Raw genomic sequence first — 144179 nt, forward strand, 5'->3', positions numbered from 1 at the left:
CCTTAATCGCCCACGGGGTAGGTCACGGATTGTTGCGCGGCCCGACGGAGGCCGTGGGCCTCTCTGCCGGCGAGGATCCCCCCCAGGCCTCCTTATGGCACCGATCATCTTTGCAACTTTGAATACCCGAGGCTGTAGGATGGGTCTCCGCAGGAGCCAGGTGCTCTCCTTCCTTCGGAAGGGGGGGTACTCTGTCATTTTCCTGTGGGAGACCCATATGGATCCGGCTGCTGAAGCTAGCTGGTGGCTGGTGTGGGGTGACAGGGTCTACTTTAGCCACTTCACAGTTCGTATGGCTGGAGTGACGACCCTGTTCTCCCCCGACCTATGGCCGGAGGTGCTGGGGGTCGCCGAGGCTGTGTCGGGCCGCCTGCTGCTCCTCTGGGTCTGCATGGAGGGGCTTGTGGTCAATCTCATCAATGTTTACGCCCCGACATTGGGCCCAGAGAGGTTGCATTTTTATCAGCAGGCGTCCGCCTTCCTCGGCACCTTGGATCCTCGCGAGTGCCTGGTCCTGGGCAGGGACTTTAACGCCACCCTCGAGGAACGGGACCGCTTGGGGACCGAGCAGCACCCGGCCGCCGCGGACATCCTCCGGGAGATTGTCGAACATCACTCCCTGGTGGACGTCTGGCGCGACCACCACCCAGATGACGTTTCGACGTTCACTTTTGTCCGGGTGGAGGTCCATCGGTCACCCCACTCCCGGTTGGACCGCATCTATTTGTCACGCTTCCATCTTTCATGGGCCCACTCCTCCAGCGTCCAGCCAGACCCTTTTTCAGATCACCATCTAGCCACCGTGACAGCCTCTCTCTGCGCGGAGAGGCTGGGGCCGGCCTATTGGCACTTTAATAATAGCTTGTTGGAGGACGTGGGCTTCGTGGAGTCCTTCCGAGAGTTCTGGCTGGCCTGGCGAGGGCAGCGGCGTGCCTTTCCCTCGGCGCGGCGGTGGTGGGACCTGGAGAAGGTGCACGCTCGGCTCTTCTGCCGTGACTACACAGGGATGTGGCGATAGGGCAGTTGGAACGGGAGGTCTTAGAGCTGGAGAGGCGTCTGGCTGCCAGCCCCGGTGATCCATCCCTCTGCGGAGTGTGCCGGGAGAAGCGGGAGGCGCTCCGGACCCTCGAGGACCATTGGGCCCGAGGTGCCTTTGTTCGATCTCGCATCCGCCTCCTTTGGGAGATGGATTGCGGCTCCCGCTTCTTCTACGCCTGGAGAAAAAGAGGGGGGGGGGTCAAGAAGCACGTCATCTGCCTTCTAGCAGAGGACGGCACCTCCGTCGCAGATCCGGCGGAGATGTGCGGGAGGGCCAGGGCCTTCTACGCACACCTTTTCTCCCCGGATCCGACCGATCCTAATGCTTGCAGAATGCTCTGGGATGAACTCCCGATGGTTAGCGTGGGTGACCGAGACCGGCTGGAGCTGCATCTCACTCTGGCCGAGTTCTCAGAAGCCCTCCGCCGCATGCTCACCAATAAATCTCTGGGCATGGACGGGCTGACTGTGGAGCTCTACCGCGTGTTTTGGGACATCCTCGGCCCGGACCTTGTCACCGTCTGGGCCGAGTCATTGCAGGGCAGGGTCCTCCCTCTTTTTGCCGAAGAAGGGGGACCTCCACGATTTACGGAATTGGCGTCCCATCTCGCTCCTCAGCATGGACTATAAAGCCGTAGCGAAGGCCATCTCGCTGCGGCTAGGGTCCATGCTGGCGGACGTGATCCACCCAGACTGGACCTACACCGTCCCGGGCCGCAACATCTTCGACAACTTGTATCTGGTCCGGGACCTCTTGGAACTCGGGTGTAGGGATGGTCTGTCATTCGCCCTCCTGTCCCTGGATCAGGAGAAGGCGTTCGACAGGGTGGACCACGGGTATCTCCTGGGCACTCTGCGAGTGTTTGGCTTCGGGCCCCAGTTTGTGGGTTTTCTCCAGGTGCTGTACGCCTCCGCAGAGTGTTTGGTCAGGCTCAACTGGACCCTGACCAAACCGGTCAGCTTCGGGCGAGGAGTACGTCAAGGGTGACCCCTCTCGGGCCAGCTGTATGCTCTGGCGATCAAGCCCTTCCTCTGTCTCCTCCTTAGGAAGTTGACGGGGTTGGTGCTGTGGGAGCCAGAGCTGCAGCTGGTCCTATCAGCGTACGCCAATGATGTGCTCCTCGTGGTCCAGGACCCGGGTGACTTAGCGCGGCTGGAGGCTTGCCAGGCCATCTACTCGGAAGCCTCCTCCGCCCAGGTCAACTGGGTCAAGAGCTCTGGCTTGGTGGTCGGGGACGGGTGGCAGGTGAGCTCCCTCCCACCCATGCTTCAGGCCATCTGGTGGAGCACAGGTCCACTGCTCTATCTCAGCGTTTACCTTTCTGCCACGCATCCGTCTCTGCCGGAGAACTGGCACGGCTTAGAGGGCAGTGACGGTGCGGCTCCCAAAATGGACAGGACTACTCTGGTGCCTCTCCCTCCGAGGGATGGCACTGGTGCTCAATCAACTAGTCCTGTCCATGCTCTGGTACCGGCTCAACACCCTGGTCCCGGCCCCGAGTTTCCTGGCCAACCTCCGGACGGCGATTCTGGAGTTCTTTTGGCCAGGAATGCACTGGGTCTCTGCAGGGGTCCTCCACCTGCCCCTGGAGAAGGGGGGGCAGGGCCTGAAGTGCCTACACACTCAGGTCCATGTCTTCCACCTCCAGGCCCTGCAGAGGCTCCTGTATGGTGCAGGTAGTCTGGCGTGGAGAGTACTGGCGCATACCTTCCTACGTCGCTTCCGAGGGCTCCGATATAACCGGCAGCTCCTTTATCTCTATCCGAGAGGTCTTCCGCTAGACCTCTCTGGGCTGCCGGTCTTCTACCAAGACCTCCTCCACACCTGGAAGCTATTTTCAATGACCAGGTCCATGGCGGCCACCGTGGGGGGCTGATCTCCTTGCGGAGCCCCTGCTACACAACCCCCAGCTGCATGTGCAAGTGGCGGAGTCCCCCGCGGTGCGCCAGAGGTTGGTCCTGGCTGAAGTCACCAGAGTCGGAGACCTCCTAGACTACGACCAGGGAGACTGGCTGGATCCCCTGACACTCGTTCGGTGCATGGGGCTCTCCAGACCTCGCACTCCCCAGCGTGTACTTCAGGAGGTGAAGGCCACTTTACCGCCCGCTGCTTGGGTCTACCTCGACCGGGTCCTGCGAGAGGGCACGCCCCGCCCACCCTCCACCCCAGGCCCTGTGGCCCTTTTCATCAGGCCCCTGCCCCATGGACCCAACCAGCCCCCCCCCCGCCCTTTCACTGTGAGCCGTCTGCATGATCTGCAGCCGGTTCTGTTCCAGACTGCGCCAAAGAAACATCTGTACACGCTCATGCTCCACACCCTTCACTTCCTCACCCTCGCGTCCCACCCCGACACAAAGTGGTGGAACCTCCTGCCACCTCTCGAGGGTGAGAAGCCCCAGTGGGCCAGCCTATACTCCACCTTGGTTCCAAGGCCCGCCGGGGATATCAGTTGGCGGCTCCTTCCCAAACACCTGCCCCTTTTGCGGCATGGAGGAAACCCTGGCGCACATTTATCTAGAGTGCGCCAGGTTGCAGCCCCTATTCCAGCTCCTCTTAGATATATTATTACGTTTTTGGTTGCACTTTTCCCTCACCTGTTCATCTATGCACTCCCCATCCGTGGCCCCACAAAGTCGCAGGATCACCTTATCAACCTCCTCTTAGCCCTGGCCAAACTGGCCATCTACAAAACCAGGGAGAGGAGGTTGGCCGACGGGATTCCTGCGACTGTGGGGCCTATTTCCGCTCCTCCGTATGTTCACGTATCCGGGCAGAGTTCCTCTGGATGGCGTCTGCTAGCTCCCTTGATGCCTTTGAGGAGCAGTGGGCGCTGTCCGGGGTTCTCTGCTCGGCGTCTCCATCAGGTTCCCTTTGTTTAGCCCTATGACCTCACTCCTGTTCCTGTTTTTTTTCATTAGTTGTGCCCCGTATTTATTTGGTATCACAGACCTGTGGATCCTCCCCTTAGGCTGGGGGGAGGTCCTTTCTCAGTGGGCGGGCTTTGCCTGCCCGCTTCCTGGATACCAACAAGATCACTCACCTGTAGCCATCTGGCCTGACCCTGTCACAGCACCTACATTTTGCTTACACAGTAAGTGCAGTTTCCCCTTTTTGCTGATCTCGTGAGTACTTAGCTTCTTGTGTTAGAAAATTAATCCCTAAATATCAAATCAGGATTTAAAATGGAAGAAACGAAAACCAAGAGCAGCAAGCAACAATATCAGATCTTTTTGAAACGTGTTTAGAAGGTACAGGAGTAAAAATTAACCGCAGATTTCTGGGCTGCAGGTGCTGCACTGGGAGAGAACCACAGACCACTGGGGTCCAGGCAGTGGACTAAAAAAGAATTTTTCCACTCCAAAACTGTACATGGTGCTAGCTGGTCAGGGTTTGCTGTTAACTATACTGATCTCATTCTATTGCGGTCTTAGGCTGGTCATTTTGGTTTCAGTAGATCCACCGCAAGGTTAGTCTCCATCTCAGTTACGGAGAGATCTGAAGGAAGCCTGATAACTCTGAATCGATGACATTAGGAGTATATGGAGTAGAAGGAATGCCTTCTAGGTACTCCAGTGAAATTGCATTAGAGCAAAGCGCACCTTCACAAGCTAACACTAAGTGCGTAGCTGATGAATTTTGGTCCTGAAGTCAATGGGAGTCTTCCATTGTCTTCAGTGGACTTAGGACTGTTTGATACTGGCTGGAATGTTGTCTGAAGCTGTCCCTCCAGTGCCCAACTCTCTTCCCTTCTCCCTGACTCAGCCGTTAGCATTGCTGTTTCTACAAAATACACCAAACAGCCCCCTTTCCCACAAATAAGCTAACTAATGCTGCTTTTGGCTTTTTAGCCAGTCACCTCCAGTCAGGAAAATCAAGACTCTTGAGGGTAGCTATAGTGCCATAGAATTGCTGTTTGACTTTTGTAGCCTCTCATCTTGAACTGACATTACACCCCACTTATCACTCTGTGTGGCAGGAGCCATCGCTCAGCCTCTGGCATGGCATGGCAGCGGCTGTGGATGAAAAGTCTGCGTGTTTACTCTTCGGGCTGTTAGAATCATCCCCCATTGTCAGCATTCAGGCTTGGTCGCCCTTAGCTGCACTGAAAGAGGGAGTACTGAGCAAACACCGCATGGGTGAGCCGATTAAAAAGGTGCCAGCCGCTAGAGACAAGAGCTAGCCCGGAATGGTTATTTCGGGAAGCCATTATGTGCGTGTGGGTCTCAGCTTGGCTCCATGACTGATCAGACATATGGTGCCTGATCTCCTGGGGAATCTGTTTTTCTTTATTTGTAAACATGGGTGCCTTGACAAGTATTTTTCTACATCCTTGTCAGCCTTAGCCATAGAGAAAACAGGCAGAAAGCCTAAGGGCTTGTCTACACACCATAATTGTACTCCTTCAACTAAACCAGTATAGTTGAAGTGGTACAATGTCCCTAGCTGAATGCAGGTATACTGGTATAGCTGTTTCCATATGGGAAGGGAATAAGCTATGCCAATATAAAACACCTTTATGCTGGTATAACTGCATCTGCACTCAGCGTTGTATCAATGTGACTATACTGGAAAAAAAACCCACTCTTACCAGAGTAGTTTAGACCTGTCCAAATCTGTGTATTAGACCAGAGCTAAAAGTAAGAACAAAGTTTCAAGTCGGGGTTTTTTGGTACATCCATTCTTCTACCTATAGTCACATGAGCCTATTTATTGTACAGCCACGGACTCCACCCTTGGCCACAGAACTGTGCTCAAGAATCTGAGGCTATGCAAAAACCATTCAAAACAACTGAATAATTTAGCTCTCAGAACTATGCGTCAAAAGAAAATCTACAGTTGTGTGATTTATAATCCCAGGGAAGGACAGAGAGGAGGATTCCCAGTTGGCCGGGAATCTGATCTCTCTTTTATTCCTGACTGTATGTTTTATTCCTATGTCGGTGGTTCATAAGGTGATCTCAGTCAAGTCACACAACCTGCCGGGCCTCAGTTTACGACCGACTTGTAGAATAGGACTGTCCTGCCTTGTGTGTGTATTGGAAGGCTTCATTCGCAGTTTGTAAAGAGCTTTGGGATACTCCGATGGAAGAGAAAAATCCTCCTATTTGCAGAACACAGTGACAGTATTAGGTACCAAAGTTTGACTAACATGAAAACATCAGGGGAAGCTGTGACGTGGAGAGAGAAAATGTACTACTTGTACTTTCTGGTCCGTTAGGATCTTCCCGAAGTAAAATTCACTAGTCCTATGACAAGGGTGAGCATAGCAATGATGGCTGAAGTTACTCAGTCCATAGGTGACTTTGAATAGATCTGGTTAGAAAAATTTAGAATCGTTTGAAATTTTGATGACAAATGATGGCATCTATGTAATAAAAACCTGTCTGCTAGAATCTGGACAGAGATCAGAGCTCATGATTTACAATCAGAGGTGTGCCCACAGTTGACTTAGAAGAGAAAGGTCGTCTTCCGTAAGTGGGCAATGTTCTGGATGATGTCCTATGTTTTCAGTGTTACACACACACCTGTTTATCGCCTAGAAACTCCATTACTTTGCTGCAGGCTGTGGTTATCCTCCACCCGAAAGGAAATGTTCTGGAAATAGCTTTAATAACACAGGAGGCTGGGAGACAAGCTCATGCCTGGTATCACTTCTCTGAATTCCTGTCATAAAATCGTGCTTGTGTATTTAGCAGACCTATGACTGTGTCCTGAGCCAGCAGTGAGAGAGAGTAGACTGGCCTTTGTTCTCTTTATACGTTCATTTCCTTCAGGCAATGTATTGAGCCATAGTTGACAGGTAGCTGCCATTATTACAATTGTTTCTTATTAGTTTATCTAACTGGGCACTTGGAAACTCCCCTAACTCAGGAACAGATTTGGCCACCCTTATGTTGAGCTGAGAGGCTCTCAACGCTACTCTGGCCACACGGCCTCCAGGACAAGTCAGTTTGTCATTTCACTTCTCCACTTGGAAAAGAACAATGGGGAGGAACGGGACAAGGGACAAATGTTTTTCTCTGGGTGCTATTGCTGCTGCCTCAGGATCAGGGCGCTGCCCCCATTACAGTTGTCTGAAGTCAGGATATTCCACTGAATGCTGCATTGACGGGACTGGTCCAAAGACGATTGAATACTTGGGGAAGGAGGGGGTCAGTGGCGGATTAGCCATTGGGACTACGAGGCCCATGCCCAGTGGCCCTGGCCAGCTGAGGGGCCCTGGGCTGGCGGGGGTAGTGCTGGGTGGGTGGGACGGTGCAGTGGTGGGGGAAGCACCCCACATCCCCAACCCCGCTCCTTGGTGGCCAGATGGGGGAAACCCCCAGGCCCCTGACCCTGCTCCCCGGCAGCTGGGCAGGGGAAACCCCTGTGACTCCAGACCCTGCTCCCCAGCAGCAGCCGGGAGGCGGTGGGGGAAGCCCCAGTGTCCCCAGACCCTGTCCCTGGCAGTAGTCGGGGGGTGGCAGGGGAAGCCCCCAGCACCCCCCGACCCCAGCAGAAGCCAGAGAACAGCAGGGAAGCCTCCAGCACCCCCCCCATTCTCGTCAGAAGCCAGGGGGCGGCTGGGAAGCCCCCAGCACCCCCCATCCTGTCCCTGGCAGAAGCTGGGGGACAGCAGGGGAAGCCCCACCACTGGGACCCCTGCTGCTGCCCCAGGACTGGAGGAGGTCTCGCTTCCTGCTGTGGCCTCAGGGATGGGGGGGACAGAGCTTCTCTGGTCTTGGGGCCACAGTGCGGGGACAGAATGGGGGGGACCGTGAGTGGAACAGGGGTGGGGCCCAGGGGAAGGGGCAGAAAGGGGTGGGAGAGCCCCCAATTTGCTCTGGCCCAGGGCCCCAGGAAACCTTAATCCACCTCTGGGGGGCGGGGTCGTCTTACTATTGGTATCAGTGGGGTTTGTGATTCAGAGGGGGATGGGGAGCAGCCAGTGCACATGCTGGTTAAAGAACGCTGCAGGACACTGGAATGGGATAGAAGGAAAGAGCAACAGAGGATACAGGAGCCAGGCAGCCCTCTCGTATTCCTGCCTGGGAGGTGTATGTGTGTGGGGGTAAAGCTCTGAGATGGGGGTTCCTTTAAAAGGTTTCCAAAGTTGGGGGAGGGAGGCTATAGCAAACCCCCTGGCTGTTTCCCTAAGCAGGAGTCACAACAGAGCCTCTTGCAAACACCTGCCTGGCTTTGTGTGAGGAGGGGAGGGAAGGGCTGCAAGGGGCTCAGAAATCCCCAGGCTCTGTATGTTAGAGATGGGGTTTACTTTTTGGAGGGGGAGCGGTAAAACGAGAGAGAGAAACACAGCCCCTGTGGGCCAGATCTCAGCTGGTGCAAACTGGTGCAGTGCTGGTGACTTCATGGTACCTTACACCAGCTGTGTTTTGAAACCAGAACAACATGTTTCTACCCTTGCAGATCATTCGAATCCCAGCAATAATTCAAACAATGAGAGCGTGAAAAAAAGAGAGACTGGGTGATTCCAGGATATTCTTCCCCGGGCACCAGGCTCCCAATCCCTGGATAGTTGGGACACAAGCAGGGGGCTTTATTTATAGAAAAATTGGTGGGGGTGGGCATGCTTGGGGAGTGGGAAATGAGTTACCGTGATAAGCCCTTTGACTGTATTTTATTTTACTGAGGTTCTTAACAAATAATCTTTCTGCAATGAGAATCCTCCTTATCAGCCTAATGCAGATTGTCTGAAATCCTTATCTCCACGGGCCAGTTAGCTGGAGTGATCCCCTTTTCACAATGAATAGGGAATGGAGAGCCAAGCACAAGCCCTCCCCTCCTGCCTTCCAATCAGTGCCATTTACTGGCGATGAACCAAACGTCTCTGATTTCCAACCTCATAAATAACATAAGGGCTTCAGAACTGAACTGTCCTCGATTGCTGAGCGGCTGTTCAGCAGTGCAAACAAATGGAGCGGGAGAGAAGGGAGGGTGCTCTCTACGGGGTGTCCTTTTCCATAAAAGAAACAAGCAACACATCAGGTTAGTTACAGGAACAACATCCGTTTCCCCAAACCAGCTTGCTACACCACACCCCACCATTCTAGTCACTTGTGTCTATCGGAGACTGTCCGCAGTGGCCCTGAGGTTGAATGTGTTTCCTTGGCATGGCAATTGCTCCACAGCTCTGCTGGGTGCTGGAGCGAGCACCCCCAGTTGTTTGCAGGACTGAGGGGGGGTTGAGATTTATGGTGAGAAATGTACCTGCTGCTCAAGTGAAGCTTTTCTTTCCTTTCTCGCCCATTTTGTCTTTCCAGGGCGGTCGACTTTGTGTACCTGGGGAATGGATGGCAGTTAAAGGGATCTGAAAGCTCCCCGGGGCACAAAGGCATGGAGAAAGAGTGATGGTGATCAAGAGGAAGTTTTACTGACCCACTGCAAAGTTCAGGGTAACATCCGAAAGGGGCTGCCTGCAGGAATATGGGATGGAGACAATAGATGCTGCTGTTGTGTGTCCATTTAGCAGCGTGATTGTTCTCAGTGAAAATGTTCTTTGTCCCAGGGACATCATGAGAAGCCAGACACTTAGGGCTTCTAGCTCCTCATTCTAGGAGCAGCAGTGTGGTCAAGTGGGGAGGGACCTGGCATGGGACTCAGAATGTCTGGGTTCTATTCCGGCTCTTTCATTTACCTGATGTATGACCGTGGCAAGTCACTTCACCTCTCAATGCCTCTGTTTCTGTGTGTTGCCTATTTGGATTTTAAGCTCTTTGGGGGAGGGGTCATTCTTTATGTACAGTGCCTTGCACAATGGGGTCTCAAGACACTACTGTAATACAAATAAATAATAATAATAGAGTGGTCCCATGAATTCCAGTGGACCTATCCCTGGAGTAAGGTATCACAGTCTGACCCTCATTCTGAAGATATCTGGACAAAATCAAAATGGTGAGGGTGATAAGGAGAATTATGTCAATAGCAGAGCTGGGCTTCAGCCACTTCATAGGGATACAGAGCTGAACTCTCCCGAAGTTCAGGAGTGTTTGGATCCAGGGATTTGGTGTAGCTTCTTCTAGAGATCCAGACCAGCTGCTAATTTGGATTTGAATCTGAGTTATACCGAAGTTCAGGGGTGAGTTTTTGTCATTATGAGCATTTGTCTGATTCCCCTCACTGTGTGGTATTTGGCATCTTACAAGGTGTATTGGAGAGTCATAGATTGTGAGTCCAGAAGAGGGACCATTATGATCCCCTTGTCTGACCCCCTGCACACCACAGGCCAGAGAATTTCCCCTGGTGACTGTGTGGGACTCGTCAATCAGGACCAGATTGGACCCAGGGGGTTCTGCAGCTCAAAGTTAGAGAGCCAGCCGGTGTAAGTGGCCGTAGCTCTGCTGAAGTTGACTTACACCAGAGCGGGATCTGGCCCAGAGAGCATATCTAGAACAAGCCGCTAGCGGCAGTTTACCACCCTTGTTATTTTTCATTTTGCCCTAAAAAAGAAGGAAAGCTCCCTTCCCTGTTATATGAATTGGAGAAAAAATAAAACAGGCAGAACATCTTTCTTCTGTTGACGCTCTGTCCATTTCACAGATCATTCTGCATCATGATTTATTCACACTTACTACTATTAAAATATTGAGAGTCAGGGAGGAGAAAAAATAAATCCCGCTTAAAAGGTGTTTGGGTGACGATTGTGGATGGCCGCTTGCAGCCCAGCCCAAGACAGACAGCAGCGGTGGGTGAATGTGGTCAGGGGGCACCAGTATGTCAGGACCTAGTTGGGGTGTGGCCCTGTAAACAAAGGCTCACAAAGTAGTCCCGGGTGATTATAAAGGGGAATTTTTGGATTGGGTTGGGTTGAATCAAAAAAAAGCCCTTTTCTTCTGGGGAATCCAGCTTCTGTTTGCCAGGATGGTTCATGGTCTCTTGGGGCTGCCAGGGTTGACAAAAGTGTACTCAGAGCAAGGGAAAGATGTCAAGTTCATTCCCCCTTTACCAGCAGCCAGAGCCTTTCTTAATGCTATGGGTTTCTCCTGGTTGCTGGGAGAGGCCAGCACACGCTGCCTGATATCTTCTCTGGTTCAGAGAGCAGCCTCTCCAAAGCACCTTTAAACTCTTGTTTAAAAGAACCATCCCATAGCCCTGGAGTCTGCCTCAGTCCCTTAACATCAGCTCCGCAGTGAGGACAGATGCCTGGGATGAAATCCTGGCTCTATTGAGGTCAATAGTAGAACCCCAGTCACTTCAGTGGAGTCAGGAGTTCACCTGTGGTTATCTTCCATTTAGAGCCTAATACAAAGCCCATTGGAGGTCAATGGAAAGACCTCCTATTGAATGCATTGGGCTGTGGCCTAGGCCCTGGGTAAGAAAGATGTAACCGTTTATCTTTCTAATACAGGGGCCCAACACACCAAGCTATGCAAATGTTGCCAACGTGTTTTTTAAAAAGTCAGCGACGAGGCAGCCAGATTAATTACAATCTGCCTGGCATAAAGCTTCAAAGTATATTTGGGGTTTTACCCCTGTGTCCTTTGTCCATTTCTGATTTGGTGGGAAGTTGCTACGCAATATGGCACCATCTCTCTCCTTTCTCCCAGGGTCATGCAGAGTTTTTTCTCCTCTCATTTCAATGAAAATCCTTTGAGCGTTCAACATCACTTGCAGGAATCTCTTGTACTGCCTAGCTTTTTGGAATGTTGGAGTAAAAGCAGCTTCTCTCCATGTGTGTCTGTCCTCTGACACGGGTTACCCAGTTCTCTGGATGTGTACTGTGCTTTGTAGAACTCCCAGTTTCTGCCTCATTGCTCTGGTCATTGATTCATGCAGTTGTTCAAAGCCTGTCCTAGCTCTCCGTATTCCATTGGCATGAAATACTCTGCTAGAGTGTGATCACTCTGTGCGCTAGATTTAGATATGCTCTTCCCAGTAATTTTTATATCCGTGCTTGTGACGATTTGGGGAATCTGTCTATGGACACCTCATGAATTCTGGCTAATGTCATGAAGTTATGAAATTGTATCATGGATTGCCTCTGTGTAGATGTGGAATATACCATTTGCGAGGCTGTAGCTCGTCTTTAGACCTTTAATAGTTGCCTGGTCAGGAGGAAGCACCTTGCAACAATGGAGGACATATAAACTCCAGGAAAGACTCATGCAGACAGACAGAAAACTTTGTGCACAGGCCTCCCCCACCGCCTGCCCCACCCTCCAAAGAACAGATTTAAAAATTGTATTAAAGTGAACGTTTAAAATGAAATATACACAAGTGAAGAGGGAAGGTACGGTACATCTGGGGTCTGGATTGGGTTATGAGGGTTTACAGGTATCGGTTGCAAGGGTGAAGACATACATACATATCACATAACCGGCATAGACCCAGATTGGGGTGCAAGAGTGTCAGTGGATAAGTGGGCTCGGGTACGCCACCCATGGAATGTATAAGGAGTCCAAGTCAGTATCAGTGTAGCAAATGAGTACATGGGTGGGGTGCGTCCCTTGGTTCGTCAGGGAAGGAAGTGGGTTATTTCCCTGGTCGGCGGTCTCAGTTACTCAGTGTGGTATTGGTGGTGTCCTATGATGTGTTCCGAATAAATGTCTCTGGACCACCTGATGACCTGTCTCATGAGCTGGGCGTAGCGTCGACCGACTCCACACGCTCTCAGAACCGGCTCGTCGTGGAGGTCCCACGAGCCCAGGGCTCCCACGATCAGGGCGTGTATCTGGACCTCATAGCCCTGGGCTCTCAGGGTCTCATCCAGTGGGGTGTACTTAGACTCCTTCCGTGCTCGGGCCTCGTGGAAGGCCAGTGACCTGTTTTCAAAAGGCACCGTGACATCTACCAAGAGGACCTTCTTCTTTTCTGTGTCTGTTACGACGATGTCTCCCCCGCCCACCTGCCCCACTCTCCAAAGAATAGTACACTATGAGATGATATTCAGTGCAAATTATTGTTCCATTAAATTAAGAATATTTTTGTCCTTGTAGCATCCCTGTCTACAGCATCACTCATGGATATGGTGTCATTGTTTTCCTTTTCCCTTCTGTCCTGTGATATTGCTTTAGCATTGATCATCCTGTGCCATGTGTGCTATTCTGTACTGTGTTTACACTGCTTATATCACTTGCACCTTCCAATAGTTCATTAAGCGATGTGACTAATATGTGACACACGTGATTCATTCTTTTCCTCTTGGGCGTTGGCGGGAGATTGTAGGTGCAGTGTAGGGTTTTCATCTTTTTGTTCCCTCTTCAAAGTCAAATTTCTGTTTTGCTGAGAGGCTCACAATCTTCTCTGGGAGCAGTAAGGAGTCCAGGTGGACACTGAAGTAGTGAACAATCGTTAACAACCTGAGGGCACACGCCCTCAGTGGATGGTGACGATATATAGGTGGTGGGTTGTTCAAAGTGTTTCCTTCTACCCACTCGCATTGCCTCAGGCCTTCCTAGATTCCTCTTCACCCCATTGCTGATCTCAGCAAAGCCTGCCTGGATAGCTGTGGCATGGTGCTGTTTCTGTATGAGGTGGGAAGCTTCATCTGCATGTTGCTGGCATTTTAGCCCATGTTGTTTCATTATCTCCCTTTGTGGCGAGGTGGAACAAGATGCAGGCTGTTCCCAAGGCTGTGCGCCATAGAGCCAGGAGTGAAGGAACTTCACGGCTGCAGAAACATGTTTACAGTGAGGGGTGGCGTGGATCTGGGACCATATACCGCTGCCCCCACGGATATTCTCCTCTGCCCCTTCTCTGTGGAGTAAGTTGGCATGGCCCCCACCCAAGGGTGCTTTCACTAATTTGATGTACAGGTCTTCTGCCACTGGCCAGTTGGGTTCAGGGTTGAGATGGCTATTGCATGGTTTACTCCGCCCTCTTTAGCGCTGACCACTAACAAACTCGGGTAAGACTGATGGACACTAGTTCTTGCACATGCAGGGCACCTCGGTCTGAATTATCTTCTAGGCAGATCTTATTGGCTAATCCAACATTATAAATCATCCAAATGGAAACCAAGGAGGAGCGATGCAAGTTGGCCCTTTTCAGAACCCGATGACCCTTCCCGATAACGCTAACTGGCCCCGCTTTCATTTTAGCTTCTTTAAAACTAATCCAGACAGTTCAATTAAAGGCTATGTACACATGAAGCAGCATGTCTCTAAAATCCCCTTCCTCCCCACCTTGAAGATCCCAGTAGAGAGCTAGCCGGTGCTGCAGGTGCAATCTCTCTGCAGGGTGCTGAGAGCAATGAATAGTAAGGCTTTTAGCTCAAGCACACTAAGGCTGTTTAGCAGCCATTGGATAATCCCCTTTTAATCAGATTATGTAAATTCCTACTTCAACACCCCCAACTCTCGTCTCCCACTCTCCGAGCTGCAAAACGAAATAGCTGCTCTAAAAGGAAAATTTGAACTGCAAAAAGGCAGGCAGCTCTGCTAAAAGAGTGGGGACACCCAGTCCATTTAGGGACGGGCTAGCTTTATGGGAGCGGTAGAGTCATGCTTTGTTCCTGTGTGGCAAAGCATTCCTGGCTGGCAAAGCATTAAGAAGGCAGTGAATCAAAGGCCAGGTTTGTGCCCTGTCCGTGTATCAGCACTGTCTGAGGACAGGTCAAGGAGGCAGTTACTTGACATCCCTGTGGCTTTGTCCTTGGCTCAGGGACTCAAGTGAAGCAGGGGATGTTTGACTTTCCATCCCTCCTTTTTTTTAAAGCCTCATTCAAGGTTCAAGCCTCTAGTGGCCATATCTGAAAGGTGCTGCCACTCACAATAAGGTTATGGTTTGAGGACCAATGACCAAACTTTCATTCTTTCAGTTTCAAGATGATTAAGCAAGACAACCAGGGGCCAAATGACCAAAAATGGCCATTTAAAGTACATATCCAAATTCTGTATGCATTGTGTCATCAAAGTCTGCCTGGGCCATGCCATTAGAACTGACATATTTACTCAAAAAACTCATTTGCATGTACCAAAGAGCCAATAGCACCCTACATTCTGGTTTGCACCACAGCGTTAGCCACTCTGTGCATGTATATGGCTTCTTGGCATCGCAAACAGCTTGATTTGCACATTTCAGAATCTGACCTTTTGGAGGCAAGTACCGGAAACTTGGTTCAAGGAGTGTCCCTCCTTTGCGTTCCAAGGAACGAGGGTGTTACATTTCGACTCAGGGGACTGTCCTTTTGAACCATCAGCATGGGAAGCTGAGGCAGATGGGAATGGTCAGGCTTCAGACAGAAAGCGGAAGTTCGTTGTTCTGTGTGTCACCATTTACAGCTACCCAGAAAGCTGGGCTGACCTGTTCTGTGTAACCTCCTTTGGTTAAAGCCGTTAGTTCTGTTCATAACAAAGACAGAGGTTGTCTTTCCTATGGCAGATGCAACATGCTGCCAGTGAGGTTTTCCAGTAGAGCTAGTTCAGCTATTCAATGTGTATTAGCAGAATTTGTCCTTTCTTTCTGTTACCCTATAAGCGAAGCCTGACACTGACCCCTTGTGTGTTGTCGGTAACAAAAATATTTGCGCCCCAAGGCGTGTTCGTGAACTATTGAAATTATGCCCTGGAGTATGCGATATTCAGAATTCGCTGGTTGAGTCTGGGTTTTTTTGTTCTCTGCTTGTACAGACAATGCAGTTCTGGTCCCTGACTCGAGCTTGTAGGCATTATCATTGTGATACAAACGATAGTAAAAACTCCTCTCCCAAAATCTGTGCAAACAAAACGTGGCTGCATGAAAGTCAGGGAAGCCTGCTCTTCAGAACAGATTCATATCCGCATTTTGGAGAGCGGAGCATATACTCGCCTGCAATATTCGAAGTGTTCAGATAGCCTTCCAAAGTCATTATAAAAATGCACCAGCCAGGACTTGCCTACCCTTCCCGTAATGGCCAAAAAGAAACGAATGCTACATTGCTAATGAAACATTCTCTTGTTCAAAAACTGTATTCATTCCATCAATGGGTGAGTAGACTTTTGCAGGGCTGGTTTAAAGTAGACACTAAAATGGCCCTTTGTAGAATAAACTCTAGTGTTCTCACTTAATGGTAGCAGCAGGATAAGCTTTATTTGAGGGCAGCAGTGGTACGTAAATTAAAAATATAACTGGCCCAGATCGTAAATTGGTGCAGCTTCATTGTAGTCCATGGAGCTACATCAATTTACACCAGCGGCGGATCTGACCCCTATAGATTCTAAACATAGAGGTTTAGAATAACAGCCGCATCTCCCCATCCTCACTGTAACAAGTATGAAAGTAAGAAAAAAATGTTAATGGTAAATCTTTAGAAGTGAAATAAGAAAATTCTGCAGTGTGAGTAAGAAAAGCTAGCATCCTCTGGTGTCTGACCGGAAGAGTTAATATTTCATGTATTGTTCTGCAAGGAGATTTTACTGTGTGATCAGAATGAACTGTGTTCTGAGTACAGAAACTGCTTTGGACTTCTTGGAGATGATTTTCATATAGGGGGAGGTCCTTGGTACTAAAGTATGGGTTCTCCTAACCACCCCAGGTTGTAATAATATAAGTGTATATGTGTTGTCATCCCTCTGTCAAATGGCAGCAGATTCCAGGATCTTGGAAGTCAGTTTCCCATTGGAGGAGAGATCCATGGCACAGTCTGTGTATTTTATTAATGTAATGTTTTTATGTAGGCACATATGCCAGTCCTTGAACAGAGGTGGTCACAAACAGCCCACAGTCAACCCTTCTTCCAGGAATCTCAGCCAAACACCCAGGCACAGTTCCCAGGGAGCAGATCTGCACCAAGGATAGACTCTGGTTAAAGGGATTAGTCATAGAGTTTAAGGCCAGAAGACACCACCAGATGATTGACTCTGACCTCCTGCATACCACAGGGGTTAAACTCCACCCAGCTACCCGTGTATTAAATCCAGTAATTTGGATAAGATTGAAGTATTACAACCCTCTGGAGACTAAACTATTGTGTTTACACAGGCAGCAAATAGCAGGGATTCACATGCACCAATGCCTGAGATACAAAGCAAACTCTCTTGCTGTTTGCAACAACTTTCCTCAAAGAACCCGGTGCTACAAAAACAAGTGACAGGACAGTATGTCTTCAAAAACTGGACCTTGCTCAAGCACCCAGGAAAAGAACTTGTAAGACTGTGGAGAAATGCCACATGCTGACTCCCACCCCGAACAGTATTCTCAGAGCGCATAGCACTCAAAGCATGTTAAAAAGTTGGGCAAGCATCATTACCCTCATTTTACAGATGAGAAAAACAGGCACATGAAGGTTAAGTGACTTGCCCATATTCACACAATGGTAGAACTGGAAATAGAATCCAGGTCTCCTAGTACCCAGTCCTCTGTGTTAATGGACCACTCTCACTTCCCTAAGGCAGGTGCTTCTCAGGGTCATAACTGATATGAAAGGTGGTTGCGGAGTTTTACAACAAGCCTTCCATTGTAGGTGATTATTTTTCCCTGTTAAGTTCCTTTTCCTTCAGTCACATTGCACACAAACGTGAGGCTGATGACTGAACTGTGTTCTGTACATTGGAGTAAATTGGCTCTGCTGACTCTCGGAGGCAAATGATTCATTGGGGTATATGGGAAGTGGGAGTGGGCTCTCTCTCTCTCTCTTGGATTGAGGGTGTGGGTGGAGCAGACCTGAAGGAGAAAGCAGGGGGTCGTAGGCTTTCATTAAACTATGTCAACCCAGTGTTAATTTCTTTGCTCAGAAAGCACACCCCAGCGAGGAGTTTATATATGGTGTGGACTGGTTGGGAAGGGCGCTTGCTCACACAAGCTTGGTGAGATAGCCAGCTCCTGACAAAAATGGACGCAAAACTCTTGTTTTAGGAGGTGGTGTTGTTCTGATGCATTTAATTTATTTTCCCTTTATTCTTCCTTGCTTTCAAGAAGTCCTTTCATGTCTAGATACTTCTGTGATAAAGTGTAGATTAGCTTCTTGTTTTTCTTCCCCTTCCCCAAGACTAGTGTAAAAGAAACATCAAGTCCCCAATTTCTTCCCCAGCAAAACGTTTCCATCTAGTCAATGAGTTTCAGCATTAAAAGGGAAGCACTTGGCTTCTGGAATTAAGTTGAAAGTATGCCTAGAAAGCCAAGTATTGCCCCTCCCCCCTTGGGAGTGTTTTATTACCACTAATAAGACATTCAAAAGGTTACAAACACCTTCAGATGATAGAAGTTTAATATTACAGTCCAGCTGGTACTGGAACCCCATGGAGCTTTTCTAACTAACTGTATTCAAGCTCTATGGATTAACATTTTTAAAAAGAGACAAAGTGGGGGAGGTAATAACTTTTATTGGACCAACTTCTGTTGGTGGAAGAGACAAGCTTTTGAACAGATGTGTATAATTGTTTCTTATTGTTCCCATCTGTAGTATGTGGCTCTGAGTGCATGGCGATAAAACACACACACACACACACACACACACACACACACACACACAAAAATACATACTATTGCTCCTCCATCAGTCACTTTCATGTGCATTTTTGTCCTCAGATCCAAAGAGGGGGAAAGTAATTTAAGCCGGGGGCCACTTTCTGAAGCCTGTGCTCAGTTTTCACTCAGTCCATAGACAGGCAAACCTCTAACTGGCTTCAAGAGAACCCCATCACTTTCAATGAGAGCTTTCCCTGAGTAAGAAGGGACTCAAGATTTGGCCTAGCAGGAGACACAGACAGACATAGCAATCGTTTTCTCATCTCTAATCCATATGTTATATCTGTGTGTGCTCCTGTACACATGCTTCTGCTCTCACTGAAGTCAACCGGAGTTGTGTCACTGACTGTGGTGGTAGCGGAATGATGCCTTTATGCTACAACGTGAATAGTACACAGTAGAATAAGCCAAGAACAGATTTGCTTTCTTTTAGATGCCTGGTTAGTCCCCTTGGCAGTTTCAGAGCATGTGATTTAAATGCTGACATGGCAAATGGACGCAAGGAACCTAATTCATGTGATGACATCCACACCCAGATGTCACATGTATGGGCTTGCCTTCTTTGAAGTGTCTGTGTCCGTCCTCTTATCTTCCACTCTACAGACCACGTGTACACTTATGCCACTGTATAATGATTAAGAATAAAATACGAGCTATTGTTGCATCTGGATCTATCTGTTGCCCTTAGCAACAGTATCTTAGCATGCTGAACAGCTGACCATAATGTATCTATCAGAGCTTTAGAACAGTAAAAATGATGAACATCTTGCCAGAGCTTTACCTCAAATAATAAGACAAGACCGAACATCACAAGTGGAAACAGGAAAGCTGGTCAAGTGGATAAGGCATTGGACTGGGGCACAGCAGTTCTGTATTCAGTTCTTGATTCTGCAACAACCTCCTATGTGACCTTAGGGCAAATCTCTCTGTGCTTCAGTTCCCCAGCTGTGAAATGGGATAATCAGTCTTCCTTTCCTCCCACCCTTTGTCTAATTTATCTACTTAGACAATAAGTTTCTCAGGGTAGGGACCATCTCTTATTATGTAGATGTACAGCGCCTAGCACAATTCAGCCCTGAACTCAGTTGGGGCCATTACATGCTACCATAATACAAATAACAGAGTGCCATAGTCAGGATGATTAGTTACAAAAATGTGCTGGGTCCCATTGACACCATTTCATAAGTGAGGGGCACACAATTAACATACTGATTCTGACCATCACGAATGGGAGGAAACATAAAGGTCAGAAACTAGGATAGTTTAAAACGGACAAGGATTGTTCTGAGGATGTTGAGGAAGCACCAAAGGGCCTGTTTTGTTGTTGTTGTTGGTTTTGTTTTTTTTTAGTTAAAAATTCTGCAGATCGCTCATGACAATTTGAAGAGTTACTGAAATAACAATTGCCTACTGGATCAAAGGTACATCATAGATTATAACATCAATAACACAGATCCACTGAGGAAATCCTAGGACGTGAAAGAGGGCACTTTGGGTTTGTAGGAATTATTTTGCTTTCTTTATTAACCATGTGGTTAAATACACAATGACGGTGTCCTTTCTGAAAATAGTCAGTCATTCCACGGAAGGGTCTCTAAGACTTTAGAAACATAGAATATCAGGGTTGGAAGGGACCTCAGGAGGTCATCTAGTCCAATCCCCTGCTCAAAGCAGGACCAGTCCCCAGCTAAATCATCCCAGCCAGGGCTTTGTCAAGCCGGGCCTTAAAAACCTCTAAGGAAGGAGATTCCACCACCTCCCTAGGTAACGCATTCCAGTGCTTCACCACCCTCCTAGTGAAATAGTGTTTCCTAATATCCAACCTAAAGCTCCCCCACCGCAACTTGAGACCATTGCTCCTTGTTCTGTCATCTGCCACCACTGAGAACAGTCTAGATCAGGGGTCGGCAACCTTTCAGATGTGATGTGCCGAGTCTTCATTTATTCACTCTGATTTAAGGTTTCGCGTGCCAGTAATACATATTAATGTTTTTAGAAGGTCTCTTTCTATAAGTCTATAATATATAACTAAACTATTGTTGTATGTAAAATAAATTAGGTTTTTAAAATGTTTAAGAAGCTTCATTTAAAATTAAATTAAAATGCAGAGCCCCCCGGACCGGTGGTCAGGACCCGGGCAGTGTGAGTGCCACTGAAAATCAGCTCGTGTGCCGCCTTCGGCACGCGTGCCATAGGTTGCCTACCCCTGGTCTAGATCCATCTTCTTTGGAACCCCCTTTCAGGTAGTTGAAAGCAGCTATCAAATCCCCCCTCATTCTTCTCTTCTGCAGACTAAACAATCGCAGTTCCCTCAGCCTCTCCTCATAAGTCATGTGCTCCAGCCCCCTAATCATTTTTGTTGCCCTCTGCTGGACTCTTTCCAATTTTTCCACATCCTTCTTGTAGTGTGGAGCCCAAAACTGGACACAGTATTCCAGATGAGGCCTTACCAATGCCGAATAGAGGGGAATGATCATGTCCCTCGATCTGCTGGCAATGCTCCGACGTTGCAGACTGCTTATCAGTACGTTATTCGGGGAATTCTGCTCTGCGCCAGTGCCGATACCAGCAGCAAGGAGAACTAAATGAAGAAGAAACTGAGCAAGTCCAGTTGGGATTATTAGTGCCAAGTAGAGTGAGTGCAATAGAAAGCTTAATAAAGACAGTGGGCACAGACATTTACACTAACCTTAAAAGCAATCTGGCAGTGTAAAAGTGCTTTCAGTAGGTGTAAAATGTAATGGCTCAGTGCTATCACATTAACCTTTTTTGTGACTCTCCACCTCTTTGCATTAATTACTGAGAGAGCTATCCACGTTATGCAAATAATCATGGATAATAGTGGGTGAAATTCTGAACCCCATTGAAGTCTAAATCCAGAAGCTATGAATTGTAGAAAATTGATTAGAGAAGCAAAGGGACACAAGGAGAACACGCTCACCAACAGAGTTAAGGACAATAAGGAGGAGTTTTGAAAGTATAACATGAACAGCAAGAATCCTGACAATGGTATTGGTCCATCACTAGATGGAAATAGTAGAATTATCAATAATAATGCAGAAAAGGCAGAAGTGTTCAACAAACATTTCTGTTCTATATTTAGGGACAAAACAGAGGATGTAATTATATCATATTATAGTACTTTCTGTTCAACTAGTATCTCAGGAAGATGTTAAAAAGCAGCTTCTAAAGTCTATGTTTAAAACAATGGTCCAGATAACTTGCATCTACTAGTTTTAAAAATGGAGAGGCTTTGGTGTATGGTGTCTTTCAGGATCTGATCAAGGGGGGGAATTTCACTTTTAGTACCATGAGAGACCACGGTTCTGCCACCCATTAGGTACAGTGGGAGAGCCAGTTCCTCAGCTGGGGTAACTCCACTGAAGTCCATGGAGCTCTGCTGATTTCTGCCGGCTGGGGATCTCGTCCAGCGTATTTAACACAGAGAGAAGAGACAGACTGTGAATGGGCACCCGAGGCAAATCCTCCCCTCAGGTAAACGTGACATTGGTGCATAGGGAGGGGGAGACAGGATACTCCTCCCAGGCCAGGGAGCAGCTCCATGGTGGCCACTACAGTCAAACCCCCAGCCTGGGTGTCTCCTGACTAAATGTTCTTTCCACTGCCCAGCAGGGAGGGGCATGAAAACAGAGACTGCTGGGACTGCCTAGGGAGACGGGAGATACCCCTGTGACATTGCACTCCATATGTTTTATGGAAATACATTATATTCACACTTATAAACATAACTGAGATATGCTTCATGCAAAAGGTCTCTTGTAAGGTATCATTACAAAGCTTATGATCTACTGAGTACGGTCATCCTATTTGTATGTATGTATCATTCTTGTATCTAAAACTAGAAAAATGTAGCATAACATTGAGGTCCTATTGTAATTATGCAAAGTGTGGGCCATTAATGGTGGTTTAGAATCTTGATCACTCCCATTGACTAGGACAATTGACTGTAGATGGCTCTGTTTACCTGCAAGCCTCCACTGCATACCTGCGGGCCAGTCCTGGAGGAATGGAGGCTTGGGGTCTCACAGGACATGTGAATATGTCACTTGATACTGGAATCCATCTTTAACCTGGTGCTTTTTCATTTAGAAGGAGGGGTGGGAACCCAGAGAGAGACAAAAGATTCCCACCTTGTGCCACAGATATAGAAGGGAGTGGAACAAAACAAAGAGGCTGCCAGACATGAGAAATCCTCTAGTTACCACCTGAGCTGGAACTAACAAGGACTGTACCAGGGGAAAGGATTGGGCCAGACTAGGAAGGAGTCTAGTCTGTGAAAGAAGCTTATTGGAACATCTCTGAGGGTGAGATTTACCTGTATTCAATTTCTTAATGTATTCGGCTTAGACTTGTGTGTTTTGTTTTATTTTGCTTGGTAACGTACTTTGTTCTGTTTGTTATTACTTGAAACCACTTAAATCCTACTTTTTATACTTAATAACATCACTTTTGTTTATTAATTAACCCAGAGTAAATGATTAATACCTGGGGGAGCAAACAGCTGTGCATATCTCTCTAGCAGTGTTATAGAGGGCAGACAATTTATGAGTTTACCCTGTATAAGCTTTATACAGAGTAAAACGGATTTATTTGGGGTTTGGATCCCATTGGGAACTGGGTGTCTGGGTGCTGGAGATAGGTGACCTGTTGAGCAGTTTTTGGTTAAAGCCTGCAGCTTTTGGGGGCATAGACCAGACCTGGGTCTGTGTTGCAGCAGGCTAGTGTGTCTGGCTCAACAAGGCAGGGTTCTGGAGTCTCAAGCTGGCAGGGAAAACGGTCTCAGGTGACAGTCCCAAAAGGGTCTCTGTGACCGAACCTGTCACAACCCCAGAGGACACTGGAAGGAGAAGACTTGCTACCTGCCCGCAAAGACAACAGCAGGTGGGCTGGCTGGCTTTCTGCATGCTCTGTTTTGTGGCTGTGTTATGGAGGCATGGGTCTGCTAGGTGCTTGGAAAAGGAGAGGCTTTGCCCTTGGAGAGTCCTAGCAGAAGATATGCTGTATGGAGCTCCCTGTGGATGCCTCCATCTGGCAAACCCCACTCCAAGGGCAAGGATTTCTCGAGGTGCCAATGCTCTCTGGCCCTTCACTGTAGCCTTCTGTGGCATCCACCCAAGCTGCAAGCTAGGCCTGGAGTAGTGGTGCGTGGTGTTACTTGCGAGGAGAGACCACATGTTTAGGGCAGGGAGCAGAGGCTGTATGTTTGAGGCCGGGCACATGTATTGGTGCTTGGGCAGCTTTAACTTTCTCATTTCTGATTTCAAACTTTGTCTTAGGTGTTGGGACATGCAGTGGGATGGCCCAGTAATGGGATCATGGTTACAGTTGGAGAAGGCCTGGTGCCCCACACCTCTCTGCTCTGCCAACAGCATCAGCCTCGGTTGCTCCCTCGTTCCTTTTCCCACTCCTGCCTTCGGACCTTCTTTTGTGTTATTCCCTGTGTAGAGAATGACCTCTCAGCCCTGGTGCACCAGGCCCTCCCACCACCTTTCCTCACACAAATCCCTCCAAGAGACTCCCTCCCTTTCACAACCACTAATCTCCAAAGTCAATAGAAGCACAGAGTAACCACCTTCGTGCTGCAGTGCATCTTGTCTTCTGTGCCTCTCTTTATGGCCCTGATTATGTGAACTCCGGAGGGTGGGTGAACCCCTGTCCCCGCACTGAACCCCACTGACATCAGAGACACTCCACACATGTGAAGGGGAGCGCTCACCCCATGTGCTTGCAGGATTGGAGTTATAGACGGTAAATTCCCTAAGGCAAGGATGAACCGGCACCTGGGCTGTTCCTACTGAAGTCAAGGGCAAAATCCCTGTTGACTGCAATGGGAGCAGGATCTGACTGTTTATTTTTTGTTTTGTGCTGATAAATAATAGAACAAGAAGAATTAATACGAGTCCATGCAGCCCTCACCCTGCCATGGCAGACACACTCCCGCCAGTACATTTTCCAGTGTTTTGTCTGGCCTGGTTTTGAAAATCCTGAGCAATGAGGAGTCTAAACAACCACGGATAACAGCTTCTCTCTCTCCCCGTTTTGGAATGGCATCCCCTGCTCCCCATCCATTGTGTACTGGCTGGAGTAGCTCATTGCATGCTGCGGGGAAATAATGATTTAGAGGAAGTTACACAGAGGAGGTGCATTCTGCGACTGTCCAATGTAAATTACATGGAAATTAGGCTTCTGTGAGGCCAAAGGCCTCTGTGGAATAGGGCTGTTAGTTCACATAACACTTGTGCTAAATGAAGCGGTTGACACAGCTTTCAGAGTGTAGTGCTGCTTTTAATTTGCCGTGCAAAAGGGCTGACGGTCCACTTTAGCTCTTCAGGGAGAGAACTGCAGCAGCAAGGGTCTGTGACTCGGTCTTCCCTGAGAAAACGACGTCCCTCCAGAGGGGGTTTGTTAATGGTGAGGGCACAATCCGATTACATAAAACACTAGCAAATTCTTTAAAGTCCAGAAGGCCAGAGGTGAAGGCAAACTCTTCCAGCCTTTGATACCTTGATTCAGGGCAGGTTGACGATTTTGGGGGCTCCCTCAGCGCCCAGTTCAGGATAGCATGTAAGCTTGTGCTTAACTTCAGGTTCCACTGACTTTAATGGGACTTAAGCATGTGCTTGAAGTTAAGTGCTGTCCTGAACAGGGATGTTTTTCTGAACTGGGTCTAAGAGAGGTTATTCTTCAGCGTCCCCATGACAATCTCTCATTCCCCCTCAGTCTCTTCTCCCTCACAAAAGTGGTCAACCTGCCCTTCCCTACCCTCTGGAGTCAGTGTGCTTAGAGATCAGCAAGCCCCATGAGCCATGTCCATCCAAGCTGGGAAGGAGATCCAGGTTACTGCTCTTGAAAGCCAGCGCTGTTTATTTTAAACGTAAATGGTATTTTTCAAATCAGGCCAAGCTCCTGGCCCCTTGGATGGTGCCCTGCACTGCCATGTGAGAGCAACATAGGGGCCTTGGCTATTTAGGGCAAGAGAACCCCGTATTGGTCTGCTGCAATGTGTCCGGCTAATCTGAGAGCTTTCGTGGGTCCGAACAGAGTCCCACCCAGTCCTGGTCAGAAGACCGGTTGCTGCGATGTGGCACTTGAGAAGAGGATGTTGGGATGATCCTCCATGGCTTAGCCCTAAGTGGAGGGAATTGGATGTTGGTAAGATGGGAGACAGCCTGGCTCAAAGGATTGGTGATGTGCTATCCAGTTTCTCAGCTGCAGGGCACCAATTCGAATCCAGCCCTAGCTGTAGTGACTGAAAGTTCTTACCATCCGAGGGCTGTTCAGTGGCCCTGTATTTTACAAATAAATAATCTGTGGCCAATCATACATATATACTCATTGCTCATTTCACAGTCATGCGGCAGCAGGGTATAACTCATGACCTTCTGCTTCAAAAACGAGGGCCTTTGCTGCCTGAACAAAAGATAAAGGGCTGTGAGCTCTAGTAGTAACAAGGTGTGTTGAAGTGGGGATTTCCCCTTGTTATGTTGTATGTGAGTCTTACTGTTGAGCCTATGCGTGTTTTACTGTTTTGCATGAATCCTGTGTGTGCCTCAGTTTCCCCGTGTGCTGCGCCAATACTCAGTGGTGGGAAGAGGGGTGTGTGACTTTGGCTGAGACCTCTGGGGCAGGTGAAGATGCTCCAGCTGCATGCACCTATGCTATGACCGGTGCCCTTCAAAACCTGAGACTCAGGAGGGGGACGCAACAGGTGACGACCAGGTGACTCTTGGCCCAGGAAGCGAGACAAAGAGAAGGAGGAGGCGCAACGGGGGTGTCTGAGGTTGGGTCGCTGGAAGTTGGCAGTCTGCTTGCAGGGACTGGAAGAGGGGAAGTCCAGGCCGCCTGGCCCAGGACTCCCCAAGATGGACTTGGCTGAAAGTCACTGATCTCTGTGCTAACAAGGTCTGTTCCACGCTATGTTCCCGTCAACTAATAAACCTTCCATTTTACGCTGGCTGAGAGTCAAGTCTGACTGCGGAGTTGGGGTGCAGGGCCCTCTGGCTTCCCCAGGAGCCCCACCTGGGCAGACTCACTGTGGGAAGCACACGGTGTTGAAGGGGATGCTGAATGCTCCAAGGTCAGACCCAGGAAGGTCGAAGCTGTATTAGCTTCTTGCCCTGGCAACAGTATGCTCAGAGACAGGAGGTTCCCCCAGAGTCCCAACTGGCTTCATACGGAGTAATTCCAGAGCATCGCCCTGGTGACTCCGTGACACAAGGTTCATATCCCCTGATGGCTGAAACCTCTAGCAGGCAACATGATGCCGTGCACAAGTATTTGAATAGCTCTGTCATTCTATCCAGGAGAAGGCAGCAGTCACACAAACAACCAAGACCCCATTCATTCTGTGTGGAATGAGGTGGGAGATCTCTGCCCAGCTGCTAACGAACAGGTGTACACCATGCAAGAACTATAGACACTAACTGGCATTTTTGTTGGCAGCTTCAGCAGGGCGGCCAAGGTCCAACTGGACCACAGGTACGTTGCCCTCCATCCCTAGAGCAGATCTCTTGGAATCAGACTGGTGGGGCAGTGTGGGGAAGCTGGGATTTCAGTTGCCCCAGGCTGTACCTGTTCTGTGAGAAGTTCAGCCTTTGCTGACTTTTGAACTTAAAGCAGAGAGTCAGTCCCTTTGTCATGTATGAAGAATCCAGCATATCCTCCCTAAACTCGCAGTGTTTAGTCTTTGGCAACAGAATGAATCTTCTGAGAATATAAGTAAATCTGTTCATTAGTTTCTGAATTAAAATTTATTTTAAAATGAGCAGAGGATTATAGAACATAAGAACAGCCGTACTGGGTCAGACCAATGGTCCATCTAGCCCAGTCTCCTGTCTCCCAGCAGTGGCCAATGCCAGGCGGCCCAGAGGGAATGAACAGAACAGGCAGTTATCGAGTGATCCATCCCCTGTGTCCCACTCCCAGCTTCTGGCAGTCAGAGGCTAGGGACACTCAGAGCATGGGGTTGCATCCCTGCCCATCCTGGCTAATAGCCATTGATGGACCGATCCGCCAGGAACTTCTCTAATTTATTTTTTATAGTTTTGGCCTTCACAACACTGGTCTTTGGGGGCGTCACTTTGTCACTTTTCACAAGCCCTGAGTGTACTAAAACAATCAAGAAAATAAAATTCTTGCTAAGTTATGCCCCAGCAATGCCCTGTCCAGCTTTCCCCAAAGTGCAGCCAGACCCTGGTTAAATCTCTACGGCTGGTAGCTGCTGTTTCACCTAAAGCGGCCTGGCTCATCCTTGCAGAGAAAGGAGAGGGTGTGTAGGGGAGAGAGAAAAGGCAGGACAGAGAGAATCTCCCGGGAGATGCAAAACAAGCTCCCTGGATTGCTAGGACTAGTGGTGACACGCGCCAGACAAAGGAGCTGGCATCCTATAAATGAGGCAGCCAGGATCAGCAAGTGGCTGACTGCAGCGAGAGCAGCCTCTCTGTCCAGGGTCTGTGAGCGCAAAGAGACAGAAGGGAAAGCACCCTAATCTGCTGGACGTTCACTGGCTGAACCAGGTTTCAAGAGCAGCAAGCACCTGTGTTTGGGGAAGTAAGTGACAATGGCTTTCTGCTTAGCTAATCATTTGGGGGCTTGTATGTCTGCACTGCAACTTTCCTGGGTGTGCACAAGTTTGCTGTCGGGTATACACAGCCAAGTGTACCCTTCCAGGAAGGAATTCCTGAATTCCTTTTGCCATCAGCTGGGTCTTTACTAATAATGACTCCTGTGTCCTGTCTCTGTAAAACTAATAAAAAAGCAACATAACAGACCACCTGAAGTGCTATGAAAACTGCTACTTACAGGTTACTGAATTCAACCGAAAAGAGACACTTGTGTTGTACTCCTTATGTGCCTATATTTTTCAGGCTGTTTAAAATTTGCTAAAACTTGGCAATAAAAATCTCAAGCAAGGAGCAAATATTTGCTGCTTTTGATCATTTAAAAAAAAAAAAACCGAGTGGGGCTATTTAAAAATTATATAAAATCCAAACAAACTTCTTAAAACGCTGGATTCTGTGATTTTATAACCAAACACTGTGGGCCTAATTCTGTGTTGCTCTGCTCCCGGTGCAGTCACTTCCACCAGTGCAAAGTGGGTGTAGAATGGCCCTGGATCAGAATTGACACTCATTGTACACTGGTGAAAATGACTGCACAGAAAATAAAGCCCTTTGATTTCAGAAATAAAACGAATATAACTCGATAGCACGGTCTAATGGCTTCGGGCGTTTCACAACAAAGCTTTTAGAAAGCCTAAAGTAGGCAGCTTGTTATGCATATTTGTGCAGTAGATTGTGGGTAAATAATATGCATTTAAATACTATGAATATCAATAGATAAAGATATACAGAGAGAGCTTTAAATTCTCGATTCACACATATACATTTAAAAAATCCATATTCCATCATTACTCCTTTACTGTGTGTGTGAGAGAGAGAGAGAGAGAGAGATGTGAATGATTTTCATTTAATGGAACAGTTCCCTAGGAGGAAGATTTAGGTTTCCTCCCCTTCCAGTCTATCTGAAAAAAATAATATCAATAACGCTCTAAAAAACAATATAAATAGCACTTTTTAAAAAAAATAAAAAAAGCTTCTTAAATTGATTTGTACCTGCTAGTCTACAGTGGTTCCAAATTTCATGTTCAGGTCTATTGCATAAAGCTCTATTTGACTAAGCAAATGAATAAATAATAGAAAGAAAATGTTTCTAAAATAAATTGTCAAAACTTCCATAGGAGCAGGATTAGACCCATATTGTGTATGTTAGATCCTTTCTCTAAAGATTTGTGTTTCTTTTTTGTTTTTAAAATTCCAATATATAAACAACCTTCTCTTTTCCCCTTTACATAAATGATGAAAGTTGTTGAGACACGAATCCCTATACCAATAAATGCCGCGTTAACAAAGCGTCTAACCCAGCTGAAATGTCGTTTGGAGGGAATATGCACAGCCAGCAGAGTGTGGTCACAACAATATTGTTCTGACCACACTAACTCTGAATTTTACAGACCTAATCCTGATCTCACTCGCACTGGAGATGAGTAATAGCCCCATTGAAGTCAATGGAATTACAGTGGAGTGAGATCAGGATTGGGCCCTTTGTCTCCTGGTAGTTTCCATCTTAACATAGAAAGGTAGAATTTGCCACAGTGGATCAGTTTCTCAGTGATTACGGGGAGCAATAACTTTACTTAAACACAGCAAGCCAAATTAATTCCATGCAAGTCAGTAGAGCTACACCAGGTATGATTTTAGCCCTGTGTGTTTGGAAGTTAATATGTACTGCATACACACAATATGAGACATATACATATGTATGTATCTGCTCTTACTGAAGTCAAAGGAAGGCTGCTCTTTTGCTGAACTCTTAGATCCAGAATGTACCATCCCTGCTTCCTTCTCGACATGGCACAGATTTCTTCTGTCACTAAGAAAGGGGAGGACTCTCCTCACGTTCAAGGCAGATCTAGGTGGTTCAAGCAAACGGGTACCCTTCCAATAATACGTTTTACCCTTCAGCTTTGTGGCAACAGATGCACAGGCAGAGAGATATGGCCAGATACATCAGTTGTCATGAGTTGGCGATATAACTGAAGGGTGGTCTTAGAGCAGAGGGTCATCCACAATAGGGGGCCCCTCAAGAATTCCTGTAGTATTCCCATAGTGCTTGGATTTTCTTTCTGATCAGGAAAGCCTGGACCTGTGACACTTGTATATAATATTTGGGAAATGAATTTGATGGAGGGTCTGTGTTTTAAAGAAAACCATTTGGACCGGGGATCCAAGCCGCAGCCTGATAGGGTTCAATTACCTCTACCTTCAGGATGGGGGAGCAGCACAATGCCAAACGGGCAAGAAAATATTTTACAGAAAATAATTTCTGACACTAATGTGGGCTTAATGGATACAGAGCACAGGTGTTTATCTTTAACTAACATTGCTTTATAAATAGCACTGAAGCGAAGGCCATCATACCCATGCAAATTTGTCAGCCCTTGCTCACACCAAACTCCCACCAGAGCCCATGAGAATCCTCCTTGACAAAGGACTCTGGGGTCTGGCTTTATAGAAATATAAGTGCAGCGAAACAAAGGAGGGCAAAGAATGTTCCTAATGAGCGAGCAATGGGAAAAGGAAAAAGGGCAAAGAGGTCTGTTTGTCCAAGTGCATGGAATTTAAATCTCAGAGGCATTAATGGAAATCTTTAAATTCACAATTTGCTGAGAGGAGAACAGACCCTCTATGCTCTGCCATGTGTGTATAGGCTCAAAGCTGGCAGATCTACTGGCCTACCTTTTAAAACAGGACTCCTGATTTTAGGTGCCTTCATTTTTAGGTGCCCAACGTGAGACCTCCTAAAGAGAGAGAGTGCTAAACACCCATCCTCTGAAATTCAGGCCCCTTTAAGGGGTCTCAAGTTGGAGCACCCAAAATAACAAGTCACTTTTGAAAATTCAGGCCATATTTCTCAGTGTTAGATCTGACCAGGCTGAAAAGCAATATTGAATCATGTTAAAAATGTGCAGTGGAGTTGTAGCCATGTTGGTCCTAGCATATTAGTGACACAAGGCGGGTGAGGTAACATCTTTTATTGGACCAATAGCTTCTCTCTCTCACAAACAGAAGTTGGTCCAATAAAAGATATTACCTCACGCACCTGGTCTCTTAAAAATGTGATGATAAATATTCTACAGTATCAGAGGGGTAGCCGTGTTAGTCTGGGTCTGTAAAAAGTGACAAAGAGTCCTGTGGCACCTTATAGACTAATAGACATATTGGAGCATAAACTTTCGTGGGTGAATACCCACTTCGTCAGATGCATAACGTAGTATCCCCAAAATACTGTAATACTAATCGAAGCATGTAGGTTTTAGACCATTGGTTTAGAACACGGCAGTACTCTTTTAAAATTACTTGTTTATAGTTTGAGCGTTCTAGCAAACCCTGGCTTCAGAGGGGAAGGTTCCTGGGCACCGAGCTTTCACAGGGTCAATTTTGTCACAGATTTATAGACATTCAAAATCTCTGCCTTGGCTGCTTTGGTTCTTATTGTGTATTCTCCACAGTGTTATGCTTTCAAATATTCCATAGTGAAATGACCACAATGATGGCGGTACGTGGCTTGAGAGTACAAAAGAGCCCCCAGTTCATTCAGACAGCTTATTCCCCCTTTTGCGTGTATTTATTAAAGGTGGTCACTAGAACTGTTAAACACAAGAAATATTTATTATTGTTCTAGTTCCTACCAGCCCCTAATAAGATCAGGGCCTATTGTGCTAAGTGCAGTACAAACACACAATAAGAGACAATTCCTGTCTCAAAGAGCTTACCACTGAAATAGACAAGACAGGCCAAGGAGGAGAGGAAAATGGAGGCACAAGGAGATGAAGGAATTTGACCAAGGTCACACCCCAGAGGTAGTGGTAGAGCTGGGAATAGGACCCAGGTTTCTTGATTCCTAGTCCAAGGCTCTATGCACTGGACACCACTGCCTCTTTTTTATCTTCTTGCCTTTAAATCTGATATCCCTGCAATGGGAACTCCTGGCAACATGGCTCCACCCTCTATAGGAGACACAAGGAGCTATGGACAGGTAGGGGTGGTGGTGACATTGGTTATTCCCACATTGATGAGCATTAGGCCCATAAGCCTACCATCCATGTTCTGCTTTCAGGGAACTCAAACTCGTTTCTACTGGGTTTTCTACCAGGACTTCAAAAGACCCTGCGTGTTAGTGCTGGCCAGTGTAATATCTTGTGACATCCATGCCAAATCTTCCCCTCCCTGCTGGCTTGAGTTCCACAGCCCAGTGCTACCGTGAAATGGAAGGGCGAAACAACGGGCTTCCTTTTTCTCCTTTGTTTCACATTGCACCAATTCACATTGAACAAAACTCAGTACTAAGTGTTTCTCCGGGGCTCTTTGGTCCCTGTTTTAAAACAATCTGGCAAGTATCTGCGTGAATTGTGAGGCAGGCTCCATCTTTCGTTTCATTTCCTGTTATTCAAGGGCTGAGGGGACTCAGAAAACCTCGACATGAAGTATTAAATAGCGAGTGTTAACCCACCAGTGGGCCTCCCTGTTGGAAAAACAGTGCTGTGCTGTGGGTGTATTTGTGAGGGGCCAGATCCTTGATGTCAATGGGAGTGATGACTGAGCAAGGATTTCAGGATTGCGACCAAGGGGCCAGATTCAAGGGGCAGGAGAAGAATGGTGTAATTCCATGGAGGTCAAAGGTGTTAGACATGGGATAGATTTAGTCCAAGATATTTGTTTATATCCAGCCTGTTCATAATTACTGAGTCCCAGCCTCCATCGCAGACCCGTTCGCCCCCCACCCATTAATCACAGCTTCAACAGCCATTCGCTTTGGAATATCCAAGCAGAAATGTCGCTTTGTGCCGGGAATTCCTGCTGCCGCTTCTGCTTGAACACCCATTCAGGGTATTTAATTCTTGTACATAGCGAGGCTGCAAGAGCTGCTGCTATTGAGAAAGAGATCTTCATCTATTCTCTGCATTGTTTAACTTGTATGGCTACATCTGAACCCATGTGAATTTGTTTTCTGAGGAGGTGGACGGGGTAACGAGCTGCTTCTGGTACTTGTTTGCTTGAGGTTTATTCTCATTGCTGCAGTTGAACTGCTTTGTGAGTGACCCACAGTTTGGCTGCGCAGGGTTATATTTAATCTGCATATCTTGGTTGAACTGTAATTCTGCGAATACGGCTCTCATGTCACGAACCAGCATCTGTCACATGATTTTGGGTCTTGCTTGCGTGATCCAAGGGAAATGAGCCAAATTCTGGTCTCAGTTACAGTGATTTAAATCCAGAATAACACCACCAATTTCAATGAAGAAACCCTGGATTTATACCTCTGAGAGCAGAATTTGTTCTCTTGGTCTAAGCTGGCATCTGCCTGGTTCTCTTTCTGTTTAGGTGAATGTAGGACTTTTTGTCTGTGTCTGGTGGAGGTGAACTGAAAGAATGTAATGATGAATCCATACCTGCAGATTAGTGCAATATATATTCCTGTATTATAAATGTATAAAATAGTGGCTTTGACACAGATTCAGAATAAGTAGCTATACAACAAACAAACAGCGGGTTGATGATAAAAGTTCCATATACTGTATCGGAGAGAAATAAATAATACAGCCCTTAGATGTGTAATATTAGCATAAATCAGAAGCGGCAAATAGTTTGAAAGCAAGGTGGGGAGTCGGGCAGGAAGCACCAATGCAGCTGAAACATAAGGCAGATCCTCCCTTGGTATGTGGGCCGCCTTTGCAGTGTTAGATGTAGGGGACCCAGAATGCCTTAAGGGAGGTCTTGTATGTGGCAGTAGAAGAATGGGCTAGATTAGAAGAAAGAAATGGACCAGAATTGTGGTTGGTTTCTGAGACATTAGAATTACTGCTGTGTTGGAGTAGGTTGATAGTAACTGGGGAGATCTCTGTCCCAAACCCTGAGTAGATACAGACTCTGTAAAAAGGATTCGACGTGGGGGGGAGGGGAGTGTGGTGTTTGCTGATCTTGAACAAATGTCAGAGATGCAGCGGTACATTTTTAATATGTCACACAGGAGCTGGACTGATAAAGACAGCTGTTTGCTTACAGGACTTGTGTTAACAAATCCGGTATTGTCCTCCACTGAAAAAAAGAGAGGGGAGCCAAAGAAAGAATGACGGGAAGGAGTGGGCAGTGCTCATCTTTCCAAAAATAATACCCCTGCCATGATGGGATCAAATACTTGGAGAGCGTTGCTGAAGTGAGGCCAGTGATCTATTCTAAACCATTCTCCTGGAGCATTTCACTCAGTGCTATAAGTAAACCCCAGGAAAAGAGTCAGTATTTTCACTCTGGATTTAAAGTAGGCATTAAGCAGACTCAGAACTATTAAAATGCACATGCCAGTTTTAAAGTCCAGCCTGTAATGGTACCATCACCACTAATAAAATAAACAACAAAGCACTGGAGAGTTGCCAGCCTTTTTAATGTCTCTACTTTCATACACAAATCAACTTCTCTATAAACAAAGCAACCAGCATAAGCGGCACACGATTATAATAAGGAACTGCTAGGAAGACCTCGTTAAAAATATACAGGAGAAAGCACAAGCATCCAGGCAACTTCTGTACCAAATTAGGGATGAGGATGGGGAGCATGTGTACAAGGTCAGTGCAATCCCCATGCTTCAGCAGTGTTTTGGCAAGTAAAGTACACACAGGCTCTTTTAAATGGGTTCAAGAGACAAATTAAATATACACTCTGTAGTGCAAACCAGAAGCACAAAATGAATGAGAGAGGATTCCCAGCAGGAACAATCCAATAGGACCCAACATTTCTGTTTTTTTTTTTTTTTTAACAGAGACAAGGGTGGTTTGGCGAGATCATTTTACCCTCTGGTAAAACACAGTTTAGAAAAATCAGGTCTTGATAGCAGCTGTGAAATTATAACAAAATACAAATGTTCTAGGACCTGACTGAATGTAATTTCATTAATGATCTAGAGGATGGCGTGGACTACACCCTCAGCAAGTTTGCAGATGACACTAAACTGGGAGGAGTGGTAGATACGCTGGAGGGTAGGGATAGGATACAGAGGGACCTAGACAAATTAGAGAATTGGGCCAAAGAAATCTAATGGGGTTCATCAAGGACAAGTGCAGAGTCCTGCACTTAGGGCGGAAGTATCCCATGCACTGCTACAGACTAGGGACCGAGTGGCTAGGCAGCAGTTCTGCAGAAAAGGACCTGGGGGTTACAGTGGACGAGAAGCTGGATATCAGTCAACAGCGTGCCCTTGTTGCCAAGAAGGCTAACGGCATTTTGGGCTGTATAAGTAGGGGCATTGCCAGCAGATCGAGGGACATGATCATTCCCCTCTATTTGGCATTGGTGAGGCCTCATCTGGAGTATTGTGTCCAGTTTTGGGCCCCACACTACAAGAAGGATGTGGATAAATTGGAAAGAGTCCAGCGGAGGGCAACAAAAATGATTAGGGGTCTGGAGCACATGACTTATGAGGAGAGGCTGAGGGAACTGGGATTGTTTAGTCTGTGGAAGAGAAGAATGAGGGGGGATTTGATAGCTGCTTTCAACTACCTGAAAGGGGGATCCAAAGAGGATGGATCTAGACTGTTCTCAGTGGTACCAGATGACAGAACAAGGAGCAATGGTCTCAAGTTGCAGTGGGGGAGGTCTAGGTTGGATATTAGGAAACACTATTTCACTAGGCGGTGAAGCACTGGAATGGATTACCTAGGGAGGTGGTGGAATCTCCATCCTTAGAGGTTTTTAAGACCCGGCTTGACAAAGCCCTGGCTGGGATGATTTAGTTGGGGACTGGTCCTGCTTTGAGCAGGGGGTTGGACTAGATGACCTCCTGAGGTCCTTCCAACCCTGATAGTCTATGATTCTATGATAATTGAAGGCACCAAAGTAGATCTGGGGATTACCATGAGAACACATTAAAAAAATGGAAGAGTGCATGTTCAGTGACAAACTCAGGGGAATTTGCACCTCCGTTCAATGCTTTCACGTCCAACGCATTAAGATTGAAAGCTCTATGGTCAGGGACCATCTTTATAACACCGTATATAATGCAGTTGGGCCTCAGTCTCTGACTTTGGTCTTCTAAGCACTATTGTAAAATAAATCATAGTAATGCTGTCAGTATTTTCCTGATGGTTTGGTACTTAGGGTGCTGGATCAGTACTTAGAAGATCTGGTTTTGAACTCCCAGTTCTGCCACAGATTTCCTGTGTGAACTTGTGTAAGTCACATAACGTTTGCCTTCCAGCCCCTGCTCAAACCATGTCACCTGCACAAGGAGCACTTGCACTTCATAAATGAAAAGATGATGATGATGATCGCCTAGCAAAGACTGTGCAGTGAGGGGACGAAATCGGTTGATAATTCCGAGCTGTGGATGGGAAGGAGAGTGGGGAAGGAATACTTAGTCTAGAAAAAAGAGAAGGGCAGTGTAAATCACTGAGCAGCAGAAGGGTCTAAGTGCCTAATGGCATTGGTGGATACCAATCAACTTAGGATGGGATTTTCAGAAGAGCTCGGCATTGGCCTAACTCGGCCGCCAGTGACATCAATAGGAGCAGAGTCCGGCCTATCATGGGTACTTTGTGAAATCCTACCTGTGAACCACATTTAAATACTTGGATTTAATTTAGGATATAAATTACTTTAGGCTCACTGTAAAGCCATATTGGTCTGGAAATTGGGTGTAGCCTGCGATATAAGCTGGTCAAAGCTAGGAAAGCTACATTTTGGTTGAAACTCAGATTTTTTGTGTCACAGTTTCCCCTGCAGAGCCCAGTGCAGTAGCATTTATAGCAGACTCACCGACACTGAGCAGTGAAAATAAAGCCAGAGTTAGTATCTTTCCACTGAGCGTTTGCAGCTTTGCCAGGTTGCTTTACCCTCCCCGTTGAGCCCTGTCTGTTCTAGTGATGAGCGCACATCCTGTTACTTCCTGAGCAGTCCTTACTTCCAGCAACAAGAGATGAATGTGGATTGGGAGGAGAAGCAGGCCACTGCTTCCCTGAAGGGTTCTACTAACATCCTACAGTCACAGTCCTAATTAGACAATGCTACAGTGCACCAGTGCTGTTTCCCTAGGCAGTGGTTCCCAAACTTTAACAACCTGTGAACCCCTGTCACTAAAATGTCAAGTCTCGCGAACCCCCTCCTAAAAATGAATATTTCCAGGGATTTTCTCCTTTACCTGAGTATAAATGATAAGAGCAGTGATCTTGGAAATATAAAATGTGTTTTTATGACATGCTTATTACACACTATTATTAATTATTATTTATCATTACAGTATTTTTATTACATTATGAAAACGGCAACACTCATCCAAGATCTCACTTTCATAGCTTGGATCACTTTGAATAAGTCTGTTATAAGACAAGGCTCCTACGTTTCATCAAGTTGTATCAGATGTGAAACCACATGAAGGTATTTAAGAAGCCAACTCAAAGAGATCCTCCTACACAAGCATTCAGGTCTTGAGCAGTCCAGGCAAACAACGCACGTTACAACAAAGCTTAAATTTGTTCTTCATAATAATTTTAAAAACAATATTAGCTGCCAGTTTAATTTTAAACCCAGCAAAAAATATTCACCTACCTTTCCATTTCTTATAAGGAGTCTTGAAGTTTAAATCTCCTCAATGTGATAGATATGCTTGCTTTGATCTGCCTAGCTCTTGGAAGTCCAGGGGCTCCGGGCTGCTGGCCCCAGGCTGCCCGGGGTCCCTATGGACAACTCTGTCTGCCATTAGGGAATTTTTTCCTGAGAACCCCCTGTAACATTTTGCGAACCCCCAGGGGTTCCCTAACCCTAGTTTGGGAACCACTGCCCTAGGGGGAGTATTTCTCATGGTGATTGGTAGATGCCAGGGCCCAATCCTTGGGTCCAGCTGGGCTTTGCTTGGTTTAGGACCCAGGGTGGAGGTGGGCAACAGTGGCTCTATGCCATATTTATCCCTTTTTGCCCTATTCTGAGGCTGGTCTAGGGGTGGATTTGGCCCCAAGCACAATTCAGAGCAATTTCAGGGCGACTGTAACTTGTGTCAGCTGGTAACGGTCCCCAGAGGGGCAGTTATGCTGGCTTGGGACTGTCAGAATGCTGCTGCTTTCTGGCCATGTCCCCTCCCCAGTAGACCCCCCTGTGCTGGGATCTGTGAGGAGAAGTGGTGCGGAGGCAGCTACACTGACTCTATGCTGCCTGGGGATTCCTTCGCGCCAGAAGAACCCTTAGATGTCTGGAGAAGCGAGCTTTGCAGCCCCTTGGGTGGCATAAAGGCACTGTCTGGGAGAAGTCAGGATCTTTCCCTATGTGTGCTCCTTCCTCAATCCTCTGACAATACAAGGCTAGTTCTCTGTTTCTGACTGCAGTTGCTGAGATTGTAGTCTGGGCAGGGAGAGGGACACAGGTCACCTTGGGGTTATGGTTAATCCATAGCTGGGAATGGCAATCCATCAGCCAGGGCAGGGACAAACTTCAAATTGCTAGCAACACTCTCACCTCCCCTAGAGTGCTACTATTCTACAGCCTGAAGGCAGGTCTGAGACCTCTAACTTCCCCTCGTTGTCCTCTTTGCTTTTCAGAGCCTTGAGTATGACCAGAAAGATCTTCACCAACACCAGGGAGCGGTGGAGACAGCAAAACGTCAACAGTGCCTTTGCCAAGCTGAGGAAGCTCATCCCCACCCACCCTCCGGACAAAAAACTGAGTAAGAACGAGACGCTCCGCTTGGCCATGAGGTACATCAACTTCCTCGTCACGGTCCTGGGGGAGCAGGGCCTGCCGCAGACAGGAGTGGCTGCCCGGGGGAGTATACTGGGGCTGTTCCAACAAGCCCCCCATTTGCAGAGTATGGAGGAACTGACTCTGATTGAAGACTGTGGAGTCCCTTCTCCGGGCACAAGCAGCAATATCCCAGAGTGCTGGTCAGAGCCGTCGTCTCCCTAGCAGGCAAGGAGTGATGCAGTCCTGGTGTTAGTTTGATAGTCTCCTTTGCATAACGTGGATTGTTTGCCTCTGTACAGTATTTATCTATTTATATCTATTACTGTTGTATTAAATATATTTTTATTTAAAAGGAAAGGAGGTGGAAGGAATCATTGGAAGGCGGACAATGGCATGGATGAATAGGGAATGGTGTTCGACCCTTGGGAATTTGCAAGGATTCAATGTAGTGATTTCACAGATTCATGGAAAAATCAAAGCCGAGAGGGGACCATTATGATCTGAGCTGCTGTATAACAGAGGCCATAGAATTTCATCCAGTTATTGCTGCAGTGGAAGAGATTATTCTTCCTTGCTACATAAGGAGACGCTACCAAGTCCAGTTGCTTGTGGGTAGCTGGCGTGTTTCACTTAAAAAATATCCAGCCTTGACTGAAAGGTCCAAGTGATGGAGCATTTACCACATCCCTTGGTCGGCTCTTCCAAGTTAAGAGTTTACATCTTATTTCTGAATTGAATTTTTCTAACATGTAGCTTCCAACTGCTGCATCTTGTTTTGCCTTTGTCTGTTAGACCAAAGGGCTCTCTAACATCAGAATGAAGCACAAATGAGTATATAAATAACAGCCACCAAGAAATTAAAACAGAAATGCCAGCCTATGTTGAAAGAAGAAATGTTATGGGCGAAGTTTCAGCAGATGCAGTGGATAGAGTCCATCAGCAAATCTATACCCAGCTGTGGGAGCACTGGGGGGAAACTGGCCATCCTCATTCTGGCTCCATACAAAACCCACAGAGAGGCTGCTCCTCCGGCCTTCCATGGCAGGACTTAACGGGCCAGGAGGTAGCCTTATGTACATGAATCCCCTGGCCCAGCAAATGCCCCTGTATGCAAACGTCTAGGCAAATTCCACACCACCCGCAGACCATGCCAAACAAGAGTAGGAAGGGGGAACTCTGTGAAGCTGTTGCTGACCAGAATACAGGCCCGCATGAGCCCAGCTTTTCCAGCAAACATGTGTGCCCATTTGGCACGCTTCCTGAATTAGGTTTCCTATGATCGTCACTCCAGCATATGAGACCAGTGCATATCTCTACCAGAATGGGCGAGGTCGTGTTTGTACATGTACCCTGTGTGTATGTACCATGGGCTTCCCTTAAAATGTGCTGATTTTGCCTTTGATAATTAGATGAGTTTTCCTCACTGTGAGTTTGAGCCAAAGCCCAATGAACTCAAGGGAAAAAATGCAGTAGGAAATACTTGCATTGAACTCAGCAGGCTTCGGATCATGCCCCATTAGCAGTAGCCCCAGTACAAATTAAGGTAGGGCGTGGTTCTCAAACTATGGGGTGGGCCTCCCAAGGGAGGCATGGGAATGTGTCAAGGAATGTGCACACTCAGTGTATGGGGGGGTTGGTTTTTTTAAGCACTCTGGACTGTGGCTGTCAGTCCCGCGTGGCTAGGGCTCGCGCAGAAAGGCTGTGCACACCCGGGAAGCAGGGATAAAGGGGATAGCCAGAGCCCTGCTGCCCCGGGGATCAGGTTCTTCTTTCCACCTCCCTCAATCCCTCACTGGAAGGCAGCCGGGGCTCAGGCTATCCTTTCCCCAATCCCAATCCCTCACCTGGCTGTGGTGGTGCTCTGACTGTCAGTCCCGGTGTGGCTGCAGCAACGCAGAAGTAAGGGTGGCAATGGGGCACTAAGTCTGCTGTGAAAAGTGATATTGATGAATATCACTTTTCACATTGCCACCCTCATTTCTGTGCTGCAACTGGCTTGTGCTGCCTTCAGAGCTGGGCACCTGGCCAGCAGCCGCTGCTCTCTGCTCTGCCTTCAGAGCTGGGTGTCCAGCCAGCAGCCGCTGCTCTCCGCTCTGCCTTCAGAGCTGGGTGTCCAGCCAGCAGCCGCTGCTCTCTGCTCTGCCTTCAGAGCTGGGTGGCAGTATATGTACTGGGGGGGAGGGGGACATAAAGAAGGGGGGCCCGATCAAATAAGTTTGAGAACCACTGCTGTAGGGAATACCTAAATTATATAGCAGATACTGAGATGATAACATTTAAGTATCTCAGGCAATGTCAGGTGTTTAAGGATGACCATGTGGAGTGGGAGAGCAATTGCACTGTAGAATGTTGCTCACCAATCAGGTCATTTGAGTATCGGAGTTGCCCTCCTGTGTCAGCAAATATCTGAACAGCTCATAGGTGTTAAAAATCAACTTGAACAGCAGGTAGAACGTCTAGGGATTCAAATGTAAAGGGTTTATGGATCAAATCCTGCTCCCGTTGCAGTCAATGACAAAACACCCATTGAGTTCACAGAGACATGCATACCTGAGTTTGAAGAACATTCATATGGTTCTACAAGTGAAAGTGACCCGTGCTCTGCCAGATCTCCTTGGCTGCTTCTGCCTCCTAGTGAGAAGATGAGCCACCTTCAGAACCTGCAGTTAGGGCTTTGAGTGCATTACACTGCTTGCAACATTTACGCTTGTAGCATAGGGAATCTGTCACCCTATGGTGAGTTTCCTATCAGAATCACACAAACATCTCCACATTCCCTATATATTCATTTGTCTCAGGGGAGCTGACAAGGAAACAGATTTGGCCCAGTTGGGCATGATTTTTTGCTGATCTGAACACTTACGAAGACTAAAGTTTGTCAAAAACATTTTTACTATGGCTCTGTGATTGCTGCTGAAGCACAGTGGAGCTAGCAGAAACATTTCAAATACTGACAAAAAAAAAAGCTGAAAATTTTAGTGAACAATTAATTTTGTTTTTCAAAGAGCTCTGGTTTCCAGCATAGTTACTCCTAGATTTCAGCATTTTGAGGACATGAAATGAGTGAAGACACTGAAGAGCATCTGAATGGAAACACGCCAAGAGTCATTTTCATGATCTGTGAAGTTCATGCTTTATCCTTTCCTATGCCCACTTGAATGTGGCTACATGCATTGATATTGTCTATTCCAGGCATAGGCTCAAATTTAACAGGCTAGCTTCTCATCCTGGGTATCTGTTGGCTTCAATGGAGTTACACCAAGGATAAATTTGGCCAAATAGGTGTAAACATTTACATGTGAGGATTGTTGGTGCTATTCTTTCCATCAGCCCATTGCTATCATTGGAAATGTTTTCTCATCAGCAAGAAAGTCAAAACAGATCCATCTTTGAGCTGAGTATTGTTGTCAAGGAACGGGAAGAAAGCCTAGCAGTTAAGTAATGTGAAATGCTTGTTATTGATATATTGAAAACTTTTCTTATTCTTGGTTCAAGTGTTTTTTGTTCTCTTTTCATTTAGGATCTCCTACTCGGAGGTACAGCATGTGTATGACTAGATTTATCTACCAAAGATTTGTTTGTCAGGACTTCTCTTCGTTTTTTGTGATTTCTTATCTGTATGGCTGTGAACAAATATGGTGTAACTGATCACATTTTGTTGTATACAATGTTATTTAACTGCTAATATATTCAAAATAAATTATTTAAGAAACTAACCTTTTTATCTTTCTAAAATTTACTCTTAAATTCAGAAAACATCTGGCAGGGGATATCAAATAGTAAAGCAGAATGAATTATAATACCAGGATCATTTTCATGTTCAGCACCTGCATGCTGCTTCTGATTCTTCAGAAAAGTTTACCAGCAATGCTTAGAAGTTAGAGACGGTCCAAAAAAACAAGGATAAAACCAAACCACCCCCCTATATTTTTTTTTGGAAAATGTTCTTACTGTTTTTTTAGTCAATGTTTCATCAAAGTGTCAATGTTTGAAAGATTATGGCCAGCTCTTTGGTTGATCAAAAAGTTATAGATCAGTAAAAATGTGTTGCAAAAACATTATTTTTTTCCCCAAAATTTAACAATTCAAACGATTTCAAACAGCTCCATTTTAAAAAGTAGAGATGGTCTGAAACCACAAAACTGGGACCCAGTTGTGGATTTTGAACACCCCAACAGATTGGGATATTCAGAGAGGGGACACTTGCCATGTTCTTATTGGGATCCAGGTTTGAATTTCAAATATCCCCAAAGCTCAGTGATGCTTAGAATCCATAGTTTGTTTCTGGTCCATACCTGTCCCCAAAGGGTTGGTTTTATAATCTAGTCCCAGTGGTTGTTGGATGGGGTCTAGAAAGGCCAGTGGTGGCAACACTGAGGTGAAAAGGTGGGAGGAGGGTCTCCTGTTACTGGGAGATGGGGCTAGCATGGGACTCATGCCTGCAGTGGGACTCATTCCAACTACAGGAATGGAGGCTCCGAGAACTTGGGTCTGTTAACTTCAGTGGGAGATTTGCTTGAAAAAAAGGGCTCTGGAGGAAGAAAATCTGGGGCCTGAATCTGTTACACTCATGCCCCTTAAAATCACCAGTGGGGGGTGAAGCAGCCTCAGCGTCAGGAGAATACGACCTGTAGTTTTAAGACCCCTGCAGAGCTTCCCACTGGAAACCAACAATTTCTGTACAGCGGGGCTGCGTGACACAGTGTGTGTGATCTGCGCAAGGCACGGCACAGAGGAGATTAACCACTTTTGCTGGGGAGGGAAGGAATCGTGCCCTGACATGTGGAAAGCATCTGTGGTTAAGACCAATTAAGGAGGCATCTCTTGGCAGCAACCAAAATAACTGGATGGAAAGTAGAGAAGGAAGGGGCATGTCAACGCTCTCCTTGTTGCAAAAAGATAGGATTGTTTGCTTCCACCCAGCACAAATGGAGATTGATGTAGCCCAGCTAGATGTAATTCTAAACAGAAATTCTCAGTGCTGTACGTATATACCTAGGGCTTTTGGGGATCTCAGGGCCTGGTCTCCAGCCTAAGCCCAAATGTCTACATTGCAATTTTATAGCCCCGTAGCCTGAGCCCCGCAAGCCTGAGTCACCTGACCTGGGCTCTGAGACTTGTTGCCAAGGGTTTTCTAATTGCACCCCAACCGTTACCACAGCTACTAAATTGGGACCAGAAGATTCTTAACACATACACCACGAAGGGAAATGCAAACATACAAAAACGAATACCAGCAGAGTGCAGCACACTGGTAGATAAGGTGGTGGGATCGAGCACACCCTTCCTGCATGACCCCCTTGGTGGCCTTTTCTGGCCCTGCAGTTGTGTTGCACTCAACACCCTTCAGTCACTCCCTCTCTAGGCCTCAATTTCCCATCTGTAAAACAAGTAGGGTAATACTTCCTTTGTCAGGTCTATTTATGCAGTAAGCTCTTCAGAGGAAGAGTGTCTCTTACTACATCTATGTAGAGCACAGTGAGGCACCCAAGAGTTGAAGGGCCTCTAGACATTATTGTTCTCTTACAAGAAAGCTATCTGGGCCATCTCCTCCCAGGGCAGAATTGTTCTCAGCAGTCTAGTTCTTTTAGTAACAGCCTCCGGATTTGGCCCTAGGATTCTATTTTTCACCTCTGTGTTTGATAAACATCCCAGTTCTTCGTGTAGCACGTTTAGAATGTGAATGACTTGTACGACCGATAATGTCCCCATTTTTATCATCATTGGATCCTTTTTACAAAATTCTAGTGCAATGGTACAAAACAGTATAGCTTGCCACAGTGAGACGGCAGGGTTTGGGGTAATTGCTGTAGAATAGTGTTCTATTTTCTTTTGCTAAAGGAGACATACCAGATTACTACCTGAGCGAAAGCTCACTGAATGCATTAGAAAGTCACCCATTGACTTTAGAACAGGCTCTAGAGTTCATTTTGGGCACACCCCTGTATTATTGATGTTAGTGGGAGTTTTGCTATTGACTTCAGTGACAAGCCACTGGCTAACAGAGAAAGTCAGGTTACCTGTCAATATGCAAGGAGCAATAATTAGTCATAGATCTGCAAGCAGGTAAATAATAACAAATAGAAATGCTCTTTATTGGCTGAAACATAGAACGTGGGTCCTTGCTCTGGTCATGAAGCAGTCTCCATGGTAGTGGAGAATTAGTGGCGTGTTGCTTGCCATGCTTAGCACAAGGTCTGTGCTTAACAGCTCTGTTAGCTATGCTGATTCTGAACACCATGAGAGGAACGTGAACTGAGCAGTGTGTGTGTGTGTGGGGGGGAATCAGTGGATTTCTTATCCAGCTGGATTTGATTAAAAAAAGGATATCAAAGGCACGATTGGAAAAGGTTATTGTGAGAAAGAGCAGTGTAGCAATGGCAACACAATTTTCAGCCTCTGGTTTTAGGCTTATGGTGATGGAGCCTGGTACTGAGTGGGTTCTACAACTGGACACCAAGACGTATCCTAGAATGATATTTAAAGGGACAATATTTATCTTGCTAGGAAACTCCAGAAATCACTGACCAGGAAAAGACTGATTCTAGTTTGATATGTTTCAGGGAAGTACTATTTGAAAGATGTTTAATAAGTCATTCATATGGATTTAAGATTGCTCCCTATGAATTTTTTTAGACAGAAGGGAATTGCCTGAGATGACCAAGTGAAAACAGGGGTGAGTAATGGACGACTGACTTTTGTTCTTTGAAGGCTAAGTGAGAAAGAATGGGGGAAAATGGACAGCTTAACTGCTGACCTGCGGGTCAGAGGTCATTTTAAAGTCACATCCTTAAATCTTAAAGCCAGAGATAAAGCAACAGACTCTAAATCCATTGGTTTTCATTGCTGTAATTGTACTTTTAAAGCAGCAGGTGCTAAGGGAAGAATCAAAGGGGGAAATGGTTCGAAGAATCAACTCTAATAAATATTAGGTTCATATAAAGTACATATTACTATGTTTCTCTCAAACACAGAAATAACTCATACTTTTGCTGATGAATCAGTATGTTATGGCTAGGTGCTGGCCTACCTCTGCTCCCATTCAAGTCAATGGTAAAACTCCAGTAGGAGCAGAGTTAGGCCAATGCTGAGCAGTTCTGAAAATCCCACCCTTCATGTATGAATATACAGCCCAGCTACACATGCTTTAGTCTGACGACAGAGATTTTAAACCACATAGTTGTGGATTAAGGCAGGATTCTTGGAGCTCCAGGCTCCTGGATTCAGTTTTGTGGGGTCTTCTTAAAGAGGGACCACAGATTCATCGATTCCAAGGCCAGAAGGAACCACTGTGATCAGCTAGTGTGACCTCCTGCATAGCACAGGCCATAGACCAGCCCTGGGTTAATTCCTGTTTGAACTAGAGCATAGCTTTGAACAAAACAGCTGTGATGGGGTGGCTAAACTGCACACCGGAGACTTAAAGGTGCAGGAACAAGTCTGGGCCTGGGAAGCTCCACCCCAACAACCTACTGGGCATGCTCCAGTTGGAGAAAGGACTTAAAAGGGTGTCTCTTCAGCACAGCAGGGTAGCGGGTGGAGAGAGGCAGGCCTGCACTCACCGCTGCAGAGGGACGATGCCAGGAAGGCATTCCCAGAGGGTGCTCTGCTTCACAGAGCTGACACTCTCTACTCAGCTAAGACCCGTGGACCAATTCTCCAGGGACAACCGCCAGCCACAACATGCTCCAAGGGGTGGGGCAGAGACATAGGAAGAGACCCAGGAGACAGTGTTAGCCAGACCACAGGAGTATGGTGCTCAAGAGGGCCACTGGGTCACAACCTGGAGGAGTGGGAGGGACCGGGTTCCCCTACTCCATAACTTCCAATGGATGCTGCCATCATGGGCTGCAACCGCTAGGCGTAGAGGCTCACCCCACTCACCACATCTTATCTTGATTTTTAAAATGTCCAGCAATGGAGAATCCATCACAATCCTTCATAGACTCCAAGAATGTGCCAGCCATGGGGTGGGAGCAGCAGTACAACTCATGCGTAGTTCTCCCTATCCGAGCCCGTTGCCAGGGAGGGGCGTGGCAGGGGAAATCATTGCTCATGACTAAGGATCTGATGACCCAAAGCTTATTGAAATTAATGGAAGTCTTCCTGTAGACATCAGCGGCCTTGCATTAGATATTCAATGTGTATAACATTTGTTATTCACCCACCAACATCCACAAAGAAATCAACTTTAAAATCGTGATACAGGCCAAGGAAAGCAAAGAGAGTCATAGTTACAGGGGAAATGTGTACCATGCTTCTGCTTAAATGGGCCGGTTCTCCACTGAACGTGTAACTCCTGTTATTACTGACTGGCAAAGGTGGGGGAGCCTTAAGAAGAATGTTAAGGTAGTGTGTGTCTCAAAACTGGAGAGAACAGCTGATACTTCATTATCCTTCCCTGGAATCTCCTCACTTGGCCCCTTAGAGAACTGGCCATTTACTAGATGGATGACACCTGGACATGGATTTTAGACCAGGGCTAGTGTGGATGGTCACCAAATTCCCCCACAAATCCGCACTTCCAGAAACACTCATGGCTTGCCGTCCTGGGTCCCCTCACTTCTCTGCCTAACCATTGTTCTGGGAAACAGCAAGGTTCTGGAGTGGGGAATATGAGTTGCTGTGAGACAGGCAAAGAGGGAAGAAATTGGGTGGGGAGTGGAGTCAGAACAGCTAGGTATGTGAGATGAAGACCAAGGGGGTTAGGCAGGTAGAGGAATGTTCTTTGGAGGGGGCGAGGGAGACAGACTGATCAGAAAGGGGGGAAAGGGTGAGGATTTCTGAGCACACTCAAAGAAGACAGGGCGGGCAGTGGAACTAGTATTCGCCTCCTCAGGAGATGAGTGGCTCTTGCGTAAGAGGACTTAACTTTGGTGCTGTACTTAAATGTGGATTTCGTTTGGCAAAGTCCCTTCTTTATTAGGCAACCCAATACTTGTCTTATGTGGGACCTAGCATTAGAGTTGTACAGGAGGCACTAGAGTATAGATTGGAGATAAACCTGGGCAGTTCTGACCCTAACGTACTGTGAGTGGTGCTACAGGTGAAAGAAAGCATAGAGTCAAATAAGTAAAAATCCTAAATGAATCAAACTGTACCATACTATCTCTATGGATAGAAATTCCACGCTTGAATAATAAGAGTACAACAGTGGGAATATACTACTGACCACCCGACGAGGATTTGTGACGGTGACTGTGAAATGCGCAGAGAGCTGCTACAAAAATAGCAAATGCAATAATAATGGGGGTTTTCAGCTAACCTCATATTGACTTGGAACATGTCACCTCAGGACGGGATGCAGAGATAAAATTTCTAGACACCACTAATGACTTTCTTGGAGAAGCCAGTCCTGGAACCCACCAGGGGACAGGCAATTCTTGATCTAGTCCTGAGTGGTGCACTGAGTCTGGTCCAAGAGGTGAATATAGCAGAACTGCTCAGTAATAGCGACCTCAGGGTAATTACATTTAACATCCTTGTGGGAGGGACAATACCAAAGAAACCCGCCACAGGAACATTAAACTTCAAAAAGGGGAACTGCACAAAAATGAGGAAGCTAGTTAGATGGAAATTAAAAGGAACAGTCACAAGAATGAAATGCCTGCAAGCCGCATGGAACCTATTTAAAAACACCAGAATAGTGGCTCAAACTAAATGCAAACCCTAAATTAAAACAAACCAGGAAGCAGACCATAAAAATGCTGGCATGGCTAAGCAGCAGGGTAAAAGAGGTAGTTAGAGGCAAAAAGGCAAATTTTCCATTGACTTGGCTGAGACTAGAGATGGGCCATCATGGAGTGTTGCACACAACCTCTCATGATGGCATCTATTTCAGCCCTTTCCCCTGAATTACACCATGACTCAGTGGCAGAGTTCATAGGAAGCTCTCCCCTCCCCAAGAAATGAGTGGCGCCTTTCAAGCATATTATGCTATTGACAAAAGGGGGTGTATGACACATGTTTTCACACAGGGCTGGAAAATGAGCCTACCCTGCCCTCACATGGCAGTGACAGCTCCTGTCCCCCAGCGCTGGACCCAGCTTCCAGCTCTGGGCATTGTGATCTGGTGCCACCATTCAGGTTTGTCCTGGCTGCCCTTCCTTCATGAAGAAGGCTCAGCCTGGCCAAATTGCAGTGAGTGTGTTGCGACATGGGTCACAGTGCCAGGTCACCACGTGCGCCAGGTCACAACGCCTGGCATCGGGATCCAGGCCCAGCTGCGCGGGACAGGAACTCCTGCTGCTGTGTGAATGCAGGTTTGCTCTCCAGTCCACTACCAATGACCAACCAACCTTCTCCCTCTCTACCCGCTGCAGCTGGCTCTGTCCCTGCCATGAATGCTTTTGTTATTCCTAAGTGATCTCCAGTAGATGAGTGCTCAGTCGCCTAGGCTTTTAAATGGATCCAGTTGAAAAATGAAACCCAGTTGGTATGTTGGCCATGGGAAATGCTAGTCTCCAGGGGAAATGCCACTCTGCAGAGATGCACCGTGCAATTCGTGCCCTAACCCCAGCTTTTGGAAAAGCTTTCCACAAACCAGTGACTTTAGACGGCAAATAGTGAAGTGGAATTTTAACTAGGAATTCTGAGCTGAATCTCAGAACAGATAAAACATCCTGCTTTTTTCCGCTCCTGGAAACTGGGATCAAAGTCAACGTGAGACTCATAATTAGTGTGCTTAGCCATTAACATGTTTTTTTCAATCGAGCTTATTTTTATTTCAGATTAAGGAAAAGGAGCAAAGAAAGAATGAATATAAAGTCTCCGGGCAAGAGAGACAGAGAGAACACATGGTGACACATTCTGTGCTGGGACTGACACACTGAAACGGAAGCTGTCCCTCCTCTACTTTTAAAGGTACAGTCCCCAGAATATGGAATTGCGACATCATGTTTCAGTTACGTAGCTAAGTATACCACAGTCGTTAATTAAATAACTGAGCTCCGAGAAGCGGATACAAAGCCTCCGATTAACTTCAGTGGTCTTTGAATTAGGCCCCAATGATCTAGGTGGGCCAGCAATGTAACAAAATAATAATCAAGTATCATAACTGAAGTATCCAAATTCATCTAATCCTTCATCTGGAAAATATATTTGTGAATTAATTGCCCTGCTCAATAATCAAATGACTGAAGAAATATTTGTCAAAAATGTATTAAAAATAAAATTCCTCAAATAAATTTGATTGGTATTATTCAGACTGCTCTTCATGATAATGCCTTATGTAGAACTGGGCCGAAGACAGCATCTCTTCTCCAGAAAGCATCAGGTTGGAGTCAGCACGATAGCTGTGGACCGAATTCTGACATTCTTATTAAGGCTAAAGTCTCGATGAAGTCAAGGGCTGAGATTGTTCATCAGTGACTAGTGATCTTAGGTGCCTACCCTGAGACACTGGGACAATCTGATTTTCAGGAGGTGAGTGCTCAGCACTTTGTAAAGGTCACATCCCTGTAATATATTTACATTTCAGCTTGGGCCCTCGCAAACGTAGGCACCCAAATCACTAAAACCTTGGCTGGTGATTTCAGTGTTCTGAGAGCATTATCCTCCAAGCAAAGTCAGAGAGGAGAGAATTAAGCAGGGGGCTGTGGGAATCATGTCAATCAATTTACATCATGGCTGTATGTAGCAAACCTGGGTCACTAAACAAACAGCTTATGTTTCCAACATCACCATAAACCTCTGCACCAAATTTGAAGGGTATGGAACTGATTTCTGATGCCCACCAACTACCTCTTGCATGGAGCTGAATCTTTCTACCCTTTTGTCTTTTTTAAAATGTGTTTTCCAAACGACGGCAAAAATGAAAGCTGGGCAATTAAAACGATGTTAGGATGGAAATGTAATATAAAAACCTAGCATTCCCCCAGATTTAGACATGCAAACCAGCCACAAAACCAGCAAAACAACAACAGCCAATGGGCCTTGTTCCTACTACATTTCTTATCAGTCTCCTGCAGAGACTCTAAAACTCTTATCTCGATAGACCAGATTACTGGGCTGATGGCCTCTCTCAAACGGCATTTCCCATTGTCAGCACACTGCACATTCCCAGTCCAGATAAATCAATTAATGGGATGCAGGGCTGATTCTTTCTTTCTTTCTTTTTCTTTTCTCCCCTCCCCCAATTCCAAGTTTTAATACCATCTAAGAGTCCTTAGTCAGAAGAGGACTTGCTGGCAATGCAGGTGCAGGTTTTCAGAGCCTCCCTCCTCAGGGCTTCGCTTTGTGAAACACTTTTTCTTTTCTGTCCTTTTCAAATGTACAACCCCTGCAGCTAATCTGATTATGCTAATTTGTACTTCATGAACCCAAACACTGTAACAGGATCTGGGCTGGGCTGCAGGGATGATGGTGGTGGGGATGGGAGGATGGGAGGGACAATGAGTTCAAGTTAGTTAACAAAAAAAGTCTTCTGTATTGTTGGACAAAGCACACTCTGGGAAACCCATGCAGCTCTTGACAATTTAGAGTGTTCGAAACTGGCCTGCGCTATTGAGCAGAAAGGGCAGCACTGTGAATATACAATGAGGGGCACAATGAAAAGTCTGTTTCCTGTTGAAAGTTGTTTTTCTTTTTCAATAACTAATCCTGCCCAGAATCTAGTAACTGAAGTATTGCACACCAATTGCTAGTCGGGTGGTAGCTGACTGTGACATTAGACATCTTCTAAGTATAACCGGCCTCATTGGTCCTACTGGTTTGACACTATATTAAATCCACTTAAAATCTGGCAGCATGGTTTGTGGGCACACAACAGTTTTAAACAATATTATAACCACGACTGAGCTCTGTTAGGCATAGCGTCTCCAAAGTAGCTTTGCCTACCCAACTTTTCACGACGGTAATAATAAGCACTTGATTTGGTCTGACAACATTTGAACAAAGTATTACTTAAAAAGTTAAGTAACACAGGTGTAGAATTAAAGTAATCACTGCTGGCATTGCTTTGTGATGTTCGCTATGTGGCATTGTGTCAATACGGGATGACTTTGGGCTAGTTCCTCAGCTGGTGTGACTAGGCATAACTTCATCATTATAGCAGCTTGGGACCTCACCCATTGTGGTGTTATAAAATGGAACTGAGATGTTTATTTTGCAATTTAGATTGGAAACTCTTTAGAGTAGGGACTGTGTCTCCATACATCTGTATTAAAGCACCATCTACGCATACCACATTTTATAAATGATAGGAATCATAAAGGGGCTTTTCCGCAAGAGAGGGGCCTGAACCAACCCTCCCAAACTGGTGAAGTTTGAGACCAATTTCTACCTGTAAAGAGTGTGTATCTTTAATTTTCCAAAAGACCGCTGGATTGATTTTAAATGCTCCATTAATAGTCAGTGTATCAGTCTCAGTCCCACGCCCTGTGTCCCACCAAAATTCAGATGGTTCCTTTCTCGGCTATAACTCCTCTCTCTACATGCAGTTTATTTGCAGCTAGTTGCGAGAGGAAAGGGGAATTGAGAGAATTTATGTGCTTTGTCTTCCTCCTTAATAAAGATGGTGCCATGTCTAGTACAAAGTGGCATCATTTTGGGGTTAGTTCACCTGCATGGCATGAAGCAGAATCTTCAGGGTTACCATTTTATGAAAGCAAACAGAGGAGGAAAGGTGAGTTCCTTAAAGCTGATGCTTTATGTGTTCTCACGTTAAACTAAACTTCCATGAGTGCTGTGATAAATGAAAGGGCTGGGGTAGCTCCCTTTTATGGACACCCAGCCAGCCAGTAGCTATAAAATCCCTCTTAGTAGCTGTTCTCTAATTGCTCTACCTGTAAAGGGTTAAAAAGTCTCACTGCTATGCATAGGTAAAGGGAAGTGAGTGAGCCTCTGGTCAAAAGAGCCAATGGGAAGGCTAGAACTTTTTAAAATTGAAAGAAGACTCCCCTTTTGTCTGTCTGTTGTTGTTCTCCGGGGAGAGGTGGACAGGGCAGAGCTATGCTGTAAGAAGCTTGGGCCAGGTATGAAAAAATCATCAGTATCATACCTAGAAACTACTTATTTAAACCCCAGATATGTAAGTAGCTCAGGAAATGTCTAGGAAGACGTGATTAGGTTTATCCCTTTTATTTCTTTATGGCTTGTGGATTCCTCTGTGCTAACCCTAGATGCTTTTTTTTTTGCTTGTAACCTTTAAACTGAACCTCAAGAAAGCTATTCTGGGTGCTTAATCCTTGTAATTGCTCTTTTAAAATCTAACAATACCCTGAGTTCCCAGATGTATTTTCTTTTTTTTTTTTAATTAATAAAATTTACCTTTTTTAAGAACAGAATTAGATTTTTGTGTCTTAAGAGGTTTGTGCGCATGTTGTTTAATTAGCTGGTGGCAACAGCTGATTTCTTTTTTCCCCTTTCTTTCTCAGCTCTTCCCTGGAGCGGGGGGAGGAGGGGGTGAAGGTGCTTGAGGGGACCCCACAGGAAGGAATTCCCAATGCGCCTTCCTGGGCTCTCAAGGGGGTTCTGCACTTGGCTGGTGGCAGCATCTACCCATCCAAGATCAGAGAATAGCTGTAACCTTGGGAGTTTAATACAAGCCTGGAGTGGCCAGTATTAATATTTAGAATCCTTGAGGGCCCCCACCTTCTGCACTCGAAGTGCCAGAGTGGGGAATCAGCCTTGACGGGTGCTTTAAATTCACATTATTTCAGAGGGGGAATGATAATTTATACAGCAGTATTTAACAAAATTAGCTCCAGCAGAGCAGTGAGTAGGCAGTGAGGAAAAAACCCCACACAAGTGAAATAGGATTAACAGGTTAAGTTCAACCATAAAGAGTGTATTGTTTAGATTTGCTGCATAGTAACTGGCATCGCTCTGATGTGAAGGGAAAATATACAAAGCAAGTTATATTTATAATATACATGCAAATATCTTTCTGAGTCTCTATCGGATATGAACCAAAACATATGCTCGTTGTATGAGCGATGCTTGTGTTGTACAGAAATATCTCTGTTTAGAGAAGTTGTGCTAAAGCTAAGACGATCAGCAGTTTCAAATCCCGTGATAACTTACCTCTCCCAAGATCCAGTAGCAGAGGGTATTGTAGTAGGGGGTTGTTTGCTGCAAGTGTTCGGTGGAATGGCGATATAACCAATAAATCAGGCTTTGTGTCTGTTCTGGCATTTGACATTCACTGGTATGCTATGAAAAATAAAAAGGCAGCTGTAAACCTGTCTTAATTAACAATTATTTAACCTATAGCAGCCATAGCTTGGCCTGAATGTTCCATCTTGTATGAGCGGAGAGAGGACATTCATATTTTTACTTTAAACAGAAGAGAGTGTTTTCAGGGCTGTGCAGGCGGTTGTTTTATGAATGTGTACAGTACTTTGCTCTGAATTTACCATGATTTGAATTAGAACAAAGCTCCGGTGTTGATTAGAGCCAGTCAACTCTTGTTTGCAGTTGAGGGTGCTACAAACATCTCCTCCTTGGGGGTTCCCATGAAAACAGGGACAGATCCTTACCCTGAGGTGTGGGAGGTGGGAGAGCGCACTGGGTGAGACGTAGAAGGGGGAGACTTGGTTGGGATGTTCATGTGAAGGGCAAGAGGGAATAAGAGGAGTAGGAAGACACTGAGGGGCTGCAGAAGGACTCAGGAGAGAAGAGGCTGAAAAGGGACAGGGAATATGGACTCTGGATGAGGCAAAGGAGGGATATGCCAGGAAAGCATAAAGAGGCACAGAGGAATGTGTGGGCATAGGAGGGGGCTGGAGGGTGCATGGGAATGTGGGGTTCTGGGAAGAAGCTGAGTGGGGAGCAGGAGAACGTGGGGGCGTAAGAGGAGGGTGAGGGGGTACAGGGGATTGTGGGGGTATGGGAGGGCCAGAGGAAGGTGGGGGTGTGGGAGGAGGCTGGGGAGTTGCAGGGGAATATGGGGGCAAGGAGAAGGCTAAGAGGGGGCAGAGGAATGTGGGGGTGCAGGAGGAGGCCAAGGGAGGGGCAGGGGAACGGGGGTGCAGGAGGAGGCTGAGGGGGGCAGAGGAATGTGGGGGCACAGGAGGGGGCTGAGGGGAGCAGGGCAATGTGGGGGTGCAGGAGGATGCTGAGGCAGGGGTATGGGGGCACAGGAGGAGGCTGATAGAGAGGCAGAGGAATGTAGAGACATGGGAGGAGGTGGGGGGCAGAGAAATGTGGGGGTACAGGATGAGGCTGAGGAAGGGGCAGGGGAATGTGGGGGCACAAGAAGAGACTGAGGGAGGGGCAGAGGAACATGGGGGTGCAGGAGGAGGCTGAGAGGGGCAGTGGAATGTGGGAGTGTGGGAGGAAGGTGAGGGAGGGGAAGGGCAATGTGGGAGTGCAGGAGGAGGGTTAGGGGGGCAGTGGAATGTAGGGGTGTGGGAGGAGGCCAAGGGAGGGGCAGGGGAATGGGGGTGCAGGAGGAGGCTGAAGGAGGCAAGGGAATGTAGGGACATGGGAGGAGGCAGGGGGGCAGGGAAATGAGTGTGGGAGGGGATTGAGGGAGGAACAGGGGAATGGGGGTGCAGAAGGAGGCTGAGAGGGGTAGGGGAATGTGGGGACTTAGGAGGAGGGTGAGCGGGGTGCAGGGGAATGTGGGGCACAGGAGGAGGCTGAGGGGGGCAGGCGAATGTGGGGTCACAGGAGGACATTGAGGGAGGGGCAGGGGAATGGGGATGCAGGAGGAGGCTGAGGGGAGCAAGGGAGTGTGGGGGTGTGGGCAGAGGCTGCGGAAGGGGCAGGGAAATGTGGGGACATAGGAGAACGCTGAGAGTTGGTCAGGGAAATGTGGGGGTGTAGGACAAGGCTGAGGGGGTAGGGGAATGTGGGGGTGCAGAAGGAGGATGAGGGAGGAGTAGGGAAATGGGGGCATGGGAGGAGGCGGAGGGAGGGAAAATATTAGCCCTGTGGCTTTAAAAAACACTTGTGACCATTTTAAATTGTTTAAAGGTGGGGGAAATACTTTTAAGAGGGAGAAATATTCATTTAAAAAAAATCTTACCAGGACATAGTTCACATTTGATGTAGGGTTTCATAGTAAAGCCTCTTTGTAGTATGATTTGAAACTTTCCTTGATTAGACTGTGAGCTCTTTGGGGCATGTACTTTCTTGGCACAGTTTGTCCATTAGACACTGTGACATTATCGGATTAAAATATGACCATATAGATCATTGTTGCAACCACTGTTATATATTTGCAGCAAATATTGTACAAAGGTTGTCGAGTGAGGTGCCTATGAAAAGGTTATGATTTGCTGGTTATGATTATGCTATCTGTATGCATGTATCATTTTTGTATTTGAAGTTAAGTATTGGCTCTATACCTGGATTTCAAATATTGGCTCATGGGGTAACACCCACAAGGTAACACCCAGCACATCTTGGAGGGACTATTTGAATTAAGTGGCTCATCAAGAAACACTTGGTTGACAATGACCATGGGAGACACCCATCTACACTGAGTGGACTATAGTGTAACCATGCTGTCTGGAGTGTAGGTAATGGCTTCCTGCAATGACTGAGGGAAATTGGGCATGAACATGTGACTTGCCCACATGACTCCAAACTCCATCTTGTTGCTGTAATTTTCCACAGTAAGAACAATGGAATGCCATCCACATAGCAAAAGCTACAAAAGGCCCTGGAAACACCTCCACTTGGTCTTCAATCCTGCTTCTTACCTCTGGAGGAACTTGGCTACAAACTGAAGCTCTGACCAATGGACTGAATGACCCATCCAAGCAGTTAATGTACTCCAGAAACTTGACTTAAGCCAGCAGTTTATTCCATCACTGCTACAACCCTGAGCCAAGAACTTTGCCATTACTGTATGTTATTGATTCCTTTAACCAATTTTAACTCACGACTTTCTTTTTATAAATAAACCTTTAGATTTTAGTTAATAAGAATTGACTGTAGAATAGAATAGAATAGAATAGAATATCAGGGTTGGAAGGAACCTCAGGAAGTCATCTAGTCCAACCCCCTGCTCAAAGCAGGACCAAGCCCCAACTAAATCATCCCAGCCAAGGCTTTGTCAAGCCTGACCTTAAAAACATCTAAGGAAGGAGATTCCACCACCTTCCTAGGTAACCCATTCCAGTGCTTCACAACCCTCCTAGTGAAAAAGTTTTTCCTAATGTCCAACCTAAACCTCCCGCACTGCAACTTGAGACCATTGCTCCTTGTTCTGTCATCTGCTGCCACTGAGAACAGTCTAGATCCATCCTCTTTCAGGTAGCTGAAAGCAGCTATCAAATCCCCCCTCATTCTTCTCTTCTGCAGACTAAATAATCCCAGTTCCCTCAGCCTCTCCTCATAGTCATGTGCTCCAGCCCCCTAATAATTTTTGTTGCCCTCCGCTGGACTCTTTCCAATTTTTCCACATCCTTCTTGTAGTGTGGGGCCCCAAACTGGACACAATACTCCAGATGAGGCCTCATCAGTGCTGAATAGAGGGGAATGATCACGTTCCTCGATCTGCTGGCAATGCCCCTACTTATACAGCCCAATATGCCGTTAGCTTTCTTGGCAACAAGGGCACAGTGTTGACTCATATCCAGCTTCTGGTCCACTGTAACCCGTAGGTCGTTTTCTGCAGAACTGCTGCCTAGCCACTCAGTCCCTACTCTGTAGCAGTGCATGGGATTCTTCCGCCCTAAGTGCAGGACTCTGCACTTGTCCTTGTTGAACCGCCTCAGATTTCTTTTGGCCCAATCCTCTAATTTGTCTAGGTCCCTCTGTATCCTATCCCTACCCTCCAGCGTATCTACCACTCCTCCCAGTTTAGTGTCATCAGCAAACCTGCTGAGGGTGCAGTCTACACCATCCTCCAGATCATTAATTAAGCATGTATTTGGGTAAGATCTGGAATATTCAATAACCTGGGAGATAATGTGTCCAATCCTTTAGGATTGGTAGAACCTTTTCTTTTATATGATGAAATAAGATTTAGAGATTTTCATCATATTTGACATGGGTACCTGGATGGAGGTCTGAGGCTGGATCGCTTTAAGGAAACTGTGTTGTTTGGACTTCTGAGTAACCAGTAAGGTAAGAAAGAAACTGTTTTATGCTGGCCTGGTAAATCTAAGTATCGGAATATCCACCAGCTTTATGGGGACTGTCTGCCCCATTCTTTGCAGTTCACCCTAATTGAGTGACCACAGCTGGCTCCCCACTAAGACCCCAGTCACACACACCCATCGTGGTGTATAAATATAAACACTCCCTGCTGTGTTTTAGGTTTGTGGGACTTTCTTCACTCACCTGTTTATAGGGATTAAAGGTCCCAGCATGGAAGAGGTGACATTCTCAAGGTTAGTATATATGAACAGCAGCCATATATTGTTAGCACCCTATCAAGGGGATCCACTCAGTGACACTGCATGGGGCAGGGAGGAATAATTTTAAATCTATATCTGGGCTCCTATGTGTGAACATGCATATGTGCGTTGATCTGAACTGACTGTAGGGTTTGAATCGCCTTTCTTATTCTCAGTTCACTAATTTTTCAAAAGTCTGGCACCGGATTCACAACCACACCTATTGATAAGTCATTTCTTGACAGACAGATGCTATCAAACTAAGTTTTCTCTAACCATCTTAAGATCTGTTTCTTTATCTGGTGATAGTGGGTGTCATTAGGACGGGGTCTCCTTCTTAACAGCCTGATATTACAGTGTTTTAATGTAATTTAGATGGAATGTGAGCATGTGACTTCCTGCTTCTCCACTAATGGCTGCTGCTCGGCTGCTCTTTTAATCTGGCTGCAGACGAAGGCCTTAGGCTTTAGGCCTTACAATATGGCTGCAGACAAAAGCCTTATCCTTACACTACCAGGCAACCTATTCTGGGACTCTTTAAAGCACTTAAACAAATATGTGCTTGGACAGAAGGCTGCAAGGAGACAGAGGAATCTGACCTGCAGGAGCAAGCAAGGTGAGGAACAGGAGGGAAGCTTGGAAGTGATGGGGAAATGTGAGGTGGAGCAGGGAGCGTAGGGATATAGTGAATGTGGGATGCAGCAGGCAGGGCCAGCTCTAGGATTTTTGCCGCCCCAAGCAGAAACAATGTTGGCTGCCCCCCGCCCTGTTTTTTTCTTACCCCACCCCCGGCCCGGCCTCAGCTCCGCCCCTTCCTCAAATCCCCCGCCCTGCCTCCTCGCCCCAGGCTCTCAAACCCGGGAGGAAGGGCGAGCAGCGGCACGCGAATCAGCTGTTTCGTGCGCCGCGGCCGCTCGGGATCTCCCCCTCCTTCCCGGGTTTGAGAGCCTGGGAGGGAGGGCGAGCAGTGGCGCGCGAATCAGCTGTTTCGCGCGCTGTGGCGGGCGAGCGGCAGCAGCGGAGGTGAGCTAGGGGCACATTTTTAGGGGCGGCATTCTGGCGCCGGCCATGCCGCCCCTAAAAATGTGCCGCCCCAAGCACCAGCTTCTTTTGCTGGTGCCTAGAGCCAGCCCTGGCAGCAATAGTGAATGAGGGCAGTGCAGAGGAATGTGAGAAGCAGAAGAGACAATGAGTGGGACACATGGGGAGACTGTGGAATGGAAATATGAGGATCAGAAAGGCTGTGGATGGGGAATGTGGGGTGCAGGAAGTGATTGAGGGGAGATAGGAGAATGTGAATTGCAGGAGGAGACTGGGTGATGGTACTGTGGGGGAGTAAGAGGCAGACTGGGTGATGGGGAATGAGGAAAGAGACTATGGGAGTTGAAAGGGGGATACTGAGTGGATGCAGGAGGATACCTGTTGTAGAGAAAGGAGAATGTGAGGGAAAATATGGGAACAGATGAATGTAGGGGGCATGTGGAGGACAGAAGGCTGTGTGGGAGTCTGTAGGGAGAATGCAAATGAGGCAGGAGACTATGTGTGAAGGGGAGGGGAGGGGAGGGAGGGAGACAATAGATGGATGCGAGGATGGCGGAGGATAGATTGGCAGCTCCCTGCACACCAGGGAATAGGAGTGGGTAAGAAGCCAGTGGAACTCGCATGGTTTTGAATGTGTATCAAGGTTATATTTGGCCCTGGAATGACTGCACACAGATTGGGGGTTGGGAGGCTTCTTATACAGGCACAAAAATCAAACCAAAAAAAGCCACAATATTTGTAATGTCATGGTTGTCAGGGTTCCCTCCCCACTCTGAACTCTGAGTTACAGATGTGGAGACCCACATGAAAAACCCCCTATACTTATTTCTACCAGCTTAGGTTAAAAGCTTCCCCAAGGCACAAATCCTTCCTTGTCCTTGGATGAGTACTGCTGCCACCACCAAGTGAGTTAGACAAAGATTCAGGAAAAGAACCATTTGGAGTTCCTGTTTCCCCAAAATATCCCCCCCCCCTCCCTTCACCCCCTTTCCTGGGGAGGCTTGAGGGTAACCAAGGTGAGCACAGACCAGACCCTTGGGTTTTTAGGACACTAAAAACCCAATCAGATTCTTAAAAAACAGAACTTTATTATAAAGAAAAAGTAAAAGAAGCACCTCTGTAAAATCAGGATGGAAGGTAATTTACAGGGTAATCAGATTCAAAACACAGAGGATTTCCTCTCTAGGCAAAACTTTAAAGTTACAAAAACAGGGATAAACCTCCCTCTTAGCAGAGGGAAAATTCACAAGCTAAAACAAAAGATAATCTAATGCATTTCCTTGCTATTACTTACTATTTCCGTAATCTTGTATGCTTAGTTCAGATATGGCTTAGGGAGATGTATTTTCCCTGCCCTGGTTCCTCGCTGACCCAGAGGGAACACACAAAGAGACAAAACAAACAACCTTCCCCCACAGATTTGAAAGTATCTTCTCCCCTTATTGGTCCTTTTGGTTAGGTGCCAACTAGGTTATCTGAGCTTCTTAACCCTTTATAGGTAAAGGAGGGATTTTGTACTACCCTTAGCTGTATGCTTATGACAGAGGGCTAAGGAGCAGCTCTGGGTCCAAGAAGGCCCTGCCCAGCTGCACCTGCTGGGCATGCGCACAGTGGCGGGAGCAGCTCAGTTCAGCCTAGCCTAAGCTCCTGCAGAGATGCCGCCGGGGCTCCACGTGGCTGGGACCAGGCCCAACCACCAAGCCATTGCAGGCCCTTCATCCATAGGGGTGGGAATGACGGGCCATGACTGAGAGGAAAACCCTTCGGAGCATGAACAGTGAGAACTCCAGGGGGGATCTAGACACAGACCAGTGGCATCAGTGAAACTGAAGCCGGGGTAGGAAGTGGCTCAGGGAGCAGGCATGGGGAGCCCTGGCTGCACAGTTGAACCATTACTCACAGGGCCCCGAATCGGAACCCGGTGAAGTAGGGGAGGCTTGGGTTCCCCTACCCCCCAGCCATTGACTTTCACCACTGGGTGACACAACTGTTGACTCTCGCTGCTAGGCCCTGTTGCCAAGTTCAGACTTCAACCCCCAACAAGGATCCCAGACATTAAGACATTAAAGGTTAAATAAGTATATCCAATTTTCACTAGCAACTTTACTAGAAAAAACCAACCAGTCCTTTTTCCTATGGGTACGTTCTCCACCATGAGGTATGAGATTAATACCTTGTTGTATATCTCCAGCCTCTTTTGTAAGATATGGAGAGTCACAGGATGATGGTGTCTGTCTTTTAAACTGCCACTTTCTGTTGTGATGGGGTGGTGGATTTGGGGATATTATGTCACAAAGTCACCATGCACTTGGACTCTTTTCTCCAAGTCCCATTTTTCTTCAGAAAGGGAAAGTACAGCTGTCAAAATATTTCTTAGGCCAGATGTAAGGGATGGTAGGTGAAGTGCAGGTGTCTAAGGCAAAACTTTTTTTGCTTTAGGTGGAAGTTCATCCAAACATTTCTTTGATTGTAGAACCATTCACGGCTTGTACTCTGGGGAGTTGATCGTGAATTCCATGCTCATGCAATAAAGCTGAATGCCTTGCAGTGCTGATGAGTGCGCGCTGCTCCTCCCCCAATTTCTGTTAGGTCTGAGGAGGTAAAGGCATCTGATTCCCACTCTCCCTTGTATTGTGAAGTTTATCTAATAGTGCTGCAGACATACCATTAAGCCTGCACTTCTACCATCTTCAGCACCTTTGTTTTTCCTCATTCCACACAGGGGAGTCATCAGCTCTCTGAGTGGTTGCATATCAGGTAGAAGACTGGATATGATTAATTTCAGGTATATGCTCTTCATCTGCTGTCTTCTAATTACTCTTGAAGTATCTTTGATCTCTGGAAAGTCTGTGGCCAGTTGTTTTTTCTAGATCAGATTCCAATCCAGCACTAGCACTGACCATGTGTTGTTCATGTCTGATTTATTTTTGGTGAAGTAATTTTTTCCATAATGAGATGAAGAACCTGCCTGCCACACTCCTTGCTTTTCAGTAACAACTTGACTAGGAAACACTGGTAGTCTCCTGCTTGCGCTCTCTCTCTCGTTGCATCAGAAGCAAACCTTTTTTTAAATTGTCAATACACATCCGGCATCCAGCTCCTTCTCCTACATCTCCAGGAAGTAAGAGAACTGGTTGCCACTCTCATTTTGATGTTTCATTTAAAAACTGTTCCCAGACCATAAAAATCAGGCATGGCCCACTACTGTCTTTAGAGCCCTGAAAATCTGCTGATATCTGCTTTATATCCGCTGATCGTGTCTGCTGATTGCTGATGGGAGGCAGATACAAATTTTGTATCTGTGCAGGGCTCTAACCATCTCTGGCACCCGGGTCTCCCTCATTCCACAAGAGAGGGAATCATTAGTATAGCATGCTGAAGGCCCCTCTCCAAAGGAACATCTAGTACTGTATAATGAAGCAATGAGTACTTTTAAAGTGGCTTCCTAAATGTACCTATTGCCATTTTCTCTCCCTCTCCCGTGTCCCATGACCACATGCAAGCTGGTTTGAATTGCTTTTGCTTTTCAGAAATGAACCTGATGCCACTCAGTGGGAAAGAAGCAGTACTGCAAGGAGTGAAGTAACCTAGAAAGGATATTTCTTTATCGAGTCAGTGACTGGAAGAGGCATGTAATTAACATCCTATAAAACATTATCAGATATTCTTTGATGGATACAGCTTTGCAGATATATCACAGTTCATTTAATGGTAGAAAAAATTACATTTTAACTCATTACTGCCTTAGAACAGAGACGCAATTTACTAACTTCCTACTGAATCACCCTATACCTGAAGATTTGATAAGCAAAATTCTACAGTGGAAAATGACCTATGATTTCCATTTTTATAAGGACAGGTCAAAATATATTAACAATTTGTGCTTCAACTGCTTTTCCTGAGAAGTGATCTTCATATTAATAGTTGTATAGAGAGAGTAAGGATGATCATGTGATTACGACATTGGCCTGGAACTGAGATTTAGGAGATCTGGGTTCAGTTCACAGCTCTGCCGCAGATTGGCTGTTTGACATTGGTCCCGTCATTTAATCTCTCGGTGCCTCAGTTCCCCATCTGTAAAATTGGGGAAATAGTATTTCCCTCCTTTTTCCTGTCCTGTCTATTTACACTGTAAGTTCTTTGGAGGCAGAGACTGTCCCTCACTATGCATATGTATAGTGTCTGGCATAATGGAGCCCTAATCTGGACATAACTATAATACAACTAAAACAATTATAAGAGTTTTCCAAAATTCTCTTCTAGCAACTGGGATAATAAAAAAACAGCTTAGTTACAACTCTATCTTCCTTTAATTTAAGAATATCACTACAGAGACCAACTGGGAGGATTTTTTATATAACACTTATGGCAAGAAGCAAAGCAAGTGGGCTCATCGTTGGGGTGCAGGATGATTGAGCAGCTGCTGGAAGGAGTTGGAATGTTTGTCATGGATGAAGTCAGGAGCGTATGGGCAGTCAGAAGTGGCGTTAGACTGGTTCTCACTTGAGGGTGTCCACTGAATGGTGCAGTCCCTCCCCTACACAGGTTGCTTCTGGAAACCTCAAGCCTCCAGTCACCTGGATCTCATCTCTGTTGCTGGAATTATTCCACAGCTCATCCCTCATAGTTAATGAATATATCCTGGTCCAAGAACCTTTGCTCCGCTTGCTATGTTTACTGAAAAAATTCCCGAAGCAAAGTCCAGATAACAAAAATGATCACCCCGCCTCCTATTTTAAAATTCCCACTGACCCTTGCTGGGTTGGAGAGATGTTGTATACACCTATCACCCACTCTTGCCTCGACATTAAGGCAAGAGTATCTAGTCAGGACCAGGAGAAGCTGGGGAAACACCCCTCAGCTCATGGAACACCCAGTCATCCAACTAACTCTTCTTGTTCCTCTACCATGACCTTCAACAGGCATCATTCCTCTGTGTATCACTCAACCAATCACCTCACAGCACAGCCCATCCGTTATTCATCACCTATTCCCCTCCCACAGTGTACAATTTACATCACAAAAATTAAAACCATAGTCCTTCTATCCTGGGAAGGATGGCAGAGCATGGTGAGACCTTTAAGGTCAGGCCCTGCTAAAATGGGGGAGATTACTGTCCCCTTTAATAGAATGGAATTTTGGGAAATGTAATTTCTCAGGAGGGAAGTGTATTCCTGGATCACCTGATCAAAAGGGAATCCTGTGATGAGTGGACTCAGGCCATATATAAGCTGAGGGGTGATATTATTGGAGAAGGATTTAGGAAGTGCTTGGTTGCAAGAAGCCCCAAAACCCAGGAGAACAAGAATCTGGTTAAAAGGTTCTATCAAGAGAGGAAAAGCCGTGGAAAGTGTGTGAGAAGGAAGGTCATAGAAGGCAGCTGAGGGGGTACAACAAGAAGGAAAAGGCCTGAGGCAATGTACCATTACTAGGATTGCTAACCCCAGGTGTTCAAAAATAATGAGTCAGCCCCCAAAATGGAATGGGATTTACAAAAAAACAACAACAAAACATTTTGGTTCTGTTTATTTGGTGTCTGAGCCCTTCGGCTGCACTCAGGTCACATTTTCAAGCTTTTCTCTGCATCCCTGAGGACTAGAAACTTACTTTTGTTTTTTAAATGAAAACTGAGCTTTTCATGTAATCGCTTTGCGAGGAGCAGACGATTTAGGGATGTGTATGGAAAATGAAACATCATATATCACATCTCTGCACCTTGAGGTCTTTAAACCATGATTTGAGGACTTCAGTAACTCAGACATAGGTTAGGGGGTTGTTATAGGAGTGGGTGGGTGAGATTCTGTGGCCTGCGTTGTGCAGGAGGTCAGACTAGATGATCATAATAGTCCCTTCTGACCTTAGAGTCTATGAGACTTGTGATAAAATCATGGGAGTTAGTCACATGACACTAGTAGGAGCTGGAGGACTGGTGGGTTTACCAATTTATTTTAGGGCTTCAGGAGGGAGAGAGAGAGGACGTTCCCCCATGTATCATCAGTGTAAGGAACTTCTTAGTTAGCTTGGAGACTATTTATGGTTGTGAGCCCTGAAAGGGGAAGGACTCCACCTGAGGTTTGGCGGGAGGGCTAAACCCTAACAAGCTACATTATCTGCCCAGCAGGGGGAGACTACAGACAATCACAGAGGTAGAGGGCAACTGAGGTGCAGATATGTGATCAGATGCTTGGGAGATGTAAGAATTTCATTAAAAGGCTCAACAATAAAGATTCACCCTTGCTCCTCTCTGTTGGTGGAGAAGATATTTGTAGCAATTTGTATTTGTATGTGTAGAGGCTGGTAGAGAAGCTGAGCCCTGATTAGGGGCTTCTCTGATTAGGGGTCCTATAAAGGTAGCCAGCCAGTCAGGCAGCGGCACAGGAGACAGCAAACACAGCTGTAAACAGGGGAGTTTGCAAGGGGAGTTTTGGGGGGAAGACTAAGAGGCAGGCAGAGGAACAGACAGGCTAGTGAATGGAGTGTGTGGTGTTCTGGCAGTGTTTTGGTGCTCGTTGGAGGCTTGTTTTGCTGTGGGTGGTGGTGTTGTGGTTTAGTTTGTGTTTCCCAGATTTATAGGATTTAGGTGGGAAGCTTATGACAGATACAGAGGCAGCAGTGGTAGTGACCCAAGCAGTGGAAGACACAATGGAGATGACGGGATGTGGAAGCTGCAGCATGTACATGATCCTGGAGGGGGTACCTGAAAAGAGTTTAGTCTGCATGATGTGCCACTTGATAGAGCTGATGGAAGAAAAGATCCGAGGATTGGAGATGCAGATGGAAACTCTGGTTGAGTTTAGAAGGGGGTTTGAGCAGATGATGGAGCAAAGACATGAGAAGTCTGAAGGGAAAAGCTCAGACTTGCAGATGGAAGCAGGACCAAAGAACTCTGAGGGGAGACTGCTGGGTGAGGACAGTGGAGAATGGAAGTGTAAGGGGTCGGACTCACCCCTGCGGCACCTCCTGCTAGTCTTTTCTGGGAATCAGCTCACTCCAGCCCAGAGCGCCCTCTGCAGGCCGGTGATCCACCTTGTCCTCCTACTGGCTCTCATGTCCCTCCCAGGATCCCGGTGCCCCTTGCTCTGGGTGCTGCCCCCTGGCAATACCCACACACGCTGGGTCTCCCCTCCCAGGGGAACCCCCACCCACTAACCCCACCTCGCCTCAGTGTAAGGCTACTGACAGTCATCATCTAGCCCCATGCCCTGGGGCAGACTGCAGTATCAGCCTACTCATCACTGGTAAGGAGGATTTGGACCTGCTGCCTTGGCCTACACTTGGGTTGCCCTCTGCAACCCCCAGTACCCCTTGGCTTAATACTAGGCCGCAGCCTGGGGCTTTCCAGTTTGGAGCTCCCCCAGCTCCTCAGCCTATCCCCAACCCTGCTCCACTCAGGTACCCTGTCTCTAGCTTCCTGCAGCCAGGCCCTTCTCTCTCTGAACACAGAGAGAGACTGTCTGAGCTCCTGGCCCCCTGCCTTTATAGGGCCAGCTGAGTGTGTTTGGGGCGTGGCCCCAGCTACAGCCACTTCCCCCGAATCAGCTCAGCCTTCCCTGCCCCAGCCTTCTCCCAGGGCTGTTCCAAACCCCTCAGGGCAGGAGCGGGTGTCCACCCCGCTACAGGAAGCATGTGACTAAGAGAACCAGGCAGAGGAAAAGACGGGCTAGTGAAGGAGAAATAGAGCTCAGGAACAGGTTTGCGGAGTTGGAAAATGAAGAAGGGGCACAGCAGGTGGTCACTGAAGGTGGGAGGGCAAGGAAGAAGAGAAGAGCAGCTAGTCCTATAAGAAGAGGGGAAGAGTCAATGGAGAAAACACGAAATATGAGCCCCAGGAGGATACGGGATGGGTTGCGGAGGATTGCAAGGGAGAATAGGAATCGAGAGGACTTGCAGCCAGAGGGAACAGGGGATAGACCAGAGAATTGCACCATCACCAGGAAAAGGCAGATCTACGTGATTGGGGATTCCTTACTGAGAAGAATAGACAGGCCTGTACCCAGAGCTGATCCAGAGAACAGAAGGGTGTGCTGTCTGCCGGCTGCTAAGATACAGGATATGGACCTAAGGCTGAAGAGGATCCTAACGGGAGAGGGAAAGAATCCACTGATTGTCCTTCATGTGGGAATAGGGTGACCAGACGTCCCGATTTTATCGGGACTGTCCCGATATTTGCTTGTTTGTCCCGCGTCCCGACCAATGTTAGGTTGGGACACTGGACAAACAAGCAAAGGCTCTGGAGCCCGGAGGGGCTCCCGCCCCCCCCCCCCCCCGCCTCGACTCCGCCCCCTGGTCACCAGCACCGCACCATAACAACTCTAACTCAGGAACCAATCCATGCAACAAACCTCGATGCCAAATCTGCCCACATATCTACACCAGTAACACCATCACAGGACCTAACCAGATCAGCTACAACATCACTGGCTCATTCACCTGCACGTCCACCAATGTTATATATGCCATCATGTGCCAGCAATGCCCCTCTGCTATGTACTTTGGCCAAACTGGACAGTCACTACGCAAGAGGATAAATGGACACAAGTCAGATTTCAGGAATGGCAATATACAAAAACCTGTAGGAGAACACTTCAACCTCCCTGGCCACACAATAGCAGATGTAAAGGTAGCCATCTTACAGCAAAAAAACTTCAGGACCAGACTCCAAAGAGAAACAGCTGAGCTTCAGTTCATTTGCAAATTTGACACCATCAGATCAGGATTAAACAAAGACTGTGAATGGCTAGCCAACTACAGAAGCAGTTTCTCCTCCCTTGGTGTTCACACCTCAACTGCTAGCAGAGGACCTCACCCTCCCTGATTGAACTAACCTCGTTATCTCCAGACTGATTCTTGCTTGCATATTTATACCTGCCTCTGGAAATTTCCATTACATGTGTCTGACGAAGTGGGCATTCACCCACGAAAGCTTATGCTCCAATACATCTGTTAGTCTAAAAGGTGCCACAGGACCCTCTGTTGCTTTTTACAGATCCAGACTAACACAGCTACCCCTCTGATACTTGATATGGAGGTAGACATTACCACATCTGAGGTAGAAGCCAAACTTGAACAGCTTAATGGGACTAAATCGGGGGGCCCAGATAATCTTCATCCAAGAATATTAAAGGAACTGGCACATGAAATTGCAAGCCCAATAGCAACGATTTTTAATGAATCTGTAAACTCAGAGGTTATATTGTATGACTGGAGAATTGCTAACATAGTTCCTATTTTGAAGAAAGGGAAAAAAAAGTGATCTGGGTAACTACAGGCCTGTTAGTTTGACATCTGTAGTATGCAAGGTCTTGGAAAATTTTTTGAAGGAGAAAGTAGTTAAGGACATTGAGATCAATGGTAATTGGGACAAAATACAACATGGTTTTACAAAAGGTAGATCGTGCCAAACCAACCTGATCTCCTTCTTTGAGAAGGTAACAGATTTTTTAGAAAAAGGAAACGCGTGGATCTAATTTACCTTGATTTCAGTAAGGCATTTGATATGGTTCCACATGGGGAATTATTAGCTAAATTGGAAAAGATGGGGATCAATATGAAAATTGAAAGGTGGATAAGGAACTGGTTGAAGGGGAGACTACAACGAGTCATACTGAAAGGTGAACTGTCAGACTGGAGGGAGGTTACTAATGGAGTTCCTCATGGATCGGTTTTGGGACCAATCTTATTTAATCTTTTTATTACTGACCTTGGCACAAAAAATGGGAATGTGCTAATAAAGTTTGTGGATGACACAAAGCTGGGAGGTATTGCCAATACAGAGAAGGACTGGGATATCATACAGGAAGATCTGGATGAACTTGTAAACTGGAGTAATAGTAATAGGATGAAATTTAATAGTGAAAAGTGCAAGGTCATGCATTTAGGGATTAATAACAAGAATTTTTGTTATAAGCTGGGGATGCATCAGTTGGAAGTAACAGAGGAGGAGAAGGACCCCTAGAGTATTGGTTGATCACAGGATGACTATGAGCCGCCAATGTGATATGGCTGTGAAAAAAGCTAATGCTGTCTTGGGATGCATCAGGTGAGGTATTTCCAGTAGAGATAAGGAGATGTTAGTACCGCTATACAAGGCACTGGTGAGACCTCATCTGGAATACTGTGTGCAGTTCTGGTCTCCCATATTTAAGAAGGATGAATTCAAACTGGAACGGTACAGAGAAGGGCTACTAGGATGATTCGAGGAATGGAAAACCTGTCTTATGAAAGGAGACTCAAAGAGCTTGGCTTGTTTAGCCTAACCAAAAGAAGGCTGAGGGGAGATATGATTGTTCTCTATAAATATATCAGAGCAATAAATACCAGGGAGGGAGAGAAATTATTTAAGCTCAGTACCAATGTGGACACAAGAACAAATGGATATAAACTGACCATCAGGAAGTTTAGACTGGAAATTAGATGAAGGTTTCTAACCATCAGAGGAGTGAAGTTCTGGAACAGCCTTCCAAGGGGAGCAGTGGGGGCAAAAGATGTATCTGGCTTCAAGACTAAGCTTGATGGTCTGATGGGATAGCCTAATTTTGGCAATTAATTGGTCTTTGACTATCAGCAGTAAATAGGCCCAATGGGATGTCAGATGGGGTGGGATCTGAGTTACTACAGAGAATTCTTTCCTGGGTGTCTGGCTGGTGAGTCTTGCCTACATGCTCAGGATTTAGCTGATCGCCATATTTGGGGTCGGGAAGGAATTTTCCTCCAGGGAAGATTGGCAGAGGCTCTGGGGGTTTTTCACCTTCCTCTGCAGCGTGGGGCACGGGTCACTTGCTGGTGGATACTCGGCACCTTGAAGTCTTTAAACCACAATTTGAGGACTTCAGTAGCTCAGACATAGGTTAGGGGTTTGTTACAGGAGTGGGTGGGTGAGATTCTGTGGCCTGCGTTGTGCAGGAGGTCAGACTAGATGATCATAATCATCCCTTCTGACCTTAAAGTCTATGATATGGTGATGGAACAGCAGTCTGTTTCATGCCTTCTGTCTTGGAAGGGAGCATGATATTTTGCTTATTGTACTTTAGTTATTTCTGACCATACAGGCATTTTCTTGTTAAATTCTGACATTATTTGATAAGATTCAACTATTGTTTTCCTTAAGGTAACTCCATTGACTTCAGTGTTTCCGATGCATGTTCATTGGAGAAACAGTTCAAGTAATTTTTCTGTAGTTTTGGGCTCAGAAAAACACAAATTAGAGAAAAACAGTGACATGTATTGGTGTAAACAGAATCAATTCCTACAGACTTCAATAGGGCATTGTGACGGGTTGGGTCACAGAAACCCCTTTGGGAACTGCCACCTGATGTGCCGAGACTACCTCTGAGTCTGTTTTCCCTGGCAGCTTGGAGCTTCAGTGCCCTGCCTGGTTTGAGCTAGACATGCCAGTCTGCTACAAACACAGACCCAGGTCTGAACCACATCCCCCAAGAGCTGCAAGAAGTGCTCCTGTTTCCAACACTCAGATACCCAGCTCCCAATGGGGTTCAAACCCCAAATAAATCCGTTTTACTCATAAATTGTTCGCCCTCTATAACACTGATGAATGGACTGTAAGGTGGATAGAAAGCTGGCTAGATTGTTGGGCTCAACGGGTAGTGATCAATGGCTCCATGTCTAGTTGGCAGCCAGTTTCAAGCGGAGTGCCCCAAGGGTCGGTCCTGGGGCCGGTTTTGTTTAATATCTTTATTAATGATCTGGAGGATGGTGTGGACTGCACCCTCAGCAAGTTTGCAGATGACACTAAACTGGGAGGCATGGTAGATACACTGAAGGCTAGGGATCGGATACAGAGGGATCTAGACAAATTAGAGGATTGGGCCAAAAAAAAACCTGATGAGGTTCAACAAGGACAAGTGCAGAGTCCTGCACTTAGGACGGAAGAATCCTATGCACTGCTACAGACTAGGGACCAAATGGCTAGGTAGCAGTTCTGCAGAAAAGGACCTAGGGGTCACAATGGACGAGAAGCTAAATATGAGTCAACAGTGTGCTCTTGTTGCCAAGAAGGCTAACGGCATTTTGGGCTGTATAAGTAGGGGCATTGCCAGCAGATTGAGGAACGTGATCGTTCCCCTTTATTCAACATTGGTGAGGCCTCATCTGGAGTACTGTGTCCAGTTTTGGGCCCTGTCAAGGCTCCTTCCCCACTCTGAACTTTAGGGTACAGATGTGAGGGCCTGCATGAAAACTTCTAAGCTTAACTACCAGCTTAGATCTGGTCCGCTGCCACCACTCCCAATGTGGTGATTCCCTTCCCTGGGTAGCCTTGAGAGACTCTTCACCAATTCCCTGGTGAGTACAGATCCAAACGCCTTGGATCTTAAAACAAGGAGAAATTAACCATTCCCCCTCCTTTCTCCTACCAACTCCTGGTGGATCAAAATCCAACCCCCTTGGATCTAAAAACAAGGAAAAATCAATCAGGTTCTTAAAAAGAAGGCTTTTAATTAAAGAAAAAGGTAAAAATCATCTCTGTAAAATCAGGATGGAAAATAATTTTACAGGGTAATCAAACTTAAAGAGCTCAGAGGAACCCCCTCTAGCATTAGGTTCAAAGTACAGCAAACAGAGGTAAACACCCTAGTAAAAGGTACATTTACAAGTTGAGAAAACAAAGATAAAAGAAACATGCCTTGCCTGGCTGTTTACTTACAAGTTTGAAATATGAGAGACTTGTTCAGCAAGATTTGGAGAGCCTGGATTGATGTCTGGTCCCTCTCAGTCCCAAGAGCGAACAACCACCAAAAACAAAGAGCACAAACAAAAGCCTTCCCCCCACCAAGATTTGAAAGTATCTTGTCCCCTTATTGGTCCTTTGGGTCAGGTGACAGCCAGGTTACCTAAGCTTCTTAACCCTTTATAGGTAAAAGGATTTTGGAGTCTCTGACCAGGAGGGATTTCATAGTATTGTACACAGGAGGGCTGTTACCCTTCCCTTTATAGTTATGACAGGCCCCACACTACAAAAAGGATGTGGAAAAATTGGAAAGAGTCCAGCAGAGGGCAACAAAAATGATTAGGGGTCTGGAGCACATGACTTATGAGGAGAGGCTGAGGGAACTGGGATTGTTTAGTCTCCAGAAGAGAAGGGGGGATTTGATAGCTGCTTTCAACTACCTGAAGGGGGGTTCCAAAGAGGATGGAGCTCGGCTGTTCTCAGTGGTGGCAGATGACAGAACAAGGAGCAATGGTCTCAAGTTGCAGTGGGGGAGGTTTAGATTGGATATTAGGAAACACTATTTCACTAGGAGGGTGCTGAAGCACTGGAATGGGTTACCTAGGGAGGTGGTGGAATCTCCTTCCTTAGATGTTTTTAAGGTCAGGCTTGACAAAGCCCTGGCTGGGATGATTTAGTTGGGGATTGGTCCTGCTTTGAGCAGGGGGTTGGACTAGATGACCTCCTGAGGTCCCTTCTAAACCCTGATATTCTATGATGGAGAGATATGCACAGCTGCTCCCCCCCCCCCCCCGCATTAATAATACTCTGGGTTAATTAATAAGTAAAAGGTGATTTTATTAAATACAAAAAAGTAGGATTAAGTGGTTCCAGGTAATAACAGACAGAACAAAATGAATTACCAAGCAAAATAAAATAAACACACAAGTCTAAGCCTAGTACAGTAAGAAAACTGAATACAGATAAAATCTCACCCTCAGATGTTTCAATAAGCTTCTATCACAGACTGGACACCTTCCTAGTCTGGGCACAATCCTTTCCCCTGGTACAACCCTTGTTCCAGCTCAGGTGGTAGCTAGGGGATTTCTCATGATTGCAGCCCCATTTGTTCTGTTCCACCTGGTTATATAGCTTTGCACAAGGCGGGAATCCTTTGTCCCTCTCTGGGTTCCCACTCCTCCTTCTAAATGGAAAAGCACCAGGTTAAAGATGGATTCCAGTTCAGTTGACATGATCACATGTCACTGTAAGACTCCAAGCCCTCATTCCTCCCAGCCTGACTCACAGGAAAGCCTGCAAGCAAACAGAGCCATCCACAGTCAATTGTCCTGGTTGATGGGAGCCATCAAGATTCCAAACCACCATTAATGGTCCACACTTTGCACAACTACAATAGGACCTCAGAGTTATATTTCATATTTCTAGTTTCAGATACAAGAGAGATACATTTACACAAATAGGATGACCAAACTCAGTAGATTATAAGCTTTGTAATGATACCTTACAAGAAACCTTTTGCATGAAGCATATTCCAGTTACATTATATTTACACTCATTAGCATATTTTCATAAAATCATATAGAGTACAACATCACAGACATAATCCTGCTTACTCCAGCATTGAAATTTGTTCCAAATTCAGTATCAATTAAAGTAGTATGTCTTCAATGGGGAGATTACCTCCTACGCTTTCAGGATGGATTGTCATTTAATATAGCTATATCCTCTCTAATTTCTATCATCCTATAGGAATCAAGCAGTTTTGTTAAAGGCTGGGATATTTTAGCTTTAGGTGGTCACTTATTTATTAAGCACAGAGCTTGCTCAGCCCCATATAAAACACAAGCATTAAGACAAAGACCAAATACCTTAAGATCCTTTGGTGGAAGGCGAAAAATGAAAAAAACAAATTGAGTGGCTGTGCACATGGAGGGACTCTCTAAGTCTTGCTTCAAACGACTCATAGTGGCATGAATTGCCAAATGACCTGTTAGTAACAGGTAACTTCACACAAGCATCATTAATGTCATTTTCTGGAATGAAGAGAGAATACTGGCTATACGTACAACATAACTTTTTATGCCCTATTTACATTTTTAAAAATTGAGTGTAAAAATGACACCTTAAGCAGTATAATCATCTGGTTTTGAGGCAGATCTGCATGAATTTAGCCAATACAGCTATGGCAAAATGAGCCAGTTTTTCTTCTGGTTCCTGTAGCATCATCAGTAGAACTGTCTAAGTGCTGATATCTTTGTCCCTATGACTAGTGATGGTGGATGAGATGGACAGAAACCAGCTTGACTCTTGGAGCCCAGGCTGAGTTTGAGGTGTCAGTTAGACATGTTTTTTTTTTTTACTTGTAAATGGAGCATATGTGTGCCCTGATGCTTCAGTCACATCTGTATGGTTTGACCCTTGCGTCTGCGAGGATCTGAATGCAGCATTGAGGTGTTACAGTGGAAGCAGTGTGGGAGAGCAGCATATTTGTCATCACCTTGGATAGGCTAACACAACAGAAATAAGTCAAGTGCACATAACTTGAGTTAATTTCTCTGAAGAGGCACCTTTTTTGTAAATGTGCTTAGATTTTAAAGGGTCAAAATATTAGGCAAGGCTGCTAAAAGAAAAAAACCACACAGTACCTTCTGTTGTTGTACATGTGTGGAGGGAGAGAGGATGGTGGTAGTAGTAATGTAAATAAACTATTAGCAGAGTACGAGCAGGAAAGCTTTGTTACACAGGGCAGAGAACTCCCCTGTTCCTCTAACCTTTTTATTTACTGGTAGAATTTCAAGAGGTTTTTCTAAAGTGATGTAGGATTCAAGACCTGTGATTAAAGCAAAAGCTGTTTAAGGAATTTATAGTGTTCATCTCAATACAGGTCTCAAATCCCCCTTCACCCAGGAGAACCTCACCCCAATCCTCATACTAGTTCCTAATCCCCTGCACCCATCAGATTCCCTCACACCCCATATACATAAAGGTCCCTAATCTCCCTACCAACCCCCCAGTGCCCATACAGGTCCCAAATACACCCCATACCCACACTGGTTCTTAATCCATGCAGTAGATTCCCTCCTTCCCATAAGCATAAAGTTCCCTAATCGCCCTACCAACCCCCCATTCCCATTCAGGTCCTTAATTCCCAATCCCCACATACTGGTTCTGTAATTCCCCCAAGCAGATGTTCCCCTCATGCCCTTGGTCCCCCAATCCCTGCCTTGAGCAGACCATCCCCACTGGTACCTGAGCCCTCCCATAGCCATAGAGATAATAACTCGCCCCTGCCCCCCTGCCCCTACCACCCCCCCAACCCCCAGCAGGTCCCGCCCCCCGTGCCGCTCCCTGCCCCCCTGCCCCTAGCAACGTCCCGCCCCCCGGGCTGGTCCCACCAATGAACACGCCGCCCCTCCCTTCTCCCCGCCCCGCAGCTGTGTGGGCGGCGCGTGAGCCAGGCCCAGGCCCGGGCCGAGGGGGAGCCGGAGCCGGAGCCGGAGCCGNCCCCGGCAGCCGGGGGCGGTGGGGGTAAAGTATATGGTCACCCCAGCCCCCCCCGTCTGTCTCTGGTAGCGCCGGCCCTGGGCTTTGTGGGGCGGTACATGGGGCGGTATGGGGACCCCCACATCCACTTCCCCCCCTAGCCAACCTCCCCCTCCCCCCGACCGTCCCTGCCCGGGGTGCTTCTCCCTGACACCCACCCACCCCTGGGGGAGCTCTGGAGCCCTCCCTGCCCTCAATGCACTTTCGCTGACCCACAGCCGAGCCTGTCCGAGCAGGAGACAGGGGGTCTGAGGGGTTCGGCATCTGCCACAGCCTGTTGGCCCCTGAGACGGCACAGGCTGGGCAGGGTTAGATTTGTATCTGTCCATGTCGGGGAACACCCATTGCAGTGTACACAGGCAAACTGACGAGAACAGTATTTCCAGCTCTAAAACACCAAGTGCTGCTTGAGACCCCCAGTGTGATTTAAGGGTATTTACTGTGTGTGTTTTGACGTGTTATGTTGACAGTTTAAGCTTTAACGTCGTGAATCGCAGTATCTACTGTTGTTAAATAATGTAGACCCCCTCCCCCCATAATTTGCCCCTGCTGTGAACATTTAAATAGATAACAATGGGAAAAATGTTTAAACCCATAATGTTGCACTAAAATAAACAGCTAATGTATCTGTTGAAATTATATAAAAAAATTGAGTTCTGCCAAGCCTGTATGTATCAGCCCATGGATAGGAAATGGGGACTGGTGCTCTTGGCAGTTAAATGTGTGCATGGGGCACAGACGTAAAGGGTGGGTTCTACATGACTGTGAAGATTTCCCCCTCCCTAAAAGATATGCTCTACTTAAAGCAGGAACTAATGGAGGGAAGTTCTATGACTTCTGTTATTCAGGAGCTTAGACTACATAATCACAGTGCACCCTTCTGGCTTTATAATCTGTGAATTGTATGCACTTAAAATTACCACTGATTTCAGCCCCAGAAATTGAATCTCTGTGTGCCTGTGGAGTGGAGGGTCTCAATCTGTTGCCTGATGCACCTGTTACTGCTCCCACAAACCCCTTCCATGCCAGCACTGAGGGGATGATATACATACACTTTGTTTGTGAGTGGTGTTGTGAATATTTGCAGGCGATAGGGAGTAGGTAACATTAAGCAGGGTTAGATAATATAATGGTAAACAATCTTGACCCTTGTCTACACTATAGCTTCTACTATTGCTACAAACTTGGAAAAAACTATGTTCCCCTTTTTCTATTGTTGTTGCAGACACAAGAGATCTTAAAGAACTTGTGTTCATTTTCAAAGGAATTGAGGCTTGCTCGGGTGGCCTTAGATAACCATTCCTTTTTATGCATGTTCTGTGCTTCAGCTGGTTGCTGCTGTCCACCCCAGAGGTAGCTGCATTTCAGTTGTAATACATACAGTTTGCAAAATAATTAGGGATGAATGGTGTTAGAACTGTAAAATTATTCTAAAAAAGTTACATTCTTGCACTTAAGTGTTCTGAACTTCAGAATGCGATATTATCGCAACTGTTAATGATAACTTGAAACTTCAGTTCTCTCATGTCTATTTCTGAAGTTTTAGTTTTCTTATGTCTATTCCACTACAATTTCAAGCGGTGTATGTCCTGTCTAACTTCGTGGCAAATTACTGGAAAACTTTCTGTAACATTTTTTAGAACTGAGTGCCCCCAAGCAGGGAGGCTCTCATGTTGTATATGGATTTGTAGGGATCTCTCTCCTCACTTTTTATATTTGTACAGTTCAAGTCCGGTGATTGTGCTCTCGCTGCTATTCTTTTACTTAATACGCACAATTATAGTGCTCATCCTTTTATCTAGATGCTTTTTGACAATTTTGAAATATACAACAGTGAAGGACTTCTTCATTAATCAGCATATTCACAACAAAGAGCAATAAATCAGCAACAAAAGCCACATAGTTATGATCTCCTACCAATGCCATGCCTTCCCATTTTTTCAAGCTAGGGAAAATAAATTGACAAATCATCCAGTAACTTGCTGGTTGAAAGCCTTGCTATTGGTGCTTGATTTTTTTTTCCCTTCCCTGCATGGCTTTGGACAGAAGGGATGAGTGATTGAAGTTCCTTAGAAATTCAAAACATCCCATTTTTGAGGGATTGAACAAAGATGTGGAAAAAGCTAATGTACTCAATGATTTTTTTGCCTCTGTCTTCACGCACAAGGTCAGCTCCCAGATTGCTGCACTGGGCAGTACAGCATGGGGAGAAGGTGACCAGCCCTCTGTGGAGAAAGAAGTGGTTCGGGACTATTTAGAAAAACTGGACGTGCACAAGTCCATGGGGCCGGATGCGCTGCATCCGAGGGTGCTAAAGGAGTTGGCGGGTGAGATTGCAGAGCCATTAGCCATTATTTTTGAAAACTCATGGCGATCGGGGGAGGTCCCAGATGACTGGAAAAAGGCTAATGTAGTGCCCATCTTTAAAAAAGGGAAGAAGGAGGATCCGGGGAACTACAGGCCAGTCAGCCTCACCTCAGTCCCTGGAAAAATTATGGAGCAGGTCCTCAAGGAATCAATTATGAAACATTTAGAGGAGAGGAAAGTGATCAGGAACAGTCAGCATGGATTCACGAAGGGGAAGTCGTGCCTGACTAACCTAATTGCCTTCTATGATGAGATAACTGGCTCTGTGGATGAGGGGAAAGCAGTGGATGTGTTATTTCTTGACTTTAGCAAAGCTTTTGATACGGTCTCCCACAGTATTCTTGCTACCAAGTTAAAGAAGTATGGGCTGGATGAATGGACTGTAAGGTGGATAGAAAGCTGGCTAGATCGTCGGGCTCAACGGGTAGTGATCAATGGCTCCATGTCTAGTTGGCAGCCGGTTTCAAGTGGAGTGCCCCAAGGGTCGGTCCTGGGGCCGGTTTTGTTTAATATCTTTATTAATGATCTGGAGGATGGTGTGGACTGCACTCTCAGCAAGTTTGCAGATGACACTAAACTAGGAGGCGTGGTAGATACACTAGAGGGTAGGGATCGGATACAGAGGGACCTAGACAAATTAGAGGATTGGGCAGAAAAAAACCTGATGAGGTTCAACAAGGACAAGTGCAGAGTCCTGCACTTAGGACGGAAGAATCCCATGCACTGCTACAGACTAGGGACCGAATGGCTAGGTAGCAGTTCTGCTGAAAAGGACCTAGCGGTCACAGTGGACGAGAAGCTGGATATGAGTCAACAGTGTGCTCTTGTTGCCAAGAAGGCTAACGGCATTTTGGGCTGTATAAGTAGGGGCATTGCCAGCAGATCGAGGAACGTGATCGTTCCCCTTTATTCGACATTGGTGAGGCCTCATCTGGAATACTGTGTCCAGTTTTGGGCCCCACACTACAAGAAGGATGTGGAAAAATTGGAAAGAGTCCAGCGGAGGGCAACAAAAATGATTAGGGGTCTGGAGCACATGACTTATGAGGAGAGGCTGAGAGAACTGGGATTGTTTAGTCTCCAGAAGAGAAGAATGAGGGGGGATTTGATAGCAGCCTTCAACTACCTGAAGGGGGGTTCCAAAGAGGATGGAGCTCGGCTGTTCTCAGTGGTGGCAGATGACAGAACAAGGAGCAATGGTCTCAAGTTGCAGTGGGGGAGGTCCAGGTTGGATATCAGGAAAAACTATTTCACTAGGAGGGTGGTGAAACACTGGAATGCGTTACCTAGGGAGGTGGTGGAGTCTCCTTCCTTGGGGGTTTTTAAGGCCCGGCTTGACAAAGCCCTGGCTGGGATGATTTAGCTGGGAATTGGTCCTGCTTTGAGCAGGGGGTTGGACTAGATGACCTCTTGAGGTCCCTTCCAACTCTGATATTCTATGATTCTATGATTCTAAGATGGGCCCAGAAACTCTCCAGAGTCAACACCACACTCAGGTGTGTAGAAGCTAATTCGACTGTTATAAGAGTAAATCCTTCCCTGCTATGGAAAGCTATGTTGTAGCATTTCCAACATTTTTCTTCTGTATAGGAGTTGGTGCAGTATTTGGAAAGTCTGTGTTGGGGTGCAAGCTCTGTGGGGTTTGTTGTGCACTATGGATTTGGGGCTATCAACTAGCCTTCACCTCTCATAGAGTTGGGTCAAGTGTTGTACAGATTAATCCAGCCTTGAGACTGGAATAGCTACTGTGGAGTGACTTAAAACTTTCTGTAAAAGAGTAACTGCCCCCCCCCCCCCCCCGAGTAACTTCCCCATATCTGGGTCTTTGGCAGTTCATGACTGTTGTATCAGACTTATGCAGATTTAGGAAGACCATTGCATTGCTCTGTTTACTTCACGTTCTGAAAGCTATTTGCTACCAGAAGGGCTAGACGCTTTATTTTTGTTTAAATGAAAGCTTACTTCTATAATAACTGATGAGTAAATTCGCCAAGAAAAGTTTTACTGTTTGCCATTGGCAAGTGGATTTGTCAAGGCTTGCTTATTACTAACATAGTGTCCCCCCCGCCCCTTTGTTGCATTTTAGAAAGTTTGCCTTAGTTTCAGTAGTTCCCTAGCTCTGGCTAGAGCTGGACAAATAATTCATAAAGATAAAATATGTCAAATGAGTAGTTCAGTTTTAACAGGCTTGACCAGAGCTTCATGTAAAAAATAATTAATATTTAGAACTACTAGCCAAATTTCAGTGAATAAATCTTCATCTGCTACTCATTTTCAAGCAGTTCATTGTGGCTATTTGATATTGACAGTTTAAGGTGTTGAGTAAATTGGGTACTTTGGTCTTACGGTATATTTTTGTTCTCGGATTGTAATTTTTTGTCTGACTTGCTTTTCTTTTGCATGCCTCACTTTAGTATCTGTGCATCTCACAAACATTAATAAAATGCCCACGTTTTACAGATGGATGATCTGATTCAGTGATTAAAGATTGGTGCAAGGTCACACAGGAAGTATGTGGAAGAGCCAGAAATAGAGTCCCAATCTGTGTCCTCAGTCCACTACTTTAAATACAACAAGATCATCATTCCTATTTTAGAATCAGGTTTCTGGCAGGAACACTTATGTATACGTATTCAAAATTTATTTTCCATTTGCTTAATTTTTTTTGTTGCTTCTACACTTACTCCTATCAACAAACTGCAATGCTGTAAATGACCATAGAATCGGTTTGAGAACACATTGAATTCACTTAAAATTTCAATTAATATACATAAATTTGTTTTTGTAATATTTATCTAGATGTAAGTATAGCTCATTTTCTAACTTGAGCATGGAATTAGTAATTTTTTTTGTGGTGGAAGGGGCGTTGAGCTCCCCCTGGGAAAGATTTGTAACGTAAATACTGGAGTTGCGAATGGGCCAAAGTCATTCCAGCTGTAACTCAGTCAGTAGACTTGCAGTATAGGTGGTGTCCCATTGTGTTACAGCATAGTCAGTCAGCAGCCTGCATCATATTTTATTACATTGGGGGTTTACTGCATTCTTTTTAGAAACTGACTTTCCTGTTTTGAAATGCTTCCTTTGTTTTCACAACTTAAACTTTGGACCATGTATCATATATATGACTCCAAATTTATTCTTTTCTAAGTACTCTGTAGGGATAATTTGTGGAAACTGTATTTTTTTTTTTTTTAGTAATGGCATGATCACCAGTTAAAGTATGAGGTTTTTTAAGAGGGGGGAAAAAAACTTATTTACTATACACTTTGTGACATAAGAAACATTTTCTTTAAATTGTGAAGCGAAATTTAGTTTTCATGAGTGACTGGTGCCACTTGTTAGTCACGTTTAATGTAGAGTTTTTATTTGTAGGTTTCTCCACATAAACTGATTTTTTTTTTCAGGAGAATTATAGAATCCTTGGCATAGGGTTTTGATAAGTGAATCTGATTTTTCTTTTTTCTTTTTTTTAGTGCTTTGTTGTTGTTAATAACTATATTGTTACTGATATGGAAACTAAGTAATCTTGAATAGTGTTTAAAAGCATTTTATTTTAAAAGGGCTTTTTATTTCACCCTTTAGGTGTATAACCAAGACAAGCATGGTGTGTGATTAATATTAATCATTTATTTTGTAGGTTGGAGGAGGACAGTGAAGAAAAAATGACAGGGGAGAGCATTAAAAAGCAAGGTTTTGTCACACTTTTTTTACAAGAATAGTTATTTAATGTCAAACATTTTTAAAAAAACCAACTCTGCAACAGCCACTGCTTTTGAAACCTTAACTTCACCCCTAAACTATGGTATTTTCAGACTAGTTGGCTTTGTTCAAATCACATTCTGCATGATTTCATGATGCCTCATTAGTGTTAAAGGATGCTTCATGGGACAAACATAAATGACAGTTTATTTGTAAGTGAATGACCTACTTGAAATTGAATTTCTGTGTTTTGAAAGGTTTTATTTCACCCATAATGTTGTTAGCAATAGTAATACTAAAAGACAGTTAAAATAGAAAAGCAATGAAGCAATGAGCTTTCTAGCTATGTCAGCACTATAGCAAGAAAACAATGATTGAATTGCAAAACCCCAGTGTTTAGAGCCCAGAGATTTCTAATGATGCCTAGCATAATCTTTGCTAGGCTACCTTATAGTTTTGATTTGTTTGTGATACTTAAACTAACTTTTTATTGCTTAGTGCAGCGATTCCCGAACTTTGATCTCTGCTGGCTTTTGATATTTAGTTTCCAGCTGCTTTGCTGTCATCAAAGATTGCTAAGAAGAGCCTGAAAGTATGAAAAAGCAGGTGGAAACAAGGAAGAAGCAGTCAGCTTATCTACCTCTACTAGAGACCGCTACTGTGGGTGAGGAGGAGACTAAATAGGAGGCATCCTTAGGCCTGGTCTGCACTACACGGTTAGGTCGATGTATAGCTAAGTGAACACAAGGCAGCTTACAAGTGTCTTCACTTAAATTTGACTCCCACCAAAGTAAGTGCCTCACTATGCCAATTTAGTGACACCAGCTAGCCGAGTGGCAAAGAGTCATGGTTGATGTAATTAGGTTGATGCAATGTCAAAGTAGACACTGCGCTGCTACATTGACTGTTACTGGCCTTCAGGAGCCATTCCACAGTGCCCCACACTGACAATATAATCAATACAAGCGGTCCTGGTGAGGGTGTGCAGCGCTGACACAAGGAGCAAGTGGGTGCGCACACAAGTGATTTAATAACTGTGGTGGCCGTAGGTTGACATAATTTGCTAGAACTGCCCAACCAGGCTCAGCCACCGAGGGTACCAGGTCAACATGATGGAACTGTACTGTGACAGGGAGAGGCTGGTACTGGCCGTGTGTGGTCAATGGAAGAAGGGGGAAGAGCCGGCCCCTTGCTGGAATCAATTCCCCTCTCTGACCAGCTAACCCCTGCTCTGCAGGCAGAGATCAGAAAGATACTGCATTCCTACCAACAGCTGTTTTCCAACTGGCCTGGGCTCACTTAGAGCTGGAGCTGTCCACTGGGTGGAGACGGGAGCTGGCCTTCCCATCAGGTGTGCCCCATTCAGAGTATGGTAACTAGGAACACAGCCCAGGCCCTGGAGGGAGAGATCAGAAACATGCTGGCTTTAGGGATGATCCAGTCATCCACCAGCCCCGGGGGCCTCTCCCATGGTGCTGGACCCCAGGAAAAATGGGTTGATCTGATTCTGTGTGGCCTATCGGAAGCTCAGTGCCATCACCATGTCTGATGCCTGCCCACGCCTAGGCCTGATGAGATCCTAGACAAGTTGGAGGGGACTTGGTACCCCATGACCAGGGATGTCACCAAAGGCTACTGGCAGGTGCCTTTGGATCCAAATGCCAGGTTGAAACCAGCTTTTGTCACGCCTTTGGGGCTGTACAAGTCCCTGGTCCTACCTTTCAGGTTCAAGGAGATGCTGGTCACCTACCAGCACCAGGTGGATCAGTTACTGAGGGGGATGGAGAATTTTACCCTAACGTACATTGATGATATTTGTGCCATTAGCCAGATCTGGGAGGACCATGTGTCCCAGGTGAAGAGGGAGCTGAGTCACCTCCAGGATGCAGGGCTGGCTGTAAAAGCTGGGACCTGCATGGTGGAGTTAGCAGAGGTGTTGAACCTGGGCCACAAGGTGGGGAGTGGCTGCCTAAAGCCAGAGCTGGCCAAGGTGGGGACTGGCCTGCTCCCCAGACTAAGAAATAGGCCCAGGCCTTTATTAGGATGGTGGGGCACTACCAGAGGTTTGTGCCCCATTTTAGCTCTGTGTCTGCTCCCATCTATGCAAGAAGGCTAAGCCAGACAAGCTGGTCTGGACTGGGCAGTGCCAGAAGGCGCTCTGCATGCTGAAGGAGGATCTGGTCAAGGGCCCGGAGCTGGGAAAACCAGACTTTGACAAGCCCTTTATGGTGTTCACCGATGCCCCAGACACAGGGCTGGGCGCGGTGCTGAGGCAAGCCAATGCAAAGAGGGAGAGAAACCCCATCATGTACCTGAGCAGGAACCTGCTGCCCCGGGAGCAGGGCTATGAAGCCATAGAAAAGAAATGCCTGACCATGGAGTGGGCTTTTAAAAGGCTGCAGCTGGATCTATTTGGGTGGCGCTTCACGGTGTATCCGGACCACTCGCCTTGCTGTGGCTGCACCAGATGAGAGGGGCCAATGCCAAGCTCCTGAGGTGGAGTCTGGCCTTCCAGGATTATGAGATGGAGGTGGTCCATGTTAAGGGGAGTGCAAATGTTATAGCTGATGCTTTGTCCCAGAGAGGGAGGCCTGAACTTCCCCAGGTCACTGGCTAAAGTGACCCTGCTCAGTTCAGTCTCGAAGCTGTGACATAGTATGGATTTTCCCTTGTTATGTTGTATGTGAGTCTTACTGTTTTGCAGGAATGCTGTGTGTGCCTCAGTTTCCCTGTGTATTGCACAAATGTCTAGGTGGTGGGAATAAGGGTGCGTGACTTCAGCGGGGGCTGCCCCAGCTGCCTGCACGGATGCTGTGGCCGTCCCTTTGTAACCTGAGACCCAGGAGGGGGATGCGACTAGGTGACTCTTGGCCAGGGAAGTGAGACAAAGGCTGGAGGAGGAGCAACGGGCAGGGCAGGGGCCAGGCAGCTGGAAGCAAGTCAGTCTTGGCTGGCTTGGGGCACAGGGGGAGGGCTAGGGGCCTGGTTCTGCGCTCTCCTTCCCCCAAGATGGACTAAGCACAGAAATCAGTGACTTTCAGCCAACAAGTTCTGTCTGACGCTGTGTTCCTGTCAACTAATAAACCTTCTGTTTTACTGGCTGGCTGATAGTCACATCTGACTGCGGAGTTGGGGTGCAGGGCCCTCTGGCTTCCCCAGGAGTCCCGCCCAGGTGGACTCACTGTGGGAAGCGCATGGTGTGGAAGGGGATGCTGAATGCTCCGAGGTCAGATCCAGGAAGGTCGAAGCTGTGTAAGCTTCTTGCCCTGGCGACAGTATGCTCAGAGAGAGGAGGCTCCCCCAGAGTCCCAACTGGCTTCATACGGAGTAGTTCCAGAGCATCGCCCTGGTGACTCAGTGACATGCGCGCACACAAGTAATTTATTTCAGAGTAGCAGCCGTGTTATTCTGTATCTGCAAAAAGAACAGGAGTACTTGTGGCACCTTAGAGACTAACAAATTTATTTGAGCATAAGCTTTCGTGGGCTACAGCCCACTTCATCGGATGCATAGAATGGAACACACAGAAGATATTTATACATACAGAGAACGTGAAAAGGTGGGAGTAGCCAGACCAACTGTAAGAGGCCAATCAATTGAGATGAGCTATCATCAGCAGAAGAAAAAAAACAACTTTTGAAGTGATAATCGACATGACCCATAGAAGGTGTGAGGATACTTATCATGGGGAAATAGATTCAATTAGTGTAATGACCCAACCATTCCCAGTCTCTGTTTAAACCTAAGTTAATTGTATCTAATTTGCATATTAATTCAAAGAGAGACTGCTGAACTTGGAGTCTGTTTTTGAAGTTTTTTGTTGTTGTAAAATTGCCACCTTCAAGTCTGTCACTGAGTGGTTGGAGAGGTTGAAGTGTTTTCCCACTGGTTTTTGAATGTTATGATTCCTGATGTCAGATTTGTGTCCATTTATTCTTTTGGGTAGATACTGTCCGGTTTGGCCAATGTATATGGCAGATCTTGGGAGACAGGCCAATCCTCGCTTACAGACAGCCTCCCAACCTAAAGCAAATACTCACCAGCAACCACACACCATACAAACCCAGGAACCTATCCTTGCAACAAAGCCCGATGCCAACTCTGGCCACGTATCTATTCAAGTGACACCATCATAGGACCTAATCACATCAACCATGCCATCAGGGGCTCGTTCACCTGCACATCTGCCAATGTGATATATGCCATCATGTGCTAGCAATGCCTCTCTGCCATAGGTGGCAATTTTGCAACAACAAAAAAAAAAATTCAAAAACAGACTCCAAAGAGAGACTGCTGAACTTGAATTAATATGCAAATTAGATACAATTAACTTAGGTTTAAACAGACTGGGAATGGTTGGATCATTACACTAATTGAATCTTTGCCCATGTTAAGTATCCTCACACCTATGGGTCATGTCGATTATCACTTATGCTCAAATACATTTGTTAGTCTCTAAGGTGCCCCAAGTACTCCTGTTCTTTTTACAAGTGATTTAATAACTGCAGTGGCTGTGATGTTGGTAGGTTGGAGGAAGCTATTGGAAGATATTGAAAGGATTATTTCTACACCTATATTTGAGAGGTGTGCCTGTCACTTGTGAAGTGGTGTGTTACTGCATCCCCAGGTACTGTTAAATGATCATATGGCAGCAGTGTCCAGGAATGCTTCTTTAGTGTCTGCACCTGGCTGGAAAACTCTCAGGTTTTTTGGATGTGAACTGTTATTGTGATACATACCTTTGTCACTCAAAGACTGGATAAATACAATACATTCTGCACGGGGCTGTAACTTTAATCTGTCCAGAAACTAAGGCAAGTGCAGAATGCAGTAGTCTGCCTATTAAATGGTACTTCCCAGTTGCAGTACATGATACCTGTACTCAGTGATTTACATGGGCTACCTTTTGGTTTCCTGATTGAATTTTAAATGTTATGTTTGATCTATAAAGCCCTAAATAGCTTGAGATACTGCCTCTCTCCTTGTGCCTTATTGCCACAGTTGTGATTAGTGGAGGTGTGCTAGGTGGATCCTCCTTAATTTAAGAGGTGGAGCATGGTTAAAAGAGATGGTAGTGTATTCTCTGTGAGGGTCCCTCAGCTCTGTAATAAGTTCCTTTCCTCAATCTTAAATAGCCATGTGTTCTGGTGTGAAGGGCATGCTGCAAGTTTAATCAATTTATACCTTTTAATGCAGGGGGAGGGCAATTGTTTTGTTGGGGGGTTAGTCCTGGTGGCTGGCAGACAGGTAAGCTGCTGTTCAATTTATTTCTGGTTTTGTAATGTATGTGGGGGGGAGGGGGCAGAGCTCTGGATAGGTGCCCCTTTTATTATAGTAGAAATCCAAATAAATATTTAAAAAACCAAAACTACCCCGTATTCTGCATGTCTTCCCCTCCTGTATGCTGTATCCTCTTTTTATTATATGGGATCTGGATCTAATGACAGTTTTATACACTTCACCTGTGTCATTAAGCGAACCTGATAGTTCACCCAAATCATTATCTCCTTTGTTAACCTTGTCAATTACAATTAAACTTAATTAACTGCAACTTTAATGCCCAAACCAGTGATGATAGAATTCAAGCTGAACAGATATCCTCTGATTTTGAACACTAATAATTATTGCCGTATTGTAAAACAAATCATGCAATACATATTAAATCTTTACAGTCTGTATTTTATGTTTAAATTTGAAACTCCAAGATAATAGTTGGTGTCTGTTTTGTAAACTTGGCTTTTGTGCTGGAGTTCAGATATAATAGCTGACTTTACTGGATATTTGCTTGTATCTATGATTAGAAATGCAGCCTTTTGTGACTATTCCAATTAAGTGAATACTGTAAGGACTGTGTGTTGCCTTTGATCCACTTGTGCATTTTTTTTGTCAATAGGTGTCTTCTCATGGTTCAAGGGTAGTTTTAAAAGGATAATTAGAGGGCATCTTTATCTTTTGAATTTCATTTGCTTGTAATCTGTGGGCTGGAAATGTACCTTTCTCTTAGTATAACTCTTCTCTCTCCCTTTGGCAACTATTCGTTTTCCTATGCTTAGAGCAGAGATTACATTTAATATTGCTTGCTTTCTTGTTTGTACATATCTAGGGACACTTTCACTTTACTTTACCAAATGTAATTTAGGGCTTATAAGAGGAGGAGGGGAAAAAACAAAACTTGATTTTAATTCAAAAATATTTAGAAGCTGCAATGGAAATTGTAGACTGACTTAAAAAGGTAAAATGTGGAAGGAAGTTATGGTAATTGGGATGGGTTGGTCCCCCCCCCCCCCTGGGAGGACACCTGATGTACTGGGGTTTCACTGAGCCCCTCCTGCTCCACCAACCTGGATTCCCTCTCCCTGTTTTGCTGAATTAGGCTCTCCGGCCTCTTGTAGCACACACACAGGTAGGGCCACATGCAGCTGCAGACACAGACTGAAGTCACCTCTGTGAGAGGATTCACCTAGCACTCTCTTGCACACCCCTTTTGGGAGATAAACGCCAAATAATATTGTCTTGCGCTGTATAGAAAGATTTGCACAGCGCATGCTCATAAAAATTCGCCCTCTCCCTCAATGTTAAGAGAGAGATGCACAATTTCTTGCCCCCCGTTAGAAATTGCACAAACTGGGTTTAATAATAAAACAAATGTATTAACTATAAAAGGCAGATTTTAAGTGATTATAAGGGACGGCAAACAGAACAAAGCAGATTACTGAGCAAATAAAAGAAAAATGCATACTAAGCTTAAGATCTTAAAAAGACTGGATTTAAGAAGTAATTTCTCACCCTAAATGTAGTTTTAGGCAAGTTGCAGAGATTCTGTAGCTTGGAGTTCGTTATTTCTTATAGAGCAGACCCCTTTCTCAGTCTGGACTCACCCCTGCCTTTCCCCTCAGGTTGGTTCCTATGTCCCTTCAGGTTCTTTCAGCAGTCCTTCTTGGGTAGGCAATGGAGGAGAGTCTAGATAACCCCCTCGCCAGCCTTAAAAAGGATCTACTTAAGGTGGGAAACCTTTGTTTGATCCCCATTCCCCTACAGAGGAAAAGTACCAGCAGTGTTCAAGGTGGTATTTTGGATCAGGTGATCTTATCACCTGACCTTGCAGTGTCAAAGCAACTATGAAACCAGGTTTATTTGCAATGTCCACAGGAAGGAACTGCAGGCAGATGGGAGATCCACATCTTCAGACTCATGGTCTTTTTCTAATGGCCCATTAAGTCTGATTGCTTACTGTCTGGTGACCATTCCCCCAAGTGTACACAGTTGTAATTGTTATAGTCAATATTCCAGACTTTAAATACAGAAATGATACATGCATACCAATTGGTTATTCATGTTCAATAAATAATAGCCTTTCCAATGATATCTTACCAAGTCATCTTGCATAAAGTACATTTTAGTTATGCCATATTCATATTATAACCATATTTCTATGAAGAGATTACTGAGATGTTATAGCCCATATTCATCTGTCCAGTTCAACAAAGCAATATTTTGAATAGTAACTTGAAAGTACCTTTGAATCCTGACCATCTGAGACTTGTTGAGCGTGAGATTAGTCTCCTCCCCCATCCCCAAGATATACTCTCTTCCTCTTCTCTCCCTCCTATTCCCTGGTAGTCAGATACACATTTAAGTTGAATCACCCCCTGAAAAATGTCAGAACACAATGTCAATCTCCCATATCCCTGCAGACAAATTAAGTCCATATAATTGTAGGGAAAGCAATTTTAAAACTTTCTCCATGAATGGTCATGCATCTCTATATAAGGAAGATTCTAGGATCTGAGGATGAGATTAAATTTTTGCCTCCCTTCTCTACAAACTAGGAAAGGGGGAGAGAATACCTTAGTATGTAATAGGAGGCAGTAGTCCCAACATTTCAGTCTGCGAGAGTGCAGTGCATGAATGCCCTTAACTTGATTATAAAAATGGTGCTGGATGAGAGTGATTGTTTTTGTCCTTTTAGGGCTAATGTGACTAAACCAAGGTGTGAGCTAGGAATGCTTCAAAGTAGAATTGATAAAAATCCATAAATCTTTCTAGCAATCAAAAAGTTATTTTATCACATACATAGGTATGCAGGGTGCTTATCTCCATATACTTATTGATCCTGTTAATCAAAGCTGCCTTCATCTTTTCCCCTGTTAGTTACATGCCTGCAATATCAAGAATTTCCCTTAAGCCCAGTATCCACATCTTGAGTATTTACCAAACTACTGTCCTTAGGCTGGCTGCCATTATGATACAGAGTCTAGCTGTCAGAACTGGAATATTGACTTGAGAACCATCTCACACTCAGGAGCTGTAGTAATCAGAGGAATTTATTGTTTCATAATCTGGGACTAATAATCAAGAGTTTAACACTGTCTGCTGATCATAGAATATTAGTGTTGGAAGAGACCTCAGGAGGTCATCTCGTCCAATCCCCTGCTCAAAGCAGGACCAATACCAACTAAATCATCCCAGCCAAGGCTATATACAAGGCTGATACACATTTAAGGCTATTTTTAAATACAAAACTAAGCAAAGCGATTACAGAGCAAAAGTACAAGCAATAAGAGTAAATCTGATGTCAATAAACAAATGTTTCTATCAGCCAAATCTCTTGTGGTAATGCATAGATCTGCTGTGGGTATGAGCTCATACCAAATGAGCTCTATTTTTAAGGAGAAACATATGAATTTATGATATGGCAATATCAATGTTTAAAGCAAGTATTCCAAAACTCTAACCACAGATTTAAGTGGTGGATGTTTTCTAGGGGCAGGACATAGCGTAAGTATAGCAGTCTTCAGAAAGACCTTGTTCTGCTTACTACTGTCTTAGAAATAATAGTGGTCAGAAAAGTCTAGTGCATGCAATGAATTCTAACAGTACCAGAAATACTAGTTCAGATAGAATGTTCTGTAGTCCCCTATACAAATTAAGCTTTGTTTCCCCCAGGGTTTTAGGAAAGTTTGGGAGTAAACCGCTTCAAAAGTACATAATTATGTAGTAGGGTGGAGAGGATTCCATCACTGCTTCTTTTTCTGATGAATGTAGCTATCCTTTTTCCCTCTCCAGGCCTCCTTTATCCCAAATGTACTTTTAGGTTAGATTGCAGTTCTGAACAAACTATTGGATGGTAGATTGCGTTCAACAATGAAAGTGATCTGATAAAGTGTGAACACCTACCACTGCGACTGATATTTCTGCTTTGTCTTAGCGTGTGGTTTTTTTTTTCTCTGCAACCTTTTTCTTTTCCACTTTGCATTCTGTTTCTCCCTCTCCCTGCTGCTATCTTGCTTTGGGAGGTCTGTAGGATCAGCAACTAAAAGTGCATCTCTGTCAGTTTCTCATTGCAGTTCATGCTGTCTTGAAAGAGATATAGCTAGCTGGTGGTCTGTCACCCGTTGTGTATCTGTATAGGCTGCAGGCAGACAGCTGGTTGGGAAGAGTGATTTGGTGTCAATTATGTGTGTGTAAACTTGCCAGACACTAGCTGTGTGTTTGTGAGGATGGGTGAAGATTGGTGAATGCTTTCTAGGGTTTACTTGAGCTAGAGGGTGTGAATTTAGTGGGGCTTATGGGAGCAAAATAGGTTTCAGATGCTGTTTTATACTTTGGAAGTGGCAGATTTTAAGAACAGAAGAAAAACCATACTGGATCAGACCAATGGTCCATCTAGCTCAGTATCCTGTCTTCTAACAGTGGCCAATGCCAGGTGCTTCAGAGGGAATGAACAGAACAAGCAATCGTTGAGTGATCCATCTCCTGTCGTCCACTCCCAGCTTCTGCAGTCAGAATCTAGGGACACCCAGAGCATGGGGTTGCAGCCCTGCCAACTTGGCTAATACCCGTTGATGGATCTATCCTCCATGAACTCATTCTTTTTTGACCCCCGTTATAGTTTTGCCTTCACAACATCCCCTGCAATGAGTTCCACAAGGTGACTGTTGTGTGAAGATGTTTCCTTTTGTTTGTTATAAACCTGCTACCTATTAATTTCATTGGGTGACTCCTGGTTCTTGTGTTATGTGAAGGAGTAAATAATACTTCCTTATTTACTTTCTCCACACCATTCATGATATGATAGAGGTCTATAAAATCTCCCCTTAGCCACCACTCTTCCGAGCTGAAAAATCTGTTTTATTAATCTCTTTTCCTATGGAAGCTGTTCCATACCCTTAATCATTTATGATACCCTTCTCTGTACTTTCTCCAATTATAATATACTGTATCTTTTTTGAGGTGGGATCACGAGAACTAAATTTCAGTAGATTAAGGATTCCTTTATTAGGAATCCTGCACCACTCAGATGTCAGGCATTCCAAGATCTGGAAGAAAAACTCCATTACTTCAGCAGTTTGGGAAGTATCAGGAGATGGAAATGATGGTATGCAGTCATTAAAATGTTGATGTTACCAGATTACTGGTCCCTGAATATTTCAGCTTCTGGAGAAGAGGTTGGGAGACTAGCTCAGGTGTTGATACTCTGATTAAAATAATGTGCTTTAGTGTCTTGTTTCACTAGGCATCCTTGATGCTTCAGGATCTGCCCTGCACTTTGGTGCTGGGTAACTCTTTTTTGTCTTGGCACACACCCATTGTCTTCAGGGGGCAGAAAGAATGCTGCTCATGGCTTCAAATTATGACAGTGAACTATATCTGTGAAGGGCAACCATGTTGGTTATGGTATCTCCCTTTAGTAGACCATGTTGTGCAGGAATGTTAGATTTGCTTGCAGATGTCATCTTAGCCACTAAAGAAATGTTTGCAGCCTTCATAAGAGGTTTCTAATTGCTTTTATGCTATCTGAATTAAACTATTATGTCTGGCTGCTGTGAAGTTTGAAGACGTATCAGGCCTTTTTATGTTTGACCTGGCAAGAGGGCACATTAAGTTTAATTTTGTTTCCATTGAAGCTGCTTGTAAATCCAATCTAGGTCAGCATAAAAGGAGGCATAACGTTATTTAGCTTAGTCGTGACAAGAATTCAATGAGGAATTAATGAATGGCCTATCTTACCTAGGCAATTTGGTGACATGATGCCAGATGATATTCAGTGTAGTTAAGTGCGGGGTGGTGCATATTGAAAGTAATCATTTGAACTAATCTCAGTAATAAGTTCTAAATGAACTCTAGCTACTCAGGAACAAAGATCTTTGTCATTGTGGATAGTTCAGTGAAGACATCTGCTCCATGCTCAGGAGGAGACAGAAAACCAGGCAATGTTAGGTTGTATTAAGAAGTGAGTATAGTATATATTGAAAATATTTGGATCCAATTCTATAAATTACTGGTGTGTATTGTTCAATTCTGGTCACCTCGTTTTAAAAAGTATATAATTAGAACTGGTTGAAAATGCAAAACAGTCACATTTTGATGACATTTCAAATTTTAACTTTGGAAAATTTGGCCAGCTCTAGATACATCAGAAATAAAAAGGGTCTGGGGGAAGAGGGGAGAATGACAATGATTAGAGCAGTGGTTCTCAAACTTTTGTATTGGTGACCCCTTTCACACAGGAAGCCTCTAAGTGTGATCCCCCCCCCAATAAATTAAAAACACTTTATATATATATATAAATAAAAAAATAAATAAAAACACTATTATGAATGCTGGGGTGGAGCCTGACAGCTTGCGACCTCCCCCCACATAATAACCTTGCGACACTTTAAGGGGTCACGATGCCCAGTTTGAGAACCCCTGGATTAGAGCATTGCAAGGTTTCTCAGAGGTTTTTAAAAAGTATATAGTTCATTGAGGAGATGAATGTGAGGACATCAGATATAAAAGAATAAATGACGTATAAAAGGGCAGTCATTTTTATCCATTATAATAGAATAAGGGGACACACAAAAAGCTTTGAAAGATTTTAAACTGATGCGACATCTAATTAACCTTTCACTCTATGCATCCGAAGAAGTGAGGTTTTTACTCACGAAAGCTTATGCCCAAATAAATCTGTTAGTCTTTAAGGGTACATCTACACTACAGCGGGGAGTCGATTTAAGATACGCAAATTCAGCTACGTGAATAGCGTAGCTGAATTCGACGTATTACAGCCGACTTACCCCGTTGTGAGGACGGCGGCAAAATCGACTTCTGCCGCTTTTTGTCGGCGGCGCTTACTACCACCTCCGCTGGTGGAGTTAGAGCGCCGATTCGGGGATCGATTGTCGCGTCCCGATGGGACGCGATAAATCGATCCCCGAGAGGTCGATTTCTACCCGCCGATTCAGGCGGGTAGTATAGACCAGGCCTAAGGTGCCACCAGACTCCTTGTTGTTTTTGTAGATACAGACTAACACGGCTACCCCCTGATACTAATTAACCTTTGGAACTTGTAGATTCAATATACTTTGAATCTTTTATGCAACATCTAATTAACCTTTGGAACTTGTAGATTCAATATACTTTTGAAGCCAAGGATTAGCTATTTATATGAATAGTAACATCCACAGTAATATTAAACAGTATAAATACTTTTAAGAGAACTTTTCTTTCACCTTTCCCTGAAACATCTGGTACTAGCCACTGAAAGACTAGATATCAGGCTAGATGGATCACAAGACTTGATGTACTAGGTCAGTAAAATGTTACTGTGGGTCACTCAACTTTCTGTGCTTCATTTGCACTGTGAAGATACTACCCATTGTAAAGTGTTTTGGGGTTGTCTTATGAAAGGCATCGTTGAGTACAATCTAGAGGTTTGTTGTTGCTAGTAGGTTTCATAGCAATATTTTGGCAATCAAGTTCTCATGCATAGGTGGGTTTTTTTTTTTTTCCTGATCTTTCCTGAACATATTTGCCTTTGTGAGGGGATTGATGTGTAGAATTTTGCATCATCGTTTATAATATTACCTGATATTCAGTGCTTATCTTCAATGATGTGTAATCTTATCAAACAAACCAAGCCTGTGTCTAAACTATTTGGATGTTACTGACATTTTAAAAAGTTTTAAAATTTGGTATGTTTGATACCGTCTTATTTGTCTTGGACAAATGTCATTTACATGCTGCCCTTTTACTTTGCTTTATTTCAGGAGCAGTGGAGGTGTCACGCCAGAGCCCGATTGCATGTTGGTTTAGTGCTATGCTTTACTGCTTTGGTGGGTCTGTTCTGTCTTCCTTGATGCTTGCAGAGCCTCCGGTAGGGTTCCTTGCAAACAGCACTAATATCTTCCTGGCATCTTCAGTCTGGTAAGCATGCACAAGAGTATAAAATAAGTACCTTTGTTTTTTGTATTAGTAAACTCGTACTGTGTGCACACTTATATAAAGTGCTTATGCAGCTGCTACAGCTCCACCAATAGTAAGCGACAATGGGGTAACTGTAGCAAAAAACCTCCCTAGATACAAAACCCCTGGTGTGGATTCAGTCAGAGAGGCTTCAGAGTTAATGCTGATTGGAATTAATGGAAGCAGCTTGACTCTCTTGAAGGAGCAAAATTATCTTTCATTCTCTGTGTAGCCTGATTTAGGGTGTACTGATAATATTAATTTGGATAATATGGGAATTTAATTAATCTAATTTATTTTATTTTTTTGGTTTTAATAATAATATTAATAATTATCAATATGAATTAGTATGGGTTTTAGGCTCGCCAATTTGTTTGATCAGAAGATAAAAGTTTTTGTCCTGAATCACACTTCACAGAATTTACGAAGGACCCTCAGGGGTATGACAGGAGACAGATATAGCCTTAAAGAGTTATTAAAATTAATAATAGTAAGTAAATGGTAAAATAACCAGTGTTACAAAGTTACAATTGCATTACTGCTATTCAAAAGATACATATGATGATATAGTATTATTTGCAACAAAGCTTTGGTTAATATACTCACACCCTTTCCTGTGGCAAGAGACACAGGAACAGCCTTGTGGTTCAGAGCTGACTAGGATTTACTTGACTAAGTTAAACTTAAATCAAAACCCAATAAACTAAGAATAAAACTTGGGGAAACAGAGCTTAGCCTAGTTCCTTTGAAACTTAGCTTAAGAAGAACAAGTATAGCCTACTAATAGTAGCAGTCATTGTAGATAGATAGAATAGATAGAGTGGAGGAAGTAAGTGAGAAATGGAGTAAAGTGAGAATCGAGTGCTCTGGGAGTTGGTAGTTAAGACTGCTTGGGAAGCAAGTCCAAGGGGAAAAACAGTTGAAGAGAGTTGGCCATTTTTCAGAGAGACATTAAGGGCACAAGAGCAAACTATCCCACTGCGTAGGAAAGATAGGAAGTATGGCAAGAGACCACCCTGGCTTAACCAGGAGATCTTCAACGATCTGAAACTCAAAAAAAGAGTACAACAAAAAGTGGAAACAAGGTCAAATTACAAAGTATGAATATAAACAAATAAAACAAGTATGTAGGGACAAAATTAGAAAGCCCAAGGCACAAAACGAGATTAAACTAGCTAGAGACATAAAGGATCACAAGAAAATATTGTACGAATACGTTTAAAAGCAAGAGGAAGGACAGGGCAGGCCCATTACTCAATGAGAAGGGAAACAATAACAGAAAATGTGGAAATGGCAGACGTGCTAAATGACTTTTTTGTTTGCTTTCACCAAAAAGATTGGTTAGCGATTGGACGTCTAACATAATGAATGCCAGTGAAAATGAGGTAGGATCAGAGGTTAAAATAGGGAAAGAACAAGTTAAAAATTACTTAGATAAATTAGATGTCTTCAAGTCACCAGAACCTGATGAAATACATCCTAGAATACTCAAGGAGCTGACGGAAGAGATATTTGAGCCATTAGTGATCATCTTCGAAAAGTTATGGAAGACAGGAGAGATTCCAGAGGGCTGGAAAAGGGCAAATACAGGAAATAAGGACAACCCGTGTAATTACAGTTAGTCAGCTTAACTTCGGGACCCAGAAAGATAATGGAGCAAATAATTAAGCAGTCACTTTACAGACAGTGAGAAGATAATAAAGTGATAAGTAACCATCAGCATGGATTTGTCAAGAACAAATCATGTCAAACCAACCTAATAGCTTTCTTTTTACAGGGTAACAATCTTTGTGGATGAGGGGAAGTGGTATATGTGATATATCTTGACTTTAGTAAAGCTTTTGATACTGTCTCACATGATCTTCTCATAAACGAGGAAAATACAACCTAGATGAAATTACTATAAGGGGCATGCATAACTATTTGGAAAACCATTCCCAGAGAGTAGCTATCAGTGATTCATAGTCAAGCTGGAAGGGCATATCAAAAGCAGTCCCACAGGGACCAGTTCTGGGTCCGGTTCTGTTCAATACCTTCTTCAATGATGTTGATAATGATACAGAGAGAACGCAAAACTTTATAAGTGGACAATACCAAGCTGGGACGGGTTGCAAGTGCTTTGGAGGATAGGATTATAATTCAAAATGATCTGGATTAAACTGGAGAAGTGGTCTGAAGGAAATAGGATGAAATTCAATAAGGACAGATACAAAGTACTCCACTTAGGAAGGAACAATCCGTTGCACACATCGGAAATGACTGCCTAGGAAGGAGTACTGTGGAAAGGTCATAGTGGACCACAAGCTAAATATGAGTTTGTGCAAAAAAAAAAAAAAAAAAAAAAGCGAACATCATTCTGGGATGTATTAGCAGGAGTGTTGTAAGCAAGAAACAAGAAGTAATTCTTCAGCTCTACTCCGTGCTGATTAGGCCTCAGCTGGAGTATTGTGTCCAGTTCTGGGCGCCGCATTTCAGGAAAGATGTTGACAAACTGGAGAGAGTCCAGAGAAGAGCAACAAAAATGATTAAAGGTCTAGAAAACATGATCTATGAGGGAAGATTGAAAAAACTGGGTTTGTTTAGTCTGGAGAAGAGAAGACGGAGAGGTGACATAAATTTTCAAGTTCATAAAAGGTTGTTACAAGGAGGAGGGACATAAATTGTTCTCCTTTAATCTCTGAGGATAGGACAAGAAGCAATGGGCTTAAATTGAAGCAAGGGTCAGGGTAGTTAAGCACTGAAATAGATTGCCCAGGGAGGTTGTGGAATTTCCCTCCTTGGAGATTTTTAAGAGCAGGTTAGACAAACACCTGTCAGGGATGGTCTAGATAATACTTAGTCCTGCCATGGGTGCAGAGAACTGGATTAGATCTCTTGAGGTCCCTTCCAGTCCTACGATTCTATTTTATACTCTTGTTTTGTTAAATGAGATGAGAGTTTGTTCATTGACTTACTCAGGTGGAAGAGATGAAAGCTACTTTCTGAATGTAGTCTTGTAATAGTTGTTGGTTTAATTTGCTTTAAAATATATTTTCTGAACAAAACTTCAAACTTACAAATCCCTATTTAGAATTTACTTTTAGAAACCGGTTACAAGAAAGTTAATTATTGATTTATTTAAGGACACGGTCTCCTTGAAATCTAGTCAATTATAAAAGACTAAATAGTATCAGGTACTATGTGTTCCCTCAGTCCTCCTACTGGCTTTATAATTGCAGCCTGTTATAAAAGCACATTTTTATTTTAAAACATTTGTACTCTTGCTGAATGAGATGCGCAAAGGACAGAGTCCTGTTTGGGTGCATCCAGGGAAAACAGTAAAATGGTATGCAAACTGGGGAAAAAAGAGAAATATATATTCTGTAATCTTGAGTGTTACATGTAACTGGAATAGGTATACTGTTTTCACAAGTGACTTTTTTAATGTTAGGTTTCAGAGTAGCAGTCGTGTTAGTCTGTATCTGCAAAAAGAACAGGAGTACTTGTGGCACCTTAGAGACTAACAAATTTATTTGAGCATAAGCTTTCGTGGGCTACAGCCCACTTCATCAGATGCATAGAATGGAACATATAGTAAGAAATATATATACATACAGAGAACATGAAAAGGTGGAAGTAGCTATACCAAATGTAAGAGGCTAATTAATTAAGATGAGGCATTATCAGCAGGAGGAAAAAAACCGTTTGTAGTGATAATCAAGATGGCCCATTTTAGGCAGTTGACAAGAAGGGGTGAGGATACTTAACATGAGTAAATAGATTCAATATGTGTAATGACCCAGCCACTCTGTCTCTATTCAAACCCAAGTTAATGGTACCTAGTTTGCATATTAATTTAAACTCAGCTGTTTCTCGTTGGAGTCTGTTTTGACAATCCACCAAAAGATGTGAAAGAGCAAAGACGACGGTATATAAACCAAATGTATTGTTAAATCAGACTTAAGTGAAAATGGTGTCTATTGCTCATGACCCAATACAAACGTTATGAAACCTTTAGAACTATTTAGTTATGTAAAAAAACCTGTCATTCTTGCTCGCTACTAGAACTTTACATTGACTTATTATATGATTCCTATTTGGTCTTAAAGTAAAATAAAGCAGAATTCATACCCTAATATATAAACTAGTAATGTGACACTTAGATGCTGAATTACCAGATAGAGAAAACAATAACATTTTAAAACATTATGTGGAATAGCAACATCTACTGGTAGCCGTTGGTAGTTGCATAAAATAAGTGTTTGGAGGATAGTAGAAAATAACACAAAATAGAGAACTGTGGATGATTCTGCCATTGTTCAACAGAATGCTGTGGATGGTCTAGTTTTTCAGTAAACTATTTTATTCTGTTTTTTGATATTGCAAAAACAAATACTATGCTTCATAATTACAGCACCAATACAAAACACCTAAAACTGGTAAAATCCATTTGAATTTCCCCACAATTTATGGGCTTTTTAATAACTTCCATTAATAAGTTAATTATTAAGTAGGGTGAGTAGTACAAAAATATTAAGGCAAATTAATCCCTTGGAGTAGGGAGGTGAGACTCGTATACTGCAACACCTGCTTATACAAGAATTAATTTTGTCCAGTGTAGATATTGTCACTCTGCAGTAGCATTTGTATGAAGGAACCACTAGCATGGGAGAATGCTGTGAAAGTAAATGTTAGCAATTCAATAGTCAGCCACAAATACTTTGCATATGTAGTTGTTTGTAATTATTACACCAATCACATACAAATTGCATAGTGAAACAAAATATTAAATGTTCCCTTGAGCTGGATGGAGGCAACCATGAATTTTATAAAATGGATTAAAAATATCTATAACACTTGCAATAGGTAGTGCTTGACTTATTAATGAACAAATTCTTAAATATACAGACATACGTGCAGATCAAGTGTCACTGAATTATTAATTTGATTTTAAAAAGAACCATTTTGTGAAACTGAAGACTAATCTGAGCAGAACTCCTTGTTTTTCAGTTGTTCACTAACCATTTAACATTCTTAACTTCAGTATTTCAGTTCAGTTGTGATTTTTATTTTGCATGACTGACCATATTGGCATGCAGTTGCAGCCTCTTGCAGAACGCTTCAGGGTAAAAAAGCCTTAGCGCTGGATCGAACTCTTAGCTCAGTGGTTTGAGCATTGGCCTGCTAAACCCAGGATTGTGAGCGCAATCCTTGAGGGAGCCATGCAGGGATACGGGGCAAAAATCTGTCTGGGGATTGGTCCTGCTTTGAGCAGGGAGTTGGACTAGATGATCTCCTGAGGTCCCTTCTAACACTGATATTCTATGATTCTTACCCCCAGTATGTGATTACAATTTACCAATCGCCAGAGTTTGTGTTCACTATCCAGAGGTTTAATTGGCTATAATAAATAGCAGTTGCACAATACAATCTGCATCCACACTATCATGCACTGATGCATGGTCACTCTTTTTCTCATATACCATGGAACAATTAAGTTCAATAATTGCTTTCATATATGTGGGGGGGGGGGGGAGAGAACAGATCACTAGTCAGTGCAAAAGAAAAAAGTGGATGCAGATGTGCTCTTATTTGAACAGTAATCATGCAGTAATGCAACTTGTGACATCTGTTGCACATAAGAAATGGGTTATTGTGCAGATGAAGTCATACAAATTATTTTACTCAGTCCTTTTACTTCTCATTTTTAAAGGTTTAGATTATGCTAAGGTATCCTCAAGCCTATGTTGCTATTCAGATATATTCAATGATTGCATACAGTCAGTCATAATTATTGAATCCAGAACTTCAATTCTCTTGTTTGGGAGAGGGCATCTACCCTTGCACTGGAGGAAGGCATTGAAAACTATGGGGGGCAGATCCAAATTTTTGAATATGTGCCTCAACAGTTTCAACTTCCCCATCACTGGTTCCTCTCTTTCTCCCCCTTTGGGATTTCAAGGACATGGGTTTAATTCCTGCAAAGACCTAGATCTCCTCTGCCAGCAAGTCCTGAGCACAGCTTTCATGTGGCGTTTTGTCTTCAGAATAGTCCCAGTCAATGGTACTAGAGAGTCACATAGGTCTCAAGAAATAGGAAGACATGCTAGATCTCAGGCTTTGCAAGGAGGGTGCTTTCTCTTTTCAAGGCCTAGCCAAGAGACTTGCTCCCCAGAAGAACTGAGTAGGGACAAAATAGAGCTCCACACACCAACTGCTTCTTGTCCTATTGTGCTGGAGCAGCTGTACTGATTTCCAAGGGGCTGCAGTTCACATCCAGTATGTGATTTTCCATCTTGGGCAGCAATGAAACTGTAAAGACTGATTTAAGTATACAGTCCCCAACAATAGTGCACTCAGTTTAAGGCACTGGACCTATGACTGTGAATCAAACCCAGTTAAATAAAAAAATGGTAGTATAATCTAAAAATGAAAAGGCTATGAAAGTAAAATATGTAAGGTTTTTGTTACAATTTTGGTATTGTTATAAAAAGTAAATTGTTTGAACATATGAGTGTCCTTGAATTGTTAAAACATGAGACTACAAAGGACCATCCTGAAGTCCAGCCCACTTGCGGTGGAAATGGCAAGTGGGGTAAAAGAGCCCATTTCGGATAAATTGGAGCTCGTGGCTGTAGAATCCTTAACTTTGGAACACTGCATACCAGTGTTCTTCTTTAAAGAAAACTACAACAGTTTGCTTAGCCCCATATTCTGAAAGTTCAAAAAGCTGAAAGCCCTGCTCACTGTAAGAAGTGAAATGTATTTGAAAATAGCTTTAAATCACAACTGGCATTGACTTTAACAAGGGATGGCAGTCTTGCTAAAGTTATATAATTTTGTGTCACTGGCAGTATGAGAGCCCTGTGTCAGAATATAAATGAATTCCCATTCTGCTCTAATACTATTTTAACAATCCAAAGAAGCTCAAATGTTTACACAAAATTTACTTTTTTAAACAATAAACCAACATTCAAGCTGGATAGCAACTTGAGAGAGGAATCTTGGTGATCTATAAGCTTAAAGAAATGTTCCATTTCAAGGATGGGTTCAATTTATTCTATTGTACTTTAAGGAAACCTTGATAAACAATTTATGATGTGTTTTGGGAATATATTTTGTGTAATGACCTTATATTTTAGGTGCTCAAATATCAGGTGATGGGTGCAGTATAAATACCCAAAAAGAGATTTAATTAGGTAAATTCTAAAAAGGGACTATTCTAATTTTCAATTTGGAGCTAAAGCACTAAAGGACATATGGCGTATAGGGATAATATTAAAGAAATCTTAGTGATACTCCAAAATTTATTTTTAAAAGATGCTTTAGGAGAGTAACTTTGTTGCCAAGAGATTTTAAGTAGAAATTTTCTTCTAAATTTCAGGTATCTTGTATTTTTTTGTCCACATGACATAGTCTACCGATGCTTTTCCTTTCTGCCTCTTCGACTGATGATTGCAGGAATGAAAGAAGTGACTAGGACTTGGAAAATAACAGCTGGAGTTGCACATGCAAACAGCCACTACAAAAATGCCTGGCTTATCATGGTAGCTGTTGGCTGGGCCAGAGGTAATGTGTAAAATCTCTTGTTCTGTTGAATTGTGAAGTTTAAAGTGGTATTTAAATTGTGAACCATGTGGTCTTAGCAATAACACCATGATCTACCATGTGGGAATGGTACCCTTAAATTCAAACTGTTGTCCCTCACTGAGGGAAAGCCTGTGTGTCTGTGCAGCAATTTCTCTGGTCAGTTGAGGGATGGCATTGACTGGCTTTGGAGGGAACCATGCCTAGCCCTTAAGAGGAAAGATGCCTGTCCCCATTTAAGGATCTTTAGGATTTGGTGGTTGATGGCAAAAGGAATCAACAAGGCTATATATAACTTGCTCATTATAATCATAAACTTTTCAATGGAACTGTTCTTACAGAAGTCGCACTTCTATATAGCAGGACTGTTACTTTTCTAATTTTTTTGTATGTCCCAATACTTTAATCAGATTGAACACACTAGAGGCATTTTATCTCATCTAATCGAGTTGTCTCCTAAATTAAATAACTACCACATAGTATATCTAGAAATGTATTGTACACTTCAGAGCAGCAGTGTTTGCTTTACTCTTGTACTTTATATCCCACTACAGTAGAGAGACCACTGGCTCAACTCTGGCTTTATTCTTTGAGCTCTGCATTGTAGTTTATTTCCACTCTGCTTGGGAGCCCACAGACACGTTAACAAAAGTAATTCTAACTTGTGTTGGATTTGTTAGTGTTTACTGAACAGATAGAGTGCCCCATTCTTCTTATGCCTTACTTCCTCTACATGCACGTACACACATACTTCTCGTAATCTTTGATTATTTTCCCTATAATGGAAATCTTCTAGATTTTGTATTGGGATGTGTGCACGCATGCTTGCTCTCTTCCCCATATTTGTATGCCTATATATAAATTGCCATCTACGATCCTGGAAGAAAATGGATTTTCATAAGAATGGCCATAATGGGTCAGACCAGTGGTCCTTCTAGCCCAGTGTCCTGTCTTCTGACAGTGGCCAATGCCAGATGCTTCAGAGGCAATAAACAGGGCAATTTAGTGACTGCTCCATCCCCTATTATCCACTCCCAGCATCTGGCAGCTAGAGGCTTAAAACACTCAGAGCATGGGGTTTCATCCCTGAGCATTTTGGCTAATAGCCATAGATGGACCTATCCTCAATGAACTTACCTAATTTTTTTTTTTTTTTTTTTTTTTTTACCCAGTTACAGTTTTGGCCTTCACAATATCCCCTGGCAACAAGTTCCAAAGCTTGACTGTGCGTTGTGTGAAGTAGAACTTCCTTTTGATTGTTTTTAAACCTGCTGCCTATTAATTTCACTGGGTGACCCCTGGTTCTTGTGTTATGTGAAGGGGTAAATAACACTTTTTCTCTACACTGGTCATGATTTTATAGACCTCTATCATACCCTCCCCCCTTAGTCATCTCTTTTCCATGCTGAAAAGTCTTATTAATCTCTCCTCATATGGAAGTTGTTCCATACCCTTAATTTTTGTTGCCCTTCTCTGTACCTATTCCAATTCTGATATATCTTTTTTTGAAGTGGGGTGATCAGAACTGCACACAGTATTCAAGGTTTAGCATACCATGGATTTATATAGTGTCATTATGATATTTTCTGTCTTCTTATCTATCCCTTTCTTAATGGTTCCTAACATTCCATGAGCTTTTTTGAGTGCGGCTGCACATTGAGCAGATGTTTTCAAAGAACTATCTACAAAGACTCCAGGATCTCTTCCTTAGTGCTAACAACTAATTTAGACCCTATCATTTTGTATGTATAGTTGGGATTGTTTTCCAACACGCATTACTTTGCATTTATCAACATTGAATTTCATCTGCCATTTTGTTGCCCAGTCATCCAGTTTTGTGAGAACCTTTTGTAACTATTTGCAGTCTGATTTGGACTTGCTAACTACCTTGAGTAACTTTGTATCTGCAAATTTTGCCACCTCCCTGTTTACGCCTTTTTTCCAGGTAATTTGTGAATACGTTGAATAGCACTGGACCCAGTACAGACCCTTGGGGGATCCCACTATTTACCTCTCTCCATTCTGAAAACTAGCCATTTATTCCTTTCCTTTGTTTCCTGTCTTTTAACCAGTTACTGATCCATGACAGGACCGTCCCTCTTATCCCATGACTGCTTACTTTGCTTAAGCGTCTTTGGTGAGGGGCCTTGTCAAAGACTTTCTGAAAGTCCAATGACCCCTTCAAAAATTCTAATAGAGTAGTGAGGCATGATTTCCCTTTACAAAAGCCATGTTGACTCTTCCCTAACAAATTGTGTTCATCTATGTGTCTGGTAATTCTGTTCTTTAATATAGTTTCAACCAGTTTGCCTGGTACTGAAGTTAGGCTTACTGGCTTGTAATTGCCAGGATTACTTCTGGAGCCTTTTTTAAAAATTGGCATCACATTAGCTGTCCTCCAGCCATCTGGTACAGAAGCTGTTTTAAGTGATAGATTATGTACCATAGTTAGTAGCTCTGCTATTTCACATTTGAGTTCCTTCAGAACTATTAAGTAAATACCATCTGGTCCTGGTGACTTATTAGTGTTTAATTTTTCAGTTTGGTCCAAAACCACCTCTATCGATACCTCAATCTGGGACAGTTCCTCAGATCGGTCACCTACAAAGAAGAGCTCGAGTGTGGGAATCTCCCACACATCCTCTGCAGTGAAGACTGATGCAAAGAATTCATGTAGCTTCTCTGTAATGGTCTTGTCTTCCTTTAGCTCCTCGATCGTCCAATGGCTTCACTGATTGATTGTTTGGCAGACTTCTTGCTTCTGATGTTCTTACAAAAACTAACAGCAAAAAATATTTTATCTTTTGCTAGTAGCTCTTCAAAATCTTTTTTGGCCTGCCTGATTATACTACCACACTTGATTTGCCAGACTTTATGCTCATTTCTATTTTCCTCAGTAGGATTTGACTTCCAATTTTTAAAGGATGTCTTTTTGCCTCTAATCTCTTTTACTCTGTTTAGCCATAATGAAACTTTTTTGGTAACCTTACTATATTTTTTAATTAGGGGTTTCCTTGCAGCTTTCAGGCATTTTGCTCTTGCGAATATACCTTTTAATTTCTGTGTAACTAGCTTCCTCATTTTTGTGTAGTTTCTCTTTCCCTTGAAGTTAAATACTACTGTAGTGGGCTTGTCTACACTCAGGGTGGATTTGATTTAAATCACTAGTCAGGAAGACTTGATTTAATCATGGAATTCTACGTAAAAGTGCATTCTTGTTGGTTGTTATAACCTTAATACATATTCTTCACAACTCGGAGATAGATGTAGGTTTCATTTTTAGAAGGTACACACTATACATTTTCAAAGTGATTTATTTTGAAAACTTTTCAGATTAGTTTTACAGCTATATTAGAAAATGAATGATTGTTTGGTTATTTCCTTTACCAAAGGTAATTGAAGCAGATATTTGAGAGGTCATTGGGAGGTGAACTATCTCCAATTCAACAGGCTGATCATTAATATTTAGAGGATTTTCTTGCTATACTGTATTAGGAGGAGAGCGTCACCAGACAGACATTTAAATTGTTTTATTTAACTAAATAACGTAACATTATTATGTATTCTTGATATTTAAAAAAACAAAAACAAAAATTAAATAGACTGTCAGCTAGGTCAACATGAGAAACTTAAAATATTGGCTTCTGCAGCTAACTCAGTCGTCTTCACCTTCATTTTCCTGTTTGTTCATAATCTGGAAGAGAAGAACAAGCTTTCCTGCCTTTTCAGGTCCCAAACGATTTCTCAATTTGGAATGAATTAGTCCAAAGGAAAATATTCTTTCTACACTGGCAGAAGTAGCTACTGCTGTTAAATGTGAGATTATCACTTTATCAGTCTCTGAATCCAATTGCTTAAGTGACTTCCCCCAGTGAACTGGTGGGACTTTCTTTAAAATATCACCAAACATATATTTCTTGAATGGTTCACCCTTAGCTCTGAAGCTAATTATAGTTGGCATTATGGAGGGATGATTGCTGGATGTCCATGTCATAGCTGCCAACTCTTCTTCAGCAGTTAAGGTTTGACCCTGGTCCAGAGCACTGAGAATATTTGCAAGAAAATGAGCTGGAGATAGTGCGTGTCCCATTCATTTTTTTTAATGCTGTAATTTAACTCTGTCATTTTATATTTCTCTTTTTAAGATCTCAATCATTTCCTTCCAAATTTCAACAGCGTCAGCAATAAAACAGCTATTTCCCTGCATTTTGTTCAAGGCTACAGAAATAGGCTTCAGGGTACTCAGCATGTGTTCAACATTTCTCTGAAGCCCAATGTTGAGAACTTTGGCTGTGACAGAGCCATCTACTTTTTCACCATTTTGTTCACAAACTGTCATCGGATTAGGCCAGTTCTTGATATGGTGCTCAAAACAGTCCACTACTGAGTTCCATCGCATGTCTTGTGGGAGAGTTAGCTTGGTTCCTCCCACTTTTTTCAGAGCAGCTGCTGCACAGTAGTTGTTACGGAAGTATTTTGCAATTTCAACCACATTAGCCTTTATTTCTGGAACATTGAAGTCTTTGGCTAGGAGGTGCATCAAATGAGCACTGCAACCGTATGTTATTAGCTTGGGATTCTCTTCTAATAATTTCTTCTCCTCTTGGATACATTTGCAGCATTATCTGTGACCAAGCTGCGTACTAGACATTTGAATTTTTGTTCGCCGTTTGTTATAATTGTTACTGCTACTTCTTGTCAGTATTCTGCAGTGTGTGCATTTCCTGATGTATCAGTTGTTTCTGTAAGGAAGACATTCCTGTCTTCTGTTGTCACACAAGCACATACAACAGGACCATTGTGGACATTGCTCCACCCATCAAGACTCAGGTTAACAATTTAACGCTCTAGACCTTTTGCACACTGCTCAATTTCTCTTTCATACACTTTATCCAGCAATTTGCCTGTGACATCTGCTCTGTTGGATGGACTGTATCCTGTCTTAATGACTGAACCATGTTAATGAAGTGTGGGTTCTCAGTCCTACGGAAAGGAGAGTTTGTTGCATAAATAAACCAGGCAATTTTTTCATCTTTTTGTAATCTGCTGGTTCTTATCTATGGTTGTTTCTGGATGATGGAGATTTTTTTTTTCTTTTAGCCACAGTATGTCACTTGTAGCAATGTGACATACATGATGTGACTGAAACCCACTATCATTGGCAGATAACTCTGAAACTCTAGAAAATGATGGTGATCTTGGAGGTGGATAGTCTTCAGAATCCTGTATGTTGAGGATGGATTGTCCTAAACAAAATAAGTCAATGCAGTTTTTTAATTATTATTACCGTACTGCTCATTTAGTATTACCCATTGCATTCACTGACAGTACTACTTTAAAGGAAGATCTGCCTATTTCAGCTATTTATTTTTTATCACAACTGCATCTAAAATGCTAGTACCATAGAGTACCAACTGTTTTTTGCTCAAACATGAGAATTCAAGAATAGTCCAGAAGGAAGACAGGCAGTCCTTAAGAAGGAAGTATGAAATAAAAAAGTTTACCAGCCTAAAGATCCTGCATGTTCAGACACGTTCCTTTCATCATCTTCGACGCAGCTTCCTCCTGAGAAGGAACACTTCTCACAATGTTGTTTCATTCCGGCAACCAGGCCTTGCATTTCTTTGTTGCACTGTTTGCATTTTGTACGCATGCCTGTCTTACCCACAGGTAGAGGAACTTCATTAAAATATTCCCAAACTGGTTCTCTCTTATGGCCTGCTGCCGTTATAGGTTTTCCCTTCTAGTGAGAGAATGGTATAGTAGATCTCAAATCAATGAAGGCTACGCTCAGGGAGATCTCAAGACTTCTGGAATACAGTAACTCCCCATTTAATGTCCTCTCGCTTAAAGTTGTTTCGATCTTGCATCCCTGCTCAATTACAGAACATGCTCCATGTAAAGTTGTGCAATGCTTCGCTATAACATCGTTTGGCTGCCTGCTTTGTCCACAGCTGGCAGTCCCCCATCAGCTCCCCTTTGCCCCTCCCGCCCACCGGCAGACCCCGTGGATCAGCGCCTTCCCCCTGCCTCCTGCCCATGGCAATAAGCTGGCTTGCAGTGTTCAGGAGAGAGGGGGGAGGAGCGAGGACTCGGTGTGTAGGCTCCCCCTCCCTCCTCTGCCTTCTGAACGCCCAAACCAGCTGATTGCTGCAGGCAGGAGATGTGGGGCGGGGGGAGAGGAGCGAGGACACAGCGTGCAGAGTAAAGGGGGAGGGGGGGAAGAAGAGGCGGGTTAAGGGTGGGGGCTTGGGGGAAGGGGTGGCATGGGCAGTCCCCTTCCCCCCCCCGCCCCTGGTGCTTGCAGAGTAGGGGAAGCTGCCGCTGCTGCGCAACGTGCTTCTCCTAGCTTACAACACCTTCAGCCTCCTTGCCTGCCTCATTGTCTGCAGTGCCAGTGGGCTGTGCCTGTGTGGGGCACCTCCCAACCACAGTACTGTACTGTATGGCCAAAAAAAATTTCCCTGGAACTTAACCCCCCATTTACATCCATTCTTATGGGGAAATTGAATTCGCTTCACATCATTTTACTTATGTTCCTGAAAAAATGCAACTTTAACTACAACGTTAAGTGAGGAGTTGTATGCTGCTCAAACGGTTTCACTTTTGTTTCTACTGCCTGTCCCTCCCTTCTCACATTTATCTCCAGACTTCTTCTCCTTGTCCAGATCTATTCCGCCCCCAACAATCTTCTAGTCATTGAACTTTTTGAAACTTTTCACTTTTAGAGAGAGGTAAGGGATTGACTGTGTGTACACAAATTTGCAGAGGGACAATAGGGTTGAGGTCTGTTATGTTTCTCACCTCTGTATGTATGTATATTTATTTATTTATTTAAAAACATTTTTGCTGTTAACAAGCATGTTACATCTGGAGACACAAATCCACAGTTTGAGAACTGCAAAACTAAGCATCTCTGATGGTATATTCTAGTCTGAGCACTGAGTCCCGTTGGGTAGATAGAAAGATTAGTCTAAATAATCTATACAGAAGCTCCTGGAACCCCATAAGATTGGGTCCCTAATCCATGAACTATTGGAACTCATTTACAAAACTTTTCTTAAACATTACATGAATACTGTCTCATATTATAGAATTAGAATTTATAATCCCTATTCCATGATGAGATATCTTTGAGCTATAATGTATCTTAATTAAAAACTATCTTTTAGCTAAGTTTTTCCTCAAAAAGCATTTTATCAAAAAAATCAGGTATATATAATTTTTAAATCGTTTTTTATCCACCTTGTCTACACTACACAGCTTTTAGCGACATGGCTGTGTCTCTCCTGCCAACAACGCACTGTTCACACTGACACTTGTCGCAGCAAAACTTTCCTCTTTTGGGGGAGGGACGGGTGTTTAAGACAAAAGTTTTGTCATTCAATTGCCAGCGTAGACATGGCCTTAGTCACTAAGAGACCGTACCACTGAGACATGTTATAATTTATTGGATTTTCAGGAGCTGGTGGTGGCTTAATCTCTAACTTCGAGCAGTTGGTGAGAGGTGTCTGGAAACCTGAAAGCAATGAGCTTCTGAAGATGTCCTAGTAAGTTTGTGTAAACCATAGTACAACTGGAATCATTGTAATAACTTTGTTCTCTTTGGCTCTTGCGTTCAAAGACCTACATGAGTAATTTTCTTGGTGCAGCATTTAAAAACAGGTGCTAGTAGACTGCTTATAAATTCAAAGTAAGTGGGTCCAAATCTTTACTATGTGTTGGCTGGCCTGACCTATGTGCAATGAGTTGTTAGTCTCAAATGATTTCCTCATGAATAATTGTCTCCACTACAAAATTACCCCAGAATTGGAACTAACTGGTAAACATGTTGGCTACTTGTGCAGAGAGGACAATCATTTGAATGGGCAAGAAAAATTAACCTAGTCTTCCAGACCTGTGGGTATCCAACTCAGAAATGAAGCACATTGTGGCAGGGTAATGTGAGTGTCACGTACAGTCCAGCATGTGCTGGTACATATTCTGAAGGTAGTTAGATGACTTTAGGACTGCCAGTCTAGTGGATATATTCCACCAATGCTAAATACTTTATTTAAAAACCAAACAAAACAACCAGTTGCACTCCCCTGAACACACTTTCAAGCCATCTGTTAAATATATAGCATTAAAACACGTCAACACATGCCTCTGGTGCATTGCAAGATAGAAGATGCTACTTGAGTTTCAGCTTTCAGTTCTTTGTCTCGCAGAAGCTAAATTGGGAGTGTTACATAGCACCCAGTTTAGCTTCTGCAAAAGAGAGAATTGGAACTGGCTGGCAGGCCACAAAATACTGCTGTAAAGGGAGACAAGCTCACAGGGGATTTAAAAGGTCCACTTTGCCGTCCCATGTGACTTCCCAGCTGGTTTCTGTGGAAATGATTATTTCAAAAACAGGGTCATGACTTTTGAGGAGAGAAACATTTAGGGATGCTGTTTTCATGTAACTGTCCTGGGTAATAAAGAATGACAGAAGAGAAATACAAAAATTACGAGCAGCACTATTTCCAAAAGGAAGGATTGTGAGGCTTATGGTGTCAGCTGCACCTGAATACTTCAAACTTAGTGAAATAAGTAATTTATGCTAGTTTAAAACACTGCAGTCACTTTCTTCTTTAAAAAATGTGCTAGCTGAAGGAAGAATGAGTTTTAAATGTTAAAAATTGTGGTATTGCATCTAGTCTTATGAAGGATAAAAGCTGAGATTACAATATGCCAGAACAGTGAGGTGTTGGACACAAATCACTGTCCTCACATCCTAAAATTATTTTGGTTAAAAATTCCCTTGACAATTTTTTTCAAATGTTCTCCTTTGGTTGCAAAGCTAAATGCATGAATCTATTTAAAGGTGTGATAAGAAATGAAACTTGACGAATCCCAAATCATAAGAATATAAATATACAAGTAGAGTTATACTACTGGCTTCCTGATCAGGGGAAAGATACTGAGTGCACAAAGTTGAGGGTGAACAGAGGGAACTAAGTCTAATAAACAGTAACCCTGGATGATTCCAGCCTCCTATAAAGTGGTCAAATATCGCAGCGGTCTAAGATTTAGACAGGCAGTTTCTTGACACCTTAAATGCTTGGTTCTTAGAACAGCTTGTTCTAGAGCACACAATGAGGAGAGCTTATTCTTAACTCAGTCCCAAGTAACACGTAGGACTTGACTGAAGTAATAGGTTAAGTTGAACCACTAAGTAATTGTAACTACAGTAAAATTAAGCTGAAAATCCTTCGGGGGAAGAAAGTACCACAAAATGATTAGAGGCATGGCAAAAACTTCCATAAGAAGACTGAGTGCAAATATTGGCACAGTTTAGTTTAGAGGTGACTAATAAAGGGATGTATCAGATATATAAATTAAATAATGGTATGGGGAAGGCAAATTGGGTGGAGTTCTTTAAATTCAGGAACAAAGATCTAAGAAATTGAAAGCTTACAAACTAAAAACTGGTAGAAGTATTTTTTAACAAAACATGTAATTAGCCTGTGAAACATGTTGCCATATTGTTACCACAAGCTTTTTATCATTTACTTTCAGCCGAGCAAATATTATAGTTATATTTTTGTATGCTAAAGTATGCTATTACTTTCCAGATCATAATTTCTATCAGCATAGGATGGGGAGGAGAGAAAATTCACACACTTGTCTTTATTTTGTTTGGTTTCCAGCCCTGTAAAAGTGACTCTGGTAGGTGCAGTACTCTTCACATTGCAACATGCCCAGAACCTACCGATAGCAAGACACAACCTTATGTTCTTTTATACCACCTTTCTAGTGGTCACAAAGGTAAGAATTTGGCAATGTATAATTATTTAAACATATGCAATACAGCAATATTTCTCACTGTACTTTCTAAAGCAAGATGCATGTTGTTGAATATTTCTCTTTATACCCCCCCACCAGAGTACTAATTTCACTTTCTGGAGAGATCTGGTCAAACTCAATTGGTGAAAATGGCATAGCTCAATTGAAGTCACATGACCCCTATGAGCCTTAAGTAACTCTTCCATATGTGAAGCAGACCGACGGGAAACTCTGCATCATGACCTTTGCTAAGTTGTATTAAAAGAATATTTCAGAAATTTGGCACAGGGAGTTGATATTTCAAGTTACTAAATTATTTGAGAGAGAGATACAATTAAGACACAACAGGTTGTCTTGCCAACCTGTTAATACATGTGGAGCAAAAATGAACTGCAGCCAAAGGCCAAGTGTTTCTAGTCACTGAATACGTTTATAAGTGAATAGAACATGCTCTGTTTGTCTTCATGCTGTTTTTTAAAAGTTTGTAGTTTTGGACACATCTTTCAACTATATAGAAAATAATGGTGAAGGAGAAGAGAAAAATAATGTGAAAAGTGTTTACTATCACTTTGTTTATAAAAAGTGTGGATATGTATATCCACACACATGCATGTGTACACATGCGAGATATATGCACATTATTGTTCTTCCCTTTAATCTTCTTACGGTTGAACTCTATCTATCTATCTATCCCATTCTGCATTTATCTCCTTCTGGAAAGCTGGGCTATATTCAGGACTGTGTTAACCCTAAAAAAGGCAAAGTTGGAATCTCAGTATCATCTGATCTGTAACAATCTTGAAGGTTGCTATTCTGTTCTTGAGATGTTAAAAAATGGGTGAACTATGAAGGAGGGTTTAAAAAGAACAGCCTGCCTCCCCCAGGGCATCCCTAGAAACATCGTTTCTAAAATCTGACTGAGATATTGGGTCTCCTGGGTGCTACAGTAATGCAAGGAATCCTTATCATTAATGCTCCAGACTTACCTTTTCTTAAAACATCTAAACATCAGAGACACTCAGGATACCAGGGATGTGGTGTTAGGAGATAGTTAGGTGTGGCGGAGGGGGTCTGCAGCTTCAGACTCCCTGTACTGCTGAAGCCCGTAGTACAGTGGCACACAACTTTGTGGCACCAGTTCTGCATTGGTGATTTGTTAGGACCTTGAAGTCAGCTAGTAACTGTAATGCACTGCTAGATTGACACAGTTCATGCAAGTCTGACACAGACTTATGAAGTAGTGTCTTGCTTTCCAGACACTTCTGAAACCTCTCTCAGAATCAGGGTATTACTCTAGTCTTTAGTGTTTGGGTTATAAATACCATATTGGGTCTATTAAGCAGGTCCTTTTTCCCCTTAGTCCTGGAGGAAGTTCTCCCAATAAGTTTGTTTTAACATGGGAGGTTTTTTTAAGGATACGTGCGATCTAAATCAGTGATGTCCAACCTTTACTGCTTGGGGGCAATTGAAGGTCAAGGGGCCACAAACAACACTCTGGGGCAGATTCTTTCTTTCCTCCCATCCTTCCAATCCACTCAAGTAGTGCAAAGGGAGTGGAATTCAGCCACAGGCCCCCTCTGGGGATTTACCCCAGTGCCTGGAGTCTTCAGTGGTGTAGAACCAGCGTAGCCTCACTCCCCACAGCCTCTGGCACGGTGGCAGTGTTGGGAGCAGGAAGGGGAGGAATGGCTGAACCTTAGGATGAAAACTACAACCAGGAACTAATATTCGTGCTGGAACAAATATTTATGAAGAGTTTGTATTAGCATTTAAAAATCGTATTAGTTAAGATGGTAATTAGTTGCCAATTAGCACAAAACATGACTAAGAATTCAAGTCTAGACAAGGCCCTAGAGTATTTTACAGTAACTTTATTGCTTTGTTTTATATGTCAATTTTTTAAAGATACTTGATTTCAGTGGTCAAGATAAATTTGATCAATCTACAGAGAGCTTCTGTTTCATCTTTCTCATTGGTTTACTTTTCATGCATTTATTAAGCTTAGTTTATTTTCTGTGTGTACACTTAGGTTTATTTGTTGTATTTCAGTCTAAGTTGAAATAAAATCATAGGACTGGAAGGGACCTCGAGAGATCATTTAGTCCAGTCTCCTGCACTCATGGCAGGACTAAGTATTATCTAGATTAGGGGTGGGCAAATTTTTTGGCCCGAGGGCCATGAATGTAGGGCTGGGGTAGGGGGTTGGGATGTGGGAGGGAGTGCGGTGTGCAGGAAGGAGTGCGGTGTGCAGGAAGGGGCTCAGGGCAAGGGGATTGGGGTGCAGGAGGGGGCTCAGAGCAGGGGGTTGGGGTGCAGTGGGGGTTCAGGGCAGGGGGTTGGGGTGTAGGAGTGTGGCAGGGAATTGGGGTGCAGGAGAGGTGCAGGGTGCGGCAGGGGGCTCAGGATGGGGTTGGGGTGCGGCAGGGGGCTCAGGGCAGGGGGTTGGGGTACAGGAGTGGGCTCCAACCTAAACTGCCTTTATTGCAATTTAAGCCCATTGCTTCTTGTCCTATCCTTAAAGATTAAAGAGAACAATTTATCTCCCTCCTCCTTGTAACAACGTTTGATGTATTTGAAAACTGTTATGTCCCCTCTGTCTTCTTTTCTCTAGACTAAACAAACCCAATTTTTTCAATAGTCTCTCGTAGGTCATGTTTTCTAGACCTGTAATAACTTATGTTGCTCTTCTCTGGACTTTCTCCAGTTTGTCCACATCTCTTCTGAAATAAGGTGCCCAGAACTGGACACACTACTCCAGTTGAGACCTAATCAGCGCAGTGTAGAGTGGAAGAATTACTTCTCCTGTCTTGCTTACAACACTCCTGCTAATACATCCCAGAATGATGTTTGCTTTTTTTGCAACAGTGTTACACTTTAGGATTGTTGACTTCTATTTTTAGTTGAAATGCAGTTATTTTGGACAAAAATTTGCACCAGAGGCTAGAAATGCCCTAGATTTATAACATGTAAAATACAACACTGTCTTCAAATTAGGGATATATGGAATTCAGAGTGCTGAAAGCTCAGAGATGGTCTACATAAACTTGCACCAAAATAACTAAATGTTTATTTATATCTTTTATTTCAGTGCAGGTCTGTGTGATTTAGCAGATGAGAGTTTAATGTAAAATTGAAATAGGATGCTTCTGTTAGAGGAGTGTCCACATGCAGACTTGTGCTGAAATAACAAGTGTGAATTAAAACTGGCTTAGGTATTTCAGTGCGTGCTTTTGCATGCAGACCAGCCCATATGTGCTGATTCTTCTTTTTAAATCATCTTTTTATTTGGAGAGCTAAGGCTTTCTAACTTAAATTTGACCACTTTCTTTACAGGTAACCATGATGTTGACACAATCTGCAGTTTCTCCATTTGCTCCTTTCGAGTCTGTACTGGGCCGTATGCTCTTTGGTTGGCAACAAACTCCATCTAAAGTAAAGGGTGAGACCAGAGTATCTTCCAACGGAACCTCTTCAGTCTGTGACCGTTCTGCTGGAGAGGCCAGTGAAAGCATTAAGAAAAGACAGGCAAAGAAAACCGAATAAGTGGCCAAAAAAATGATCTTGTTACATGTGGCCATAACACTTTAAAACATTTCTATTTCAAATGATGGGAAAAAGAAAATAGTATGTAAGGAAATACATGTGACAGACTGGCAGCAGTGATGAGTTTTGTGTACTACTGTACTGTAGTTAGCCTTTAAAGTATATTTTGTAAATTGTAATTCAAATGCTGGGAATGTGTATCATGGTAGACGTTTCTAACTTAAATGGTACTAAAAAAGAGATTTTATAGTGATGATTTTATTAAATGAGAGATTTATTGTGATTTTGTTTTTATATTTATGAAAAACTAACTTTTAAATGTAAAAAACAAACAAACCCTGAAGTTAGTAACAAAATGAGACAATCAGATTTGACTATTTTTCCTTTTTCTTTATCATTTATTTTTGCTTATATTTTGTTTTGATTCTTGTTTTTCAGCTGAATAAAGTGAATAGTTATACACAGTAGCATATTCCAAGGTATGAAAGGCTCTTGTAGTCTTGTTCAATTGAGCAATGGAGTTAGAGTAAAATTTTTACCAAACATTCACATTATGTGAATAAAAAATTAACACTGTAAATAGTTTGCACTGCAAAACTGTGGAAATGTGCCTTTGTTCTCTAGAAAAATATCTACATTACTACTGTAATTCATGTTGCACTGATCTTGATTCTGCTTAGTCACAAACTAGAGAATATTTTTCATTTTCTACTTTCCAGAATAAGAGTAAATTCTCTTGCACTTTAAAAAAAAAAAAAAAAAAAAAAAAAATTATAGTTAGCAAATAGAAAATTTTCAGTACCAACATTTATCCAGCTAACCCACTTTGATACTGTCAGCTGAAAACTTTTGATTTATGTTTGCTCTTCTGTAGACAGTAAATCAGACAGTAACGTAATATTACTGTTATTAAATTGCTAATGTTCATTTGTATTGAAGCATGTGACTTCCATTTTCATTTCGCTGTGACTGGATGTGTTCTAGCATGGCATCTTATCCCAAATATCTAACCTCTTCTCCTGCTTTCTAAGGTAGACAGTCATTGTGAAAGGAACTCAGAGAATTACATGTTGCAAGTAATAAACATTTTGGGTTGGGAAAATGGGTATCAGCTTAACCTTCTCCCTGATTGTAGGATAAATACATATATTTTACTTCCTCCCATACTCTCGCCTTTTCTGCACTAGTGCTTTTATTAAAATCTCCCATCATTTTGCTACTACCGGTTAAGCTGTACCAATGGTAGCAATAGCACTGGTGCAAAAACTGTGTTCATACCTCTGTCGTTTAACCCTGTTTAGATTAGGGTCATATGATGTGGTAATAAAGATACTTGTGCCCTGTCTATTCCACCACTTATGCTGGTACTAGCATTGGTGGAGCAGTTACTTGCTGGTGGTAATGAGTAAGAGTACTTCTAGTGTAAGATGCACCATAATTGTCCATCAGCTTTTGCTGAAATGCCTCTTCCTGTTCCTTGCGTATGTCGCGCACCAGTTTGGTATCTCATTTCTATTAGCTATTATCTTAGTGAAAGTCTCTCAATTTTAGAAGATGTAATTTTAGGAGAGGAAGTTTCAGAGATGCTGTATTTTGTGAGTGGTATCTTTCATTTGGCCTGTCATTCATTTTGTCGTCAAAATTATTTTCTTTTGTGTTTCTTCTGTGAACAAGCCTAACTTTGAAGCATTTCTGTAGCTAAATTTAAAGCAGTTACCTCCATGTGAAAATGGCAAGGGGGAGAGAAAATGTACATTTCTCCTCAGACTGCAGTTCAACTCTGAAAAATGATTGTGGGCAAACAGTTATCCAGGTAGCTCAGGGGTCAGATCTAAAATCTGAAAATGAAATTCCAGTTGCAAGGTACATTTCTGAATTTGAGAATGAGTTCAGATATATACAAATGTGGCACCTTATTCAACAAAGCTTTGCTTTCTGTGTATTCATAGTCATATATACTCATTCTTGTAGCCAAAATAATTTCTTTTTTACTGCTTTTTCTTCCTGTTAGTCCCAGCCAACATAGCTGAGAGAGAATGCTAAATCTATTTAATGTATTTGCAGGGTTGGCAGCTAGAAAAAACCTCTTCACCTATGCACTGGGAACCTCTGATATGGAAATAAAGGGGCAGATAGAATTCCATGATGCTACTTCAAGTCTTTTAGATAAGAACCCAACTTTATAGTAAACCTTAGATTTTTAGGCAGTGTCCAGGTATCTGGCCATGTATTTCAGGTCTCGTTAACTACAACAACAACCTGCTTCAACATGGAAACAAATTCATGTTTGCCCAGCTCATCATTGGGCAAAAGTCTTATGAGTCTAGTTCCTAAAGGACAAAATGTCAGATTCTTGCCTTATAAACTTGGGGCTCAGTTTGTTTTCCAGTAATAAGTGTTGAATCGCCTCGTATCAGAATATTAAATACCCATATGATTTTAGGCTATAAAGGGGTATTTGGATGCCATTAAAAGTAACTACTAGTTACCTGGTTAACAGAGAGCTAAAAATGAGAGACACCAGTAACTGCAGTACTTCCTGCACATGTAAAACTTTCAGGTAACTCGTAAGCCCCTAAGAGGTGTATTAAGATTGTGAACAAGTGTTCGAATACTTCATAGTACTACCCTTGGTACATTGGGTTTGAGATGCTTCTCTCCCCCACCCCCCGATAACTATTGTACTACTGTGAAATACTGGCCAATATCACTATTTTTAGCCCAAATGGCTATGTGAAAATGTTTAGAATTACTTTGTTTACAATAATTTGAAGCAGAAAATGGGGTGTGTTCTATTCAGCGTGGATTTATAAAAATTACATTATTAATAAAATAAGTGGAAACAGTTGTTTTTCCTGATTATCTTATTTAGATGTTTTAGACAAATATAAGAACATAAAATCCAAAGCCTGTAATGTTACTTTCAAATAGAAATACAGTATAATCTTTTTGAAAAACGTAATAAATTGTGTTCCCATTCCAGAGGAACTTTGAAACCTCTTATATTAAAATACTTTAGAGAATGATCTTGTGGGACAGATTTCGAAAAGAACTCCGCGTACAACAGCTTCCGTTCCACCGAAATGACAATCTGGCCACTCCAGAAATGCCCAATATCCAGCATCTCCCACTGTTCTCAGGTTCTGGAAGCGGAGCCCGCCTGAAACATCTGACCCTTGCTGTGAAAACTGAGAATACTGAATAACAAGACACAATTTTGACAGTTTCTTGGAAGAACGTCTATCAGAGCTACAGCAGCAGAACATACATTATTCCTACACTCAGGACTTTTTTCCACATGTCAGCTCTGGTTTTTAATGTAAAAAGGTGTCTATCTGCATGTCCTTCAGTTTACTGATCATCTGTTTCATTCATTAATCTTTCAGATCTCGATCTTCTTGTGTCGTAGTCAAGTAACTTTTACAACAGCCCTGGAAAAGTTAATTTGGGGATACTTTGCATTATAAATACTCAACCAAATCCCATCCTCCTCAGGTGTGGATTGGTTCAGGTAAATATCCCCTTCTCTAGCTATCATCCCTAACATACCTTTGCTAAATTCTTCTTTGCAGGATCAGACAGTGTATTCAATGTAATTGCTGTGCTGGCTAGATACAGGATAAAGTATTCTTGATTAACCAGATCCAGCCCAAGTGACATATATGAATTACTTCCTGTCTTTCATTTGTCAGATTGTTTTCTAAATGTATCTTTTGCTAATACAAACTAAGGCTCTGATCTACCTGGGAGCCCCCCTGACTTCTGAGGTTCTGTGGGGGCAGAGGGATCTGCCTGCATGGATCAGATTACAGAATCAAGTCCTTAATTGACAATAGAAGAAAGTTATAGAGTAATATTAAGGCATGGGTGAAGTGATCCACATAAACATAACAAAACAGAACCATTGTTCAAAACTTGGACCCAAATACTTTTTTGAAAATTATAAATTTTTCCTTTTTGTACTCTTTCCAGTACTACTAAGTTTTTGGGCTGAAGTGGAAATAATGAAAGCCCACAGCTGCTGTTGTTTCTAATTTGGCTAAAACCAGAAACTAGTGGGAATAGTATATATGTGATCTCAAGAATTCCAGCCTCTGTTACCAGGTTAAGTAGGTCTGAATAATCTAGGTTCTGCGTCTGACGAAGTGGGTATTCACCCACAACAGCTTATGCTCCAATACGTCTGTTAATCTATAAGGTGTGCCACAGGACTCTTTGTCGCTCTTTACAGATCCAGACTAACACGGCTACCCCTCTGGTGCTCATCACTGTGATACGTAAATAGAACCCCCAAGTCTTGCCCATTACTAATATCTAAATACAAATTCAAGGTTTATGAACAACAATTGAAGCTGGAGAGTAAAATAAATCCCTCTGACTAGATTCTAAACAAACCAAACAAATGCCCACCAGCAAAAGTAGCATTTAATAGCATAACAATCAGAAAAAGTGTTGTAAAACAAAATGCTTGGAATTATTTGTGTTAATAAAATGGCCACTACATACAGGCAAAGGCCTTTATTGCAAGCCTACCCACAGCAAGGACAAGGAAACACCCGTCAAAAGGGTAAAGGTCCATCATGAGGATAAATTGTTTAAAGTGATGTACAGAAGGAACACACAAATATTCTCAAGAATAGTATGTTGCCACTCCTGTATTCTGCTTTGAAAATGGATCTTGTGGCGTTTGTGAACACTAACATATTAGAAGAATGTAGTCTGTATAGAACAGCATATCAGAAACACAACCAGCATCCTAACCTAGCTCTCTGCTTCCACCAAGTCTGATGTGTTCACAGCTCCTTTGGAGAGACCAGCAGATAAGCTGCCAAACTTGCAAAGAAAGTCAAGACTGTTTGCTTGAGGGAATCACGAATTCAGAGAATGTTCTATAGTCAGAGAAGCAGTTCATTAAATCATAAACCTAACAATTACTTATACTGGAATTCTTAATATTGGAACCCCAATTCCAGTGGCACTTGGTACTTTTAAAAGGCTTCCAAAAATGAAATAGTGCATAGATTTTCATGGGAGTTGGTTGAAAATCAGGTAAGTAACTGGGAAGAATTTACCACCATGAGATGGTGCGCTGTGGTACATTTTGTCAATCAAAGAGAATTTCTTTGTAAAAAGGCCAAATTTTGTCCAAGATGCATGTGGCACTCCTATTTGATATGTATGGTCCCCATCCCTATAGTATCTATGTGCCTTCCAAGTATTTAAAAATAGAAATAATCTTCCTTCTCAGGTTGTGGAAATCATTAGTTTGGTCAACAGGGTTCTTGTTTGCTTGTGAGAAGGAAATATTGAGGGAAGCCAAATCCAAGGAGTTTTGCATTTCTTCTGAAAGCATTTAGTTTCATGGTTGCTCTCATTTCCCGCTGAAGTGAGTTCCATAATCTAGCTCCTGCTCCTGCAAGAGCTTTACCTTCTGAATTTACAAGCCTCCCCTTATTGGCCATTAGTTCTATTGTTCCAGTGGAAGATTGGTTGCAAGTGGGAAGGGTTTTCTTACGTAGCTAGGTTCTATCCTGTGAAAGACTTTGAACAGCAGAGGAGAGACCTTGAACTGGTATTCAGATGTCAAGCCAATGACTAGAAGAAAGTTCTGAGGTGATGTATTCTCACAGACTTGTGTTGCTGAACAGATGGGCTGCTGTGTTTTTGTACTAGCTTTCAGGCTGTGTGGCTTCAATTTATTATGCTGGTATTTAAAGTATTTTTAGGGCTCTCTAATGTGATGTAGCAGCTGGAAGTGAAGAGAGCCAGCACCACATGATCTGCCAGCTCACAGTGGACCCACCAACAAGTGCTCCATGGGCCACAGTTTAGGAACCAGTGAATCCATCAGCAGATACCTGCAAAGTTTCATGCCCTTATGTGGGAAATGCATGAAGGCATAGCAGGTGATCCAATGACTTTTTAACCATAGATGAGCTTTTTAAAAACCATTTAGACCGACATTTAATACATCCTCCATTTTCCTACTCCTATCCATTTCCACTGTTATCTATTTAGTTTTATTTCTTCTTTGGAGTTATAACATTATGGTTTATACCTGTGCCATCCTCCTTGTAGAATTTGATGTCTTTATATGTCTGATGAACTCTTTTGGGGTCTGGATTTGGACTTAAGAGTCTGACAATGCATGGAAAAATATAGGGATTCGCCTGAACCACAAAATTCAGGTCCAGATTTGGGAAGTTCCCTTCCCTCAAAATTTTGGGGGTGGGTTTCACAACCCAAGGCTTTGATTTCACCCAACACAGATATAGGACCCAGAGTTCTGATCCAGAACAGTACTGGTTCTGAACGTGGAATCCAAACTTCAGTTCACATGTTTATATTTGGGTTTTGATTCCAGGCCAGCTCTTTAAATGAAACCCCCTAAATAAAACCTAATGTCAGATCTGGGTGCCCAGTCTTTACTTAAGCTAAACATTTATTGATCTCAAATGTGTTTTCCCTGAGTAAAGACTGCCAGACAAGTCCCCCTAATTTTGATAAGCTGAACAAACCAGAAAGACATTGGGATTTAAAAAAAAAAAAAATCTCTCTCTCCTGTTCTTGAATAAGACACACACATTAAACAGTGAAAGTTTTATTGCAGAATCTAGCAGATATGAATAAATGCTAAATGGTCACTCAAGATAGCCACTAAAAAGTAGACAACAAACAAAGCTACTCATCTTACTGACAGAAGTTACCATATGAAGCTAGGTGAAAGAGGCACGCCAAAACTGCAATTTGCTTTATGAACAATCTCTCTCCTTAGAATCATAGAATATCAGGGTTGGAAGGGACCTCAGGAGGTCATCTAGTCCAACCCCCTGCTCAAAGCAGGACCTAATCCCAACTAAATCATCCCAGCCAGGGCTTTGTCAAGCCTGACCTTAAAAACCTCTAAGGAAGGAGATTCTACCACTTCCCTAGGGAACCCATTCCAGTGCTTCACCACCCTCCTAGCGAAAAAGTTTTTCCTAATATCCAACCTAAACCTACCCCACTGCAACTTGAGATCATTACTCCTTGTTTTGTCATCTGCTACTACTGAGAACAGCCGAGCTCCATCCTCTTTGGAACCCCCTTTCAGGTAGTTGAAAGCAGCTATCAAATCCCCCCTCATTCTTCTCTTCTGGAGACTAAACAATCCCAGTTCCCTCAGCCTCTCCTCATAAGTCATGTGCTCCAGACCCCTAATCATTTTTTGTTGCCCTCCCCTGGACTTTCCAATTTTTCCACATCCTTCTTGTAGTGTGGGGCCCAAAACTGGACACAGTACTCCAGGTGAGGCCTCACCAATGTCGAATAGAGGAGAACGATCACGTCCCTCGATCTGCTGGCAATGCCCCTACTTATGCAGCCCAAAATGCCATTAGCCTTCTTGGCAACAAGGGCACACTGTTGACTCATATCCACCTTCTCGTCCATTGTAACCTCTAGGTCCTTTTCTGCAGAACTGCTGCCTAGCCACTCGGTCCCTAGTCTGTAACAGTGAATGGGATTCTTCCTTCCTAAGTGCAGGACTCTGCACTTGTCCTTGTTGAACCTCATCCGGTTTCTTTCGGCCCAATCCTCTAATTTGTCTAGGTCCCTCTGTATCCTATCCCTACCCTCCAGCAGATCTACCACTCCTCAGAGTTTAGTGTCATCTGCAAACTTGCTGAGAGTACAGTTCACACCATCCTCCAGATCATTAATGAAGATATTGAACAAAACCAGCCCCAGGACCGACCCTTTGGGACACTCGGCTTGAATCCGGCTGCCAACTAGACATGGAGCTGTTGATCACTACCCGTTGAGCCCCATCATCTAGCCAGCTTTCTATCCACCTTATAGTCCATTCATCCAGCCCATACTTCTTTAACTTGCTGGCAAGAATACTGTGGGAGACCGTATCAAAAGCTTTGCTAAAGTCAAGGAATAACACATCCACTGCTTTCCCCTCATCCACAGACCCAGTTTTCTCCTGATAGAAGGCAATTAGGTTAGTCAGGCATGACTTGCCCTTGGTGAATCCATGCTGACTGTTCCTGATCACTTTCCTGTTCTCTAAGTGCTTCAGAATTGATTCCTTGAGGACCTGCGCCATGATTTTTCCAGGGACTGAGGTGAGGCTGACTGGCCTGTAGTTCCCCGGATCCTCCTCCTTCCCTTTTTTAAAGATGGGCACTACATTAGCCTTTTTCCAGTCATCCAGGACCTCCCCCGATCACCATGAGTTTTCAAAGATAATGGCCAATGGCTCTGCAATCACATCCGCCAACTCCTTTAGCACCCTCGGATGCAGCGCATCCGGCCCCATGGACTTGTGCTCGTCCAGTTTTTCTAAATAGTCCTGAACCACTTCTTTCTCCACAGAGGGCTGGTCACCTTCTCCCTATACTGTGCTTCCTAGTGCAGCAGTCTGGGAGCTGACCTTGTTAATGAAGACAGAGGCAAAAAAAGCATTGAGTACATTAGCTTTTTCCACATCCTGTGTCACTAGGTTGCCTCCCTCATTCAGTAAGGGGCCCATACTTTCCTTGACTTTCTTCTTGTTGCTAACATACCTGAAGAAACCCTTCTTGTTACTCTTAGCATCTCTTGCTAGCTGCAACTCCAAGTGTGATTTGGCCTTCCTGATTTCACTCCTGCACGCCTGAGCAATATTTTTGTACTCCTCCCTGGTCATTTGTCCAGTCTTCCACTTCTTGTAAGCTTCTTTTTTGTGTTTAAGATCAGCAAGGATTTCACTGTTTAGCCAAGCTGGTCGCCTGCAAACTATACAGAGCATAAGGATAACAAGGTTCAGGCCAAAGTGAAACACGTTGAAAGCATGCAAGGAATGAGGACAAAGGAAGATGAACAGCAAGGGAAATTGCCGATAGACATGTTTTATTTCAGTAGCCGCATGTTCTCCATGTAAGAGGGGGAACCTAGCAGGTGTGATCAGGAACAAACTAAGACCATGGACCCTAATGCTCGTCACACACTCTCACCCCTACTGAGCTAGATGAAGATGCTACACTTCTCATTGACTGTGAATCTGGTCTGTGCAGATGTTCCTGAAATGAACACATCAAAATATTATGAGGAAAAGCAACAATTAAGGAGGTCAAGCAGGGTAAGACCCCTGGGGATAAATGTTCAGTGTGATGTGCAGGAATGCAATCAAGCGTATCACATTATTAATAAGATGTGTTTGAAAAATCCCCTCCATCATGCTGAATTTTTTACCTCCTGGTGTTAAGAACCAGACTGAAATGACTTAAAAAATGGATTTGTGCTTGACATGCTTACTAACATACAGGAAGCAGAAAAACAGCTTAAATTATGCGCTTGGAATGAAATGTATCCCAGTGCAAAGTGCCAGCCAGCATCACATAACTCCTTGAAGCCAGAGGAACTTGAGTGCTCAGCACTTCTAAAAATGAGGCCATCAACCTTTGTTCTGTTTTCTCATCTGTAAAATGGGTATCATTCCTTTTTAACCTCTCAGGGGTGTTGTGTAGCTTAATGAATTGTTTGTGAAATGCTTTCAGATCCTGACATGAAAGGTACTATTAGCAATGTGAAGTATTATTAATAGAGCTTGTCAAATATTTTTCACCAAGACTTTTTTCAACCCAAAGTGGATTTCTGACCAAAACAAAACTTTTTTAAAAAAAAAATTGAAATTGGATTTTTTCCCCCACCCCCCCCCCCCCAAAAAAAAACAACAAAAAAAAAACCAAACTGAAAACCTAGTTTTACTGAAAAAAAAAATCAATCTTTTGGTTTTGAAAACTTTTAAAAATAAATACTGATTTTTCTGAACCAAAATATAGCTTTAGAAAATAATTTTATTTGATTTTTTGCATCCAAAACTAAAAAGATGATGATGTGAGATTTGGGGGAGAGGGTGGAATCACATTTTAAACAATGTATCATGGAAAAATTGGTATTTTCAACCAGCACTAATTATTAAATTGAACGCTTTTGATTAGGGCTGATAGAAAATTATTCATTGTGAAGCTGTTTTACAGTTAAAAATTGGTTTTTTAATTGAACTATCTGCTTTCTGTGGAAAATTTGATTTCCTTTGTCTAATAAATGTTTCAGACTAAATATTTTGGTTTTTGATTTTTTTGCCATAAATTCAAAATTTTGTGAAAAATTTCAGTAAAAAATGTTTTTTGTTTTGTTTTTCTTCCTGCAGAATATTTTGATAAAAAATCATTTTCTGACCAGCTAATTTTGATTACATGGGCAATATTATTGATGGCTTGAATTAAAAAACAAAATCCTTTAACTGCATTCTAATTTTAAAAGTATTATGACTTGCATGAAAACAAAGGTAATAACTACACCGTTAGACAGCCGAAAGCTCCACCACCACAGTAAAAACAAGTGTATGGAGCATCACTGCCAGGAACATAATGGAGTATTTTTATCTCTAAGGCTTATTTCTAGTAGTACATCAAAGCTCCCCATGGAGCATGGCAGCAAGGTCCGTATGGCCCGTTAGTGTGCAGCAGACTTGGGCGATGTAGACTCACACTCCAGCTTGCCACACGCTTTGTTTCCATCTAGACAAGCCCTTAGTATTTTATAAATCATTCTGCCCATATTCCTTCTCACCCTAATCTGATGCTAAAGTAGAATGTGTGGATCTGAATCCAGCACAATCCGTTTATTTCACATTGTTTTAATCAATGCCTGGGAGTTGATGTTATACGCTTGTGCATACTAATCTCATGATTCTTTCCACTGCGCAAGAGTGGCAGCAATCTGACTCTAAGCAGGAGGAAGAGGCTAGTGGTTTAAACCAGGCATGTTTGAAAGACTAATTAGAAGTGAAATACAAAGGTTGTTGGCTACACAGTACCAAGGCCTCAAGACGTCAAGCCACAAACGGGTATGAAGTTATCAGCAACCACAGTGCAAGCTTCTGCCCCAATAATGTGCCTTTACAACAACCTGAAAGGATCATCTGCAGGGTGAGACTGAAGGTAGGTTATTTGTCTTGTCTATTCGACTCTTGGTGCCTCTGTTGGCAGTGCTGACTGCTGACCATTGTGACTGGGCTTTGAGATCTGAACACTGGAAACTAGACTAATATGATCAGCTCTTTACATAAAGAACAGGAGTACTTGTGGCACCTTAGAGACTAACAAATTTATTAGAGCATAAGCTTTCGTGGACTACAACCCACTTCTTCGGATGCATATAGAATGGAACATATATTGAGGATATATATATATATACACACACACACACACAGCATGAACAGGTGGGAGTTGTCTTACCAACTCTGAGAGGCCAATTAAGTAAGTGGGGGGAAAAAAACTTTTGAAGTGATAATCAAGCTAGCCCAGTATAGACAGTTTGATAAGAGGTGTGAGAATACTTACAAGGGGAGTTAGATTCAATGTTTGTAATGTAATGGATTTTTTACCTTTAGTCCTTTTGGTATGATGTCCATCTGCTTGCATTTGGAAAGGAAGATGATATCTGTCTGTATCTGTACGAGTTTTCATGAAGTTGATGGATTTCCACTCCATACGGCTAAATGCAGTGCCTTGCATAATGACAGGTTTCAGAGTAGCAGCCGTGTTAGTCTGTATCCGCAAGCAGATGGACATCATACCAAAAGGACTAAAGGTAAAAAATCCATTACAATACAAACTTTGAATCTAACTCCCCTTGTAAGTATTCTCACACCTCTTATCAAACTGTCTGTACTGGGCTAGCTTGATTATCACTTCAAAAGCTTTTTTTCCACTTACTTAATTGGCCTCTCAGAGTTGGTAACTCCCACCTGTTCATGCTCTCTGTATGTGTGTATATATATCTCCTCAATATATGTTCCACTCTATATGCATCTGAAGAAGTGGGCTGTAGCCCACGAAAGCTTATGCTCTAATAAATTTTAGTCTCTAAGGTGCCACAAGTACTCCTGTTCTTTTTGCGGATACAGACTAACGCTGCTGCTCTGAAATCTGTCTTTTTACATTGACCCATGAACAACCTGCAGATTATAACTTTAAATTGCTAGTGAGCTGGGGCCCAATCTGTCTTCCATTACGGTCAGTGGGAGCTGGATCAGCTGCCTGATCTGGATTCAAACTGGAGAAAAGCTCTAAGCCATCCAGTGTCCTATGGAACTATTACCTTCTGGTCCCTCTTAAGAGCTGCTCGTTTCAGTCCATCCCAAGAGCTATACATAACCTGCAGAAAAATAGGATAGATGGTTCATTGCACAGAATCTAAACTATAACTATATTTCTGTATCTTGCTGATGTCTTTTGCCTGTATAGTTGCACTTGATTTGTAGATATGCAGTAGTTTCTCTGACTAAAAGCGTCTCAAAATCCTCTTCTTTCCAAGAAAGTGACACTCTTTATATAGAGTATAGGCAGTGAGGCACTTAAATATAAAACATTGACATTGGGTCCCAGTACCGTAGTTTGCAGAACACCCTTGACAGTGTTGCTGAATTCTTTGTAGAGCTCGCACTGCAAATTCTTACAACAGTTGCTCAGGCTTTTCGCCAATGGCATTACAGTACTAAACCACAAAAAAAGCCCAGGGTTACATTCTCTGCTGGTGTGACCCATTGACTTTCAGAGTTATGCTAGCAAAGAATTTGGTCCCGTTATCAAATTATATTTAAGATGGGTCTTAAAACTATGAAAGGTGTAAAAATCCAAGCAAAAGATGAATCTCCCTCTTAATTACTCTCCTTAGTGTCTAGGCATTGTGCTGCACTGAAGACCTCAGACATACCAAAGCTCAGTGGGGTTTTAATCTGAACACTAAAGGCGAGATTTTCAAAGACATCTAAGGGATTTCAATACCTAATTCTTATTGGGTGTCCATCCAAATCCCCTAGGAAGCTTTGGAAATCTCAGACTGAAGCTCTAATCCTAAACGCATCCCATAATGTGCTGACCACCTTCTGCTCCCAGTGATTTGAGAGCACTCAGCACCTTGCAGGATCTGGCCCTAAGTATGTATGTACAGGCCTCTTTTATTGTACTAGTTCAGGGGTCAGCAACCTACGGCACACATGCCAGACATGGCACGCAAGCAGATTTTGAGTGGCACGCTGCTGCCTGCTGTGGTCCCAGCCCCACTCAGCCCCACCGCTCTCCTCTGCGGGGGCAGGAGGCAGAAGCTTGGTTCTGTGGCAGCCAAGCTTCCCTCCTCCCCCACTTCTTCCCCCAGCGTGGTGCTTTCCTGCCCCTCCTCCTCCTTCCCCTCTCCCTGCGCTGATCAGCTGATGGCCCTTGCGAGGGAGAGGGGGACGGGTGGCAGCGTGCTCGCTGCTCCGTAGAGGAGGCAGAGAAGAAGTAGGGACAGGACCTTGGGGAAGGGGGTGGAACAGGGCATATCCCTTCCAGCCCCCTGCCATGAGCCACTCAGGGCAGGGGGCTGGGAGCACCCCCACGAGCCGAGCACCCCAGCCCTCTGCCCTGACCCCTGAACTCCTCCCACACTCAGCCTTCTGCCCTGCACCCCCACACACCCCCAGCTCTCTGCCCTGAACCCCCCACCCAGGTCTGGGGTCCTGGCTGCTGGCCCCTTGCCAGCTGGCATCCTGGCTGCAGGCCCTGCTCAGCCCACTGCCGGCCTAGGTGAACAGAACCCCAGGCTGGAACTGGGCTGAGCAGGCTGGCGGCGTAAGATCAGCATTTTAATTTAATTTTAAATGAAGCTTCTTAAACATTTTGAAAACCTTGTTTACTTTACATACAACAATAGTTTAGTTTTATAATATAGACTTAGAGACCTTCTAAAAAACGTTAAAATGTATCACCGGCAAATGAAACCTTAAATTAAAGTGCATAAATGAAGACTCAACACACCACTTCTGAAAGGTTGCCTACCCCAGTACTAGTTTATAAGGGGAGCCAGCTCGTGCATGTGCGTGAAGCCATTAGAGCCTATTGTGTAAATGCACATTTTAGAAGCCTTTATTTCTCCAGTGAGGAGTTTTCTTTACGAGACAGAATGTAACTGCTCAAACATTCTACTTCGAGCTTTTCCAACATATATTTACAAGGCCATATGGGCATGCTGGGGCTCCAGCTGGAGGGAAGGCCCTGCTGCAGTGACTCCTGGCTCCACATCTTGCTGCCTGTAGCGATTGAAAGAAAGATTTTCAAAGGCACAAATTGAAATCAGATTCCCAGTTCCCATTGGCCTGGATCAAAGTTGGGTGCCTGCCTCTCTTTGGAAATCCTCCCATTTAGTATATGATATAAAGCCCTATCGCTCTGTGCTCTGGTACCTGAGCCATACTGCTCTCATTCCCTCAACCCATGCCCTCTCAACTTTCTGCGTGTCATTTGTATTTCTGCTCACTTCCCTTGGGGGTAGATACGGCTTTTATTCCCCAACATGCCATGTTTTTTCTGCCTTTCTAGGATTATTTTTCTCAATTTTCTTGGCTCAGTCGTTTGACAATAATAAAAATCTGTTTAAAAATGTTTATTACATAACAAAACAATCACTTTGCCCTTCTACAGTGCCTTCCCCTCTTTGGATCTCAGAGTTTTACAAACTTCAGTGAACTAAGCCTCAAATTGACCTTGGGAGCTAGGTATTGTTATTGTATAACATGAGGAACTGAGGTACAGAGACAGTAAAGGCCATATGAAGGCCCTGATCCTGCAAACGCACTAAGCACGTTAGTAGTCCAACTGAAGTAAAGTGACACATACATTTGCAAGATTGAGGCCTAAGGTTCCTAGAGCTGAAGCCATCATGGGGAGAAGGACCAGGTGCAGTGGTGGTAGAAGGCACTATGTTTGCAGACGGAGACATTGTCTAGGGCCATTACTTGCCCTGCACACCCCGGCAGGCATTTCTATATATTTGGGAACGTGTTGCCCACAGAACAAACTCCTCCAGCTGCATATTCCCATCCCTCCAACCCCTGGCACCTCTTTGGCACCGTTAATACAGCATCCCTTAGATGTCTTTGGCACTCATATGCAGCCAAATTATGGCTGCCCCCTGTGCATAAATACTAGTAGTAGAAGGCGGTCCCTACACCTTTCCCTTTTTCTCCCCCCATCTGCCAAAAACCTTTGCCTGGCCAGCAGTAAGTTGTCCAAGTGACTCACCCCAAGGTCAGACAAGAAGTCCATGGCACAGACAGGAATAATAGATTACAAACACTTTCAATTTGTATTTTCTTTTTGCATCATTTGCTTTCTCTCCATTCTGCTCTGATTCGATCACTGTGACATCAGAGTCCTTTAAAACCACCTCCTCTTCTTTGTTTTAAAGGGTATATTCTTTGCACTTCTTGATCATTTTCTGGAATTAGATGTGTTTTATGTTTTTAACATGTTTGGGATTTTAAAAAGTCTATGCTTTTGCTAATAATAAAAAGAGATAGCAGGCATTGCTGAAATTGAGAATCTACAAAGGGTTCTGGTATATAGGTTAATTCATTTTGCTGCAAAGCATGTTGGGTGAAATTTGCCTGCTGGTGCAAAGTCCTGTGTACTTTGTAAACCCTGCAGATAAGATGTGCAAGGCATCAACAGGCCACGTACACTCTCTGTGTTGCAGAATTTCTCTCCTCACTAGACCATTTTGAAAGGGTTAGGGTCCAGAGTGACCTAGACAGGTTGGAGGATTGGGCCAAAAGAAATCTAATAAGGTTCAACTAGGACAAGTGCAGAGTCCTGCACTTAGGATGGAAGAATCCTATGCACTGCTACAGGCTGGGGACCAACTGGCTAAGCAGCAATTCTGCAGAAAAGAACCTGGGGATTACAGTGGACGAGAAGCTGGATATGAGTCAGCAGTATGCCCTTGTTGCCAAGAAGGCTAATGGCACATTGGGCTGTGTTAGTAGGAGCATTGCCAGCAGATTGAGGGAAGTGATTATTCCTCTCTATTTGGCAGTGGTGAGGCCACATCTGGAGTATTGCATCCAGTTTTGGGCCCCCCACTACATAAGGGATGTGCACAAATTGGAGAGAGTCCAGCAGAGGGCAACAAAAATGATCAGGGGCCTGGGGCACATGACTTACGAGGAGAGGCTGAGGGAACTGGGCTTGTTTAATCTGCAGAACAGAAGAGTGAAGGGGGATTTGATAACAACCTTCAACTACCTGAAGGGGGTTCCAAAGAGGATGGAGCTCAGCTGTTCTCAGTGGTGGCAGATGACAGAACAAGGAGTAATAGTCTCAAGTTGCAGTGGGGGAGGTCTAGGTTGGATATTAGGAAACACTATTTCACTAAGAGGGTGGTAAAGCACTGGAATGTGTTACCTAGGGAGGTGGTGGAATCTCCATCCTTGGAGGTTTATAAGGCCCAGCTTGACAAAGCCCTGGCTGGGATGATTTAGTTGGGGATTGGTCCTTCTTTGAGCAGGGGGTTGGACTAGATGACCTCCTGAGGTCTCTTCCAACCATAATTTTCTATGATTCTAAGAGGAGCTGAGGATTTGTGTTCATGCACAGCTAGTAACCCACGCATCTGAAGGGGTGAAGGGCTTGCAGCTTGGCTCTGGGGTGCCCTTTGTGTGTGTTGTATATTTTAATTTCAACTCCCTATGTTCCATTCACTCTGAGCCCCATAGTTGGAGCATTCCAGTGGGGTGAATTTCATTCACTGTGGCTTATCTAATCCTGCAAATTCTGCTCCTGCTATTGAATTCAATGGGAGTTTTTCATCTGTCTTAAGAGAGCTCGATTTGGGTTTTCAGAGCCTCAACAGTTCTGCCATATTGTATGTTTCCCCACCATCATGTTGAGCCTTCCTAGTACAATTCTGCAGGTAATGTGTATTAAGCAGTGAGATGTACGGCTTAAGGGGAGAGGAAGATGTAATGGACTGGAGCTGGGCCTGATCCTGCCATCCTTCCCTATGTTAGCAGTCTCACTGAAGTCAATGGGGGCAATTCCATGAATTAGGACTGTTGGTATGAGAGAGGGCTGGAGAGCAGTGTTGCTACGTGGAAAATCATAGTGTCTCCCAAGTAACCCTGGACAGCAAAAAGTTTTCCTGTTCTGCAAGAATTTTTGAGATTTTGAACATTTTTCCTGACCTGCAATGGGACAAAAAGTCGAAATCTTGAAATACTTTATGAACTCAAAATAAAATAATCAGATTGGGTCAACTGAAATATTTCTTCTCAATCATTTTGAAACATTTTTGTTTTGATTTTTGACTTTGTTTAAAAATGTAAAAAAAAAAATTAACTTAAACTTTACAGTGAAAAGTTTCAACCCAAAATAGGAGCTTTTTCATTCAGAAAATGTCAGAATAGAATGACAATTTTGAATCTTTTCAAAAAAATTTCAAAATGGGAAATTCATCAAGACCCTTTCCTACAAACAGTTTTAGTTTAGATGAATCAATGTTTCTCAACAACAAAAAATCTCTTGTCAAAAAATTCCCAACCAGTTGTAGTCTTCCTACTACATATTTTATATGTAGTAATGAGAGAGATGCTGCTGATTCACTAATATTATTAAAGACAATTGGCCAAATTTATCACTGGTGTATCTCCAGTCGAGTCAATGGAGGAATTTGCCTCTGTACATTGAGGAAAAATTGTAAAATCTATTAAGCCTATATAATACATAATTATAAAGAATCATAGTAGTGTAGTGACTCAACTCCAAGTCACAAAAGGAACCTTATTATTATTATCTATACATGCTTGAAAGGAATGGGGCATTTGTTCTGACAATATTAAGTATTACAACTTTTTTTCTTTGTGGATTAATATTGACCTGACCAATATAATACACAATAAAGATCATTTTAACAGGGTAGGTGTTGTGTATAGAGGCATTTATGGACAATATTCACCCACGAAAGCTTATGCTCCAATACATCTGTTAGTCTTAAAGGTGCCACAGGACCCTCTGTTGCAATATTCTCTTCGACACTTTGTATTTTTATCGAAATAAAGTCTGATTTTCATGACATTTTCCACACGTTTCTAGCTGGACGCTTTGGGGGTTCTCAGGACGGGGTTATCCCAGCGTGCCCTGTAACCTTGGATGCTTCTGTGCTTTGCAGCTTTGGCTCAAACCCCCAATACCAGCAGCCTGCGTGCAGCAGTGACCTCCCCCTGGAGCCTGGCTCCTCCTGCTCTGTGTTGGATCCTGGTGCAGGACTGGCCAGCCATGCTGCAAGAGTGACTGTGGTAAGAAAACTACTTTGAACAAAAGAATTCTCGTTTCCTGAGTCAGGTTTTAGTCTTATAAGCATATTGTTTAGTTTTGTGTGTTTGTAACCATTTCGATCCCAGTTCCTTCTACTTGGGATCATTTAAATCTCTGTCCTCTGTTAATCAACTTAATCTTGTTTTATTGCACAACCATCTCAGTGGAGTGGTTGAAACTGAGGAGTAAAATCCTCAGCCAAACGAACAGGCTGATGCTGTGTACCGTGTGGCTAACGGAGAAGCAAACTTGATATGGTTTTGTGAGTGCTACAATGAGAAGGGCTGAGCACTGCATGGGGGACAGTTTTGGGTAGACTCAGGACCAGGGGGGTAGTTAGTATCACCCTGCATGGAGTAACCAGGCTGAGGTCACTGTGCTCTGAGCAGGCTGCTGGTGTCAGGCCTCTGAGCCAAAGATGCACGCAAAGTTACACAACCCCTTCCTGGTCTGCTTGAACCCCATAGCGCCACACCATAGCCCTTAGTATTGCTTTTGGTCTTTGGGGTTCTTAAACTAATTCTCAGAACTGGAACCATATGGGAGCCCTCCGCTGTTGGAAAAACATTGCGTGGCTATTGCTAGTTTTGTATGATCAATCTCTCACCCTAGAAGGTGGCAATATAGAGAGAGAATAGCAGGTGTGAGAAGATATTCAACGCACCTTAATCCAGTCTCTAATTGTGCACATGCAGCTTGAGTGCACACAGTTACCATATCTATAGTCATTAAGGGGAATATACATATACAGATTTGTGCACATTTAACTCCATGATCAGACTATGAAAAGCTGCTGCTGGAAAGTTTGTCCCCAAATGCCAGATCCGTACTGTAAAAGATAGTGAGCTCAAATCCCAAACAGGTCTAATTTTATTCAACTTTCTGTATCTTCTTTCCTTTGATGTGATCAAAGATGAATTCATGCTTACTCATATCTCTCTTCTAAAGTGAAATGGAGCAATGCCAAAGTACACCAGCTAATGATCTCAGCGAAAGTGTTTGAGGAAAACCATTTTGTCTTTTTGTTTTTTCCCTGAACCAGGAACTGACAAAGTTCCTATAGCAAGAGAAGCTCTTAAATGATGGGGAATAGAAATCTGACATTCAACTTTGCACACTTAAGATGTGTCTGATGCTTTGCTATGCAGCAGGCAAAGCAGGAAGTCTCAAAGGCCAGACATGCTGGTTGATTTTAAAGCTCTTGTCGCCATTGATTTCAATGAGGAGTTCAGCATAAAAATGGATGGTTCAGTGTTAGTGCCCATCTCTTTTAGCAGCAAACATGCATTTCACTATCATCTATTTTTCCTATAGCACTTTCCCCTGGAGAGAGACTGGGCCAGATTCTGCTCTAAGTTACCCTTCTGGAATAGAGTTCTAGAATTGAATGGGAAACAACAACCCCTTCTCATAGGTATTTTTTGAACCATCCTTGAACTGTATCCCTTCTATTGATCTCTCCGATAGTTTAAAAATGAACAAAAATCCCTCCGTTTTATAGGCCCAATGTGCCATTGGATCAGCTGAGCATTCACGCAAAATCCCATTGACTTCAGTGGGACTCCATTGAGGTGCAGATGAGTGCACTAGCAGGTCTGGATGAAGGATTAGGATCATAGAGAGGAGATAATTTTCTATGACAGTCTAGAGACCCTCAGAGTGATTTTTATTCAATCTGAGCCCTATTAGTCTCGTCCCTATTACATTCTACAGGATTTTTTCCATAAGGATTATACCCATGCAGCCCTCATGGATTTCAATGGGATAGCTCTGGTATGACTGAGAGAATTTGACCAAGTGTGCATGTTGATATTTGCCTTGTCAGAACTTGTTTGCATATGCCCATTGTGAGCCCTTAAGTGGCAATATTATTTAGACATCAGGCCCACTTCTCTGTGTCTTCATATATATAATATGTGCCACGGATGGAGCCCGGCATTTGGGAAGTTCCAGTGGTAACTGGAGCTATCTTAGAGGGCTCCTGACAAAAGAAATTAGCATTTCAGTAGCTCCTTGGCCAATTCCAAGATGGTATTTAAATAGCTGACTGCCTTACATATCAACTGTTCTTGTTTAGGAGGAGCAAGTCCCTGTTTTTAAAGCAAAATAACAATCATTCTTCCACTTTGCTCTGCCTGAAAACTTTCTTGGTCCAATTAATTTAAATGGACTAAAAATGCATGTTCCTATTTTTTTCTCTCTATCTGCCCCTATTTATAGCATTCAAGGGCTGGGAAATATGTGACAGAGGCCAGGGAGGAGGAACAGGTTTAAGATTTTAAGCTCAAATATTTTGTTCTGCATAGGGCTGAGCGGCTGTTGGTGAAAATATTAGAAAGAAAAACGAAGGAGCAGCACAGTGGGGAAACCCTGCAAGAAACCCATGTGATGCAACAAGTATCGACCCTGCGTTGCATATGAGAAAATGAAGATTTCCTGGACAGATGTTGGGATATGCTTCTATGGGCACAACGTTCTGAAGAATCGGAGCAGGCTGTGCAGAGGGGACTGAGGGACGGTGAAGAAATTTGGCAGCATGTGACCTCCAGAAGAAGAAAGAGGAGCGTCCATGTACCAGCAATGCAGATACAGGTGAGCAACCATTATCATGTTCTCTCCACAGGTACTAATGCGGACAGTGGACTTGATGATACATATGAGTCGACAATGCGACGTGGCGGTGAAAAAAGCCAATGCGGTCTTGGGATGTATTAGGCGAGGTATATCTAGTAGGGATAGGGAGGTCCTGCTTCCGTTGTATAAGGCGCTGGTGAGACCTCATTTAGAGTACTGTGTGCAGTTCTGGTCTCCAATGTTTAAAAAAGATGAACTCAAACTGGAACGGGTGCAGAGAAGGGCGACTAAGATGATCAGAGGAATGGAAAACCTGTCGTATGAAAAGAGATTAGAGGAGCTTGGGTTGTTTAGTCTGACAAAGCGAAGGCTGAGGGGGGATATGATTGCTATCTTCAAATATATCAGAGGGGTTAATACAAGGGAGGGAGAGGAATTATTCCAGCTTAGTACTAATGTGGACACGAGAACGAATGGATACAAACTGGCCCGGGGGAAGTTCAGGCTTGAAATTAGACGAAGGTTTCTGACCGTCAGAGGGGTGAAATATTGGAACGGCCTTCCGAGGGAAACGGTGGGGGCGACGGACCTGTCTGGTTTTAAGATTAAGTTGGATAAGTTTATGGAGGGAATGGTTTAATGGTAAAACATAGTAGCCAAGGAAAACCAAGCAATGGTACATGAATAGCATAATGGCCAACAAGGGTAAGGCTAGAGACTCTTGCCTATATGCTCGGGGTATTACTGATCGCCATATTTGGGGTCGGGAAGGAATTTTCCTCCAGGGTAGATTGGCTGAGCCTCTGGAGGTTTTTCGCCTTCCTCCGCAGCATGGGGCAGGGATCACTAGCAGGAGGGTCTCAGCCGATTGAAGTCACTAAAACACAGGATTGGGGACTTCAACGGCAGAGTCCAGGGAAGGGTCTTGCGGCCTGCAGCATGCAGGGGGTCAGACCAGATGATCATAATGGTCCCTTCTGACCTTAAAATCTATGAGTCTATATGAGGGAAGGGAGCAGAAGGAGACTCCACCGATTGGAAGGCATGAGATGCACTGTCCTAGGGATGGGGGTTCCATGACCACCGCTCCCAAGAGAAGGAGGAGAGTGGTGGTGATCAGGGACTCCCTCCTCAGGGGGACTGAGTCATCTATCTGCTGCCCCGACCAAGAAAACCGAGAGGTCTGCTGCTTGCCAGGATCTAGGAATCATGATGTGACGGAGAGACTGCTGAGACTCATCAAGCCCTCGGATCGCTACCCCTTCCTGCTTCTCCACGTGGGCACCAATGATACTGCCAAGAATGACCTTGAGCGGATCACTGCAGACTACATGGCTCTGGGAAGAAGGATAAAGGAGATTGAGGCGCAAGTGGTATTCTCGTCCATCCTCCCTGTGCATGGAAAAGGCCTGGGTAGAGACCGTTGAATTGTGGAAGTCAATGAATGGCTACGCAGGTGGTATCGGAGAGAAGGCTTTGGATTCTTCGACCATGGCATGGTGCTCCAAGAAGAGGAGTGCTAGGCAGAGATGGGCTCCATGTAACGAAGAGAGGGAAGAGTATTTTCGCAAGCAGGCTGGCTAACTTAGTGAGGAGGGCTTTAAACTAGGTTCACCGGGGGAAGGAGACCAAAGGTAAGGTAAGTGGGGAAATGGGATACCGGGAGGAAGCACGAGCAGGAGAGTGCAAGAGGGGAGGACTTCTGTCTCAGACTGAGAAAGCAGGACAATCAGCGAGTTATCTTAAATGCCAATACACAAATGCAAGAAGCCTGGGAAACAAGCAGGGAGAACTGGAAGTCCTGGCAAAATCAGGGAACTATGATGTGATTGGAATAACAGAGACTTGGTGGGATAACTCACATGACTGGAGCACTGTCATGGATGGATATAAACTGTTCAGGAACGACAAGCAGGGCAGAAAAGGTGGGGGAGTTGCGTTGTATGTAAGAGAGGAGTATGACTGCTCAGAGCACTGGTATGAAACTGCAGAAAAACCTGAGTGTCTCTGGATTAAGTTTAGAAATGTGAGCAACAAGGGTGATGTCGTGGTGGGAGTCTGCTATAGACCACCAGACCAGGGGGATGAGGTGGACGAGGCTTTCTTCCGGCAACTAGCAGAAGTTGCTAGATCGCAGGCCCTGGTTCTCATGGGAAACTTTAATCACCCTGATATCTGCTGGGAGAGCAATACAGTGGAGCCCAGACAATCCAGGAAGTTTTTGGAAAGTGTAGGGGACAATTTCCTGGTGCAAGTGCTGGAGGAACCAACTAGGGGCAGAACTCTTCTAGACCTGCTGCTCACAAACCAGGAAGAATTAGTAGGGGAAGCAAAAGTGGATGGGAACCTGGGAGGCAGTGACCATGAGATGGTCGAGTTTAGGATCCTGACACAAGGAAGAAAGGAGAGCAGCAGAATACGGACCCTGGACTTCAGAAAAGCAGACTTTGACTCCCTCAGGGAACTGATGGGCAGGATCCCCTGGGAAAATAACATGAGGGGGAAAGGAGTCCAGGAGAGCTGGCTGTATTTTAAAGAATCCATATTGAGGTTGCAGGAAAAAACCATCCCGATGTGTAGAAAGAACAGTAAATATGGCAGGCAACCAGTTTGGCTTAACAGTGAAATCCTTGCTGATCTTAAACGCAAAAAAGAAGCGTACAAGAAGTGGAAGATTGGACAAATGACCAAGGAGGAGTATAAAAATATTGCTCAGGCATGCAGGAGTGAAATCAGGAAGGCCAAATCACTGTTGGAGTTGCAGCTAGCAAGAGATGTTAAGAGTAACAAGAAGGGTTTCTTCAGGTATGTTAGCAACAAGAAGAAAGTCAAGGGAAGTGTGGGCCCCTTGCTGAATGAGGGAGGCAACCTAGTGACAGAGGCTGTGGAAAAAGCTAATGTACTCAATGCTTTTTTTGCCTCTGTCTTCACGAACAAGGTCAGCTCCCAGACTGCTGCACTGGGCAGAAGGTGACCAGCCCTCTGTGGAGAAAGAAGTGGTTCGGGACTATTTAGAAAAACTGGACAAGCACAAGTCCATGGGGCCAGATGCGCTGCATCCGAGGGTGCTAAAGGAGTTGGCGGATGTGATTGCAGAGCCATTGGCCATTATCTTTGAAAACTCATGGTGATCGGGGGAGGTCCCGGATGACTCGAAAAAGGCTAATGTAGTGCCCATCTTTAAAAAAGGGAAGAAGGAGGATCCGGGGAACTACAGGCCAGTCAGCCTCACCTCAGTCCCTGGAAAAATCATGGCGCAGGTCCTCAAGGAATCAATTCTGAAGCACTTAGAAGACAGGAAAGTGATCGGGAACAGTCAGCATGGATTCACCAAGGGCAAGTCATGCCTGACTAACCTAATTGCCTTCTATGAGGAGATAACTGGGTCTGTGGATGAGGGGAAAGCAGTGGATGTATTATTCCTTGATTTTAGCAAAGCTTTTGATACGGTCTCCCACAGTATTCTTGCCCGAAAGTTATAGTAGTATGGGCTGGATGAATGGACTATAAGGTGGATAGAAATCTGGCTAGATCGTCGGGCTCAACGGGTAGTGATCAACGGCTCCATGTCTAGTTGGCAGCTGGTTTCAAGTGGAATACCCCAAGGGTCAATCCTGGGGCCGGTTTTGTTCAACATCTTCTTTAATGATCTGGAGGATGGTGTGGACTGCACCTTCAGCAAGTTTGCAGATGACACTAAACTGGGAGGAGTGGTAGATACATTGGAGGGTAGGGATAGGATACAGAGGGACCAAGATAAATTAGAGGATTGGGCCGAAAAAAACCTGATGAGGTTCAACAAGGACAGGACTATGCACTTGGGACGGAAGAATACCATTCACTGTCACAGACTAGGGACTGAATGGCGAGGAAGCAGTTCTGCAGAAAAGGACCTGGGGGTCACAGTGGACGAGAAGCTGGATATGAGTCAACAGTGTGCCCTTGTTGCCAAGCAGGCTAATGGCATTTTGGGCTGTGTAAGTAGGGGCATTGCCAGCAGATCGAGGGACGTGATCATTCCCCTCTATTCGACATTGGTGAGGTCTCATCTGGAGTACTGTGTCCAGTTTTGGGCCCCACACTACAAGAAGGATGTGGAAAAATTGGAAAGAGTCCAGCGGAGGGCAACAAAAATGATTGGGGGCTGGAGCACATGACTTATGAGGAGAGGCTAAGGGAACTGGGATTGTTTAGTCTGCAGAAAAGAAGAATGAGGGGGGATTTGATAGCTGATATTCTATTCTAATCAGTGTGAATAAGGGTTGCTGAGTTTGGCCAAAAACGTCTCCATTTATTGTGGGACTTTTTCTTTTTCATAATACAGCATCCTGTTTCTCCTGACACAAATTTTAAGACAGAAGGGCCCATCATATCTTCAGGTCTTACCGCCGGTGAAAGACACGCAATAGAATTTCATCATGTCTGAAAGGTATCTTCCAGTAAGGCATCCAGTCATAATTTGAACCCTTTAGGAGATGGAGATCCTTGTTAGTGAAGACAGAGGCAAAAAAAGCATTGAGTACATTCGCTTTTTCCACATCCTCTCACTAGGTTGCCTCCCTCATTCAGTAAGGGGCCCACACTTTCCTTGACTTTCTTCTTGTTACTAACATACCTGAAGAAACCCTTCTTGTTACTCTTAACATCTCTTGCTAGCTGCAATTCCAAGTGTGATTTGGCCTTCCTGATTTCACTCCTGCATGCCTGAGCAATATTTTTGTACTCCTCCCTGGTCATTTGTCCAATCTTCCACTTCTTGTAAGCTTCTTTTTTGTGTTTAATATCAGCAAGGATTTCACTATTAAGCCAAGCCTGCCATATTTACTGTTCTTTCTACACATCGGGATGTTTTTTTCCTGCAACCTCAATAAGGATTCTTTAAAATACAGCCAGCTCTCCTGGACTCCTTTTCCCCTCATGTTATTCTCCCAGGGGATCCTGCCCATCAGTTCCCTGAGAGAGTCAAGTAGTTATATTTATTCATGTGAGTAGTCCCATTGTAACTGAGTATATACTACTCAACATCAGTAAGAACTATTCAGCGTAAGCAAAGGTTGCAAAATCAGCCCCTGTGGACTGGAGACACACACACCACCCACACTTTTCTTTTAGCACAACATAAATACACCACAACCTACAGTGTGTAGTGGAGGCAAAGCTGAGCTGTGCTGAGTGCATATCCACTGGTTTCAGGCAGGTTTGTACTTGGCACAGCTCAGCTGTGCCTCTGCTGCCACGGCATCCCAGCTGTTTATACTCCTGCTGGTTCAATGAGAGCTAGCACGAATGTGTGTACGTGAGCAGGGGAATTACACCCCTAGCTCACCTGAGAGCACAGGTACAACTTGACATGAAATCACTGAGGGATGAAATTGATATTTGCACCTGGCAAATTTTGTACAATTGCCCCAAAGTTTGTGTGTCCTGTTTGGGTAAAATATGTGTGTTATGGATAAAAAGCATTATATAAAATTTGGTCGGTATTACTACAAGGAAATCCTATTACTATAGTATGTTACAAGTGTAACATTACACCGTGATAAGGACACACTGCTACTATAGATGACGGGAGACAGCAGCATTCTGGGACGAGTTCTTTTCATTCCAGTGTGGTTTTCCATGATGGTTATGCCTAATGATCAGGGCCGGCTCCAGGGTTTTGGCCGCCCCAAGCAGCCAAAACAAACAAAAAAAAAAAGCCACGATTGCGATCTACGGCAGCAATTCGGCGGGAGGTCCTTCGCTCCCAGGTGGAGTGAGGGATCGTCTGCCGAATTGCCGCTGAATACCTGGACCTGCTGCCCCTCTCCGGAGCGGCCGCCCCAAGCACCTGCTTGACAAGCTGGTGCCTGGAGCCGGCCCTGCTAATGATGATCCTATTCAGTAAGTAAACCGGAGGCTGGATCCACAGCTAATGTAAGTTGGCAAAGCTGTTTTGAAGCCAGTGGAGCCAAGCCGATTTATACCAACTGGGAATCATTCCAAGGGGCCATTAGTTTCAAAATATCTGGCACTTGGGCTACCAACTCTGACCTCCATGGCCCAATTCTCCTCCCATTAAAGTAAGAGGCAAAACGCCCACTGGCTTCAACAGAAGTAGGCCTGTGTCATTGCTGTTCAGTTATGCTCCGCTCTCAGAATCAGTTCAGTCTCCGCAGCATGCAGGTATCTGTCAGATTTTATTATTCTGTTGCTTGTTCCCCTCCCGTTTCCTTTAATTCCCTTCTGCTGCGCTATTGGAAGTTATTTCGTTCACCCCCACTGTTTAAACTCCACCAAGACCTATTGAAATGCCTCAATCAATTCAATGTCAACATTTTATTATGCCTCCTGCTTTTTATCTACTGTTTCCCCACTCCCTTTCTACCAATCTTTGGCTGAAATTGGCCTTGAGCTGCAAAGTTTGGATCAGCATACAGATCCAATCTTCCCAAGGGTGTGGGGTGCTTGAATCTGGGATTTTGGTTGAGGCGATTATCGAGCTAAATGGCCACTTGTGAAATGTTGGTCCAGACCAAAACTTTCTCAAGAAGCGTTTGGATCCATTTTAGAGGTAGCAGCCCACAGGAAACTTCAGGTCTAGATTGTGCTGCAGAACTTTTCTAGAGCTTGCCACATTCAAATCTGCGATTCTGGTTCAGCTCCATCTCTCCTTTTTAGTAACTACTGGTAAATGAGCTTAAAATGTGTTTAAATCAAAAGGCTCATATATAATTCAAATGACAGGACTGGATGATCCCAGAGAGAGAGAGAGAGAATGGTGAGAATACCTTCTGTATCCCTGTTGTCAGTTTGATTTGCATGTGTAGACGAATGCATTCACTTTAGTTACTAATTACATCTACTGTTTGACTGTAATTAGAGGAGGCTTTGACTCTGCATCCTTATGTTTGAAATGGTGGTGCATGTTTTATCCCTCTGAGAAGAAAGTGTGTGTGTGTGTGAGATATAAATAAAACCAGGGTATTTGTCTTACCATTCTAAACAGAAATACCCTGTGTTTCTCTGTGCTCTGTTTAAAATACAGTTGAGATTTATTTGGTAATAGTGGTGTCACTGATAACTGAATCTGGGCTATTGCCTATAAACTGTGATATTTGATTTTTAGGCAAACTACACGTATAAATATTGTGGTTTATTTTTCAAACTACATCTACACCACTCTTCCTTATTGTGTGAGTCTCCACAAACACTTTATGGCTATTGTTCAGCACCACAATCTACATTGCAAAACCCGGCAGGTCAGGTTCCTTGGCTGGCTCCCTGCTGGGCTGAGCCAGTCACCACAAACTTGGCTCAGCCGCGCATAACTAACTGTGTGCAAGTGTTTAACGGAGAATGTCAGGCAGAAGGTTCATACGGATTCCCTCTTCTCCCAATGCCCAGAACTACAAACTGACATTCGAGTCAGACGATTGTAAACTTGTTTCCTTTTCAGGCTACAGAAATTTGTTTCTGAGGCAAGGAGTCGATCCACCCAAAGGTCTGTGCATCTGTTTTCCAAACACAGAAAGGATCTCTAGTTAAAGTAAACATACGTTTGTCAAGCCGGGATATGTATGCTGTCCACAAATAATTTTAACAACTTTTGTGCCACTGTCATTCCATGTGTGTCTCCAGCTGTTGCACAGCTGGCTTGCTGTCACCATCATTACTGCTAACCTTAGGCTAAGAAACTTCAAAGTAAACCTTGTGAAAGCTCCAGATACGATCTGCAATCTTTGCTAATATAGTGCCGTCACTTTAAAAGTGTGGACTACCCTGCCACATACTAATCAACCGAAAAATATTTTACAACAGTTCTGGTCATCTGAAGGAGAAGAACCACTGTTGCCTTCATTGGAGTCTCTGGAAGATACCTCTGGAAATTGGGGCTTGGGCTCCCACCAGTGTTTCTCTTTGCAAAGGCCAGCACTGTGTGTGTCCTATGGCTAGCCCTGTGAT

The 144179-nt window shown here is 44.1% G+C and overlaps 2 protein-coding genes and 1 long non-coding RNA gene across 3 annotated transcripts; 2 read left to right on the forward strand and 1 right to left on the reverse strand.

The window, feature by feature from the left end:
• The first annotated feature begins 27841 nt into the window (after nt 1-27841).
• TAL2 (TAL bHLH transcription factor 2) lies at nt 27842-40780 on the forward strand. The gene is made up of 2 exons (XM_034774863.1): nt 27842-27991; nt 38580-40780. The coding sequence occupies exon 2, from the start codon at nt 38590-38592 to the stop codon at nt 38941-38943; it is 354 nt and encodes a 117-aa protein (XP_034630754.1). The 5' UTR covers nt 27842-27991; nt 38580-38589; the 3' UTR covers nt 38944-40780.
• LOC117879588 lies at nt 39434-71758 on the reverse strand. The gene is made up of 4 exons (XR_004646313.1): nt 71719-71758; nt 53746-53874; nt 41272-41352; nt 39434-39526 (listed from the first exon to the last, which is right to left on the reverse strand). It is a non-coding gene; the product is annotated as an uncharacterized LOC117879588 (long non-coding RNA).
• A 7352-nt stretch (nt 71759-79110) lies between these two features.
• On the forward strand, nt 79111-118342 carry TMEM38B (transmembrane protein 38B). The gene is made up of 6 exons (XM_034774097.1): nt 79111-79148; nt 94383-94539; nt 101942-102126; nt 109607-109694; nt 111819-111936; nt 115288-118342. The coding sequence occupies exons 2-6, from the start codon at nt 94433-94435 to the stop codon at nt 115495-115497; spliced, it is 708 nt and encodes a 235-aa protein (XP_034629988.1). The 5' UTR covers nt 79111-79148; nt 94383-94432; the 3' UTR covers nt 115498-118342.
• Nucleotides 118343-144179: the final 25837 nt, after the last annotated feature.

This window comes from Trachemys scripta, chromosome 6 (assembly GCF_013100865.1).
Source record: "Trachemys scripta elegans isolate TJP31775 chromosome 6, CAS_Tse_1.0, whole genome shotgun sequence".
Taxonomy (NCBI): Eukaryota; Metazoa; Chordata; order Testudines; family Emydidae; genus Trachemys; species Trachemys scripta.

Coding starts and splice junctions, on each gene's coding strand:
- TAL2 (XM_034774863.1), top strand. CDS start 38,590: ATGACCAGAAAGATCTTCACCAACACCAGGGAGCGGTGGAGACAGCAA.
- TMEM38B (XM_034774097.1), top strand. CDS start 94,433: ATGCTTTACTGCTTTGGTGGGTCTGTTCTGTCTTCCTTGATGCTTGCA. Junction 102,127..109,606: donor AGCTGTTGGCTGGGCCAGAG/GTAATGTGTAAA, acceptor TTGGATTTTCAG/GAGCTGGTGGTGGCTTAATC. Junction 111,937..115,287: donor CCTTTCTAGTGGTCACAAAG/GTAAGAATTTGG, acceptor CTTTCTTTACAG/GTAACCATGATGTTGACACA.